Here is a 121,896-nt window from a genome sequence, read left to right on the forward strand (position 1 = left end):
CTGATGGAGGGATTGTGCGTTCCTGGTGTAACTCGGGCAGTTGTAGTTGTCATCCTGTACCTGTCCCGCAGGTGTGAGGTTCGAATGTACCGATCCTGTGCAGGTGTTGTTACACGTGGTCTGCCACTGCGAGGACGATCAGCTGTCCGTCCTGTCTCCCTGTAGTGCTGTCTTAGGCATCTCACAGTACGGACATTGCAATGTATTGCCCTGGCCACATCTGCAGTCCTCATGCCTTCTTGCAGTATGCCTAAGGCATGTTCACGCAGATGAGCAGGGACACTGGGCATCTTTCTTTTGGTGTTTTTCAGAGTCAGTAGAAAGGCCTCTTTAGTGTCCTAAGATTTCAGAACTGTGACCTTAATTGCCTACTGTCTGCAAGTTGTCTTAACAACCGTTCCACAGGTGCATGTTCATTAATTGTTTATGGTTCATTGAACAAGCATGGGAAACAGTGTTTGAACCCTTTACAATGAAGATCTGTGAAGTCATTTCGATTTTTATGAATTATCTTTGAAAGACAGGGTCCTGAAAAATAGACATTTCTTTTTTTGCAGAGTTTATCTGTGGTAGAGCTGCAAACGTTTTGCTCTCCACTTTCTGAAGGACCGAGTTTTGAAATCAGTGGAATGACCGGTAGATTTAAAGTATGATATCTAAGGAGATGGAGAAAATGTAGACATTTGATTGCAAATATGCAGAGGGAGTCAAAAAGAGAACAAACCGAATGCTGTTGTATATAACACGTCTCTGGATTACATCTTCAAACTAAGGGCAACTATGGCATTCGTGACATAGAGGGAGGTCCATCCATGTATATGGGTAAGATAGTCTAGCTAGCTACATTTTCAGATATTATACATTTCTAATTTTGTCAGAAAGTCATTTTTATTTAAAGTTAAAGCGTACTGTTAGCTAGCTAATGTTAGCTGGCTGGCTCGCTAGTTAACTTTACATGTATGATCTGTGTAGTAATATTTTTTTTTTTTTAGAGCCATTTGCATTGCTAGTTATATCCTAATGTTAGCTAGCTAGCTAACATTGAACCTGGTTGGTTAGCTACATGCAGATTCATGTAGGGTGGTAACGTTATGAGTTGTCATTATGGTTCATTGTTTAGCTAGCTACATGTCTAAACAAAGGACTCCACTATGCAAGTAACCATTTCACTACACCTTCTGTGTCCTGTGCATGTGACAAATAAACTTTGATTGTATTTGATATAGTATGTGTTTACCAGAGAAGGTAATCTGAAGAACATGCCCTGCACTAAAGTCAGACTAGGATATGACTTTAGGCCAACGAGAAAGTATACAAGTTTGAAAATTATCCGGTAGAATGCCCTGCTTTTATTTCGTCACTCTCACAACCCTAAGTTATTTTCTGTAATTGGCTCACCATTAACTTGTAAATAATGATCTTGCTGGGAATTTATTTTCCTATAATAATGAAGACAAATGAGCTAAAGTGAAGACGTTCTCAGCTACATGATATGGTCATTATTTGAACTGGCTAGCCAGTGAACTGGTAATTATTTCACCACTATGGCCTATTTATTGCCTTAACTCCCTAATCTTACTACATTTGCACACACTGTATATAGATTTTTCTATTGTGTTATTGACTGTACGTTTGTTTATCCCATGTGTAACTGTGTTGTTTGTGTTGCACTGCTTTGCTTTATCTTGGCCAGGTCGCAGTTGTAAATGAGAACTTGTTCTCAACTGGCCTACTTGGTTAAATAAAGGTGAAATATATATATATATATATTTTTAAACGGATGCGTTTATTGGTGTTAATACCCCACAATAGAATGTTCCTGACGTCACTGCGACAACTGTCGATAGAAAAATTATAAACCAGCATTTAGTCTTGAAATCTTTGGTTGTTTAGTACATGGCCTCACATGTGAATCCTAAAAGAGATGGGTGGGGCTAAGGCTTAAGAGGGTGTGAACGATGCTGAATGGGTGTAGACACGGAAGAGCTCTCCAGCAGGTGTACCAAAATATTCAAGGTCCCTTTTCTCAAAAGTGAGGTTAAAAGTTGATAAACTTTCAAAGCAGAATTACTTTCCCATTGATCTTCAACTGTAGTGTATGATATACTATTTTCTAGCCCTTAGTCTCTACTTTTATCCAATGTAAAAAACACAATTTCAAATTTTGCTACATGAGACCAAATCGAGCCGGTCAGTCACATATGACAACATGTAAAAGCAACATGAAACGACACGTGAAAACATTTGAGCACATGTGAAAACATGTTCTGTGCTTAGTTCTATTCCATTGATGTTTTCCTAAAAATCTCCCTAGTCCTTGCCGATGACAAGCATACACTTACTTAACATGATGCTTGAAAATATGTAAAGTGGTATTCAGTGATGTGTCATTAAGCTTCATTAATTAGTACCCACAAAACACCAGTATCAACGTCAACAGTGAAGAGGCGACTCCGGGATGCTGGCCTTCTAGGCAGAGTTGCAAAGAAAAAAACATGTCTCAGACTGGCCAATAAAAAAGAAAAGATTAAGATGTGCAAAAGAACACAGACACTGGACAGAGGAACGCTGCCTAGAAGGCCAGCATCCCGGAGTCGCCACGTCACTTTTGATGTTGAGACTGGTGTTTTGCGGGTACTAATTAATGAAGCTGCCAGTTGAGGACTTGTGAGGCGTATGTTTCTCAAACTAGACACTCTAATGTACTTGTCCTCTTGAACAGTTGTGCACTGGGGCCTCTCACTCCTCTTTTTATTCTGGTTAGAGCCAGTTTGCGCTGTTCTGTGAAATGAGTAGTACACAGCGTTGTACCAGATCTTCAGTTTCTTGGCAATTTCTCACATGGAATAGCCTTAATTTCACAGACAAGAATAGACTGACGAGTTTCAGAAGAAAGGTCTTTGTTTCTGGCCATTTTGAGCCTGAAATCAAACCCACAAATGCTGATGCTCCAGATACTCAACTAGTCTAAAGAAGGCCGGTTTTATTGCTTCTTTAATCAGAACAACAGTTTTCAGCTGTACTAACATAATTGCAAAAGGGTTTTCTTATGATCAATTAACCTTTTAAAAGGACAAACTTGGATTAGCTGACACAATGTGCCATTGGGCTGGAGTGATGGTTGCTGATAATGGGCCTCTGTACGCCTATAAATATTCCATAAAAAATCTGCCGTTTCCAGCTCAATAGTCATTTACAACATTAACATTATCTACACTGTATTTCTGATCAATTTGATGTTATATGAATGGTAAAATGTTTTGCTTTTTTTTCCATAAACAAAGACATTTCTAAGTGACCGCAAACTTTTGAACGGTAGTGTATATTGTAACCACAGATTACATAAATTAAGTAAAGTATGATGAGAGAGAAAGGGGGAGAATGGGTTGATGAGTTGATGAGTGAGGGGAAGCAAACGATGCATTATTATGTAATCATCGATTGTGAATGAAGAACATGGCGGGCCATTCTATTGTATTGATATATTCTAATTATAATGTCAAAATGGTATGTACCCAAAATGGTGTGTACCCTATATCAGTCCACCAAATCAGTCTACTCTGGCCTACTTGGAGGACACAGTGAGAGTGTACATAATTTACAATGGCAAGAAGACCAAGACTTATGGATGCACACAAGACGCAACAAGATCTGAATGAAAATGACTCAGATGGTGGGGAAGAAATGAATCATGACATCTCTGATGTTTATTCTTCTGATTCTGAGCCTCAGCCTGAACCTACACCTCCGAGGCCACGGTCATTGGCGAACAAGTAGCTTGCAAATAAAACAAGTCTGGCCGGCACCATGAACAAAGTGAGATGGGAGCTCCCTCCGCGCAATATAAGGCCCCTGCACAGCCATTGTATTGACGAATGACAAGACAAAAAACGGATACTATTATGCACTACAAACAAACAAAGTTTTGTCAAAGTAAAGCTCATAAAGTGTATGAGCATCTACAATGATTCAGACTGGACACACTCCACCCTCCCCCCTCATCATGCCTTACTCCTGCCTCAGAGGGGTGATTATGAGGGGCCACAATGTATAGGATGGAATCCTTTTAAATCCTGAGAAATCTAATTTTCTTTATCATTTCTACATGATAGTATGTAAACGACAGAGGGCTAATCCTGCTTGCTATATTTCTATATTTCTATGTTCCTATCTTTCCTTGTCTCTTTCTACCCCTTTCTTTTGCTCTTTACAGTGCATTCGGGAAAGTACTGAGCCCCCTTCTCTTTTTCCACATTTTGTTACGTTACAGCCTTATTCTAAAATTGATTAAATAAATAAAAATCCTCATCAATCTACACACCATACCCCAAAATGACAAAGCAAAAATAGGTTTTTAGAACTCTTTGCACATTTATTAAAAATGAAAAAAACAGAAATACTTTAATTACATAAGTATTCAGACCCTTTGCTATAAGACTTGAAATTGAGCTCAGGTGCATCCTGTTTCCATTGATCATCCTTGAGATGTTTCTACAACTTGATTAGAGTCCACATGTGGTAAATTCAATTGATTAGACTTCATTTGGAAAGGCATTCACCTGTCAATATAAGGTCCCACAGTTGATAGTGCATGTCAGAGCAAAAGCCAAGCCATGAGGTTGAAGAAATTGTCCATAGAGCTCTGAGAAAGGATTGTGTCGAGGCACCTATCTGGGGAAGGGTACCAAAACATTTATGCAGCATTGAAGGTCCCCAAGAACACAGTGGCCTCCATCATTCTTAAATGGAAGAAGATTGGAACCACCAAGACTCTTCCTAGAGCTGGCCACACAACCAAACTGAGCAATCGGGGAAGAAGGGCCTTGGTCAGGGAGCTGACCAAGACCCTGATGGTCACTCTGACAGAGCTCCAGAGTTCCTCTGTGGAGATGGGAGAACCTTCCAGAAGGACAACCATCTCTGCAGCACTCCACCAATCAGGCCTTTATGGTAGAGTGGCCAGACGGAAGCCACTCCTCAGTAAAAGGCACATGACAGCCCGCTTGGAGTTTGCCAAAAGGCACCTAAAGGACTCTCGGACCATGAGAAACAAGATTCTCTTGTCTGATGAAACCAAGACTGAACTCTCACATCTGGACGAAATCGTGAGGAAATCATCATGCTCTGGGGATCTTTTTCAGAGTCAGGGACTGGGAGACTGGTTCGGATCGAGGGATTGATGAACAGAGCAAAGTACAGAGAGATCCTTGATGAAAACCTGTTCCAGAGTGCTCAGGACCTCAGACTGGGGTGAAGGTTCACCTTCCAACAGGACAACGACCCTAAGCACACAGCCAGGATAATGCAGAAGTGGCTTTGGGACAAGTCTCTGAATGTTATTGAGCGGCCCAGCCAAAGCCCTGACTTGAAACCGATCTAACATCTCTGGATAGACCTCAAAATAGCTGTGCATTGACCCTCCCATCCAACCTGACAGAGCTTGAGAGGATCTGCAGAGAAGAATGTGAGAAACTCCCCAAATACATATGTGCCTAGCTTGTAGCATCATCGCTGCCAAAGGTGCTTTAAGAAAGTACTGAGTAAAGGTTCTGAATACTTATGTAAATGTCCTATTTCAGTTTATTTTATACATTTGCAAAATATTCTAAAAACCTGTTTTTGCTTTGTCATTATTGGGTATTGTGTGTAGATTGATGAGGGGTAAAAAACGATTTATTCAATTTTAGATTAAGGCTTTAACGTAACAAAATATGGAAAAAGTCAAGGGGTCTGTATACTTTCCGAATGCAGTGTATATGGGAAACTTTTATAACGACTACTGATATTTGGGTCGTTCCACGAAATGAGTGCTGATATTTTTTGTAGACATTTTAAAAGCCTGTTATATTTAATGAAGTGTCCTTTAAATTAACACTCAGTGGTATAAAATAACCCCATTATTAGTATTAATAACCTGAGTTGAACCAAAACCATGCCCATCATTATCATATTTCCCAGCATGCTCTATTGATGGTTGATTTTTAGAATTGTTTGTTTCAATATCTATGTTTTTGCATGTACATTGATTGATTCATTAATCGTTTGCTACTCAAATGTAAATAACATACAATTTTTGCAAACTATTCCAATCTGTTACTTGGACATTTTGCTCATGTTACTGAAATGGTTGTGCCAGTTAACATGGTTAAGGTAGTCTCATAGTCTTCCAAACACTGGTAGTCATTCTTAATGCAGGTTGAGAATGAGTAAATGTTGGCTAACCCCACTGTCTGGATTCCATTAGGAAATACAGATCACCTTGCAAGCAAGCATAATTTGCTATATAAATCATGAGTTTCAAACTGTATTGGGATAAAATAAAACCCCAAAAAGAAGGATTTATTTAATAAGTATTGTTGTAAAGAACATAATATAATGACAACATTTTCACAAGCATGTCTCTGTCACCTGCAAACACAGTAATGGGTGGTACTGGTAACTAAAACATTTACTTGAAAAGGACCCTGGGAAATATGCAAATAAGGCTTAAAACCCTACAGCAGGGCTATTCAATTCCAGTCCTGAAGAACCATCCCACTTATGATTCTTCAGAGACCATAAAATGGTTCCCCGATGGCATCGCTCTCAATAACCATATTTGCTTCCAACTTGCACCTTTATTTTCAATCTGTCCTTCAACACATTCAAATGAAACAGTGTACATGTATTGACATGTTTTTAATTAGCTGTCTGTCATAAATGGTGGGCAAGAGTTTGTTTGGAGACTATCTATCGATCCATTGCTAAACACTTGACTTTTAATCAATCCATTTTTATTTAATACCATGCCGTTTAGCATTTTAGATACAGTAGATCATGTTAGAATCTGATATGAGATCAGAGTGGTGATTATATTGATGTTAAGGTATATGACAATGTGATGCAACACATTTGACAGGGTATTCATGTATATTCATTTTCTTATAAGCCCTCATTACCGGAGCGCCAAGTCTAGGTCCAAGAGACATCTAAACAGCTTCTACCCCGAAGCCATAAGACTCCTGAACATCTAATCAAATGGCTCCCCAGACTGTTTGCATTGCCCCCCCTTTTACACCGCTGCTATTCTCTGTTGTTATAATCTATGCGTAGTCACTTTAATAACTCTACCTACATGTGCATATTACCTCGACTAACCGGTGCCCCCGCACACTGACTCTGTACCGGTACCTCCCTGTATATAGTCTCGCTGTTGTTATTTTACTGCTGCTCTTTAATTACTTGTTACTTTTATTTCTTATTCTTATTCATATTTTTTTTTCAACTGCATTGTTGGTTAGGGGCTCGTGAGTAAGCATTTCACTGTAAGGTATACTACACCTGTCGTATTCGGCGCATGTGACTAATAACATTTGATTTGATTATATAAATATGTAATACAGCTTATATCTGCCACTGTGTATTGTACATTTTTATTGTGGTAATTTTAGTAGTCGTAGAATCATAACTACAGTCATTACAATTTTAACCGTTTTTTTTTTTTAGTATAGCACTAAATTGCCGATTCTGTTTATGCAAGCCCATTTTCAAATGTGTAGGACACACACACACACACACACACACACACACACACACACACACACACACACACACACACACACACACACACACACACACACACACACACACACACACGCACGGGCCTCTACAGCACATCACAAACACACAGCTGAAGCCCAGGTGGATTGGGGAACAAGCTGTTTTCACCAGCATCCTTCCCCTCCTCCTCCCCTCCCTCCCCCTCCCCCAGTCAGCAGAGCTGTCAGACAGGCAGCGCTTATAACGAAGGATAAAATATTTTATTCAGATTTATTAATTTGAAAATAAAGCATGCCTGTCGACAGAGGGACAGTTCTTCTCAATCTGTCATCGTGGAGCCACTCGGCACTGACACCGGGATTCATTTGTCTTGTCGGCTCTGACAGTCGGATTCTCCCGGCGGTCCGAGGAGAGGGATCGCCCAGGGATTGTGTGAGCCGGATAAAACACATTCCGACAAGGAACAGCCTCTTCATTAATGCAAATGAGACCAGAAAAATGCTGGCTACTCCAGCTCCTGCAACAGTTACTTGGCTGCACACTCCTGGATCCGTCTCTGTTATTTTGGGTGGGTATGGAGAGTGGCTCTGGGTATGTAAGGGCCTAGAGCTGTGACACTCAAACACTCTGCAGCTGTGACACTCAAACACAGAAATGGACATCAGGACAAACTTCTGGATCTCTTACTTCACTTTTACTAGTCCTTTCCAGGTAGGCTAGTGTTGTTTGCGTATTTAGGAAAATATGACACGAAAAACCTCTGTTCTTTCGTGAGATTTAAAAAAATGAATATTAGAAAAAAGCTCACAGAGACATGCCAACTCCACAATATAACACCTAAGAGTATGCACACATTTTCTCATGTCTCCCCATTCTCCCTAACTGGATACAGACCCATTTCAATTGACGGGTTCCTCTTGATCCTTGTTTACACTGTGATTGAATATCATATATTGTGTAACATGTCAAGGGTTTTCATGTTGCTGTGACTGTGTCTCCATTTTAAAAAAGGGCAGGGGACTCAGAGGCTGTGGTTGCGTGGTGCCTCGCTGTAAAGGGCTGGATGAGCAGAGAGCAGGACGAGTTGTATTTTATTTTGCCGAGAGTCCTTTGACATTTATCTCTCTCCACCTGCTCTGTGACGCTGATTCCAAGTGACAGGCTCTCCTTTCTCACCCTCTCTGTCTTTCTCTCCATCCTCTCTGTCTCTCTGTCCTGCTGTCTCTCTTCCTCTCTGTTTCTCTCCATCCATCCTCTCTCGCCCTCTCTTACTGTCTTTCTCTCTATCATCTCTGTCTTTCATTCTCTCGCTCTCTTTTTCTCTCCATCCTCTGCTTGTCCTCCCTGTCTTCAGTATCTCTCATTGCCCCTCTTCCGCATCACTTGTTCTCTACCCCCCGCCCCCCATGGCTCAGGTAGTTTGTACTTCTCAACCCCCTCATGCCCCCTCCACTCCAACTAGCCACTCAAATCACAATAACATAAATATAACCCAGTGGGGATGTGGGAGGATAGTTAAAAATAAATAGCTGTCAATCAAATATCATGTGACAGGAGAAAGAGAAAGTCTGCATCCCGAACGGCATTCTATTCCCTATATAGTGCACTACTTTGGGTCAAAAGTAGTGCACTTTATAGGGAATAGGGTGACATTTAGGACACAACCTCAGAGAAAGTTGGGGATGGTCATGGCGAAGACATGCGTGATGGGATTGCTTGCTCCTCTCCATTCCTAAGGTTTAAAGTGGGATAGCTTTTCCAATCCTTCAATTATCTAAATGGAGGAGATGGGGATAGAGCAGGCCTTGCCACTGTAGCTATCCTATAATGCTCAGATTGGTTAATTGGTTATCTGCTGAAACAAGGGCTGAGTCCCAAATGGCACCTTATTCCCTATATAGTGCACTACTTTTGACCAGAGAGCTTGGTCGAAAGTAGTGCACTACATATGGAATAGGGTGCCATTTGGGGCACAATCGAGGTAGCAGCAGTATTTCACTCAGAGGCCTCTCCTTGTCAATAACACAGACAGGAGGAGAGTGCAGGGGGCCTCTCAACACAATCTCTCTGTATCTCTGGGTGACCTGTATGTACAGTTGGTATCATAAGTATTCACCACAATCTGATTTATTTTTACCTGTTGTTGCATTAAAAAGTGGGATTGAAATAGATTTAAAGGTTTTTGTTTTTTTGTCATTGATCTACACAAGATACTCTATAATGTCAGAGTGAAAATAAAATTATACACATTTTTACACACTAATACAAATGCAATAACTCAAATATAGTTGTTGCATAAGTATTCAACCATTTTGTTTAGGCAAGGAGTAAAATGTGGCTTAACAAATCACATAATAAGTTAGATGTAAAAGGGGTGACAATAATAGGGTTTGACATGATTTTTTAATAACTACCTCTTCCTTTGTCCCCCATACATACAACATCTGTAAGGTCCCTAAAGACCAGGGAGCTTTTCGAAAGCCTAATAAAGAAAAGCAGTGTGTCACGCCCTGACCTTAGAGAGCCTTTTTATGTCTCTTTTTGGTTTGGTCAGGGTGTGATTTAGGTGGGCATTCTATGTCCTTTACTTCTATGATTTTGTGTTTCTATGTTTTGGCCGGGTATGGTTCTCAATCAGGGACAGCTGTCTATTGTTGTCTCTGATTGGGAACCATACTTAGGTATCCCTTTTTCCCTCCTTTCGGGGTGGGTAGTTGTCTTTGTTTGTGGCACTATAGCCCTTAAGCTTCACGGTCGTTTTTGTATTGTTTTTGTTGGTGTCATACCAAAATAAAAGGAATATGTACGCTGACCACGCTGCACCTTGGTCCGCTTCTTACGACGGCCGTGACACAGTGATTGGTAGTTGGGTTACAATAACAAATCAGACATTGAATATCTCTTTAAGCACGGTCACGTTAATTATGCTGCGGATTATGTATAAATTGAGGTTTTACGGTAATCAAAATCACGGACAATATCATGTCTGCTGGGGTTATTTTTTCTACAATGATTCACAGTGGGTATGTACAGTGGGTATCATAAGTGTTCACCCCCTTGGATTTCTTCACATTTTATTGTTACAAAGTGGGATTAAAAGTTATTTAATTGTCATTTTATGTCGACGATCTACACACAAAATATTCCAATGTCAAAGTGGAAGACACTAATATATCTTGATTAGATAATTATTCACCCCCTGAGTCAAAACACCTTTGGAAGCTATTACAGACGTGAGTCTTCTTGGGTCTCTACGAGCTTTGCACACCTGAATTGTGCAATATTTGCATATTATTATTTTCAAAATTCTTCAAGGTCTCTGAAAATGTGAAGTTATCATAGCTAGACAGCAATGTTCAAGTCTTGCCAAAGAAATTCAAGCAGATTTAAGTCAAAACTGTAACTTGGGCACTCAGGAACATTCACTATGTACTTGGTAAGCAACTCCAGTGTATATTTGGCTTTGTAGGTTATTGTCCTGCTGAAAGGTGAATTCCTCTCCCAGTTTCTGATGTAAAGCAGACTGAATCAGGTTTTCCTCTAGGATTTTGGCTGTGCTTAGCTCCATCCCATTTATTTTTATCCTAAAAACTTCTCAGTCTTTGCCAATGTCAATCATACCCATACCATGATGCAGCCACCACCATGCTTTAAAATGAGGCAGTTACTCAGTGATGTGTTGTGTTGGATTTGCCCCAGTTATTAGGCTTTGTATATAGGTGTATTTCTTTGCTGTCTTTTTTTGCAGTATTACTTTAGTGCCTTGTTGCATACAGATGCATGTTTTGGAAATTTTTTATTCTGTATATTTGTATTCTTGTTTTTACTATGTAATTTATTGTGTAATCACCACAATTTTGTCGATCCATCCTCAGTTTTCTCCATCAAAGCCCTTGAATTTAAAATCACCAATGGCCTTATGGTGACATCCTTGAGCAGTTTCATTTCTTTCCCGCAGCTCCGTTCAGAAGGACGACTGTATCTTTGATGTGTCTGGGTGTCCCGCAAGATGATCAGGGTGAACGCGAAGGAGATCTACTCCACCGTGAGTGACAGTGGGGCCTCTGTAACGGCAGCCTTCCTCCTCTTCGTCTGAAGAGGAGGTGTAGCAGGGATCGGACCAAGACGCAGCGTAGTTCGTGTTCAACATGTTTAATAAAAGATGATAAACGTGAACACTACACAAATACAAAATAACAAACGTGGCAAAACCGAAACAGTCCTATCTGGTGCAGAGAACACAAAGACAGAAGACAACCACCCACAAACCCCAACACAAAACAAGCTACCTAAATATGGTTCCCAATCAGAGACAATGACTAACACCTGCCTCTGATTGAGAACCATATCAGGCCATACATAGAAACGGACAAACTAGACACACAACATAGAATGCCCACCCAGCTCACGTCCTGACCAACACTAAAACAAAGAAAACACAAAAGAACTATGGTCAAAACGTGACAGCCTCTGACTTTGCTGCTAGCGCAGGCTGGCTTGACAAATTCCTCGAGCGCAATGGGTTTTCAGTATGATGGCACACTACTGTTAGAAATAGACACTGGCTCAAATTGAAGCCTGTTTCTAATAAGCGCCAGTTGTGTTCAGTGATCGAAGCAAATAAACGGCAGGCTATTAATTGAAGTTTTACGGTGTGTCAACATTTTGTTCAGATACCTTTTTCAATACAGCGGCCGTATGAACATCCTGTGCATACAGTACACCTAGGTTACATGCCAATGTCCAAAAATGTATCAACATGTGCAAATTATTAAAACACGTGAAATTAAACATTTTCCAACAGGGTGTGTTTCACTCTGTGTTCATTGTGATTTGAACGTAGCTACCTTGAAGAGTCATCTTAATTGCAAAGGCTTCAACACTTGACCCTCCCCATCAGTTCACTAACCTGACAATAAAATAAGTTCTCATGCTTCCAAAACGGCATCCAGTCTGCCCATTCAAAAACCATCTAATACCCTCCTCCTCCTTACACATTCCCCTATTGAGCAAATGACTCCACCGGCCACTTACTTCATCAATTGCCTTCATAATTTTAAAAGCCTTTTTTATGTTGTTGTTTTTCCTCTCGTATAGTAAATGGTGCCATAATTTAACATTTTTAACGCATGTTAATGTGTTGTTTGACCTTCTAGCAACAATCAGGCGTCTCTAAAAGGTTAACCTTGAACGTGAGCCAGTGCAGGCAGCGGTACAATAATGCGTCAATCTTTGAAAAACATCTCTGTCTAATGGATTGGTGGTTGATTGCCCGGCCCCATCTCGAGGTAGATGCCGTATATATTGGATAGGCATTAAAACCAGCATTTCTCAATTTTCTCCCTGCCACCCCTCAGGGTCAATGGATCGCTGGGGAGACGAAAGGCTGAGTCAGCTGTACTGTTCTGTTGCCTCTGAATTTATCTCCGGGTTAGATTAGAGCTTCATTTAAGGCTCCACCACTCTACTACCACCACAGGTGGGAAATTAACAAATTTTTTTTTAAACTATGAGACATTTTGCAAAGTTTGGGATGCATGCAAGCAGCGTGCATCCCATTGAGCTCCATTATGTGCGTCAAATGGAGCTCAAGTCGACATATTATTTCATTAAAGGTCTTTCTACAGGGAAAGGGGAATACCTAGTCAGTTGTACAACTGAATGCATTCAACTGAAATGTGTCTTCCGCATTTAACCCAACCCCTTTGTGATATAGATTACGTTCTATTGCTTAAGTCAACAACAAAAAATAGTAGCTACCATACAAAAAAAGATATCCTTTGTGTCTATCAGCAACATGAATGCTATGTGTTGCTGGAAGCTACAGAATGTGAATGGACGCTATGTCACACACACTTTGTGCAAAGCCTTCTCTGCAACTGGGGAAACACTATCAACACTGCAAATAAACAACGTCATGATGTATGTGCCTGGCAGCTTGTACAGACACCCTCAGACTTCAATGGCTAAACGAAAGAAAGTAAAGGCTCTCCTAAAGGCTCTATAACTGGTTTCTAATGGTACATAACAACACATACAGTATCTGACAGAGAATGTCTCTCAATGGTTAAGCTATTAGAAGTCACAATGATGACCCATTTCAGCTACGTTAACAAGCTTTAACCACCAAGCCACAGCATCAATCGTCCATCCCCAGGTTTCCTGGTGTGTTCCACAGCTCGTTCACTCATACAGTTGTCTGTCTTCATCCTAGACTATTTACTGAGACCCAAATGGCACCATAAAGTGCACTTTATATGGAATAGGGTGCCATTTGGGACACAGGTTGTGTGTAACAGGGGCCTCTAAGCTGTGAAAGGTACATGTGAGATGCCTGTGATACACTACTGTGACAGTGGTTGAGCTGGTTGAGAAATGGGGCCTGTCGTGTTCTGGAGCCCCTGTCCAAATACAGTTCCCTTTTGTTCCATGATGTATCGATCCTTTCAGACCTCCCTTCCCCAATGTACTCCACACTCTGGTTCTCTCCCATTTTAGACCTCCCTTATATACTCCTCTCGTTCTCGCTCATTCTCTCTCTTGTTCTCTCACTCCGTTCCAACCAGTTTTTAAATTCCTCCTTCATTTTCATTCACAGTTCACACCTCAGCAGCCTTCCCCACAAAACAGACCCCACGTGGCTTAACTTCCTCAACGGGAGATCCCCTGCTTCCTTTGTTTTTCTGCTCCACTATGTGACCGATGGGCTGTATGTCCCAAGACTCCTGGCAGTATGGTTGTGGAATGGTGGGTCTTTTTGCTTTTATCAAAAGCAATTAATGCACAGAAACTATTACATAACATAAAGGTGAATCTAGTTGTCCTGATCACTCATAGGCTACAGTTTTTATATTTGTTTTGTGTGATGTCCAATATTAGTCTCTGGTGACAGACTGTTAGATTTGTTTCTGGGTTCCAGTATTTGTCCGATATCTATAGTTCTATCTTGAACATACAGTAGTTTCAGTAGCTGCAGGGATATAGATCTGTCTCCCCGATACTGACTGTAGATGACACTGTTCCTATTTCTTGTTATCATTGATGGATGAATTACTCCATTATTTGCTCATCGATTGATAGGCTCAGCCCCATCCCTGTCTTGTAAAAGAATGTACCATGTACCAATGTATATATATCTGTTACTGCCTCAGGGGAGGGTTAGGGGAGGGCAGACATCAATGTGTTCACCTCGCCATCTATTGTTTTGAGAAATAAGGACAGTATGTTATGTTTTTCTGTAGTCAACTCCAGACAAGAAAAGTCATACGTCAGAAAGATGAAGAAGATGACTTTGAGAGTCAGCCGTCCGTCGTCTTAGTTAACATAGAAGCAGTGAATAGATGAGGCCTCATTCTCACACTGTGTCACATGGACTCTCTCTCTCCTATCCCATGTCAATAGAAGGACCGATCAGTCTGAAGAATTGTAAAGTGACTGTTCTGCAGTGCTGTCTGATAAAATGTTCTTCCATACTTTGGGTGAGATCTCAATCCTTTTATTTCCTTTTTCACCTTACAATATCCTACATGGCATGCCAAAAGAATCAAAGACAAACATGAATATGCAGGGAAGGGAAGTCCTAAAGCCTTTCGGAGTGAGACAGAGAGATGTATCTACATAACCTCATCACATGAGTTGACCTGAAGCCAAGAGTAGAGGGGAAAGAGCAGCACTGTGTCTCAGCTACTATGCACTAGGCCAGGGTTTCCCAACTGGCGGTCCGTGGGTGGTTTTATTTGCCCCACGCATAATAGAGAGACAAATGATCATATACAAATGTAAGCAAGGTTTAAAATGATTATGTTTTAGTCAAATATTATTATTACGATCAATTTGTAATTATGTTCTAGCCCCTCGACCATCTGCTCCAGAATCTAGTTGATGAGCCCTGCACTAGGCACTAGCTTGGGGACCTACACTACACTAGCTTGGGGAACTACACTACACTAGCTAGGGGAACTACACTACACTAGCTAGGGGAACTAGGGCAGCAGGTAGCCTAGTGTTTAGGGCATTGGGATAGTAACCGAAAGGTTGCTGGTTCGAATGCCCAAGCTGACAAAGTGAAAAATCTGTCGATGTTCTCTTGAGCAACCCTAATTTGTTCCAGGAGCACTTTACTACTATGGCTGACCCTGTTAAAAAAACACATTTCACTGCACCTATACGTTATATGTGACAATAAAATGATTGAACTTACACTGCAGCACTGTGAGCTCCCATTTGCTTCAGCCATATCTGAGCCTAACAAACACGGCACACACACAATATGTGGCTGATAATGGTAGAGAGTGTGTTTGCTGTTGCATTGGGTTGTCTCCCTGGCGTGATTAACATTGAGGCTCTTTCATAGACGAGAAACGTGATATAAGGCATGTCATGAATTATTGTCTACTGAAATGCAGCGATAGTACTGTTAAAGTCAATCTTTTTCAAATGCTACCTGTCAGGTGTCTCTCTTCATGCTTTATCAGAGAGAACTGATACCACATAATACCTCATTTGTTTAATTTCATTCATTTTATATAATTTCAGCCAGTAGTTTAAAAACTGGTGGTCACGAGCATAAATGGGTCCCTGTTTTTTTGTGTTCGAATTTCTTGTGCTTATTATCCCGAAGTGCATCTTTAAGTAATCATGAGAGTGATACACTATAGGTAATGGTACAAGTCAAATAAATCTACAGAATGCGAATTAATTTCATAGAGTCTTTGGATTACTTTCTACATAGAAAATACATTCTGTTATGTTCTTCTAAACACAATCTAGAGATAAAAAGTAATCTCTCTTGCAAAAGAGATCGACAGAAGAAGAAGTTAAGAAGACTTCTTCTGTCGATAAGAAGTTATCGACAGAAGAAGCAAAGCAAAGCCACTGAAGTTCTATATGTACTTGTGAGGGGCTAGGGTTGCTGCTCCCCCCATGGTGTTATATTTGACAGGACTGTTAGAAGCTGCTGCCGTCGTAACTTATAATAATTGGGATTATATTACAGAGAATCATATTAGCCAGGGCAATATTGTCTCATATGAAATGAACAAATACATTGCAAAGACAATCCTTATTATACAACTGATCACTGCTGCAATTAATGTCGCCATTTTGGTTTATTAGCATTTTTTATTGTATTTCAATTGGTTTGTGCATGAATGATCACGTGTTCTTCCTTATGGTTTCGAGATTGTGGTTTTACCTATACTATCGTTCAAAAGTTTGGGGTCACTTAGAAATGTCCTTGTTTTTTTAAAGATAAGCACATTTTTTGGTCCATTAAAATAACATTACAACACCAGTTTCAACGTTAACAGTGAAGAGGCGACTCCGGGACGCTGGCCTTCCAGGCAGAGTTGCAAAGAAAAAGCCATATCTCAGACTGGCCAATAAAAATAAAAGATTAAGATGTGCAAAAGAACACAGACACTGGACAGAGGAACTCTGCCTAGAAGGCCAGCATCCCGGAGTTGCCTCTTCACTGTTGACGTTGAGACTGGTATTTTGCGGGTACTATTTAATGAAGCTGCCAGTTGAGGACTTGTGAGGCGCCTGTTTCTCAATCTAGACACTCTAATGTACTTGTCCTCTTGCTCAGTTGTGCACCGGGGCCTCCCACTCCTCTTTCTATTCTGGTTAGAGCCTGTTTGCGCTTTTCTGTGAAGGGAGTAGTACACAGTGTTGTACGAGATCTTCAGTTTCTTGGCAATTTCTCGCATGGAATAGCCTTCATTTCTCAGAACAAGAATAGATGGCCGAGTTTCGGAAGAAATGGTTTGGACAACAATGGAGGCCAAAATTGGGCAGAGAGTAAGAGGGGTGAGAACTAGAGGAGGACGAGGAGGAGGAAGAGGAGGACGAAGAGGTGAAGAAATAAGAGGAGGAAGAGGTGAAGTAGGACGGGGGAGAAGGAGAGGACGGGGAAGAGGAAGAGGAAGGCGAGTCAGGAACACAATAATTGATGAAGTCAGAGCTACTGTGGTTGATCATGTTGTCAACCATGGGATGAGCATGAGGGAGGCTGGGCAACGGGTTCAACCAAATCTGAGCCGCTATACTGTTGCAGGTATCAACCGGATATTTCGAAATGAGAACTGGCAAGCAACTGTAAGTGCTGTAGTCTTACTGGTACAGTAATATGTACTGTACTTTCATAATGAGAAGGATATATCACTAAAACCATTCAAATGTTTTTACAGAACTGCAAGAAAACCAGTATCTGGTGGAAGAGGTCGACTGTTCACCCCAGAGCAGGAGACCCACATTGTAAATATGGTCATTGCAAATAATTGCATCAGACTCAGAGACCTGCAGGCCCACATAATGGCAGATAACACCATGTTCCAAAACGTCAACAGAGTGAGTCTCTCTGCACTGTGTCGTCTACTGAAACGCAAAAGAATTAGGATGAAGCAGCTGTACAGATTCCCTTTCAAAAGAAACTCAGACTGTGTAAAACAACTGAGATATGAATATGTGCAGGTAAGCTATACTATCCTATCATTGGTACTGGATCTGGAAGTGTACGGTGCTACATCATATTGACTGATCCCTGTCTTTTCGTACTGTGCTACATTGTTTTGTCTTGTCTCTTTCAGAGAGTCATGGAGCTAGAAGCAGATGCAGTGCATCATGAGCTAATATATGTGGACGAGGCAGGTTTCAACCTTGCAAAAACAGCAGAAATATCATCAGACACCGTGCCATCATCAACGTCCCGGGACAACACGGTGGCAACATAACAATGTATTAGTAAAAACGGCGTCCTTCACCATCATGCCATCCTAGACCCATACAACACTGCACACATTATCACATTTCTGGACACCCTCCACAACAGACTAATCCCTAATGACCAGGGGCCAGAGCAGCCCAGCTACGTTATCATCTGAGACAATGTTAGTTTCTACCGGGCTGCTGTGGTTCGCAATTGGTTCACAGGTCACCCACTTTTCATCGCACTCAATCTCCCCCATACTCTCTGTTCTTGAATCCTATTGAAGAATTCTTCTCTGCATGGCGTTGGAAGGTGTATGATCGCCAGCCCCACGAACGCATGCCCCTTCTACAGGCAATGGAGGAGGCTTGTGGAGACATGGATCAGGGGTCATGCCAAGCCTGGATACGGCACTCCAGGCGATACTTCCCACGCTGCCTAGCTCAAGACAACATCGCATGTGATGTGGATGAAGTCTTATGGACAGACCCACAAAGAAGAAGAGATGTAGCCTCATTTTCTTCTGTTCTATTTTTTCTAGTCAAATGTTTTTGTTTTCTTCTACTGCACTGTTGTTTGAGGAGTGTTAGAACATTTTGAGAGAAAAAATATCTAACTTTTCCCCCTTATTTGTATTGACAGTGTGTTACGTTCGGTATACACATCTGTACTTTACACATTCGGATACCTTTGTGTATGTGTGTTTACTACATGTATGACAAAACCTTATTGCAAACAGCCATTCCCTGCACACAGAAAAAAATAATTTATACTATCAGTATGTAGTTGGTGCTTTGTGTGCTTATTCAAATTATGGTTTGTGTGTACTGTATTGACGCAACAACACCATTTATTTAAAGAGTTTGAAGAGTTTTTCAAGAATGTTTGCTTTTGCAAGAGATGTATAATGTTTTGCTGGTTTGAGTGTGTAGAGTTTTGTAAAAATAGCCTATAGTTTCAAAGATAGTGCCTAAGCACTCAGAAAAAACTGTAAATAAGAATGTATTATTGGTTAATGTGTCTTGTGGCCATGCATAGAACAGAATAGAATAACATCAGCATATGTTTAGCTAGCTAAATGTCTTGGCTGATAAGAGAGCTCGGCAGATGTTACTTAGTGTAAGGATGTCTGGTGCTGCAACAACATACACCCCCTCAGGTATTCTCATTTTTCTCTCACTTAGCAGATGGCAGGAAAACTTGCTACACTTACCCCTTCTACATCATACATATTCTGACTTCTATTTACATAGCCACTGACTCAGAGGCAGCTGAGGCGAGTAAGAGAGAGAGAGAGTGTGTGTGTGTGTGTGTGTGTGTGTGTGTGTGTGTGTGTGTGTGTGTGTGTGTGTGTGTGTGTGTGTGTGTGTGTGTGTGTGTGTGTGTGTGTGTGTGTGTGTGTGTGTGTGTGTGTGTGTGTGTGTGTTTGTTTGTGTGTTGTGTGTGCACACAGCAAGAGACAGTACCAAGCTCAAGGATACAACTGCAGCTTGCTGGCTTCACCTGGGACTGTGGGAGAAGAGAGTCTGACATACAGCTCAAACTTGATATGCTAAACAGCTGTATTCCAATGGGCTCAGCTCATTTGTATATTTTTGATTGTACTGTATATGTTATTCTTGTTATAAAAACAACCCCCTGACCCGATGATAGTCAAGAAAAATATATGACACAGCACATTCAGCTTAGAACACGGTTGGGTTCTAGGGAACATGTCGGATTTGATTGAAAAATGAAGTGGTTTGTTACTCTAGACAATTTTCGCCTACCTGAGTATTCTATTCCATTCTATTCAATTCCTAAAAATCTCCCTTTTTAACCTGAGTGCAAATCTAGCTTTCTGAATAGTACAGCATTGTTCATACTTTACTTCCACACTAGAGAGCTTTGGCTCTCCCCCTAGCATCCTCCCTTAGCTGTGTATGCCCACTACAGCAGCAGGAGGAGTGGTACTAAAGGACTGAGGGCTGTGCTGTGAGTTGCGTCCCAAATGCCCCCCATTCCCCATAGGGCTCTGGTCAAAAGTAGTGTACTATATAGGGAATAGGGTGTCATTTGGGACAAAGCCCTGTGCTGTGCAGCCTGGGCCTTAAGGGCACTTTTCAGCCTGGCCAGACGCACGCGGGCCTTACTGCTTGGCTGCGCACCATGGGTCACCGGCTTACATTAGGAGCACCCAGCCAAACCCAGCCATGCGGGGCCCTCCAACATACAGACAGCACTGTAGACCTACCTACCTGAACAACTAACAAACAATGTGAGAGCAGTGTGTAGTCTCAGTGCACCAAAATGCAAGTGTAAATTTGCACAGATACAAGCATGGTTATAGGCTATTCTAAATAAAATGTTACATTGTATCAAATTAAATACGAATAACTTATGGTAATGTTGTTATTAAAATGTTGCCTCTATTGTATTTCAGTGTGATCATTCTACTTAGTAGGTGGATTCTTCTTCTCTGGTGTTAATATTTAAATAAGTAGGCCTACCTTATCTATCTAATAATTTTCCTAAATGAAGGGGATTGTCAATTGTTTTGATTCATGTAGGCTACCTTGGCAACAGGCAGGGGAAATGAAATGGACTGGTGTGGAGAGAAAATGGAGACACGTCTGTGGTCAGAGGGGAAAAATACAGCAGACCTCTTGTGTCAACCACTATTATTTATTTGTAGTTCAGGTTCTATCCATCACATGGTTGCCACTCTGAACAGCCTAGTCTCATAGGCTAGACGTAACATAGCAAAAGTATATCCAGGACACTCGAATTAGCATGACATGTTACATTTGGTATGGTTACATAAGACAGATGATTACTTAAGTCAAAAATTAAAGGAGGTTGGTTGGTCGGGTGTATAACGAGAAAGTCTAGTAACCGAAAGGTTGTGTGTTGGAATCTCATCACGGAGAACTTTAGCATTTTAGAAACTTCGTAACGACTTACTACTTTTTTAGCTACTTTGCAACTACATAGCATGTTAGCTAACCCTTCCCCTAACCTTAAACGTTTCACACGCGAGTCCAAATATCTCTAACGGTCGCCCCAGCGTAAGTTGTTTTATGCACGTGAAGTAAGAATGCACTCACTGTCCAAAATGTGATTGTTACGCAACAGGACAGTTAACACGGGCTACCTATTAATTATCTATAGGCTATGTTTCAACTTGTCAATTTACAATTATTTTCAAACAAGTTGTATTTTCTAACAACAGTTTGAATTGAGGTGTGTTCTGCCTCCTCATTAATTCACATAGAAGTATCCCATTTCAGTGTTGAGGACAATTTATGTTTGAGGCTTTACTGAGTTAGACAAACTTCCCTCTTCTAGAAGAGCCCTTTCCCATTTTTTCTGCACATCAAGTATGCAGACATTTGCGCAGTCTTGCACGAACTGGCACATTTTCTGGCTGACGCTCGCATTGTTGCATTGTTGTTTTCTTTACAAATAAAAGCTTTGGACATGTGTGCGTTCCTATCAAAATAAGTGCCTTATTTTCTGTATATCTGTCACGATCGTCTTCGTGAGAGAGAGAGGACCAAGGCGCAGCGCGTGAAAAATACATCTTCTTTAATGAAGGAAAAAACAACCACTTACAAAATGAACAAAACAAACGATCGTGAAGCTAAACAGAACTAAGTGCACAACTGCAACATAGAACATAGACAACACCCCACAAAAGCCTACTGCCTATGGCTGCCTTAAATATGGCTCCCAATCAGAGACAATGAATGACAGCTGTCTCTGATTGAGAACCAATCTAGGCAGCCATAGACATAACTAGACAACATTACTCTACTCTGCCCCATACACATACAACACCCCTAGACACTACAAACACATACATTCCCCATGTCACACCCTGACCTAACTAAAAAACATAAAGAAAACAAAGAATACTAAGGCCAGGGCGTGACAGTACCCCCCCCCCCCCAAAGGTGCGGACTCCGATCGCACAACCTGAAATAGAAAGGGGAGGGTATGGGGTGGGCCCCATCATGGCGGCGGCTTGGGTGCGGGACGTGGCCCCCACTCCACCATTGTCAATACCCGCTTTGGTAGCCTCCTCCAAATGGCCACCCTCCAAATTAACCCCACCGGACTAAGGGGCAGCACCGGACTAAGGGGCAGCACCGGACTAAGGGGCAGCACCAGAATGAGGGGCAGCACCAGAATGAGGGGCAACACCAGAATGAGGGGCAACACCAGAATGAGAGGCAACACCAGAATGAGAGGCAACACTGGATTGACTGGCGGATCCTGGCTGGCTGGCTCTGGCGGATCCTGGCTGGCTGGCTCTGGCGGATCCTGGCTGGCTGGCTCTGGCGGATCCTGGCTGGCTGGCTCTGGCGGATCCTGGCTGGATGATGGCTCAATGCTGGATGACGGCTCTGGCTGGTCATGGCTGGATGACGGCTCTGGCTGGTCATGGCTGGATGACGGCTCTGGCTGGTCATGGCTGGATGACGGCTCTGGCTGGTCATGGCTCGCTGACGGCTCTGGCTGGTCATGGCTGGATGACGGCTCTGGCTGGTCATGGCTGGATGACGGCTCTGGCTGGTCATGGCTCGCTGACGGCTCTGGCTGGTCATGGCTCGCTGACGGCTCTGGCTGGTCATGGCTCGCTGACGGCTCTGGCTGGTCATGGCTCGCTGACGGCTCTGGCTGGTCATGGCTCGCTGACGGCTCTGGCTGGTCATGGCTCGCTGACGGCTCTGGCTGGTCATGGCTCGCGGAAGGCTCTGGCTGATCCTGTCTGGCGGAAGGCTCTGGCTGATCCTGTCTGGCGGAAGGCTCTGGCTGATCCTGTCTGGCGGAAGGCTCTGGCTGATCCTGTCTGGCGGAAGGCTCTGGCTGATCCTGTCTGGCGGAAGGCTCTGGCTGCTCCTGTCTGGCGGAAGGCTCTAGCGGCTCCTGTCTGGCGGAAGGCTCTAGCGGCTCATGGCAGACGGGCGGCTCTGAAGGCTCATGGCAGACGGGCGGCTTTGCAGGCTCATGGCAGACGGGCGGCTTTGAAGGCTCAGTACAGACGGGCAGTTCATGCGGCGCTTGGCAGACGGGCAGTTCAGACGGCGTTGGGCAGACGGGCAGTTCAGGCGCCGTTGGGCAGACGGGCAGTTCAGGCGCCGTTGGGCAGACGGGCAGTTCAGGCGCCGTTGGGCAGACGGGCAGTTCAGGCGCCGCTGGGCAGACTGCAGACTCTGGCCGGCTGAGACGCACTGTAGGCCTGGTGCGTGGTACCGGAACTGGAGGTACCGGGCTAAAGACACGCACCTTCAGGCTAGTGCGGGGAACAACAACAGGGCACACTGGACTCTCAAAGCGTACTATAGGCCTGGTGCGTGGTACCGGCACTGGTGGTACCGGGCTGAGGGCACGCACATCAGGGCGAGTACGGGGAGAAGGAACAGTGCGTACAGGGCTCTGGAGACGCACAGGAGGCTTGATGCGTGGTGCCGGAACTGGAGGCACTGGACTGGATACACGCACCACAGGGAGAGTGCGTGGAGGAGGAACAGGGCTCTGGAGACGCACTGGAAGCCTGGTGCGTGGTGTAGGCACTGGTGGTACTGGGCTGGAGCGGGGAGGCCGGAAATACCGGACCGTGCAGTGCAGGCGTACTGGCTCCCTTGAGCACTGAGCCTGCCCAACCTTACCTGGTTGTATACTCCCCGTTGCCCGACCAGTGCTGGGAGGTGGAATAACCCGCACCGGGCTATGTAGGAGAACCGGGGACACCATGCGTAAGGCTGGTGCCATGTAAGCCGGCCCGAGGAGACGCACTGGTGGCCAGATGCGTTGGGCCGGCTTCATGACATCCGGCTCAACGCTCAATCTAGCCCGGCCGATACGAGGAGCTGGTATGTACCGCACCGGGCTATGCACACGTACAGGAGACACCCTGCGCTCTACTGCGTAACCCGGTGTCTGCCCGTACTCTCGCTCTCCACGGTAAGTACAGGGAGTAGGCGCAGGTCTCCTACCTGACTTCGCCACTCTCCCTTCTAGCCCCCCCCCCCAAGAAATTTTTGGGGTTTACTTACAGGCTTCCTTGCTAGTCGTGTACCCTCATAACTCCGGTTCCTCTCTCCGGTTGCCTCTGCTCTCCTAATCGCCTCCAGCTGTTCCCATGAGAGGCGATCTCTTCCAGCCAGGATCTCCTCCCATGTGTAGCAACCCTTTCCGTCCAAAACATCCTCCCATGTCCACGAGTCCTGTTTTTTTTTTCCCTGTTGCTGGTTCCTCACACGCTGCTTGATCCATGGATGGTGGGGTGTTCTGTCACGATCGTCTTCGTGAGAGAGAGAGGACCAAGGCGCAGCGCGTGAAAAATACATCTTCTTTAATGAAGGAAAAAACAACCACTTACAAAATGAACAAAACAAACGATCGTGAAGCTAAACAGAACTAAGTGCACAACTGCAACATAGAACATAGACATAGACAACACCCCACAAAAGCCTACTGCCTATGGCTGCCTTAAATATGGCTCCCAATCAGAGACAATGAATGACAGCTGTCTCTGATTGAGAACCAATCTAGGCAGCCATAGACATAACTAGACAACATTACTCTACTCTGCCCCATACACATACAACACCCCTAGACACTACAAACACATACATTCCCCATGTCACACCCTGACCTAACTAAAAAACATAAAGAAAACAAAGAATACTAAGGCCAGGGCGTGACAATAGCGTGTTGTCGTTTGTACTGTAGCATACAGTATGTATGTATGTATGTATGTATGTATGTATGTATGTATGTATGTATGTATGTATGTATGTATGTATGTATGTATGTATGTATGAATGTATGTATGGAGCATAATGTATTTATAGTTTTATTCACATTTTCAAGTACTGGTGACAAATAATGCATTCTGAAAATTGCATAGATTGGAATGGACACCTATGATGTGTGTAAAATACTTTTGGGGTATTTTGTTGCACTGATTATAATGAGCTAATGCTAAGCTATTTGCCAGCTATGTGTAGCGCCATGTTTATTGACATGATACAATGCATTCTGGGTGTCACTTAAACATATGTCAGACCAAAGATGTTATAATGTGAATGTCTGAACATTCCCAGCTAGCACAGTGGATCTGGGGCAATTCCGGCTGAGAGTCGGGGCACTCGGCTGAGAGTCAGACTCGGCCGACTCATGTGGCCCGAGTCTGGGCCGCCTTAGGCAGTATTACTTATGGCTAGGATGCGGGGATTGAGTTCGGCTGATTCCGGTGTGAGTTATCTGGCCCAAATGTATTACTTGGGGCTCGGAACAATTCCAGAGTGAGTTATCTGGCCCAAATGTATTACTAGGGTCCCGGGCCGATTGGGGCTACTCTCTGGTAGATGATTACACGGACCGCTTTATATAACATTTCATTTCCCCCCCCCCCCCCACATTTTCTCATTGTTTCTGTGATCAAAAAATACAATTAACATTTAAATTCAATTCTTTAAGAGTCCTGTTTAAGTAGTATTTTAGTATTTTGATACTTCGTACAAGGCAATTGATAAACATTCAAAACTTTGTGGATGGAGCCTCCCGAGTGGCGCAGCCGTCTAAGACACTGCATCGCGGTGCAAACTGCGTTGCTACAGATGCTAGTGTGATACCCATGTCGGCAGCGACCCGGGAGAACCATGAGGCGATGCACAATTGGCCCAGCGTCATCGAGTAAGGTCAAGGTTTGGCCGGCCGGGATGTCCTTGTCCCATCGCACTGTAGCAACTCCTGTGGCGGGCCAGGAGCATTCAGGCTGACACGGTCACCAGGTGTACAGTGTTTCCATTTTTTGGGGGGGTGGATGGGTATAATTTGTATGCATAAAATGTATAATAGCAATATTTACAATTTCTAAATCTGGTAATTTTGTATACATTTATTTACATTTGCATCGGGCTGCTTCTGGGGGGATTCTGGTAAGATGCTGGCAAAGTCGACTGAATTCCTGTAGACGGAAACGGCCCGATGTACTTGGGCCGATTCTGGGCAGTCATTCATTTTGATCCTGGGCCGAGTCTGACACCCAATTCCGGGCCGATTCAATCAATTCCGGCCCCCTGGAATAGAGCTGCTTCTGGGCCGATTCCTCATTGCTAGCTGGGTTGCATCCAAAAATAAACTGGTCATATTCAGGACATAACTTTGTAAGGACTGTGATTGTGCAAAATGTTTCTGTGTGGCTAGCTCAAATGCTCACTGCTGCGTCAATCGAAACTGGACGTTCTAAAAAAGCATTTTAATCATACCCGGTTTGAGCGTAAGCTGCAGGGACCACTGTAGAAGGATCACACCCGTTTGTTGGTACATGTGAAAAGGTTAACCCTTTTAGCTAACCCTTCCCCTAACCTTAACCTTTTAACCTAACTCCTAACCTTAACCCTAACCCTTAACCATAACCCCTAGCCTAGCTAACATTAGCCGGCTAGCTAACGTGTTCCACCTAGCCACCTAGCTAATGTTAGACACAACAAATTGGAGATCATAACATATCATGCGTTTTGGAAATTCACAACACTTTGTAGGATTTGCAATGCGTAACAAATCATACGATTTACATATCTTGGTTTAACGTACATAATAATACGAAATGCTCTGAAACCAGGTTGCTCCCAGTGCTTGCATGTGGCAACATCTGTGGCAACATCTCCTGCATCCCTCCTTCACACAGCGCTATGATTGAAGTTTCACGAGAGGCACCTCAAGGTGGGGCTAAATGGTCTCTATTCCCAATAATTTCGCGTAGGCGGAGTCTCACTTTCATACTCTAGCTATGTGCTGCCTTTCAGTGACTACCGTGCCGTACTGTAGGCTACTCAGCAAAAGCAAGCGGATGGAATAAGTCGAAATAGCTTGCACTTCAGGTTTCCAAAACCCTCCTTCGATACCGCCCAGTCTCTCGGAGAAAAAGTGATTGTGTTTCGGGAAGACACAGGCTCTGACACATGAAAGGAAGACGCATACAGATTCCAATGTTGTAGTTGAAGACAGTTTATCTTTTCCACGCACAGTCTGATCTGCTAAAGGGAGTATTTCATATCAGATTTCACGTTCAGTTCTGACCAGCTGGGAGAGCAGAGAGAGGGAGAGAGAGGGCTTGTTTCTCTTCCCCTCCGACTCTGGGTCTTGGAACTCAGGAGCGCAGGAAAGCGAACCACGGCGTGGAACCCTAAACCTGTGTAGGCAAGATAAAACGTCTGTCGGAATTTGTTAAGGATTCTCTTTTGCGAGATTGACACATAGGTGAGAGCAAATAGATCGTAAGAGATGGACGAGCAGCCGCGGTTGATGCACTCTCATGCGGGAGTAGGGATGGCAGGGCATCCCGGCTTGTCTCAACATATGGAAGGCACCGGAGGGACGGACGGCGATGGGAGAAAACAGGACATTGGAGACATTTTACAGCAAATAATGACCATCACAGATCAAAGTCTGGACGAAGCTCAAGCTAGGTAAGGTGCTCGGGACCTACCTGGTCAAAATGCACAGCGAATCGTTATGGCAAACTACTCTATGCATTCAATAACGATGGATAATAAGACATTTCAAGAAAGTCAGATTTCTAGTGAAAAATATTATATTGATGAATTGAAAATAATTCGGTTTTCGCGCCCAACAGCCTACAATAATGATACGCGGGCAAGCGGGCATTTGGAAAAATGATGACATCCAAAGTGCACCAGTTACTAAATGTACACTTTGAAGTTCTATTATTATTAATATTTAGAAAACAGATCATTTTCCTCCTGACTTTCCAGAAATTATACACAGTAAAATTGCAGCAGTTTAGTCTACAGGCTGCAACTATAGATTCAAAGTGTTTTCACACTACTGACAAATCAATAAAGACTCGCAAATTTGACATCTCAAGTTTGTGCATGCGATTCGTCATCAAAATAACAAGCATCACATTGATTGACAACATCATCATTTTGATGAACTTTTGTGCAAACACAGCTCTCTCTGTCACTCCAGGCAAAATATAACTGATAAGGCATAGCCTTAAATCTAATATAAATCGAGACTAAACTATTAGGTTATCATTTGTTATTTACATGGTAAATACAATGGGCTATTGATAGTAATTGCAGAAAATAATTTGCATTCTGTTATTACATATTTTGTTGACTCAGACGCTAAAGAGAAGTGCTCAGACGGGCACGGCGCGCGTGTTTAGCCTACATCGTCGAGAACGAGGAGCAGAGAGGAATCTGTTAAAATGCTATTAAACTCTTTGGACAACCTTTTCCGCTGTCGCCTGTTTCACTGCAATATACATGACTGTAATTTATACAAAGTCAACAACAAACAAGACATATAATAATTGTTGATAAAACTTTACCTTTCTAAACAACAAAAATACATCTTCAAAGCTGTTGTATAAATTGTTGTTGGTATTGTTGCTCAATCAGTCCATAACTCAGCATGATTTTTTGCATGATATTTTTAGGCAGTAACAAGTAGCCATATATTCTAGTTTACTTTCTTTACTTGCGTCCAGTAATAATAATAATAGCATTATTAATAATAATAGGCCTATACATATTAATTTGTCATTTTTAAATAGTACATATGCTATTTTACTTTTGAAATTAAGCATGGATATAAAAAACACATCAGGCTATCAGAAAAAGGTTGATGCGATGCGCAATTGTATCACACAATTGCCAGTCTCCATAATTTGTGGCCCATGCTTCAATAAACCCGTTATAGCTTACATATGTTTTTAAGATATAACACTTTTGTGATTTACGATCATTTTTTTATTGACTTTGTTTTAGGAAACACGCCTTGAATTGCCACAGGATGAAGCCTGCTCTCTTCAACGTCTTGTGTGAAATCAAAGAAAAGACAGGTAGGCCCAATGCGTTTAATAAAGTTATCTACTGGTAAGATATTGATTGCACATCAAATATAGACCTAGCCTGCACAATTTGAAGGGAAACTATTTATACTATTGGCTACAGAAGCCCACGTAAAGGGGATATATTGTGTGCGCTCTGATGCGCGCATAGGACTCAGAAATGGCTTCACCGAAAGCACGTTTTTCAATTCACAGCCATTCCTATCCACAAACTTGTTGCAGGACATGCATGATCGTTTTTCGATGTGCTTTGAATTACATATGAGGTATACAAATGGTTTATTATACTTGTGTTTTTGCCTTGTGTTGTCGTGTAATCCATTTTATGCTGTTACACACTATGTAGGCCTACAGTCAGTGCTACTACATTGGAAATCCTTATCAATTATTGTGTCAAACATCTGAGCGCTAAATTACCATCTGCATCATCATTTTCCCCCCTTGTGTGTTAGCTGTCAAGTCTCTCTGCTGAGTGTGTCTCATTTAATTCACTTGTGTCTGTTTTTTCATTTGTCTGTGCTGTTGTGAGAGACCTTGTCGCTAGAATAATTTCACCAAGAGCAGATGCAGTGACATTAGGCTTAGGGAGAGGCATAACATACGTCCTCTTTCCAGAATACAATCCCCTTTTCGCCTTGACATTTCTGAAATTGGCACAGATAGAATTCAGCGTTGTTTAGTGTGTATATAAAGTACGGTGCCTATAGAAAGTATACACCCTCTTGAACTTTTTTCACATTTTGTTGTGTTACAAAGTGGGATTGAAATATATTTAATTGTACATTTTTGTCATTGATCTGCACAAAATACTCCATAATGTCGAAGTGAAAATAAAATTCTACAAATGTTCACACACTTATAAACATGTAATGACTAAAATATAGTTGTTGCATAAGTATTCACCCCCTTTGTTTAGGCAAACTGAACTTAGTTCATAAGTCAAATTTGGCTCAACAAATCCCATAATAAGGTAGATGGACTCACTCCGTGTGAAATAATAAGGGTTGACATCAGTGCCGTTTTACATTAGGAGGCCAATTTTTTTACGAGCAGTCTTATTTCTATTATATCATATTGGATCACTGTCATTCATATTCCATTCACCCAGCTCAATGTAACACCGATAGGTTTAGGTTACTATATGATACTCGAATTTGCCCTATACCCATCATGTGGTTGCTACAACCTAGCCTACAAATGAAAGTTTATAACGTAGGTGCACAGGTCCCAAACCAAATTGGATGAATCAAGGTGACTGACAATGGGGCCTTCTGAGTGGCGCAGCGGTCTAAGGCAATGCATCGCAGTGCTTGAGGAGACCCATGAGGCGGTGCACAATCTGCCCAGCGTCGTCCCGGTTAGGGGAGGGTTTGGCCGGAAGAGATGGCCTTGTCCCATCACGCTCTACCGACTCCTGTGGCGGGCCGTGTGCATGCACGCTGACACAGCCGCCAGTTGTACGGTGTTTCCTCCGACACATTGGTGCGGCTGGCTTCCGAGTTAAGCGAGCAGTGTGTCAAGAAGCAGTGCAACTTGGCAGGGTCGTGTTTCGGAGAACGCATGGCTCTCGACCTTCGCTTCTCCCGAGTCCGTATGGGAGTTGCCGCGATGGGACAAGACTGTACTACCAATTGGGGTGAAAAAGGGGTAAAAAAAAAAAACTGCACTGACTATTTGTGATGTAAATTGAGTATATAGTATGCTTATTGGTCATAGTATGGATATAGTTTGTATGCCAAAAATTCCCGGATGTCATACATACTACATTCTCCAAAATACGAAGTATACCAACTATGGACACTATTTCAGTGCTTTTAGGGCCCATAATGCAATTCTTCAGAAAATGGGCGTGGCTTCACATCGTTTTCAAATTTGAAGAAAATGGCAGAAAATATGCAGCCGAAGTATGAGTGCGGATACAAATTAATTGCTTTAACTAATTATGACAAATGTTAAGAAAATGTTGAGCAATGTAATAAAGTAATGACTTTTCAAATAAGTTACCTTACACGTTATGTTGGCTAACAATTTGTTTGCTACTCTATCCTTACGAACCACATAATATATCATTACAGCAGTATGTACCGATATGTTAGCTAGCTACCTAACGTTATTTAGCTACTAATACATCAACTTACCAGCATATTAACTATATGCTATCTAACTACCCAATGTTTATTGACGTGATTATTCCCGTCATTCTTAGCTTAGCTGTGTGGTATAGTCGTTGTGTGTTCTCAATGGACATTCGGGTGCTTTCGTATATTCACTCTGGCTATCTACTCTGATTTCAGAGCACTCTCATTCATCTGAGTGTACCAGAGCGCAGAATAACTGATGATGACTTTACAAGCGCTCAACACCCGTTGAACATGCTCGGTGTCAGTAAACGTCGGCAAAAAAACGTAATTAAATTGTTGCCAGCAGCACAGTTACAGTCACCAACACTCTGGATCAGTGGTGTAAAGCACTTAAGAAAAAAACTTTAAAGTACCACTTATTTCGTTTTTTGGGGTATCTGTACTTTACTATTTATATTTTTGGCAACTTTTACTTTTACTCCACTACATTCCTAAAGAAAAGAATGTACTTTTTACTCCACACATTTTCCCTGACACCCAAAAGTACTAGTTACAATTTGACAGGAAAATGGTCCAATTCACACACTTATCAAGAGAACATCCCTGGTCATCCTTACTGCCTCTGATCTGGCAGACTCACTAAACACAAATGCTTCGTTTGTAAATTATGTCTGAGTGTTGGAGTGTGCCCCTGTCTATCCATCAATTTAAAAGAAACAATTAGAAAATTGTGCCGTATGGTTTGCTTTATATAAGGAATTGGAAATGATTTATACTTTTACTTTAACTTTTGATAGTTAAGTACATTTTAGCAAATTCATTTACTTTTGATACTTAAGTATATTTACAACCAAATACTTTTAGACTTTTACTCAAGTAGGATTTTACTGCATGACTTTCACTTTTACTTGAGTCATTTTCTATTAAGATATATTTACTTTTACTCAAGTATGACAATTTAGTACTTTTTCTACCACTGATCTGGATAACATGAAAACTGCCTTACCAGCTCTGCTAGGGCGAGTAAAATGGTCAGAGTGAGGTCATTTGTGTCTGGAAGTAGCTAGAAAGCTAGCCAACGTTAGCTTGGGTGCTTGACTGCCATTGTAAGGCCAGAATGCTCGAATCAACCCTACTGCTAGGCCCGAGCATCTAGTGTGCGCTCCGAGAGCGCACTGCTAGTGTGTTTTAATCAGTTATTTCGTGACGTGAATATATTTTGTATAGTTTTATCTAAAAAGGATAACTTTTTAAATGTTTCACTATTTATATTTTTATAAAATTCACTGAGTAGGATGGTCCCCCACTTCCTCCTCTGAGGAGCCACCCCTGGTTGATCTGATTTTTGAATGACTACCCCTTCCTCTGTTCCCAATACATATAGCATCTGTAAGGTCCCTCAGTCAAGTATTGAAATTCAAACACAGAGACAACTACAAAGACCAGGGAGCTTTTCAAAAGCCTTAAAGAAGGGCTGTGATTGGTAGATGGGTAACAATAACAAATCAGACATTGAATATATATTTAAGCATGGTCAAGTTAATTATTATGCTGTGGATGATGTATTAAACCACCAAGACACATCAAAGATGCAGTCGTACTTCTGAACTGAGCTGCAGGACAGGAAGGAAACTGCTTAGGGATGTCACCATGAGGCCATTGGTGATTTTAAAACAGCTACAGAGTTCAGTGGCTGTAATGGAAGAAAAATGACGTTGTAGTGTCTCCACAATAATGACCTAAATGACAGAGGGAAAATAAGAATAAAAATATACAGAATATTCCAAAAAATGCTTATACTGGATGTATGCAACAAGGCACTAAAGTAATACTGCAAAAAACATGGCAAAATAGTGCACTTTTTGGCCTATATGCAAAGGCTTATCTTTGGGGCAAACTCAACACAACACATCACTGAGTAACTGCCTCCTTATGGTGAATGAAGCATGGTGGTGGCTGCATCATGTTATGGGTATGGTTGACATCAGCAAAGACTGGGGAGTTTTTTGGGATGAAAAGAAACAGAATGGAGCTAAGCGCAGGCAAAATCCTGGAGGAAACCCTGCTTCAGTCTGCTCTACACCAGACACTGGGAGAGGATTTGACCTTTCAGCAGGACAATAACCTACAACACAAAGCCAGATCTACACTGGAGTTGCTTACCAAGAAGATAGTGAAAGTTTCTGAGTGGCCAAGTTAAAGTTTTGACTTAAATCTGCTTGACAATCTAAGGCAAGACTTGAAAATTGCTGTCTAGCCATGATCCCCAACACCTTGACAGAGCTTGAAGAATTCTGAAAAGAATAATGGGCAAATATTGCACATTCCAGGTGTGCAAGGCTCGTATGAGACTTACCCCAGAAGATTCACAGCTGTAATCGCTGCCAGAGGTGTTTCTAGCATGTACTATATTGGGGTTATATTTTTCATTAATCGTACCAACAAAAAGAAAATCACTTTGACATTACATTTTGTGTAAATCGTTGACAAAAAATTGCAATTAAATCCATTTGAATCCCACTTTGTAACACAATACAACGTTAATGAATACAAGGGGCCTTGTAGACTTTCTATAGGCACTGTGTCTTGTCCAATATTTTCCCTTTCTAAGACATGGCGTGGAATAGGGACTCATTTAAATTTGCACTTAGATTTACTGAGATTCTATCGCTGTGTGCGTTTAATATGGAAGCATGTCCACTGTGTTTCATTGTCATTAGTGCATTAAATAAAATTGGATAGATAGATAGATAGATAGATAGATAGATAGATAGATAGATAGATAGATAGATAGATAGATAGATAGATAGGTAGATAGATAGAGGCCACCACCTTCCACCTCCACCCTCCCACCAACCCAGTCCTTCTGCCCCATGTAGCTCACTCTCAATCTGGCCAGTGTCTCGGGAGAGCAGGGGGGCTTTTGAGGCCTGCTGGCTCTCTCTCCTTTCTCTGTTCTCTCGGTAGGGTTTTGGAGGGGGAGTGAGTGGCACAGTTATGCATAGTGTTTTACTCCCTGGCGTTTCTCTGAGTTCATCCAAAGTTCGTCTCTGCATGGAGCACAAAGTAACTTGGATCTGGTCCTGGCTGGGAGTGCTGTGCACCCTGTGCTTATTTTCTCTCAGTCTCGCTCTAAGCCGGCTACGACCCCAACAACCCAATAGCCCAGGTTTCTGTTTCTCCTGAAGGAGAATACTCTGACTCTGACCCCCTCTTCTCAGAGGAGGTTTAGTTAAACATACCCACTGTGGGTGGAGAACATTGGGGTTCATTACATCAAGTGAATATAGATATATGGATGTAGAAGATAGATGGTTTTGTACATCTCTACTCTTTTATATACTGTGTGAGACATTGTTTCATCTGCTCCCTAGTGTTGCTGTATAAGGTGTTAGAATTAAATTGTCACCAGTAGTTTTGATAATATTTTTGGGAAATGTCTGCTGCTGAAACCTGGAGTATATCTCTGTCGAGTAAAACTCGACTGGGTCCTCTTGGCTGGGTGCCAAAGTATTAAAAACGTTATGATGATTCTCCATGTAAAAAGAGCCGACCTGTTTTTAAAAACATTATTACGACTCTACCTGCCACAGTACAGACTACAGACTAGCCCTAGCGAGGCTGTGTAGGGTTGAGCCGGTTTGTCGGTGAGCACGGTTACTGTTAGGTCTTAACGTAAATAAAGCTCAGCGCAGGACCTACTGACTGCACAGACCTCTGCTGCTGCAGCTCTGGAATCTGTCTTGTTTTTAACCATTAAATATGTATGAATGCACCAGATGCATTAGAAAGGCTATTTTGTAGTCTGGTTTTTACACCACATGATTTTCACTTAGGATAACTGTTTTGTTAATATCTTATTGTAACATTTATTTATTTGTATAATTTTGTCATAGCAAAATTTGAGTGCTAAGAATTGATATAAGTGCATATAGCACATTACATTATATTTGTTTTTATTAAATGAAAAGTGGCCTAGTTTTTAGTCAGAACCTTCATTCACAGTTTTTTGATTTTGTGAATATATCAATATTCGTGGAATTTGGTTTCAGCAAATGGAAATCTTTCCCCTCAATCTCCACTACGCGTTTTACGTCTCTGACTGTCCCCAGTACCAGAGCAACTGACATCACCTGCAGGAGTCAGGACAGGATATAATGCCATGCTCAGGGAGGCAGGACAGGCAGGCAGCGCTGATTAAGCCAGTGCCTGAACTCCTGACCGACTCTGTGTATTTGTACTGGGATATTGCGGTGTGGTGTGGTTAGCGAACGGTGCCTAGCAGAATGACTGCTCACTATAAACAAGCACAATTCTGTGCTCAGCTCACACCCCACAGGAAAGGAGAAGAAGATCGAACAGTTGATTTTTCCCCCTGCCAGGCATCTTTCTTTTCTTTTTCTTTTTTAAAATTCTCACAGACACTGGTTTATTTTTTCCCTCCTTGACTGCATGTTTTGGTTGTCTTTCTCTACTGAAAGGAATGCTGCTGTTCACTAAAAGGCCTACCGTGTGTGCATGTGTGTGTCTGTGTGTGTGTGTGTGTCTCTGTCTGTAATACGTTATAAAAAGAGACAAGAAAATGTCTAATTTACTTTCATAGATTCTTAGAACTAAACATTGTTTGACCACTTACCCCTAAGGTCACTTTGAAGTACAGTCAGAGTAAGGAAGATAAGTTAAATTTAGTCTTAGGGTCTTGTCTATGACAGTAGGCTACATGTCCCAGCAATACCCACCCAGAACCATGCAATAAGAGGTTTTGGCACAGGGTACTTTCCACAAATATACCCAAACAATTTGACTCCAATGCTATTGTGCCATGAAACCTTAACTTTCTGCAAACTCAACGCATTATAACATATACAAATGTAACACAACTCAATCTAACATCAGGGTTTTTAAAAGAAATAACATATTTTAAGTATCATTAATTTCCTATCTTAAACACAAAATGAATGAATCACAAAACCTGAATGTAGAAGATTGCAAAAATATATGTTTCAATCATGTTTTAAAAACATTTCCACAGTTTGTTTTTAGAACTGATCTAAAGAACTGTCCTTCTCCTTTTGATAAGCAAACGGTTGACATCGAAAATTGTGCTTTAGAACATTTTCGAAAACTAATTGACTTCTGTAAACACCTCAGCAACGTCATAAATCTCCACCAGTGTCAAACAACCTCTCTGTGACTGAGATGCTCGCTCAGTAAATCTAGTGTGTGTCCCAAATGGCACGCCCAACATTTGTTCCCGACTACTAAAAGTAGTGCACTATATATGGAGTAGGGTGCCATTTGAGACGCATCCCTACTGCTCTGACTGGCTGTTTAGTTTTTTTCCCTCTCAACCTCAACAAAAGGCTAGTTTTCTGGTGGCCCGTGTTTGAATAGTGTAAGGTTTCACGCCTGGGGGATGCTCCATTTATAAAAATGTCTAGTGGAATGATGTAATGTTATTTTTTGAAGGGTGAAAATGGGGTGTTTTACAGAGGGCAGCGGAGTAATATTTGACGTGGGTGAAATGAGCCAGAGATCTGATTATAGATAGGTGTATTGTACAGTACATTACATTGAGTTGTCAGTCCATTCAGATGGCTTGGCATCTGCCTATTTTTACTAGAGAATGTAGAGTCCATTCAGAACCCTACACACTATAGCACACCATCGTCATATAAACAATTTATGTCAGCCGTCATGATCCACAGAAGAAAATATCATATTAATTTTACCTTCGAAAACCAATGTGGTATAGAAACTCATAGGAATTAACAATTTGAATGTATATACAGTATTTTGTGTTTTTTTGAAGATTAGCACAATAGTGTATTTTGAGTGTGTATCTAAGTGTATTGCCAATGCCAAACTGATGGTAGTCGAAAGATTAATGTTGACATATCAGTTCTCTCTGTATCTAAATCCCCCTGGTGTCACTTTGGTATGGGATGTAAAGTGTGTTTCCCAAACGCACCTTGTTCCTTCTATAGTGCACTACTTGACCAGGGCCCCAGCATTTGGGATGCTGACATAGGCTAGGCCGGGGCCTGTTCAGAGTTAATGTTAACTAGCAGCCTGTAACAGTTTATTTTCCTTCCTATCAATGCAGGAGGATGTAAATGTCTACTCAGAGTGTTGTGTCACGGTGATATGCATCCCCCTCCCATCACTAGCTGGGATTGTTGCTAATACGTGCAGCAGCTTTTGTCGTTCCTTTTATCCAGCCTATTCTTCTATGCTGATGCTGCAGCATTCCGTGTGTGTGTGTGCTTGCAGCACTCACAGGAGAAACAGAAACACAAAGCTGTACTCTCCTCCACAGCTGTTTCCCTCCCATCTCTCTGTTTAATCATCCATCCAGCTGAAGCTCTACTTCTACTGCTCACAGAGTCACAGAAATACAGGCAGTGGCAAAGTAGGAAAATGTGACATTGTGCGTTTTTTGAGAAGCCTTCAAAAAGCTTTGCTCTTCACCTCTTTTTGTTAGTAGCGTTATTATGAACACAGTATGAAGGGATTCGTCGTATTATTGAGTCCCATGCTATGTTAGGTTTGTGTTTTTTTCCTCCAATCTTACAGGATCATTTAGTTACCTTATCAATTATGGAAATGACCAGAGGCCTAACTGATACATGTTAATCACATTAAGGGGCTTAATCATAGAATTATTAGTGTGACGTGATTGGGTCATTAACAATGGCATCACAATGGTGGTGACTGTGAAATTGATCTTGCTGTTTCGTGTTGATCTGTTGTTTTTCCCCTCGTTGTTTTTTGTGATATTATCCCAGTGATGATAACAGGGAGCAACCTTCTATGTTGTGTGTGAACGTGAGTAGCGAAGACAGAAAGACAGAGAGGCCTGAGAAAAAATAAACACAAGTGGAATGACTAACATAAGTCGAACTCCTATTTCATAGGCTGGTGACCTAGCTACTAAAAGCACTGTAATTTGTTCCTATTATAGCATCAGCGGCAATGCTAAATGCTATTCACTAAAAATGCAGATTATGTGCTTGTGATCTCCAAAATAAAGCATATTCCAGTCAGGGTGGTGAATGAAATTGATCAAATGGATAGCTGTTTGGTTGGATTTAGCCCTCATGCCTCACCAGACTGAATTAACAGACCACAGTATCCACTGCTTTTAAGATGGGGATATGGTAGCTTAAATCTGACTCTGCTTGCTTTTAAAAGAGCTCTGTTTGCAATAAGGTTTGGTCTGCCATAGCTTCCTCTAATATGTTCTGAATTTAATCAAATCTGCAAATTTGTTATGTACATTAAATTGAACATGCAATGGCACTTTCGAATGCGGTTGCCATACCAACCCCCCAGGAGTTCATTTTTCTTAATGCAGGGCTCGGAATCTCATTTCATACACTCTCCCCTGCTGCTAGGAGCTGCTCCGAGGAGGCGCTAGCTCAAGGCTTCCACGGTACCACTGACAGAGCCCCGGTCTACTATCACAGCCTTCAAACACTGGAGCTGTTATAGAGAGAGATGGTGAGGGGGGGGGGGGGGGGGGGGGGTGAGAAAGGGGGGGTGAGAGAGGGAGAGAGATAGAGAGCAAGAGCGAGGGAGAGGGAGAGCAGAGAGAGAGAGTGACAGAGCAAAGAGAGGAGAGAGAGAGGAAGATGTCTCTCTCCACGTAGTGGAAATGACACAAATTAATATACACTACTTAAACCAGACTAAGATTAATGGTTGCCTTTCGCGGCAGCTTAGTCCCACTGTCAGTTGCAGAGTGCTCGTTGGACAAAATCAACACTAATCAACATTTATTCCACTTTTGCCCTGGGCCCTCAGGAGTCTTGCAGGCGGCAGGACTGTGTTACTCCTCTCCCCCCCTCGCCTTCCCCGTCCGTCTTGCTACGCTTTTCACCTCCAATCCAGCTCCTTCATACATCACCCTGCTCCCTCCCTCCTTCCCGCCCCCCGGCCTGGCTCCTCGCAGGGGAGATCGCCCCCTCCCATCAGGACACATTACAGTCATGATAGATTTTCTCTTTTCATTTGCCTCTGATATTTAACACTTTAAAGCAGTTGCTCTGGCACTTTACATTGCAGGAGGTGTGTGTGGACTGTGTATGGTTGTGTGTGTGTGTGTGTGTGTGTGTGTGTGTGTGTGTGTGTGTGTGTGTGTGTGTGTGTGTGTGTGTGTGTGTGTGTGTGTGTGTGTGTGTGTGTGTGTGTGTGTGTGTGTGTGTGTTTGTGCATCTGAGTATATTTTGTAATCAGAGTGATCTGTGACATTATCTGTCCTCAATCTCACATTGAATTATCACTAGCAAGATGTGTGTTGTGTTGTGTGTATGCATTATGTACATATTTGAGTGGGTTTTTCTGAAAGTAACATTATGTATGTGTATGGCCCATGACTAGGAAACTGAGCACCTCTTTCTCTCCCAATAGGGCTTGTATTTCCTTCAGAGTGAAAGACAAGGCAATCTCCCGTGTATATTTGTGTCCTCATTTCAAAGAAACATAATATCCATTTCTGTGAAGTCATCAGATTGCGTTGCTGTCTTTCATTCTAGTGTTGCCCCCAATTTTGTTGTACTACATATTGTATATACACTATGCAGACCTAGACCAACTATCTATCCGTGTTTGACTAAAATTGAATTATTGTAAGGATATGGATTTTTTTTCAGCATTCAATAGATTAAACAGACTACCTTTCACATCACTTGTGACATTGATCATTGTACAGATAACATTGCTACTGTTTCATCTGTGTTCATGCAGAGTAGGGATGTGACAAATTGAAAATGTTATTCATGTTTTAAAGTTTTGGGGTTTTTCGTTAAAACGATACAAAATATTGATAAAATTCCATGTAAATTCACAATGCATAAAAAAGTCCTATTGCGCAATCACAGATATATACCGCAGTTCTATATAGTCATAGATAGATACATTAGGCTTTCTGTAATCAGCGCTGTGATTTTCTTACGCCGTCTCTTATTGCACATAGCCTACAATGCATCATCTAAAAAGTAACATATGCCTACACATAGTGGCTCCATTTTTTAAATCCTAAAACACCAAACTAGGCCTACATTATTATAAATTAGGCCATCATCACTGCCAAACGTGAATGATAATTCTTCACGTTTTATGTGTGAAACGTCCATGCATCGGTATGCCAACCATTTGATCCCAATCAGTTTCACGTGAATATGCATTTTGATCTTATTCTGCTTGAATGATGTAAGTAGCCTAACTATTGTATAATCAACGTTTAAAGCAGAGGGAGTTAAGAAGCTACACTTCCACCTGTATTTTGTTTCAATCAAATCATAGGGTACTAGGGGGTATCTAGCCCCCCCCCCCCCCCCCCCTAAGGACTAGTTGTCTAATTACTGACACAAAAAAGCTACATTTGGGAAAAATTTGGTATGTGGATGAAGGTCATGCTTAGGTGAATAATCTATAAAGGGAAATAAATGGTTACAGTTTACACTTTTTTAGTTATTTCATTAAATGTTGTTTTTAGAAAAGGGGAGTTTTTTTTACCCTCGGGGGTGCCAGTTACCCCAGTAGAATATATATATATTTTATATATATTTTTTATTTCACCTTTATTTAACCAGGTAGGCCAGTTGAAAACAACTTCTCATTTACAACTGCGACCTGGCCAAGATAAAGCAAAGCAGTGCAACAAAAACAACAACACAGAGTAACACATGGGATAAACAATTTGCTGAGTAGAGTGTTGGAGGCTATTTTGTAAATGACATCGCCGAAGTCAAGGATCGGTAGGATAGTCAGTTTTACAAGGGTATGTTTGGCAGAATGAGTGAAGGAGGCTTTGTTGCAAAATAGGAAGCCGATTCTAGATTTAACTTTGAATTGGAGATGCTTAATGTGAGTCTGGAAGGAGAGTGTAAAGTCTAGCCAGACACCTAGGTATTTATAGTTGTCCACATATTCTAAGTCAGAACCATCCAGAGTAGTGATACTAGTCGGGCGGGCGGGTGCAGGAAACGATCGGTTGAAGAGCATGCATTTAGTTTTACTAGCATTTAAGAGCAGTTGGAGGCCACGGAAGGAGTGTTGTATGGCGTTGAAGCTCGTTTGGAGGTTTGTTAACACGGTGTCCAAAGAAGGGCCAGATGTATACAGAATGGTGTCGTCTGCGTAGAGGTGGATCAAAGAATCACCAGCAGCAAGAGTGACATCAGTGATAAATACAGAAAAAAGAGTCGGCCCGAGAATTGAACCCTGTGGCAACCCCATAGAGACTGCCAGAGGTCCGGACAACAGGCCATCCGATTTGACACACTGAACTCTATCTGAGAAGTAGTTAGTGAACCAGGTGAGGCAGTCATTAGAGAAAGCAAGGCTGTTGAGTCTGCCGGTAAAAATACAGTGATTGTCAGAGTCGAAAGCCTTGGCCAGTTCGATGAAGACGGCTGCACAGTACTGTCGATGGCGGTTATGATATCGTTTAGGACCTTGAGCGTGGCTGAGGTGCACCCGTGACCAGCTCAGAAACCAGATTGCATAGCGGAGACGGTGGGATTCGAAATGGTCGGTGATCTGTTTGTTCACTTGGCGTTCGAAGACTTTAGAAAGGCAGGGCAGAATGGATATAGGTCTGTAACAGTTTCGGTCTAGAGTGTCTCCCCCTTTGAAGAGGGGGGTGACTGCGGCCACTTTCCAATCTTTGGGAATCTCAGACGATACGAAAGAGAGGTTGAACAGATTAGTAATAGGGGTTGCAACAATGGCGGCAGAAAATTTTAGGAAGAGAGGGTCCAGATTGTCTAGCCCAGCTGATTCGTAGGGATCCAGATTTTGCAGCTCTTTCAGAACATCAGCTGTCTGGAATTGGATGAAGGAGAAGAGGGAGGGGCTTGGGCCAGTTGCTGCGGGCGGTGCAGAGCTGTTGGCCGGGGTTGGGATAGCCAGGTGGAAAGCATGGCCAGCCGTAGAGAAATGCTTATTGAAATTCTCGATTATCGTCGATTTATCAGTGGTGACAGTGTTTCCTACTCTCAGTGCAGTGGGCAGCTGGGAGGAGGTGCTCTTATTCTCCATGGACTTTACAGTGTCCCAAAACCTTTTGGAATTAGTGCTGCAGGATGCAATTTTCTGTTTGAAAAAGCTAACCTTTGCTTTCTAACTGACTCTGTGTATTGGTTCCTGACTTCCCTGAAAAGTTGCATTCGCGGGGACTATTCGATGCTCGTGCAGTACGCCACAGGGTGTTTTTGTGCTGAAAGGGGCATGCTTATTGAAGATGGTGAGGAAAGCACTTTCAAAGAACAACCAGGCATCCTTTACTGACGGGATGAGGTCAATATCCTTCCAGGATACCTGGGCCAGGTCGATGCTCGCAGAAGTGTTTTTGTGGGCGTTTGACAGTGATGAGGAGTGGTCGTTTGACCGCGGACCCATAACGGACGCGGGCAATGAGGCAGTAATCGCTGAGATCCTGGTTGAAAACAGCAGAGGTGTATTTAGAGGGCAAGAAGGTCAGGATGATATCTATGAGAGTGCCCATGTTTACAGATTTGGGGTTGTACCTGGTAGGTTCCTTGATAATTTGTGGGAGATTGAGGGCATCTAGCTTAGATTGTAGGACGGCCGCGGTGTTAAGCATATCCCAGTTTAGGTCACCTAACAGTACAAACTCTGAAAATAGATGGGGGGAAATCAATTCACATATGGTGTCCAGGGCACAGCTGGGAGCTGAGGGGGGTCTATAACAAGCGGCAACAGTGAGGGACTTATTTCTGGAGAGATGGATCTTTAAAAGTAGAAGCTCAAACTGTTTGGGCATAGACCTGTATATCATCCACTGCATCTTGCCATCTTTTTGTAATACATGTATCACTAGCCACTTTAAACTATGCCACTTTATGTTTACATACCCTACATTACTCATCTCATATGTATAGACTGTACACTATACCATCTACTGCATCTTGCCTATGCCGTTCTGTACCATCACTCATTCATATATCTTTATGTACATATTCTTTATCCCTTTACACTTGTGTGTATAAGGTAGTAGTTGTGGAATTGTTAGGTTAGATTACTTGTTGGTTATTACTGCATTGTCGGAACTAGAAGCACAAGCATTTCGCTACACTCGCATTAACATCTGCTAACCATGTGTATGTGACAAATAAAATTTGATTTGATTTGATTTGATTTATGACAGAACTCTGCAGGTTATCTCTACAGTAGATTGCAATTCCGCCCCCTTTAGCAATTCTGTCTTGACCAAAAATGTTGTAATTGGGGATGGAAATTTCTGAATTTTTGGTGGCCTGCCTAAGCCAGGATTCAGACACGGCTAGGACATCAGGGTTGGCGTAATGTGCTAAAGCAGTGAATAAAGCAAACTTAGGGAGGAGGCTTCTGATGTTTACATGCATGAACCAAGGCTTTTACAGTTGCAGAAGTCAACAAATGAGAGTGCCTTGGGACACACAGGGCCTCTACATCACCAGAGGAATAGAGGAGGAGTAGGATGAGGCTACGGCTAAAGGCTATAAGAACTGGTCGTCTAGTGCTTTGGGAACAGAGAATAAAAGGAGCAGATTTCTGGGCGTGGTAGGATAGATTCAGGGCATAGTATACAGACAAGGGTATGGTAGGGTGCAAGTACAGTGGGGGTAAACCTAGGCATTGAGTGACGATGAGAGAGGTTTCATCTTTGGAGCCGCCAGTTAAGCTAGGTGCAGTCTCCGCATGTGTGGGGGTGGGACAAGGGGGCTTTCTGAGGCATGTTGAGCATGTTGAGCAGGACTAAGGGCTCCGCAGTAAAATCTCTGGAGCCTCCAGTTAAGCTAGGTGCAGTCTCCGCATGTGTGGGGGTGGGACAAGGGGGCTTTCTGAGGCATGTTGAGCAGGACTAAGGGCTCCGCAGTAAAATAAAACAATGAGAGCTGCCCTTAACAACAGTATTCAAGGCATATTGACATTAGAGAGAGGCATAAACAATCACAGGTGTTGATTGGGAGAGTTAAGACAACAATGGGTGAGACAGCAACGGGTAAACAGCTAGGACAACAACAACGGGTAAATGGCGATGAATGGGCAGAGAGGGTCAGTTTGCTACACACAGGGCCTGAGTTTGAGGCTGGGGCCGACAGATAAACAAAATTAATTACTGTGTTAATGAACAGTCCAGCATGCATCAGCTGTGTAGCCGAGTGATCATAGGGTCCAATGAGCAGCAATAGATGAAACAGGGAGCCGTTCGGTAGTCGATTACTATGATAGGCGAGCGGGAGACACGGCGTTCAGGAAGCTAGCAGGCCGGGGCTAGCAGATGGATCATCACCAACATCCACGACGCAGAGGCCGGTTGAGAGCACATCGGCCGAATTATGTCAGCAGACCAGCAGGCCAGTCGTGATGGATCGGCGAGGCATAGGGTTTCTTGGGTTTCACACAAGTGTGTTAAAATTCATTTAATCGGTTTTATTTAGAAATTCTTTAGTAACTAATACTTAAAAGCTAAGTCTAGTTGTCTTATTTTAATTATTTAAATAAAATATGGGGGGGAAATGGTGTTGCACATATCACCATTAATATCCGCACTATGAGGAGATTTGATCTAAAGTCCCTCTTTTTAACTCACCTGCACATGAATTTTCTTTGTTCTTTCTTTGTTGTTCTTTTCCATATAATACATTATGTTCAATTGCACTCAATATCTTTTGAAAAATGCAACATTTTCAATCCCAGCAGTCTTTAAAATGACATTCAGGAGCAAACTGTTTTCAATAGTTGTTTTTAATGAATTAAAAACATATTAATTGGAATATATATTGGAATGGAATATAACTAATAACATTAAATAACATTGAAATATAACATTTAATTAAAATAACTTAACAAATTAATTCAGTGTAACATTGATGTGGTAACTCTCTTAAGCGCTGATATTGCATGATTCTAATTTGTACATAGGTTAAAAATAAAGCTATCCCCAGTAAAATTGGAGCACAACTCTTGAGCCCACCTCCAGCACTGCTCACACCTAATCCAGTCCCCACCTGTGATTGAAAACAGAGGGAGGGATGCCAATTGAAAAGCTCTCTCTTAAAAACGTAGCCAGCTATTGAGCTATATGACATAAAATGCTGTGTAAAATAGCTAAAAGGCTATAAAGTAACATTAACTGTAAAGCTATCAGTCACTAGTAGAAACATTTACAACTGCATTTAAGTTACGTTAACTTTTTAAAATGTATTTTACCTCAGACGATCTGATAGTAAGGTTGCTAGCTAGCACTCCTAGCAGCTTATGCTAACTAGATAGCTAGCTAGCATTTACTGCTAGTGAAGTTGCTAGCTAGCAAGTTAGTATAATAAACTAGCACTAACTGGGCTAGTCATTGTCTTAATGGCAGGAAGAAACACATTCATAACCATAAAGGTAAACTAGCCCCCAGGGGCCAGTTACCCCCTAAACACACACATCCAACATATTACTACTTTTCTCAAAAACGATATAACATTTTCTCTCTAAACAAGTGGATTTTTTTTTTATCTTAAGGCTTTCCTACTTGTATATCTAAAAAACATTTATAGATCTAACTTCATTTAAATATATCTTCAACTTTTTCTGAATTTAACTTAGTTACCCCCTACAGTATTTAGCCTAGTGGCTGTTGAGTTATGGCCACATGAGAAAAAAAAATGTCATAAGTAGCCTAATTGTGTGGTGTTTTTTGTTTAACAATAGAGCCTAACATTGTACTAGGTTATTTATTCTATTTGGTTTGTTATGTAGAATACTGATGAATCATTAAGTGATCTTGTAAGACATTAAACAAGCACCATTCTGAGAAGTGGTGGGGACAGAATCGGTTTGGGTCTCACGGTACGTCCTTTTCAGATGGTTAAGCATTGCGCCTGTACTACCATTACTGTACCTCAACTCCACCTCACAAAGTTTGCATTTCACCACCTTCTCATTTAACTTCTCAAAGTGTTGTCATACAGGACTTCACTGCTATTGCTTGCCTTTCCATTTTTCCAACTGTTAACGACGATAGCGTGTGGAGTGCTCTATATCCGTGGCAAATAATATGAAAGATACATACAGTGTACTAACGTTAATGCATTGTTGCGTTAGGTATTTGTTTATTTAAAAAATGTCCCTTTACGATGATGATCGGGACCTGTTAGTGGTAGTTTTTTGATAACTGCACTGTGGTTTAAATTTTGTGGGAAAAAACATTGTTTTTCAGTCAGGGATTTTTTCTTAACGTTAACACTACCAATTTAGTATAAACGTTTAAACGTTCACACCCCTAATGCAGAGCAAAGATGAAGAGATTCCTCTGTTTCACAGAATAGCCTAAATATCCTTGGTAGAAACCACCCGTCTAACGTTATGCAAATCTTTTATAATTAGACAGTCTAATGCATGGCAGTAATCAGCTGCTGGTGCTCATTATATCTTCCTGTCTCCCCACTGTGTCACTGGGAAACATGCTCTGGAGGAACATTTTATCTCTACCTTTAAGTCTCTAAATATGCTGGATTCCCAATACAACAGAAATGAATCAAAATCATTTAAGGCTAATAGTACACCAGAGTTCCATTTTATTTTCCTACACATCCTTTGATTACAAAATAAGTTTAACAAAACAATTATATCTGCGCCGCTGAGCACAGATACCTGTGCTGGTATCTATCCTTTACATAATGTATTCCACCCACCATACACCCTACGCCCTCTCACCAAACTGTCTTTATAGGATTGAATAGTCATTGTTGTGCCACCAACTGGCATCCTCGAAGCGACACCAACCAAGAGCTTTGTCAGCTCTCTATGACTGACGTCACAAATGGCAACCCTATTTGCTATATAGTGCATTACTTTTGACCAGCACCTTATGTGCCCTGGTCAGAAGTAGTGCACTACTGTATATAGGGAATAGGGTACCAATTGGGACATGCACTATCTCAGGTGCCAATCGGAATAGATCAGCCAGCTTCATGGCATGGCCGCTTGGCAGGGGAGTGTGTGTGTCTGTGTAAATGTAGAAGGAGTGTGTTGGGCCTCGTGCCCCCTGAAAGGAAACAAATGTTCCGTAGCAGAAACGCAGCGCTGCGGTGGTTTTGGACAGTTTCCTGGTACACAGACACAAGAGACATTTCGGGTAACTTTTAGCACGGGAAGAGGGGGGGGGGGGGGGGGGGGGAGGAAGAGAGGGGGGGGATGCTGCTGTATCAGTGGAGGACAGGGTAGTGTGGTAAAGGAGGTTGGTGAGTTAGGAGTGTGTTATGATATGTAGCTAATGTAACAATAATGTAATCAAAAGCTCACTGATGAGTAGAAGTGTTTTGGGTATTTCAGATTTCTTCACAATTTTATTTTGAATAACTTATGCATGTCATGGAAATATATACCAACACACAGAATTGTACTAAATATGAATTCTGCGTATGGATTTTATCCTAAAACCTTTTAAAAGACTCTTACATTAGCTACATCACAACCCATCCAATGCTTTGTTTACTGTACCTTTCTACAGTATATTTCTCCCAGTGCTGAGAAGTAATGATTGCTTCCTAAACCGATATTGCATTTTATGTCAGAGTCCCCATACATTTAATGACAAAACAAACAATAGCAAAGCAATTTTCTGCAATATAGAATTTTCCAATTTTACTTAGGGCTGTAATTAGGGTTGGTGTAAACTCTGCTTTGTGTAGAAAAGCTTTTGTCGTGTTGCATTTTTCTGAGCATGCGATAAGCCAACCTTGGCCTTGTTAGATTACTTGACAGGTCTTTGTTATCCATAGAGGGCCTTGTACAGTAGTAGTTATTCTTACTGATGGCCAGTTTGTGTTCTATAAATGGCTATCGTTTCCATTCTGTGATGCTGTGCAGTAATACACACCAGCACCTTTGGCTTGGAAGGAGAAAGCAAAAAAGTGGATGTATGATTCAATTGATGACTGAAGTCACATTCAGTGTTTTTCTCTATAGGCCTTGGATAAAAATAGTGCAATGTAGGGAATAGGGTGCCATTTGGGAAACATGCTAGGACTTTCTTGTGGGAAGAGTTGGGATGGTGTGACTGTGACGATAGACGGGTTTATATACAGACAATTGGCACATCTCCAAATTGCGACCTTCTCGGCCTCACCTCTTTTCCCCGGGCATGTGCCCTTGAGCGTGTGATTCCTGTTAGAACTCAGTCTGCATCCCAAATAGAACATTATTCCCTATGGGCCCTGTTCATACGTAGTGCACTATATAGGGAATAGGTTGCAATTTGGGATCTATTCTGAGTCTCACTCCTGTGGCCCTCGCTCCTTTGTTCCAGAGCTATAGCTGGCATGGCATTTTTATGACTGGTACTGTGGTGCTGCCTGAACTAAAGGTGGAAGTGCAGGCAGAGGGTCTACTCTGAAATGGAGGAAGTGTACGCTATAGCTATAACTATGCCACATGCAATGGCAGAAGGTCTAATCACACACACAATGGAAAATACTTCTCTCTGTCCTTAGGGACAGTGTGGACTGTCTATATACTGTACTGTATGCAACTGCTGCAGAACATATGACAGAATGGGAAGTGTGTACACTAAACATTTCGTTTTACATACATGTGAACTAGAGCAGGTCAAGAATGTAGATTTGGTGTTGGTGAGTGATGTTTTTATAGGTTTTGTATGTAAGATGTTGCGGATTTTGCTGTTAGAGGTAGGATCCTTGGAATTTGATTGTATGATACAATCACACCTGTCCTGTTTGTATCAATGTTGTTTCACTCAATTGTATGCAAGTATCCATTGATAACATTGTCATTGGTCGCTTGCTCCTCTGAAATTCACATCACCGCTCCAGTGTTTTCTTATTTCCCTCTGCTATGAAGAGATTGCGTTGATAGCTTTATAATCTGTCAACAGAGGCAAGATAAAGAGGGGTTTAGGAGTTTGGAGGATAGGATAACCTTGATAAAACGTTCATCTCAATGACACTGATTTTCTCCATCTATCTTCATCCATTATGAAATATGCAAATGGAACTGTGGGATGGGAACGGATGGGAGTACAATACAGTGCTGTTAAATGGGCCATTTCAAATGTTCTGTGTACCATGCTGACTTCCAAATTTACCACCATCCAATTCAGTGCATGCTCAAGTGTTTTTCCCTCTCTCTCTCTCTCTCTCTCTATCTCCTACACTTCACTCTCTTTTATCATTTATCTCCCGCTCTCTCTCTCTCACTCCCTCCATCTCTCTAGATTTGGTCGTGTCTTCTTTCCCCTTTTTTCTCCCTCCTCCCCCACTCTGTCTTTCTCTTCCCTTGCTCCCTTTCTTTTTCTATCCTGCCTTGCCTTACACATTACAGATATACTGCACAGTGTCAGAGTGGCTACTTATAAAATATTAACAGCATGTAGAGAATTTTACATCGACACATTGCTTTTCATTTTTAACTACAGTACCAGTCAAAAGTTTGGACACACCTACTCATTCAAGGGTTTTTCTTTATTTTTACTATTTTCTACATTGTTGAATAATAGTGAAGACATCAAAACTATGAAATAACACATATGGAATCATGTAGTAACCAAAAAAGTGTTAAACAAACCAAAATATATTTTAGATTTTAGATTCTTCAAAGTAGCCACCCTTTGCCTTGATGATAGCTTTGCACACTCTTGGCATTCTCTCAACCAGCTTCATGAGGAATGCTTTTCAGTCTTGAAGGAGTTCGCACACATGCTGAGCACTTGTGTCATGCATAAAGTAGATGTCCTAACCGACTTGACAAAACTATAGTTTGTTCACAAGAAATTTGTGGAGTGGTTGAAAAACGAGTTTTAATGACTCCAACCTAAGTGTATGTAAACTTCCGACTTCAACTATAGTACTGTAGTGTTTTTTTTCCCATTAAAAAAAATATATACAGTATGTAAAAAAAAATATCCAGTTTGACATTACAGAGTATTTTGTGTATTAAATCCATCCCACTTTGTAACACAACAAATTCTGGGAAAAAGTCAAGGGGTGTGAATACTATCTGAAGGCACTCTGAAGGCATCTTTTTCTACATAGTATCTGTTCAGTGGTAAGACGTTGCATATTATGTATCCTTTTGTGATTTAGGATAGGTGTTTATTGGGACTTTTATCATCTCAGTTTTTATGTTTTTATGAGAGAGGACCAGACCCTTTTAGAAACACCACTGCTCACATTTGGGATAGTGATTAACAAATGGTATTTGAGAGATTATTAATATACACATAACTTTTAATAGCCAAGATAAACAAATATATAGGCCCAATTAAAATTTGAGCGTGCACGATAGGCAACAAGCTTATAACGAGGATCACAAAATAAAGGATGGTGGTGGTGCTCAATGCTTGTGGATTAAGAATTGTATTGTACTAAGCGTCAGTTTAAACTGAATGTGCGTCCCAAATGACACCCTATTCCCAGACACCCTATTTATACAGTGCACTACTTCTGACTAGAGCCCCTTATGGGCCCTCTGGGCCCAAATAGGGAATAGGGTGTAATTTTGTATAGGGAATATGGTGCCATTTTGGACGCACAATAGGATTTGGGAAACCCATCATTTGATTGACAGCTCCCTCTTTATAGGAGGCCATCATCCAGCAAAACAGTAGACACCAAAGGCCATCCCCTAAAACCGCCCACAGGGCCCAAAGTGCTCTGGGAGGCCAGTTGTGAACCAGAGAGATAAAATGGAGGCACTGAATCAATCATCAGCATGAGCAGATACTGTAAATCTACAAAAGTCCAACCTCCCTCACAGACACTCAGGATACATCCCAAATGGCACCCTATTCCCTATATAGTCCGCTAATTTTGACCAGGGCCTGTAGTGCACTTTGTCGGGAATAGGGTGCCATTTGGGACTCTGCCCTAAAGAGGAGCGTTGGTTTGTTCTGAGGCTGTTCTGCTATTAGAGCAGGGACTGGAACAGAACAATGACTTTTGTTGCCACAAGTGCATATCTGTATCTGTCTGCTGGCCTGGCTATATGGCCAAACCAGAGGTTGCCATCCTAATCCCATGAATGTATAATTTCAATTTGAATATACATAATATCACAAAGACAGGCACAAAGGTTGAGAGATACAGTTCTATGGATGAAGGTGATATAGTGATGCAGTTTCAGTCAGTACTGCCATCCATTTGGTTTTTCATTGATGCGTTTTGACAGAGGAAAAGGAATGATGTTTTGTTTTTAGCAAAGGTGTGGTTAAAAATTCATAATAACGCTCGATGCTTGGTAATCCACAAGTTGTGTTTGTGCCGTAAAATGGCATGAATTATGTAGCCACTCCTAGTGAATGGGATGCCTGTTAACACTTGAATGGATTGCATAGAGGACATTTGATTATGGCACACAGTATTGCAATGGGAATACACTTCTTCAAAAGTAGTGCACAATATCGGGAATATGTTTGGGTGGCGTAGAGATATCGGCAGCGCGGTGCAGAGGGGAGGCGCTGCCACTTGTCTTACTCTCTGACCGGCCACACACAGTCACAGGAAGATGACAAAGTGGCCCAGTTTTCCTTTTAATTAATCCTAGCTTGCTGACAGCTACCTGTGCTACACATCATCATTAGCAGACAGGAGAGAGAGGAAGACCCGTCCACACATTAACGATAAGAGAGGAGGATACACCTCGTTAACTCATTTTTCTTCCTCCGTTTATTGGCTTTATTTATTGTTTTACAGCAACACAGTCATCCCACATACAATATTTCCTTGGAACACTCTGACGCTGTTGCCTTCTCCCAGACATAGAATCGGCACCCTATTTTCTACATAGTGCACTACACCTCTATGGGTCCTGGTCAAAAATAGTGCACTAAATAGGGAATTGGGTGCAATTAGGGACACATACAGAGACTGCCAGTGGAGATCAGCACTGTGGGAAAGGGCCAACAAATGACACCGGAGGCTCAGGAGGCAGTAATAGCAAAGACAGTACAGTATGAAGATATGCAGAAACTGCTTCTCCTATAGAAATCCCCGATCACGCTTGCAGGCGATGTCATGGCGACGTTGGCTAGCTATGCTCATTCACAGAAAACATAACCGGGTCTGACGGTCGTCTCGCGCCGATCTTCGCTTGTGCAGACCGTCAAATCAAAGGCACTCCTTCAATATAAAGTTGTTTTTGACGAAAATGAAAACGTGTCAGTTTGTCACTTTCACGAGGTTGTAGTAATAACATGTTCAACTACTTAAGACATTGTTTTGAATGTAGGTTGTGCCTTTAGATTTCTAGAAAATGAACAGCTAAGGAAGAATTTTTCTCTTCTCTCGTTGATTTCTCAAACCCCAAACCATGGCCTGGTCTGCTTGGTCTGCTTTGCAAGCATTCCCGGAAGTCTCGCAATGTTGCGCCTCTGGGTTTAGAAATTCTTCGGTAATAGATTGCAGAATCTGACAAACTCCTAGACCTAGTGCTTAGATGTAGATTATTTTATTTATTTACTTTGCCTGTGACCTGCCTTTTTGCGAGGAAGGGAAAAAACACCCCAAAAAGGGTCCAGGATTTTAGAGGCAATTTCATCCACATCTTCCTGCTGTTCCACCTGCCAGTACCTGACAAATTTATTCAAAGAAGTGACATGAAATACTGGAAGCCAAAACGACTAATGCTATTCCCCTCCTCCACCCATTTCTCACAAACTGCGTCCCAAATTGCCCCCTATTCCATATATAGCGCATCATTTACCAGAGCTATGGGCTCTGGTCAAAAGTAGTACACTGTATGGGAAAAGGGTGCCATTTAGGACGCAGCCTCACATCTCCTTATTTTGTGGCTAGCTGTCCCATTACCTCTCCACGTATTATTTTTGTAGTCATTTGAATTGATCTGCGGTGAAGCCAGACAAAGATTGCTACATATTTAATGTCTTTCACCAGGTAGGCACGTTGAGGCTGTCGGTTGAATAGGAATGCTGTGACATTAATCATTTAATTGCAGCTGTGTATCTGAATGCTGCTGCACTGTTAAAATGAAGTGCTTTGCAACACCAAAACTAGTGGCAACTGAGCTGCCACCAACTTGAAGGAGACAAAACCTAAACTTTTCTGGAGTATTGAAACACATCATCCTGAGATGTTTTGAAACATTACATGGTGTGTTGTAACACCACTCAAGCAAGTGTTGTGCAATACCTTGCACTATCGAAAATGGTTGAAAACACTATTTTGGTGTTCCGAGTTCCGTTTATTGCAGAATTAGATACCTTCTCTTTTGGTGTCGTTTCCTCTCTATAGCGTCAAAACACTATTATGGTGTTTCAAATCCTGTCTATTGCAGAACTAGATCACTTCTTCTGGAGGATTTTAAATGTTTAACATCGATTTATCTATATGATCATTTGCCAGTTTAACCCATTTTGGCAGACATTGTTGAGCACAGTGCTCAATCCACCAGCAGTAACTAGAGATTTTACAGCAAGCATTGCAGGATACTGAACTTGGAAATGTACATCATTGAACATAATTTTGTCTAAAGTTTTGATATCCGTTCATCATGATCCATTACACCTCATGGCACAACAAGCTGATTAATACTAAAAGAAATGTACTTTTCTTTCTTTAAACATGCATACAACATTGTGTATAAGAAAGTCAATTTTTTTTGATTTACCCACAATCCTCTAAAAACAGAGCCATGTGGCAAAATAGGAAGTGCAAGGAGATTAAAGCCAGTTGTCCAATGGGTTCTGTCACGATCGTTATAAGGAGTGGACCAAGATGCAGCGTGGTATGTTTCCATCCTCTTTATTAGGAAAAGAAACTCAATGAAAAAACAATAAAGCGTTAAACGAAACGTAAAGCTCAATGTAGTGCTCGCAGGCAACTAATCCTAGACAAGATCTCACAAAGCACAATGGGGAAATGGCTGCCTAAATATGATCCCCAATCAGAGACAATGATAAACAGCTGCCTCTGATTGGGAACCATAACAGGCCAACATCGACATGGTGCCTATAAACGCCTAGATGACCCACCTTAAATCACACCCCGACCTAACCAACATAGAGAATAAAAGCTCTCTATGGTCAGGGCGTGACAGTACACCCCCCCAAAGGTGCGGACTCCGGCCGCAAAACCTGACTCAATAGGGGAGGGTCCGGGCGGGCATCTACCGTCGGGGGCGTCTCCGGTGCGGGGCGAAGTACCCACTCCGCTCGCAGATACGTCATCTTCTATGGCGGCTCTGGTGCGGGGATCGTCGCTTAAAGCTCCGGACCGTGGATCCTCACCGGAGGTACCGGACCGTGGCTCGTCACCGGAGGCACCGGACTGTGGCTCGTCGCCGGGACTCCGGACCGTGGATCGTTATTGCCAGGGACTCCGGACCGTGGATCGTCGCCCGGAGGCACCGGACCGTGGATCGTCGCCGGAGGACCAGGACAGTGGATCGTCGCCGGAGGACCAGGACAGTGGATCGTCGCCGGAGGCTCCGGACCGGGAACCCTCGCCGGAGGCTCCGGACCGGGAACCCTCGCCGGAGGCTCCGGACCGGGAACACTCGCAGGAGGTTCCGGACCGCGGACCGTCGCCGGCGGTTGCGGACCGCGGACCGTCGGCGGCGGTTCCGGACTGTGGACCGTCAGGCACCATGTTTTGCGGTGATACGCACTGTGTACTGCGTATCACCGCAAAACATGGTGCCTGACCGGTCACACGCTCCCCACGGTGAGTACGGGAGTTGGCTCTGGTTCAAAACCTGGCTCCGCCAAACACCCCGTGTGCCCCCGCCAAACACCCCGTGTGCCCCCACCAAAAACATTTTTGAGGCTGCCTCTCGGGCTTTCCTCGTGGCCGCGAACCCCGGTGTCGTCGTTGTTGTTCTCTCGCTGCCTCCATCTGATCCCATGGAAGGCGATCCTTTCCGGCCAGGATCCCTTACCGTCTAAGATATCCTCCCATGTCCAGGATGTCTGTTCCTCCTGGCCACGCTGCTTTGTCCGTTTGTGTTGGGATCTTCTGTCACGATCGTTATAAGGAGTGGACCAAGATGCAGCGTGGTATGTTTCCATCCTCTTTAATAGGAAAAGAAACTCAATGGAGAAAACAATAAAGCGTTAAACGAACCGTGAAGCTCAATGTAGTGCTCGCAGGCAACTAATCCTAGACAAGATCCCACAAAGCACAATGGGGAAATGGCTGCCTAAATATGATCCCCAATCAGAGACAATGATAAACAGCTGCCTCTGATTGGGAACCATACCAGGCCAACATAAATCATGAATCACCTAGATAACCCACCCTAGTCACTGTCACGCCCCAACCAACATAGAGAATAAACAGCTGTCTATGGTCAGGGCGTGACAAGATCAATCACTCAATCTTCTCTATCTTTGGTTATCCTCATAAAAGATACTTACATTTTGAGAAACATAATAAATTAGATTTTTTCTTAAATGTTTTGGTAAAATGAAATAATAATAATTGAAATGACTTGCATTCATTTATATTTTTTAATCCGTTTCAATTTGCCCTCTATTGTCCCCTTCTGTTTTTCTAATCTGTATAAATAAATAATTTAAAAAGTGGGATTCCACCAAAAATATTCTCCATAGGCCCTTATCATCAATCAATATTTAGGCTATAAACCATTTCCATTTCTAAACCACTGATTGCATGAGAGATACAGTCTGCAAATAGTTTTTTGTATGTGTGTTTTGATGCTGCCTTTTACATGCACTGAAACCCCCAAAAGTTTTTTCTCTTAAAAACACCAATATTCAGATGGAAGAACCACTTTGGGTGTTTCAGAGTACTTCTATTCTGTTTTAAAACACTTTCTATGTATCAGAACACTTACGTACGTTGGGTTTACATTCAAACACCCTCCAGATCTCAGGCTAGGTGCACTACTTTTCATGGTTTCATTATACAACGTGGTGTTTTTAGTCTTTCTATTTTTAGTGTGGAGTTCAAAGTGATATTTTTTTATGATGTAAATGAAGAGTGAAGGCTAGGTGGATCAACGACTGCGTGTCAACACAAACACACATGCATGCACACACAAACAAATATAAACTCAGCAAAAAAAGAAACGTCCTCTCACTGTCAACTTCGTTTATTTTCAGCAAACATAACATGTGGAAATATTTGTATGAACATAACAAGATTAAAAAACTGAGACATAAACTGAACAAGTTCCACAGACATGTGACTAACAGAAATGGAATAATGTGTCCCTGAAAAAGGGGGGGGTCAAAATCAAAAGTAACAGTCAGTCTCTGGTGTGGCCACCAGCTGCATTAAGTACTGCAGTGCATCTCCTCCTCATGGACTGCACCAGATTTGCCAGTTCTTGCTGTGAGATGTTACCCCACTCTTCCACCAAGGCACCTGCAATTTCCCTGACATTTCTGGGGGGAATGGCCCTAGCCCTCACCCTCCAATCCAACAGGTCCAACAGCTCAATGGGATTTCGATCCGGGCTCCTCGCTGGCCATGGCAGAACACTGACATTCCTGTCTTGCAGGAAATCATGCACAGAACGAGTAGTATGGCTGGTGGCATTGACATGCTGGAGGGTCATGTCAGGATGAGCCTACTCTGTAACGCACAGCAAGCTCAGTCCGATGATGCTGTGACACACCGCCCCAGACCATGAAGGACCCTCCACCTCCAAATCGATCCCGCTCCAGAGTACTGGCCTCGGTGTAATGCTCATTCCTTCCACCATAAACGCAAATCTGACAACACTGTGACTCGTCAGTGAAGAGCACTTTTTGCCAGTCCTGTCTGGTCCAGCGACGGTAGGTTTGTGCCCATTGGCGACGTTGTTGCCGGTGATGTCTGGTGAGGATCTGCCTTTTAACAGGCCTACAAGCCCTCAGTCCAGCCTCTCTCAGCCTATTGCGGACAGTCTGAGCACTGATGGAGGGATTGTGCGTTCCTGGTGTAACTCGGGCAGTTGTTGTTGCCATCCTGTACCTGTCCCGCAGGTGTGATGTTCGGATGTACCGATTCTGTGCAGGTGTGGTTACACGTGGTCTGCCACTGCGAGGACGATCAGCTGTCCGCCCTGTCTCCCTGTAGCGCTGTCTTAGGCGTCTCACAGTGTACAGACATTGCAATGTATTGCCCTGGCCACATCTGTAGTCCTCATGCCTCCTTGCAGCATGCCTAAGGCACGTTCACGCAGATGAGCAGGGACCCTGGGCATCTTTCTTTTTGGTGTTTTTCAGAGTCAGTAGAAAGGCCTCTTTAGGGTCCTAAGATTTTATAACTGTGACCTTAATTGCCTACCGTCTCTAAGCTGTTAGTGTCTTAAAACTTCTCACGAGTCACAAACCCGGATCCGGGATCCCCCCCATCAAAAAAGCTGACTAGCATAGCCTACGCCACAGGGATATCATATAATATAATTTTCATGAAATCACAAGTCCAATACAGCAAATGAAAGATAAACATCTTGTGAATCCAGCCACCATTTCCGATTTTTAAAATGTTTTACAGCGAAAACACAATATGTATTTCTATTAGCTAACCACAATAGCAAAAGACTCAACCGCATATTTTCACCATTTGTCTACCGCATAGGTAGCTATCACAAAACCGACCAAATAGAGATATAATTAGTCACTAACCAAGAAACAACTTCATCAGATGACAGTCTTATAACATGTTATACAATAAATCTATGTTTTGTTCAAAACATTTGCATATTTCAGGTATAAATCATAGTTTTACATTGCAGCTACAATCACAAATAGCACCGAAGCAGCAAGAATAATTACAGAGAGCAACGTGAAATACCTAAATACTCATCATAAAACATTTATGAAAAATACATGGTGTACAGCAGATGAAAGATAAACATCTTGTGAATCCAGCCAATATTTCAGATTTTTTAAGTGTTTTACAGTGAAAACACAATATAGCATTATATTAGATTACCACAATACCAAAACACACAACCGCATTCATTCACCGCAAAGGTAGCGATCACAAAAAACCAGCAAAAGATATAAAATGATTCACTAACCCTGACAAACTTCATCAGATGACAGTCCTATAACATCAGGTTATACAATACACTTATGTTTTGTTCGAAAATGTTCATATTTAGAGCTGAAATCCGTGGTTATACATTGTGAAAACGTAGCAACTTTTTCCCAGAATCTCCGGATATATTTCTGACACTCACCTAATCTGACCAAATAACTCATCATAAACTTTACTAAAAAATACATGTTGTACAGCAAATGAAAGATACACTAGTTCTTAATGCAACCGCTGTGTTAGATTTTTAAAAATAACTTTAGTACGACATACAGCTTACGTTATAGCGAGACAGCGCCCGCAATGAGGGCGGAAAATAGGAATAAACATTTTCCACAGAAATACGAAATAACATCATAAATGGTTCCTACTTTTGCTGAGCTTCCATCAGAATCTTGTACAAGGAGTCCTTTGTCCAGAATAAATCGTTGTTTGGTTTTAGAATGTCCTCTTCTCCTGTCGAATTAGCAACCAAAGCTAGCCAAGAGGCGCGAAGTTGTCCATCTTCACCAAACGCAGAGAACGGAAAACGCCAAAACTCCCGATAAACGTTCAATAATCTGATAAAACTATATTGAAAAAACATACTTTACGATGATATTATCACATTTATCAAATAAAATCAAAGCCGGAGATATTAGCCGTCTATACCGATAGCTTTTCAGAAGGCAATCCAGGGTTCCTTCCCGCGCCTTGCTGGACAAAGGAAATTTGGGGTCACGTCATTCCAAGAGCTCTTGTTCGACCTCAGATCAAGCTAGACACCCCATTCCACCTCCCACTGCCTGTTGACATCTAGTGGAAGGCATATGAAGTGCATGTATATCCATAGATTTCAAGCAAATGAATAGGAAGGCCCTGGAACAGAGCCTCGATTTCAGATTTTTCACTTCCTGACAGGAAGTTTGCTGCAAAATGAGTTCTGTTTTACTCACAGATATAATTCAAACGGTTTTAGAAACTTGAGAGTGTTTTCTATCCAATAGTAATAATAATATGCATATTGTACGAGCAAGAATAGAGCACGAGGCAGTTTAATTTGGGCACGATTTTTTACAAAGTGAAAATAGCGCCCCCTATTGACAAAAGGTTAATGACCGTTCCACAGGTGCATGTTCATTAATTGTTTATGGTTCATTGAACAAGCATGGGAAACAGTGTTTAAACCCTTTACAATGAAGATCTGTGAAGTCATTTGGATTTTTACGAATGATCTTTGAAAGACAGGGTCCTCTAAAAGGGCCGTTTGTTTTTTTGCTGAGTTTACATAAAGTGAATTTGGAAAGTATTCAGACCCATTGATTTTTTACACGTTTTGTTACATTACAGCCTTTTTCCAAAATTGATTAAATCGGGGTTTCCGTCATCAATCTACACACAATACCCCATAATGACAAAGCAAAAACAGGTTTGTAGAAATGTTTGCAAATGTATAAACAATAAAAAAGGGAAATATCACATTTACCACATTTGCCTTTGGCAGCGATTACAGCCTCGAGTCTTCTTGGGTATGACGCTACAAGCTTGGCACACCTGTATTTTGGGAGTTTCTCCCATTCTTCTCTGCAGATCCTCTCTAGCTCTGTCAGGTTTGATGGGGAGTGTCGCTGCTCAGCTATTTTCAGATCTCTCCAGTGATGTTAGATCGGGTCAAGTTCGATCTCTGGCTGGGCCACTCAAGAACGTTCAGAGACTTGTCCCGAAGCCACTCCTGCGTTGTCTTGGCTGTGTGCTTATGGGTTGTGGTCCTGTTGGAAGGTGAACCTTCGCCCCAGTCTGAGGTCCTGAGCGCTCTGGAGCAGGTTTTCATCAAGGATCTCTCTGTACTTTGCTCCATTCATCTTTCCCTCGATCCTGACTAGTCTCCCAGATCCTGCCTCTGAAAAACTTCCCTGTATTATGATCTTGCCACCACCATGCTTCACCGTAGGGATTGTGTCAGTTTTCCTCCAGATGTGAACCTTGGCATTCATGCCAAAGAGTTCAATCTTGGTTTAATCAGACCAGAGAATCTTGATTCTCATGGTCTGAGAGTCCTTTAGGTGCCTTTTGGCAAACTCCAAGTGGGCTGTCGTGCTTTTTACTGAGGAGTAGCTTCCGTCTGGCCACTCTACCATAAAGGCCTGATTGGTGGAGTGCTGCAGAGATGGTGGTCCTTCTGGAAGGTTCTCCCATCTCCCCAGAGGAACTCTGGATCTCTGTCAGAGTGACCATCGGGTTCTTGGTCACCTCTCTTTTTTGGTACCCTTCCCCAGATCTTTGCCTCATCACAATCCTGTCTTGGAGCTCTACGGACAATTCCTTCGACCTCATGGCTTTGTTTTCTCTGACATGCACTGTCAACTGTGGGACCTTATATAGGCAGGTGTGTGCCTTACAAATCATGTCCAATCAATTGAATTTACCACAGGTGGACTCCAATCAGGTTGTAAAAACATATCAAGGAGGATCAATGGAAATAGAATGCACCTGAGCTCAGTTTTGAATCTCATAGCACAGGGTCTGAATACTTACAGTTGATGTCGGAAGTTTACATAAACTTATCTTGGAGTCATTAAAACAAAATTTTCAACCACTCCACAAATTTCTGGTTAACAAACTATAGTTTAGGCAAGATGTTTATCTACTTACCACAGGTAATTTATCCAACAATTGTTTACAGACAGATTATTTCACTTACAATTCACTGTATCACAATTCCAGTGGGTAAGAAGTTTACATACACTAAGTTGACTGTGCCTTTAAACAGCTTGGAAAATTCCAGAAAATGATGTCATGGCTTTAAAGGCTTCTGATAGGCTGATTGACATCATTTGAGTCAGTTGGAGGTGTACCTGTGGATGTATTTCAAGGCGTACCTTCAAACTCAGTGCCTATTTGCTTGACATCATGGGAAAATCAAAAGAAATCTTATTGTGCTCCAAAACCGCCATAAAAAAGCCAGACTACGGTTTGCAACTGCACATGGGGACAAAGATCGTACTTTTTGGAGAAATGTCCTCTGGTCTGATGAAACAGAAATAGAACTGTTTGGCCATAATGACCATCGTTCTGTTTGGAGGAAAAAGGGGGAGGCTTGCAAGCCAAAGAACACCATCCCAACCGTGTAGCACGGGGGTTGCAGCATCATGTTGTGGGGGTGCTTTTGCTGCAGGAGGGACTGGTGACCTTCACAAAATAGATGACATCATGAGGGAGGAAATTATGTGGATTTATTGAAGCAACATCTCAAGACATCAGTCAGGAAGTTAAAGCTTGGTCGCAAATGGACAATGATCCCAGCATACTTCTAAAGTTGTGGCAAACTGGCTTAAGGACAACAAAGTCAAGGTATTGGAGTGGCCATCACAAAGCCCTGACCTCAATCCTATAGAGAATTTGTGGGCAGAACTGCAAAAGTGTGTGCGAGCAAGGAGGCTTACAAACCTGACTCAGTTACACCAGCTTTGTCAGGAGGAATGGGACAAAATTCACCCAACTTATTGTGGGAAGATTGTGGAAGGCTACCCGAAACGTTTGACCCAAGTTAAACAATTTAAAGGCAATGCTACCAAATACTAATTGAGTGTATGTGAACTTCTGACCCACTGGGAATGTGATGAAAGAAATACAAGCTGAAATAAATCATTCTCTTGTAACGGCTGTCGTAGTCGTTCTCCTCAGACGAGGAGGAGCATGGATCGGACCAAGATGCGGATTGGTAAGTATTCATTATTTAATGGAAAAACAACAAACACTACAAAATACAAAAACCAACAAACGTGACTAACCTGAAACAGTCCTGTGTGGCCCAAACACTGACACAGGAACAAACACCCACAAAACACAAGTGAAACCCAGGCTGCCTTAGTATGACTCTCAATCAGGGACAACGATTGACAGCTGTCTCTGATTGAGAATCATACCAGGCCGAACACAAAATCCCAACATAGAAAATCAAACCTAGACCAACCCACCCAACTCACGCCCTGACCAACTAAAACAAATACATGACAAAGGAAAACAGGTCAGGAACGTGACATCTCTCTACTATTAATCTGACATTTCACATTCTTAAAATAAAGTGGTGATCCTAACTGACCTAAGACAGGGAATTTTTACTACGATTAAATGTCAGGAATTGTGAAAAACTGATTTTAAATGTATTTGGCTAAGGTGTATGTAAACTTCCGACTTCAACTGTATGTAAATAATATATATATATTTTTTTTTTAACATTTGTAAAAAACTATTAAAATGCAGTTTTTGCTTTGTCATTATGGGGTATTGTGTGTAGATTGATGAGGAAAAATGTTTTTTTAATCGATTTTAGAATAAGACTGTAATGTAACAAAATGGGGAGAAAGGGAAGGGGTCTGAATACTTTCCGAGTGCACTGTACATGCATAAATGCAAACACACACACACACATGCCATCATCTCATACACACCACCACTATCTGTACCTCTTGAACATTAGGTGATTTTTTTTATTTCCAACTAAATAGATTTCCACCCATAAGTCATTATTTTTCATGAGATGGCCATCTCAATAATTGGAAATGCTGCATGGTTTTAGAAAGGTCCTGAACTCACCTTTCTTGTAAAAATACTCATAAATTACTGAGGTGTACTCACGTTTGAGGACACAAGATCAAGTACATATTACAAATATAAAGATTTTTTTATTTTATTATGAGTTATATTTTGTCCTATTCAACAAAGGTGGGCCAATGGGGCTTGAAATGATTGAAATGCTTTCTAAATATAGTAACAATTCAATTATAAATGACTTACTTTAAGATTCTACCGTCCTAAAACTGTAAAATAAATACAATCATACTTAGTGACAGTACAATATTGGCACCATCTCATATAATTGACAACAGAGACTTCACTGCCAAGCGTCCTCTGAGCGATGCAGAAACACCATTCAAATGTGTGCAGACTCGTTACAACTTCAGCTTTAAGCTATGTGACCAAGAGAAAGTTTAGGTCTGGGAATTGCTAGGTACCTCACGATACGATATTATCACAATACTTAGGTGCCGATACGATATGTATTGAGATTCTCAGGATTCTATATGTATTGCGATTAGATACTGCTATTTTATTGAGATTTTGATGTTCCAAACATATTGCTCAGCTATGTCTGCTGTAGAGAGACAAGAGAGAGCATGAGAAAATGAGTTTTGATCAGTCATGGAAATAAAAGTGCTAAAAACATGTTGGCTCACTATTCAAAAAGAAGATGGATAACAAGATATAGGATGAAAAATGCAGGAGTTTTGGTGCTGGTATTGCTGACAAGCGCTAGCTAACGCGATCTAGATATTTCTAAATATTTTACAAATCGATACTTGGAATCAAAGAATGAATATAAAATTGTCCCAAATTTTTCCCCCGTCACTAATTTTTAAGGGCCTAAGAAGATAAAAATCCACCAAGAATGTATTGTTTCGGTCCTAATGCAGTTTGCTTTGATCTTTGGGACCTAAGGTCTGAAGGTCTTCGGCCCAAATGACTCTGTCCCCTTAGCTGCTGCTGTCAGGGACTGACAGACCTCATGTTTATTTCATCCTGCGTCTTCCTGGGCTGTCTCATTTCCATATTTTCCCATGTCATTAACGTGGGGAGCGAGGAGGAGCGGTGGGAGGGGGAGTGAAGAGGAGCGGTGGGGGAGTGAGGAGGAGCAGGTACCCTGTAGTGGCTGCTCCTAATGAATTCCACTGTGGCTGCTCCCCTCCACCATCCCGCCAGCTTGTTACACAGGCTCAAGGTGATAAATTAAAACAGCATTGGAAAAGAGTGTGAGAGAGAGAGAGAGAGAAGAGAGAGAGAGAGAGAGAGAGAGAGAGAGAGAGAGAGAGAGAGAGAGAGAGAGAGAGAGTTCACATGTGTATGTTAGCATGTGTATACACCCACATTTGTTGAACCAACTCTTGTCCAGGGGTTAGGATTTGGACTAATGAATGAATGGTTGAAGCCTGAGAGATTCAAATATACTGTATGTGTACAGTGGTCAGGAAGACAACTGAAATGAAAGATTATAGCTGTGTACTTAGACCAAGACAAAAAATCTCACAGCAGAAGTTGAACGACGTGAGTGAATTCATCTACATCAATGAAAGCACGCGTCTGTTGTCAGAGGCTCCTGCCATAGCATACGGTTCAGATATTGACTTTCTGGTTGAACTTTCCCTTCATTTCTCCCTCTGTGCTCACCATCAGTTATATGATGATGAAAGCAGGGAGTTGCACACAACAGTTGTGTCTCTCGGATAACCCCGTATATGAAATCGTCAGCATCGAGAGCGTCTTGGTGATCTGCTAATTGTGCTCATTTAAGTTGTCAATGTTATAAGGGTAACGAGAGTAGATGGGCTATTGAGCTGCGAGGTGCCTGGGACAGGCATAGCGGTAGCATTGCTTCTCTGACTGCGACTGACTACAGAACAGGGTTACATACTGGAAGGTTGCAAGTGCTTTCGGGCAGTACATGAGGGTAGTCTGTTTGGGAGAGGGCTAGCTATTGTTACAATACCAGGTAGCGCTGGCTAGTCACGATATCAGTAGTGTTCGGCGTGCACCAGGCTTGTGCTACTCTATAAACATATCTGGTAGCTAAGTGAGGCTAGCTCTGTGACGTCTACTTATGTGCATTTCCCAGTGGACTGAGTAACCATCAGAAATGACCGCTACTGGGCCATCTGAGGAGGAGGAGGCATCCCTATGTGTCTCTCTCTCGCTGACAGCGTCAGCAGATGGAAAATTGTGTCTATCAATTCACCATAGCAGCGTGTCTCTGTCTCTGTCTCTACTGGGACTGGGACTGGGACTGGGACTGGGACTGGGACTGGGACTGGGACTGGGACTGGGACTGGGACTGGGAGGAGAGCTGGGGGCGTGGTGAAGATAACGTATCTGTGCTGTGTGGAGGTGGTCATAGGAGGTGCCGATGGAGACTGCCTGGTCTGCATGGGAAAGACCATGGGAAAGACCACCCCAAATATCACCTCAAAGACCAATCCATCATCTAAGACTGATGATAAATGTGGGACTGGGGAAATAACTGTTTTCCCATGTAAGTGATAATGATTTAGAGTAAGGCTCTCCAACCCTGTTTCTGGAGAGACACCCTCCTGCAGGTTTTCGCTCCAACCTCCGTTGTAACTAACCTGACTCAGCTTATCAACCAGCTAATTATTAGAATCAGGTGCGCTAGATTAGGGTTGGAGTGAAAACCGACAGGAGGGTAGCTTTCCAGGAACAGGGTGGGAGAGCCCAGATTTAGAGTGATTCATTGCGTTGTTGTGACTGTGATCATCACTGTTGTGACTTCACCAGTTGTATCTGATCTGAAGATGGGTCGGCCATGTCTTTGAGGGGAAGATAAAACACAGAGCTTAGATGACATGACCATTATATTGTCCTCCCCCTATGTGAGTAGGTCCCGCCCCTGTCCTCAATGAGGTACCCCTCTGCACTGCAACACTTGATACTCAAGAAGCATCTGATCTGAAGATGGGTCGGCCATGTCTTTGAGGGGAAGATAAAACACAGAGCTTAGATGACATGACCATTATATTGTCCTCCCCCTATGTGAGTAGGTCCCGCCCCTGTCCTCAATGAGGTACCCCTCTGCACTGCAGGTACCCCTCTGCACTGACTCACAGAAGCCATTGGCTACACACCTGCTGAGCTTTCCAGAATGATGCTCCAGTATAGGTGGGAGTGATTTTGAAAGTCCAGTGTCTCTGACTCTGACGGCGATCCCCTCCCCATATTACCCAGAGTACATTGGTGCCATGGTGGATCACCTTGGCCCTCCCATCAGCTTGTTAGACTGAAAGAATGCGCAGCTTTAATTAAAGATATGTAAATATCCTTCAATGAGCTGCATTTGCACATTAAGAGAGATTTGCGGAATCAGCGGCATAATACATTTTAATTAAGGATTAATTAAAAAATAATGGGGATTTCAGTTTGCCTGGCTGGCGTACTGGGCCGGGTGTGTAGAGCAGTAGATGGGATGCTGCCTAGCGTCTGCTGTGAGATCATCAGAGACATTTTGAGCACCGTGGGTTTCTGCTTGATGCATGCTGCTTCGCTTTGACAGGAGCTGGGGGAGCATCTCAAGGTCTCCCTAAATACAAAAGCTCTCCCAGTCCCTCTCTCCCACTCCGATCGGGAAAAAAAGAGACAGTGTTACGGGTGGTGGGAGGGTCTCTCCCCTTGCTTTGGCTTAATTAAATTTTCTCTCCCCCTCCTCCCCCCATCCTCCCTCTCTCCTCATCCCCCCCTTCCCTCTCTCCACATTCTCGTTCGCCTGGTGGAGCAGCAGAGTGGCTCTGAGACACGGAACACTAGTTGTGCTGGCAATTATGTTAATGGGATGCTATTAGGCCATGATTCCGTGTGAGCGATCGGGGAGAGGAAGAGCCCCGGCGGCAGAAAGCGATAACAGAGCGTGCGCCTCGTTGATACCGCTCCAGCAGCACCATTTGCATAATGAACCCTCCCCACTAACGAGGGGTGTGGCTTTAGCGGCAGCAGCAGCAACAAGCTCGTCAGGAAACTCAGGAGTCTCGTAGCAGCGTGAGGCGAGGATAGTAGAGGAACTGAGGAAGCACAACGTGACAAACAAGATGCATCGTGAAGCATCAAATCTTCATTACAACTGTATAATTATTCAGTTGGTACCTCCACACATCTCATTTGTGTTTGGGATATACAGGACACATTTGTGAAGTATCCAGCCATAGGTTCTGACACCTCTCACTCACACTTGCGTTGGGGTCTCCTATGTTAAAGTCTTCTCAACGAGAGAGAGTCAGACAGAGAGAGAGTCAGACAGAGAGAGAGTCAGACAGAGAGAGAGTCAGACAGAGAGAGACTCAGACAGAGAGAGAGTCAGACAGAGAGAGAGTCAGACAGAGAGAGTCAGACAGAGAGAGAGTCAGAGAGCGAGACAGAGGGAGGAGAAAGAGAGAGAGACAGAAAGAGGGTGAGAGAAACAGAGAAAGAGAGTAGCGAGAGAGAGAGAGAGAGAGAGAGAGAGAGAGAGAGAGAGAGAGAGAGAGAGAGAGAGAGAGAGAAACAGAGGGAGAGACATAAATACACACATGCATATTAATAAGTATAGCTCCCATGGTGCTGCAGTGATGTTCCTCTTCAATCCCACCTCTGAATTCCAGGTATATATCTGATCCAGCTGATACATCCACAAAGCATTGTGCATCTGACTGGTATCACCCTGGGACTATGAGGCCCCATGCGGATGCCTGCCTGGCAGAAGTAAAAGGGAGATGAGCAGGGAATGCTCTAATTCACGCTGCTATGTTTATTTTTGATATATTTGGAGGAGCTCCTTTTCTCCCATCATATTAATACTCTCCAAGGCTATGTGCTGATGTTATTGATCCCAACCTTCACAATTCATTACTAATCTGCTGGAGCCGAACTACATCTTTGTTTATGCATCGTCTACTGTCTCTCCCTCTCTCACTTTCTCTCCGTCTCTCCCTTTCTCTGTTTTGATGTATTATTTGTGCATAGCTGTGTGTCCATGGCCAAAATGTGTGTGTGTGTCTGTGTTTGTGGTATGTGTGTCAGCAGCGCTCTGTGTGCGTTTGTGTTTCTGCGGTTTGTAAGGCCTGTCATCTTTAGACCCAGCCTCAGGCTTTGATCAGAACGATCCTGGCTTTGTGCGTGCGGGCATTAGTGTGTGCGTGCGTACGTGTGTGTGTGCGTGTGTCTGTGTGCGTGCCTGTGTGTGTGGAGCTGGATCCCTAGTGCTCCCTCCTCTCCCTTCGCTCGGACGTGACTGCTATGCGGATGAAGGCGCGGAATCAATAATTTAGGCCCGAGCCTTAATGGTGGGGTGAGGAAAACCGATACATCTGAGTCAGAGATTACATTTGAAAGGCACAGCCTGGCAGCCAAGATCAAGTGAAACACTAACAGGAGGCTGAAAGGATAGTTAACTGCAAAAGGAAGCGTCTTACTTTGTTTTCCCTTAAATGTGCCGGGCGCGTTTAGTGTTTTCTGGAACTCCTATAACAGTAAATGCTGAGTCGGTATCTATATACACTGCTCTTTCCATGACATAGACTGACCAGGTGAATCCAGGTGAACGCTATGATCCCTTATTGATGTCACTTGTTAAATCCACTTCAAAATCAGTGTAGATGAAGGGGAGGAGACAGGTTAAAGAAGGACTTTTTTGAGACATTTGAGACAATTGTGTATGTGTGCCATTCAGAGGGTGAATGGGCAACACAATAGGTTGAGATGCCGTTGAACGGGGTATGGTAGTAGGTGCAATGCTGCTGGGTTTTTCACGCTCAACAGTTTCCCAGGTGTATCACGAATGGTCCACCACTCAAAGGACATCCAGCCAACTTGACACAACTGTGGGAAGAATTGGAGTCAGCATGGGCCAGCATCCCTGTGGAATGCTTTCGACACCTTGTAGATGTCCATGCCCCCACGATTGAAAGCTGTCCTGAGGGCAAAAGGGGGTGCAACTCAATATTATGAAGGTGTTCCTAATGTTTTGTATAGCCAGTGTATGTTCTTGTTTACCTATCCTCTTTCTATGGCCTGCACTCAGTAGATTGCGTGAGGCCATGCCAGTCTTGGAAGTCACTCTGAATAAGACCATCATGCAGCCAAATGATTTGCATTAGAAGTAAATCTAATTGACTATGGGAAAAGTAATATTGACTATCTGTAGACGATCACAATCATGGCTAACTCAAGCGCACTCTGTAGTAGAATAATGGTCCTCCGAGCCTTTATCAGGTCATCTTCCTTTAGAGAGCCTTAGCTCTGAGCGTTGTGCAGCCCTCCACACGTCCCCCCCAGGGAAACATCCATGCATCTATTAAAGGTTTCCTCCACATTGCACCAACAAGGCCTTAGCAGAGAACCTTGCTCTCCTCTCTGCAGCAGTCACTCCCTCAATTATTAAAGAAAGCCTGGGTTCTGACACTCTGTTTTAACGTTGCCCTGAATTAGAGGGCAGAGGAGAAAGGAGACACATGCATAGGACAGTATCCCCAGCCAAGCCTCAGTTTTATCCCCCTCTCCCCAGAACCTGAGAGAAAAGACAAAGAGAGATGGTGACAGTTTTACATTCACTCAGTTTCTGTCTATTAGGAAATCATATTTTTGTTGGAAACTTGGAGCGGGTTGTGCAACATTCATAGGGATTTCATATTTCAGACGTTTCCCTCTTCAAACAGAATTATGTATTGTGGGTTGCGTTGCAATTTTCCATCACTGCATGCAGTGTCACTGTCAATGACAAAAGGGCTGTATGCAAACAATTATAGCAGGAACACATTTGGTCAGGACTTGTTCTGTGATTGATGTGTGAGGGCTGTGGTTTTAACCCTAATGAAGTCCAAATGGTCGAGATAACAACGTTTGTTATTGACTTCTCTCTGACAAACACAAATAACAGACCTCATTGTATCCTCAGTACAAACGGCACCCTATTCCCTCTTGGGGCTCAGGTTAAAGTAGTGCACTATATAGGGAATATGAGTCATTTAGGATACAGACTATGGTAGTGAGAGAAATGAGAAAAATGAACAATGAACAAACAGAACATGAGACACGATTCCACATTATTCCAGTCATCATTTGTAATATGAGGAGGATTCAGTTATTTCTTGGCTGTGTTAGAGTCTTGATGTGATCGTTTACTTTTTCATTCAAGTATTGAAGTAGACCTGATGGAAAAGTCTTCTGGCTTTAGGCAACAACATTATTTTATATAAACTCCATCCATTGTCTGTCTGAATTGTTGCTGTCTCAAAACTACAATTAAATATTGATATCCATGTAAACACACGTCCCATATTCAGCAGTTTATTCAGTCACAGCCATCAGACTCCCAAATGGCACCCTATTCCCTATAGTGCACTCCTTTTGACCAGTGCTCAGGGTTAGCCCATAGGGTTCTGGTCAAAAGTAGTGCACTATAGGGAATGGACTACATTTGGGACGCATCCTGAGCTGGAGTCAGAAAGGAATAAGCGGCTATTAGCTTGAATAATAGTCCCATCGTTTTCTCTTGACTTGTCATTTACGGTGACAAACCAAAGTGTTCAAACGCCAAATTGAAATTCATGTTCCTTTGTTGTCCCACCAAGCTGTCAATAAATTTGAATCCTTCTGTAAGTAAGAGCGAACATGCATGTGGATGTTTGGAGACGCATATAGGAATCAATTGTTCAGTGCCGTGAAAGTGAGAGTAATTTCCTCGTCCCAACAGACATAAATAATATTTCCCTCGTTCAGACAAAAGACAGACACAGGATTAGCAGTGGATAATTGATTCACAGACACAGTTAGATTTATTCAGCTTCATCCACAATCAATCAACACAGGACTCTGAAGTGGTTTTGTTGTTTGAAAGAAACATATGTCTTTGATTGTCATACATTGTCCACATTGGTGTCATCCAAAATAATATGTTCTAGATTCTGATTCCAGAGTTCTGGAATTCTGCTATAAGATTCTATGTGCTGTCTGTGAGTCCAGTATTCTTTATCTGTCTTGCCTCCATTAGTTTTATGAGAATGGCTATTCTCTTTGTTGAATGTATTGTTGTTGCATAGGCCTCGGCTTGTGAGATCCCTCATGAATGCATGAACATCTGCCACATGGAGCATTGACAGTCAGTAGCTGCATGCTAAAATAGATGAAGGAATTTCGGAGGAAATTCTTTGCTCAAAAGGAGAGGCGTCAATTTTTTTCTTCTCTCTTTCGCCTCTCTCTCTCTCTCACTCTCTCTGCTTCTCTCTGAATTATATATCTCCCACCGGCAGCCAGGGTTGTTTTTTAAAAATTTTCCTCCATCTTAGCGTGATATCTCAGGGTCGACTCGATGGCTTTGTGGAATAGAAACATTATAGACTCTTACTGTCAGAGTGTTAACTGTGATCTATAGAACAACCGAGGGGGAGGGGAGGTGTGTGTGTGTTTCTATGTGTTTCTGTGTGTGTGTGTGTGTGTGTGTGTGTGTGTGTGTGTGTGTGTGTGTGTGTGTGTGTGTGTGTGTGTGTGTGTGTGTGTGTGTGTGTTGTGTGTGTGTGTGTGTGTGTGTGTGCCTGCCCACCTGCGTGTATTTGTGCGTGTGTGTACCATGAGCCGTGTCTTGAAGCTTCCATAACAGCCTCTGTCCTGGGAGAGGGGGAGCCATCCACATATACGAAATGAATGAGGTAATGTGCAGGGAGGTAATGTGCAGGGAGGTAATGGGTTTATGCAACATACTGGAACAGAGGAGCTCATTAGATACCGCGGATACCCCTAAGGGCCCTGGTCAAAATTAGTGCACTATGTAGGGCATAGGGTACCATTTGGCACGCAGCCATAGACTGGGATGACTGTGGTCGTCTGTGGCCCAGTTGGTAAGTGTGTGGTGCAACGCCAACGGTTGTAGGTTCAGTTCCTCCAGGGGTCAGATTCACTGTACTGCTTCCGAATATAAGGCATGGGATTTAGGATGGAGTAGATGGGAAGTCAGTGTATTCAATGTGTGTCGGATAAGTACATTAAAGTACAGGTGTGTAGTTCATGTCAGACAAATTAAAATTACCAGTATATCTGCACTGTACATGTTTTATACATTCATGGGGAAATATAATCAATATGAAAACATTAAATGATTAGTGTATGTTGTGCCAGTGACCAAGTTGTCATATTACATATTTGCAATAAGAATAGTGTGTAGTTATTACTCCACATGCAACATGTCTGTGTTTACCCCTGTGTATAGAGCCCACAGTGCTAGCTGCTGCGTTACTATGATTCCTGTGACTCTCTCCCTGTACCTGTCTTGGTTTGCCAAGGGCACTAGAAAGGTCACTGCCTACGCACAACTTATAGGAATGAGGTGGTGTGTACATGAGGGAGGCATGGGTGAGTGACAGTACTGTTGATATGTATGTGTAGGAGTCAGTGTGTGTTATACATACAGTATATATATGAATCCTGTGAGCCCCAATGTAATCTGGTCACATATGTGAGAGTAGACTGAACTCTCTAAATGTATAGATTTTACTGAGTGGAAAAGCCTGGAATGGGCATTTTGCCATGCACTGTGCTCTCACATCGCTGGCCACTAAGCTTAATATAGTTGGCCTACAGTCTCACTCGATGTAACCGTGCACAAATATAGTATAGTACTGTAGATGAGGTGATATTTACACTATATAAGTATGATACACTATGTTATGATAGCATTTTGTTCATGTGATGTCTATTGGCTTAGTATCTCTCTATTATCCCTTTGTGAGAGGGAGGCAGGCAGGCAGGCAGGCAGACAGACAGACAGACAGACAGACAGACAGACAGACAGACAGACAGACAGACAGACAGACAGACAGACAGACAGGGAGGCAGGCATGCCGGCAGGCAGGCAGGCAGGGAGGCAGGCAGGGAGGCAGGCAGGGAGGCAGGCAGGGAGGGAGGGAGGCAGGGAGGGAGGGAGGGAGGGAGGCAGGGAGGGAGGGAGGCAGACAGACAGACAGACAGACAGACAGACAGACAGACAGACAGACAGACAGACAGACAGACAGACAGACAGACAGACAGACAGACAGACAGACAGACAGGCAGGCAGGCAGGCAGGCAGGCAGGGAGGCAGACAGACAGACAGACAGACAGACAGACAGACAGACAGACAGACAGACAGACAGACAGACAGACAGACAGACAGACAGACAGACAGACAGGCAGGCAGGCAGGCAGGCAGGCAGGCAGGCAGGCAGGGAGGCAGGGAGGGAGGGAGGGAGGGAGGGAGGGAGGGAGGGAGGGAGGGAGGGAGGGAGTTGTTGCTGGATTGGTTTCTGGGCTGAGAGGAGGCAGTGGCTGGCAGAGTTTCTGGTCTATTTCCAGCTCTGCTTCTCATTCTAGGTGACTGGGGGGACAGTGTGTCATTAAAGGGCCGTCCTCTGCCTCTACCCAAGTGTGAAATGCAGCGCCTTAGAGATGCTGGTCTGCTTTTGTTTGTTCCATCAGAGTGTTGCAACATGGAAATCCTGGACAGAGGGATAGTGCTGCTTTTTAGGGTCAAGGATAACCATGGCGGAATGTTTTTTGTCATGCTTTGTTCATATTAAACCAGCCTTTTCTTGACTGCACCTGACTGAACCCTAGTCTACATTTTTCATTGATCATAAATCAATAACCTTTCTTTTAAGGTATTGCTTGGTAAATGTCTGAAACATCAGCTTTATCCGAAATCTATGTTATAATGATAAATTGTGCTCCCAGTTCCCACAGTGTGGATTGCAGTGTAGATTCTGAGGAAAAAGTGTAGATCAGTAATATATCAGAATGTATCTTATTTAGATAGTGACACTACATCTTTGGGGTTTCCTCGAAGGTAAATATCAGAATGTCAGACTGAGCCAGATCGGAGCATAGAGAACAGTCTCCTGAGACCTATAATGATAACAGTAAAACAGCCCCAATTATTCCTCAGTCGACCGTTTTCAAACAATTTCATAGTTGATTCAAAGATATAAAACTTTATTGTGTAAAAGGAGGAGGGACAGGTGACAGTGTGCAGTGTGGTTTTCCAGGCGCAGATTTACACTGTCTATGTTACAACCCCTCTGTGACATTTAAAACTTTATTGGACAATACTTTGAAATCTGGAGGAAGTATATGAAGTGAGGAATTGATTTGATTTTGTTCCCTGTATGTGTAGACTGCATGGTGATTGAAAGATTGTGTTGTAGACGCAACCAGCTGAACTCAGCTTGCGTCCCAAATGGTACCCTATTCCCTACATAGTACACTAGTTTTGACCAAGACCCATAGGGTAGTGCACTAAATGTGGAAAATGGTGCCATTTGGGTTGCAGCCACAGTCTGTGTGTCTATCTAATGTTCTAATGAGTAATTCATTCAGAACTACAGGCAGTAAATATAAATAGTATTTCCCAGACAGCTGCTGAAACAAACCAAACATGTTATACGTGTAAAAAACATTAAGAACACCTGCTCTTTCCATGACATAGATTGAACAGGTGAATCCAGGTGAAAGCTATGATCCCTTATTGATGTCACTTGTGTACATGGGACTATTAAACACTAAATCTCTGAGTCTCTGAATATGAAATCCACTTCAATCAGTGTAGATGAAGTGGAGGAGACAGGTTAAAGAAGGATTTTTAAGTCTTGGGACACTTGAGACATGGATTGTGTATGTGTGCCATTCAGAGGATGAATGGGCAAGGCAATAGATTGAAGTGCCTTTGCACGGGGTATGGTAGTAGGTGCCAGGCGCACTGGTTTGTGTCAAGAACTGCAACGCTGCTGGGGTTTTCACCCTCAGTTCAATATTAGGAAGGTGTTCTTAATGTTTTGTACACTGAGTTTATAAATATTTAGCACCACAGATTTTGCTTGGTTTTTACAATGCCAATAATCTCCCGATCGACCCCTCTAAGTAGCAAACAGAGTGATATCTTCCAGTTAATTTCCAACAACACAATAAACAAACAGTGAATATCAAGATGTCTGATTATAACTCTTCTAATTGGTCAGCCTCTTTAGTTTTTAAAATGTCCTGTGTGATTTACTGTAATGGAACATTTCTTATACTGTAGTATTCAACATTGTTGAAATAAAATCTACTTCATTTCATCTTTTGGGTGATCTAATGATACATACCATACAGTGCATCCGGAAAGTATTCAGACCCATTGACTTTTTCCACATTTTGTTACATTACAGCTTTAACAGCTTTTTACAGCTTTGGGCTCCCGAGTGGTGCAGCGGTCTAAGGCTCAGTGCAAGAGGTGTAACTACAGTCCCTGGTTAGAATCCAGGCTGTATCACATCCGGCCGTGATTGGGAGTCCCATAGGGCGGCGCACAGTTGGTCCACCGTCTACCTCGGCCCAGGTTTGGCCGGGGTAGACCATCATTGTAAATAAGAATTTGTTCTTAACTGACTTGCCTAGTTAAATAAAGGTTACATTTTTTTTATCCCTCATCAATCTACACACAATTCCCCCATAATGACAAAGCGAAAAACAGGTTTTTCGAAATGTTTGCAAATGTCTTAAAAATAACAAACTGAAATACCTTATTTACATAAGTATCCAGACCCTTTGCTATGAGACTCGAAATTGAGCTCAGGTGCATCCTGTTTCCATTGATCATCTTTGAGGTGGACTTGATTGGAGTCCACCTGTGGTAAATTCAATTGATTAGACATGATTTGGAAAGGCACACACCTCTGTATATAAGATCCCACAGTTGACAGCACATGTCAGAGCAAAAATCAAGCCATGAGGTTGAAGGAATTGTCCATAGAGCTCTGAGACAGGGTTGTGTCAAGATACAGATCTGGGGAAGGGTACCAAAACAATTCTGCAGTATTGAAGGTCCCCAACAACACTGTGGACTCCATCATTCTTAAATGGAAGAATTTTGGAACCACTAAGACTCTTCCTAGAGCTGTCCACCTGGCAAAACTGAGCAATCTGGGGAGAAGGGCCTTGGTCAGGGTGGTGACCAAGACCCTGATGGTCACTCTGACAGAGCTCCAGGGTTCCTCTGTGGAGATGGGATAACCTTCCAGAAGGACAACCATATCTGCAGCACTCCACCAATCAGGCCTTTATGGCAAAGTGGCCAGACGGAAGCCAATCCTCAGTAAAAGGCACATGACAGCCCGCTTGGAGTTTGCCAAAAGGCACCTCAGACCAGACTCTCAGACCATGAAAAACAAGATTCTCAGGTCTGATGAAACCAAGATTGAACTCTTTGACCTGAATGCCAAGCGTCACGTCTGGAGGAAACCTTGCACCATCCCTACGGTGAAGTATGGTGGTGGCAGCATCATGCTGTGGGAATATTTTTCTGTGGCAGGTACTGGGAGACTACTCAGGATCAAGGGAAAGATGAACGGTGCAAAGTACAGAGAGATCTTTGATGAACATCTGCTCCACAGCGAGCAGGACATCAGATTGGGGTGAAGGTTCACCTTCCAATAGGACAACGACCCTAAGCACACAGCCAAGACAACGCAGGAATGGCTTCGGGGTAAGTCGCTGAATGTCCTTGAGAGGCCCAGCCAGAGCTCGGACATGAACCCGATCGAACATCTCTGGAGAGACCTGAAAATAGCTGTGCAGCGACGCTCCCCATCCAACCTGACAGAGCTTGAGGATCTGCAGAGAAGAATAGGAGAAACTCCCAAATACAGGTGTGCCAAGCTTGTAGTGTCATACCCAAGAAGACTCGCGGCTGTAATCGCTGTCAAATTTTTCATACATTTGCAACAGCTTAAAAAAAACTGTTTTTGCGTAGTCATAATGGGGTATTGTGTGTAGATTGATGATGTATTTCTAATCAATTTTAGAATAAGAATGTCACGTAACAAAATGTGGAAAATGTAAAGTGGTCTGAATACTTTCCGAATGCTCCGTAGTTCTTCAGCACATATTGTGTTGGCAGCTGGGAGGAGCAGGTATAGAATCCCTTTGCTAAGACGGCTGTGTGATCGTGAGGCATGTGTGCATCTGCCTCAGCCGCGGTCGAGAGGAGAATTTCAAAAGAGCTTGGTATATAGGTAGATAGGCTGAGGCTCTGTGGGGAAAGCAAGGTAGGAGGAAGTCAATAAGGTGAGAGAGAGAGAGACAGAGGCCTGCTGATTACAGGTATATAAGGAGATTGGGAGAGGGCCTATATCTACCTCAGATTTACCTCAGGACTCATTAACGTACCAGTCCCTTTCTACTGCCTAGCTCGTCTTGAGTCTGTGTGAATTTCAGGTGATTCCTTCATACCTTTCTGAGGGTTCGCAAAAATATAAATCAGGCATGTATGTTGAAGTGCAACCAAACGTCTCATTAAACACGTGACTTATGTGGACTATGACACATAACGTAGGATCATTATTTTACGTTTTTAGAAACCAGAATGATAATGCTTAAACTTGACTGTCTCACTGTCAAAGTATATTACATTTGTGTGCAGCTGACCTCTAGTCTTGTGTGTAATGTGCTGCTCTCAGGTAAAGTCTGTTTTCCCCCAATATCATTCATCTTTGGGGAGAGGCTTTTATTACAGGATCCTATTGAAGCCCAGAGCATACACCAGGCCATGAATCTAGTGCAGGGCAGTTGCAACCACAGCTACACTCACCTTCGGTTCTGTCAAAGAAATCTTTGATCAAGGTTTTTTGTTTTTGTTTAAGTCAAAACTCCACAGTGTTTTCACAGGCTCGGAAATAGGTTTTCGACAACATGCAGTATGTGTTTTTTCACTGATGCATCTCCCAGATGTGAATTACAGATTCATTTTCTCCAAATCATTTCACAGATGTTTGGTATTTTGCAGACCTTACATGAATGAATACTGTACATCTTGACAACATAGTTTTTGTGCCTCTTTGCTATGTTCACCCTTGGGAGTGTTGTCAAGTCACCCGCTATGCTACGCAGACATTGTTTATGCATGCAAGAGTCTGAACCTGTTCACTTTATGGGAGCCCTGTACCTCTCTACCTGTCTACCTCTCACTTCAGCAAGATTTTTAATGCGTCTGTCTCAGAATCCCAAAGTCATTTTTGTTTTGAGAGTGTGTCTGGGAGTGTGTCTGAGTTACTGTTGTTTACCCAGCCTGGCTCTGCGGACGTTAGAGTTGGTATTGATTAGCGAGACAGAGAGCGCGTCTGAGAGAGAATCCTAGCCGTTGTTGTCGGTGAAGTGAGGCATCTGAGTAAGAGGCATCTGTCTAGACGCAGCTCTGCTAACAGCCAAACATCTCCCGTCACATCATCGCCTGATGTAAGCCATGCCTACTCACAGTGGCCTCCCCATCTAATTGACCATGCAGATAACAAAACAAACAGACAGACATGAAACTGACACCAGATGAAATGCAGACAAGAACTAAAGAACCCATGGTACTATAATTGGTGCCAGGAGGAGGTGTAACGTTGAAGTGGTTCTGCTCTGCTCAGTCATGATATCTAGGAGGAGCAGGTGGAGGACAGCTGAAAGGTGAGCATTGTGAGCCTGGGCTGGTTTGAACCAGGGCTGCATTCCCTCTCTCTTTTGGGGGGTGTTTTTCTTTCTTTTTTTTACCCAGGATGCTCTGCTCTGGTGGCTCTTGTTGCAATTAAAAGGAAGTGTCCGCCAGAGGCTATCTGTGCTGTGCTGTGTGTGTGGGTGTGTGTGTGTGTCCGTCAGAGGGCTATCTGTGCTCTGTGTGGCCCATATGTTTGGCTGCTGATAGAGCGTGGATTACTGTGTTAGGGCCTGAGATAACAGGCTGTTTATAACCTTGGCAGAGTCTGGGGCCTAATCTGGCAGCAGCATATTTCCCCTCAGCTCCCCGATAAAGGCCTGTTAGCAGCTTTATCACACGGCTAGATAAAGGCAGAGCCAGAGCGAGACGAGCAGGGCAGAGTACAACACAGAGCCCCAATCTGGCACCGCACACACACTCACTCACGCATGCACACACACACGCACGTATGCACACGCGGTTCTGCTGCACGGTTATTTTTAGAAGCCCTGTCCCCCTTAGACACACTGCCGGAAAGAGCAATCAATTTCTACATCTGCCTTTAGAGGCAACATGGACACCAGCAGACTAAATTAAAAGGACCATGTCCTCATTCGTCATTGGGGCTTTTGTTTACAAGTTGGTAAATAATGAATGGTGGGAGTGCAGCAGTACAGGTTTGTCTGAAACTAAAGACTAGGAAGTTTGAGGTTATATAAGACCGGGAGTGAAGAACAATGAAATGGTTACTGTGCCATATTTAAAGGCCCAGTGCAGTCAAAATAATAATGTTCCTGTTTTTTGTATCATATTGTACAACAGCTGATGAAACTAACACTGTAAAAGTGTGAAAAGATGTGTTCATTGTTATTTCCTGACAGTTTCTTCTTGAAAATACGATCTACACAGGACCTTCTATTCAGCAGGTTTGCATGGGATGGAGTTTCGGCTTTCCATGGTGACATCACAAATTGGTTAATAGACTAATAACAAAGAGAGTTCCAAACCTCTCTGCCAAATACAGCTAGTTTTCAGTTTTCCCCTCCCCACTCAGACCACTCCCAGTCAGCCCTAGCAAAATTCTTGCCTGAGAAATATTTTTTGTTGTTGCTAAAAAGCAATTGTTGCCCATTTTAAATTAAATCTATCACAGTAAAGTACAGTATCTAATTGTTCCCCAATTTTGGGGGGATATTGATATAAAAACATCTGCATTAGGCCTTTAAGTATGCTTTTAAGCAATGTGACGTATTACTACTTACTGGGCGATACAAAACTATTGAGTTAGCATATCTCATATCCCAAAGCCAACACCTCCTTTGGCCGCCTTTCCTTTCAGTTCTCTGCTGCCAATGACTGGAACGAATTGCAAAAATCGCTGAAGTTGGAGACTTATATTTCCCTCACTAACTTTAAACATCGGCTCTCTGAGCAACTGATCGCTGCAGCTGTACATAGCCCATCTGTAAATAGCCCACCCAATCTACCTACCTCATCCCAAAATAGTTTTTATTTACTTTTCTGCTCTTTTGCACACCAGTATTTCTACTTGCACATCACTATCTGCTCATCTATCACTCCAGTGTTAATTTGCTAAATTGTAATCACTTCGCTACTATGGCCTATTTATTGCCTTACCTCCTCATGCCATTTGCACACACTGTATATAGACTTTCTTTTTTTTCTATTGTGTAAACTTGTTTATTCCATGTGTAACTCTGTGTTGTTGTTTGTGTCCCCACTGCTTTGCTTTATCTTGGCCAGGTCGCAGTTGTAAATGAGAACTTGTTCTCAACTATCTTACCAGTTTAAATAAAGGTGAAATAAAATAAAATAAAAAACAATTGAGATGCAGTGGAGATTAATTTCCTTGGTTAACTTTAACAGAGAGTAGAGATTATTTTCCTTGGTTAACTTACTATCCTTACTATACTATCAATTTCATGTGAGTCTTTGTGTTTGTATTTATTCTGAGGCTGCTAGACATTATGGGTAAAGTGTATCTGCCTGGTATACTAGTCCCCTCCACCCAAAACCCAACTCTACCCCCATCCCCGTCATGGCGGCTCTGCCTCAGCACAATTATAAAGCCCTCCTTTCAGAGGCAGGGAAGGAAAATTGTCATCCTCTATAAATTGCCTGTACTTTTCCTGTAGCTTAAAGAAGACCTTTCGTTCGTTCCGCTCTCGTTCAATCGCTCTTTCCTGCCTGCTCTCTCTCTCCGCTTTCCCTCTTTCAAGAAAATTGCTTTCCCGCAATCAACAGAGTTTTTTCTGCACTTAGGGGTAAATACAGGTAGCCTGAAGCATTAGCATACCATTATTCAGGTAAGTGTCAAGCCTTTAGCAGTTCCCTCTGCATCAGAGCACAATGTGAGCTAGCAGGGTTATCAGGAGTGGGAGGACAAGGGGGATAAAGACTGGGCCTTCAGTCAAGACTAGGAAGTTGGTGAAGAGTTTGAATTGCCTAAAAATGCTGAACTACTAAACATATGCGCCTGTCATTTATATTTTTTATTTTTTTATATCTAGCATGTGATTTTTTTTACTTAAAGTCCATTGAAATAAACAATTAGGTGCCTCATTCCTCAGAAATATATGAATAATTCAAGATGATTCCAACTATTGGTAAGTGCACATGACAACAGCTGCTCCTTTTGCAGGGTGAAGTCATTCTCAGCTAGATGTGGTGTCCAAGACAGGCCTGTGTAGTGCAGCGTAGAAGAGAGGATGACAAAGAGGAGTAGAGAGGAGACGAGAGAGAGGAGACGAGAGAGAGGAGACGAGAGAGAGGAGACGAGAGAGAGGAGACGAGAGAGAGGAGCTGGATGCAGGCAGGAGGGTATGTAGCATCTAGGTCAGACTACTGCTTTTATCATCCAGCCAGCACACTACAGTATGCCGAGGAGAGGAAAGGACTCAACAAACCAAAAGTGAAAAGCAAACTTGATTGTGAAAACAGTATGATAAAGCATATCTCAAAATACCAGCATTAGCTGGACGTTATTCTGAACCATGTTAGATTCTGAGAGCTTAGGGTCACAGAAAGTAAACAAAATGTCTCCTCTTAAAACCCCATCAGGGTCTGTTATATATGTTTACCCAATATTAGCCAATAATTACTGAAAATATAAAATCCTAGTTTTAACACTTACTATAATAATAATAATTAAAACAAATATTTTCACTCACTAAAGGGTAATGGAAGTCAAAGCCCCACAAAGCATGAGTCACATGCTGTGTTAGGGACGGTTCACCAGGTTGAATGAGGAAGCCTATCACTACCCTCCTAACCCACCTCTCACTCTGCTTTCATTTAATATTCTTTTGTACACCTCTCCTCTGGGAGGGACGGCTGTGATGTGCAGCAGGCCTGATCTCTCACCCTTTCCAGGGAGTCTCTTTCTTTCTTTCTCACTCTCTTTTCTCCCTCCTCGGACCCCCCTCCCTCCCTCCCCCGCTATCTAACTTTCTCCACCCCCCCCACCCCTCTGCTACTCCTCTCTTCCACTCTGTTCCTTTTTGTCTCTTGATTGACAACAGGGGTTCGTCTAGACCTAAATTTGCATCCGCTCCGTGACCCAGATAGGGCTCTCCTGTCCTCGTCTCCCTTAGCCCTTCCTTACCCTCCCCTCCTCTCCCTTTTTCTACCCTCCTGTAATGAGCCAGTCCACTCAGTCACTCACAGTAAATCTTCACTACTTGTGGTTCATCTTATAATACAGGGTGGGTCTGGTGTCTTAGAGCTGGATAGTACTAGTGTCACCAAGTGTACAAAACCCTATAACTTTAATCATTAAACCCTCACTGAACTCTCTCTCTCTCTCTCACTCTCTGGGATTTAAACAAATGCAGACAGACAATCTGTGTACTGCAAATGGCTAACCTCTCCGCCTTTATCACAAGCTTTAAACTAATAATACACTGTAACAGTGCAAATAATTGTTTTTAACACTGCCACATTCTCCTTGAAATTATTGTTTATTTTCATTCATCAATTTTCTAGTCCACTCCATTTCATACGATATGTTCCTATCTGCTATGAACCGTCAGCTGGGGAGCCTTTTCCAGCGGCTATACTGAATGCGCTTTCATTTTCCCAGGCTGAATGGGCCTGCAATCATAATGACATTGTCTGCATTCCACATGGCTCCTTATTCCCTCTATACTGCACTGGGCTCTGGTCAAAAGTAGTGCACTATATAAGGAATAGAGTGCCATTTGGGATGCAGGCCATGTCATGAACAGTCCCCTGCAGTGGACTGTATTGGATCCATTACAGTTTACAGTATATATTGTACTATATTCACTGTGATGTAAAGTACCACAAAACCTATTATTTCTCTGGCTAAAGAACAGGTAGGATTCCCAGCGGCACTAATGTTTAAACGAGAGACGGAGAAAGAGAGAGAAGAGAGAGAGCTGTCTGGAAGGCCCTGATGCCGCGACGATGTGATGCTCAACACTGACTTCTCTCTCTGCTGCGTTTCCTTAAACTGCCAAGTAAGAGCGCCATTAATAATGCAGCTCATTAAAGTGTGTAATTAATCCGTGGCCATGTAAGAGGGAGAGACTGGGGCACACCAGGGAAGAAACAGGGAGGGAGGCTCACCAGGGGACAGGGAGCTAGGGAGGGAGCTGGAGTTGTGCTCTCCAGGGGAGCAGGAGAGGGAGGAAGAGGAGGAGGGGGGAACAGGAGGAGGACGGGGGAGCTGTGTAACAACCACTATGGTATAAAATAACATTATCTACTCACATTCGCATATGCCAATTCATGAACCGTCTATAACCAGGTTGCATCCGGTTTACACAGCACAACTTCACATGCGCTTTAGCACTCAGTGCGCACAGGAAGCAACGTGAGCAGTGTCGACGTCATCACGTCTTCCAAAAACATGGCAGACATTGGGCGAATATAAAATGTTCATATCTTCGGCTGTGAGTGATGAAAAACAAAATTGGGCCTCAGTGACAATTATTTGAATAATTCAGTGGACATTTTGTGCACAAATGTGATGAGTAAAGTGTCTTATTAGGAATTTTCTAAGCTGACTTCTCTATGTGGCCGTCTATGGCACTTGTCTTTCTGGGCCGGGTGTCAGTTAAATTGCAGTACTGAGCAAAACTGTAGGAGCAGTCGAAACCATGCTTCTAGACCAGAACCCTGGCCCCTTGTGTGTAACAGGGATAGACTGGGGTGCACCATAAGGGGAGTAGGAGGAGAGGAAAGGGGGGAGAGAAATACAACACCCCCCACTATGAGGGAGCCAGCCTCCACAGCAACACGACCATGCCTGATGCATCATTAATGTCTCAATGGAAGAATATAAATAGATAGGATGAGAGAGAGAGAGAGAGAGAGTGTGTGTGTGTGTGTGTGTGTGTGTGTGTGTGTGTGTGTGTGTGTGTGTGTGTGTGTGTGTGTGTGTGTGTGTGTGTGTGTGTGAGCGAGAAACAGAGGGTTAGAAACAGAGGGAGAGACAAATACACACACATGCATATTAATAACTATAGCTCCCATGTTGTTCTTTTGGGGACTTTGGGGACACAGAGACATCAGAGACATCAGAGACATCTTCAGGCATCAAAGACAATCAAGAATGCAGCATGTGTACTAGAGTGCAGAGGGTGAGGGGTGTGTTTAAAAGTCTATGTGTGTGAATGCATGCTTGTGCACAGGTGTGTGTGTGTTTGTGCTTGTCCTTGTTCAATAATGAATGTGGGGAACATGCTTTGATGTGTCTGTTTGTAATACATGCTGAGGTCAGTATATCTTTGATAATATTTATATTGTGGATATGGATTTAACGTGGAAGTGACAGCATTTAACTACTTAGCAGATATGAAACAAACAGAAAATCATATCAGTCAAAAATATCAAATTCCCAGTTTATGCTACAAAATCAACTTTATAAGAGGTTTTAAAAATAGGTTATATTTGACTTAACATTCCATGATGTACAATAAGGCATTATTAGCAGAATAGATGGATGCAGTACAATGCATGATTGATATATAGCTTCCCTTCGGGATGCACTGTTTCAGTTTCAATTACTCAATATTTTGGACAAAACAAACGAATGTAACTAAGTCTGGTAATGTCAATACAATCAAACTAGCAAGGGCAATGATCATGAGTCAGTAATAATGTGGATAATATGCTAGCGTATCTATTTATGTAGCAAGCTACAAACAGAGCCTAACGTTAGCTAGCTAGCTGCTAGGAGGGCGTCATGTCATTGGAGGACTGGGTGAGTGACTGACTTTTTCCCCTCATATTGTTTTTCGGTGGTTACACAGCTAGAGATGAACGTGTAATTTGGTTAGCTAGCAAGACATTTGAATCGCTTTGCCAGCTATGTTAAATTACTGTTATCCAGTTAGCATATCTCTTGCCTTTGCAAATTAACTATTGCTAGCTATCTACTCCGATTTTAGAGTACTCTTGTCCGAGTGTGCCTGAGCCCAGAATAACTGATGAATTTACCAACGCGCAAAATAGTTGGTCATGAACGCTCTACATGTTACATGCAAACAGCCTAACCTGCTCTACTAGGGTGAGTAAAATTGTCAGTGAGGTGTTCTCTCATTTGTGTCTGGAAGTAGCTAGCTAGCAAGATAGCCAACTTTACCCAGTTAGCGTGGGTGCTTGGTTGGGACGTATGCATTGGCAGGCAAGCCTCAGAAGGGCGAGCAGGATATTAGCAGTGCAATTTTGACAGCCAACTAGCTGATAAAGTTTGAGAGGGTTTATCTGATGTTCCTTCATTAGATTTTAGTTAATCTTGCTTTGGCTAGTCTTAGTTGTTGATCTTGTTGTTGTTGATGTGCATATAGGAAAAGATAGCCAACTGTTGTATGGTTGTTTGATCAATAGAACTGTAAAGTTCCCAAATGTAAGAGGACTCCCGTGGTATTTAGCTACATATTTGCAGAAATCCAAAATCCAAGTGTATTTTGTGGCTTTTCCCGATGCGTTCTAGTGATCTAAAGTTGCGCTGTTGCAACTGCCTGTAAACACACAGTCCAGTTCAAAGTGAATGATGGCAGGCCCTTGTGGCAAATGGCTTGTTTGCATATAGGCCTACTGTAACTCTGATTGGATTGGCTATGGCGCACCGGTCTGCGCAGACTCCGGTCCTGGACGAGACAGGTGTTTTTATTAGGTTTTATTTACTGCAGTTTCTATTAATTGTCCAAACACTCGGCCACTTTACCACTATATTGCTATAGAATTAGTATAAGTATATAGTATACGTATAGCATAAGTAAAACGTGAAAAAACTCTCACTTGTCAGAAAATGTTAAAAAGTGTCATTCTTCCTGGGGCTGTATATTAACAGATTTTAATAAGATTTTACGTTGCTAAAATGCTGTCAGTTCCACTTTAAAAGAAGGTTTTACTTGTTGGGTAAGGTTAAGAAAAGATGACGAAATCTCTGGAGTGCTCTGGAGTGATCAATGTGTGATCTGTTTGTGTTTGAGCATATAGCTTAAAGGACTTTTCTCCAGCTAAGTGAGTAAAGACATTACACCCCCCATTTACAGTAAAAAAAACATTATATGCACACAACTCTGCACAGTAATGCATCCAAACACAGCAACACTTCCAGTACAAGGTAGGCTTCAGTTCAGTAAAGGCTGCAGGCTAGCCGAACTCAGACACTATCCCAGCCTCTACTCTCTCAGTCTACTTCAATCACAGGCCCTCATCTGCTCCAGATGTGGACTAATTTACTGCGACTTGGCTAATCATGGTGATTAAGGATTAATTACTGTTAATCACTTTTACATAAGCTGGTTGGCAGTAGGAGAGCTGTGCTGAATGAGAAATAACCCCCCAAGTTAAAACAGTTAGATAGATTGGGGGATGGAGTGGAAAGGGAGGAACAGAGGCAGCCGTGCTCTCCATTCTGCTGGGGTTTACAGAGAGTCAACTTGGGATATCGTCTATCCACTTGACCAATGAGCACTCCTCTCACACTCCAGTGACATCTAAAAGACCCTACCCTACACTCGCTCCACACAATACCATTGTAAACTTCATAAGAACACCCCCCCCCCCCCCCCCCCTTACTTTATGCAGTAGCACTGTCAGTCTATAAAATATTGGTTATTAATTCTGAAGCATGAATTGCCTTTAATCCATCTATGGTGTCCTTCCTATTCAGGGAGGTAGGTAGCCTAGCAGTTAGAACGTTGGGCAAGTTACCGAAAGTTTGCTGGTTTGAATAACTGAGCTGACAAAATGAAAAATCTGTCGATATGCCCTTGAGCAAGGCACTTAACCCTTGTTTTCTCCAGGGGTGCAGTACTACTATGGCTGACTCTGTAAAATAACACATTTCACTGCACCTATCAGGTGTACGTAACAATATATATGCTGATCTCATAAGCATATTTGTCTCTGCCCTTCAGTCTGTCATTCTGGGTGGCCCATGGTGGGTGCGTACAGTGAGAGATTGTTTGACCGTCCACTCACCCTTCAGAAGGACAGAGAGGACAAAGAACCACTTGAACGCCATTAACTCACACTGACAAGAGAATCACAGAGATCTGGTAGTGACCAAACATTGGCTGAGTGAGTGCTCATCTCTCTGCTTGGTCTCGGTGCTCATGATTGCAGTGTGCACAGTCACCTTTAGCTCTCTGGCCTGGTTTGAGGCATCGGTGACATGTTCATCTGATCTCCTGAAGGAATGGCTTTAATAAGGGGAGGAGGAGTGGGAGGCCAATGTTAATGACATGGCCCAGTCCCAGTCAACACACCCCCTCAGGCACTTAGATCAGGACAGGCACCCCAGTCTGGTGCCTGCTGCCTTGATGCTAACTTAGACAACACTACAGTTGAGTGACTGGCTCCTCTATTTTTTTATATATGTTTTTATTTAACCTTTATTTAACTATTGACTGGCAACTGGGTTATGTTCACATATAGAAGAGATTTGCAGCAATTGTATCATATCAGCAGTCATCGTCGTCATAGTTCGGCTCACCAACAGTCAATATCAGCTCTAGTGACTAATGAAATATATTTTCCTTGATGTTTTAAACAGCCCTTATTAAAGTCTACTGATCAGACTTTATTTTTTACTCATTCAAAATCTGTCAATCGGATGGGTGGAATAGAGTTGCTATTCCGTTGTTTCCTGGAAAACATTGTCACTCTTTAACATTGCTTCATAGATGTTAATATAGCACGACTTTCCATGAAGCCTCAGGCTTCTTTTTATTGCATTAATGGTATCCTACACCATGACCTCAAATGTGATCAGATCAAGCATCTCAAATCACATATTTAAAGCGTCTTCATAAAAGAAAGAGGAGTTTGACAGAAGAAATGTATTTGAGAAAATGTATTTGACCCGAGGCCCAATATATTGTCTCTCCCTTGAATAATGAACAGAATCTTTCTTATGAATACCTTTCACTTAAGATCCCAGCTCGTAGGAGTGGTGGGACGGGCGTCTCTCCACTGCAGCAGGGACTGCATCATAACTACCTGCCCCTAGGCCTGGCTACGGCTTGTACTGATTATAATTGCCATTGTTAGAGGTGGCTGCAGTGAAAGAGGGTGAGAGGACACAGCAAACAAAAAATGTAGGCCTTCGTCCCAAATGGCACCCTATTCCCTATATAGTGCCTGACTTTTGTCCAGAGCCCTCTGGTGCCATTTGGGACGCACGCCAAAGGGTAGCTAGCACTCGCTGCGATCTGCTCACTTTGGAACTGCTGGTCACAAACTCGTGGGACCGCGTAAACGACAAGAAGCCACCAAAGCAAGCTAATGTTTAATGCAACGTATGTCAGCTCCTCTCCCGCCCCCTGTCACCTTCTGAAGAGCACGGGGGATTATTCTCTTAATTGACATTTTATCTTATTGTTAATATCTCCTTTAGCTTAATAGCCTTCATCTATTGTACCTTTCGTGTGTCTGCTCTAGTATCTTCCTCGATGACTAATGGGCATTTAAATGGTATGAGTAGGCTCCCTCTCTCACTGCTGTTACACTTGGCCTACTCTACAGTATTTACATAAAAAAAAATGATAGGCCTTTATCAATTTGAAATCTTCCTTACGAAATAAAATATTGGACCAGTAAAAACAAAATGCTATTGACTGTAAACATAATTGATCACGATAATAAATGTTTTATATGTCTGTACATTTATATTCTGTCTTAATTATATGTTTTATAGATTATTTTCAACATTACCCATGAGCTGCAGCTTCACCTCTGATAACAGGCTCAGTATACATTTTATAAAGGCACAGAGAGGGAACAGACAACACTACTAAAGGACTGACCTGGCCTGGTTTTAACAATTTGATGCCTGTCGTTATCCTCCCGGTGTGTGTTGGTTCCCTTTCCGTTCCACTACCCTCGTGACTGTATAATGAATTATGCCGATGTTGAATTAGCATGTAGCTGTCGCTTCGGCTCTGCTGCCTGCCTTGTGACAGGACCACCGCGGCACACGCTCCTCACTGGCGTTGGGAGAGAGGGGGCCGCTGTGATTTATTAACTTCTAAAGCCACAATGAAGTGTGCCCACTGAATCACCAATGCAAACAAATAGGGCCAGTGCTGTCACTGTAAATTAATCTAGACAAGCCCACCACAACCCCCCAACCAGAAAGGGTTAATTATGCAAAGGACTTTGGCTCAGCCACACACACACCACAATGTTCCCAGCAAGCACATTTGGTTTCTTGGAAGTTGTGGGAATGTATGTTTTTGTTTTCCCATTGGTTCTGGGAATAAAGCCATACGTTTCCTTTTGTGTTCTGAGAACGGAAGTGAACTTTCCCCTGTTCTGGGAACTTTAGTTTAAAGGTTGCAGGGAGGTTCTGAGAACGTTTTACTATGGTTCCCTGAATGTTTTCTTGGGAGGTTTATTAACGTTCTGAGAACGGAAATGTTGGTTATTTGAAGGTAGTTAAATAATGTTCTGAGAACATGGTCCAATAAGACTTAATAACACTGCTAGCTTAGGTTAACTGTTTTGAACTCCAAGCTCAGATAGAACTGTCACGTGTGCTTCCTCTCTGGCCTCTAGGTCACCAGGCTGCTCGTTAGGGCGCACACCTGTCACCAGCATTACGCGCATAATGACACTCACCTGGACTCCATCACCTCCTTGATTACCTGCCCTATATGTCACTCCCTTTGGTTTCTTCTCCAGTCGTCATTATTCCTGTTCCATGACGGTGTGTTGTTCGTGTTTCTTATTATGTTGCGTTTATTTATTAAAACACTCACTCCCTGAACTTGCTTCCCGACTCTCAGCGCATATCGTTATAGAATGACGCTTCACCAAAGGGAAGCATCAGGGGGGATTTAAATTTTTTTTGTGTTGGAGGTGATGATGGGTCCGGGTGGCCTCAACCGGTTTGTCGGGTTTTCCTGCCTCAGCTGACTCGACGGGTTTCCATACCTCAACGGGATCGATAGGCTCCCTTGCCTCAGCTGGTGAACAGGTTCCCATGCCTCGACTGGGGTAACTGGGGAGGTCTCAGCCAGCTCATCAGGCTCTCACGCCTCAGCCGGTTCGTCAGGTTTCTGCGCCTTAGCGGAGGCGACCGGTCCGCTCCGGATCCCCGGGATCATCCCTTTGGTTGGCATCCTGTGGCTGGAGCCGTACGCACCGGGGAGGGGTTACCGTCACGTATGCTCTCTCTCCGGCGCTCTATGTTGCCATGCTCCCACGTCTCAGCCGGATTGACAGGTTTCCCGCGCCTCAGCAGAGGTGACCGGTCCACTCCTGATCCCTGGGATCGTCCCTTTGGTTGGCATCCTGCGGCTGGAGCCGAATGCACCGGGGAGGGGTTACCGTCACGTATGCTCTCTCTCTGGCTCTCTATGTTGCCATGCTCCCGTGTCTCAGCCGGATTGACAGGTTTCCCACACCTCAGCAGAGGTGACCGGTCCACTCCTGATCCCCGGGATAGTCATTTTGGTCGGCATCCTGCGGCTGGAGCCGCGTGTCGGGGAGGGGGTACTGTCACATGTGCTCCCTCTCCGGCTTCTAGGTCACCAGGCTGCTCGTTATGGTCCACACCTGTCACCATCATGACACACACCTGCGTGTCATCAGACTCACATGGACTCCATCACCTCCTTGATTACCTGCCCTATACTGTATATGTCACTCCATTTGGTTCCTTCCCCAGGCGTCATTGTTTCTGTTTCATGTCTGTGCGATGTTCGTGTTTCTTGTTTTGTATTATGTTACACTCACTCCCTGAATTTGCTTCCCGACTCTCAGCGCACATTGTTATAAGAACACATGGAAATTAATTTGCTTCGGCGTTAATCATGCAAAAACATTTTGTTTTATTGTGGCATGGCATCAGTGAGATTCGATCATACTGTATGATTCTCTTTCCATGGAATTAGTCCACTGCGCCGCCAGGATGGAGCTAGCGTGCCATGATTTTTTTAGCTCATATTGTTCATTTTTGTTTATTCAAACAGACCCCATTTCAAAGGAAACAAGCACTCATTAAGAGCAGGTGTGGCCAATTAGTGGGCACGGCCAACACACCTGAACACACTAACAAGATGGAGGCTAGAGAATTTTGTTGATTCTGAGAATGGAATGTATATGTTGTCATTCCAGAATGTTCTTAGAATGTTCTCTGAATTCTTAGAATGTTCTCTGAACATTACTACAGTTTTCTTGTAGTTTTTATGAAAAGTTTTCTTAACGTTCACGGAACAATTTGAGAACATGAATTGAAATAGAACTATGGAAACCTGTAAGGAAACATTATGCTGAAGTGCTGAAATTCCCACAAGAATGTTGTTTCTTAACGTTCTCTGAACTATTTGATAACATTCCCAATGTCAAACCAGTTGGAGAACATTCCTAAAATATTAACAAAATTGAAATTAAATGTAACCATCTTCGAACTTTAAGGAAACGTTCTGTTATTAAAGTAATGAAATAAAGTTCCTTAATTGTGTTGAGGATGTTTCAAAGTCAACTAACTATCCTGCATCATTCCAGAAAGTTGTTGGAAGGTTGTATGCAAAATAACAATAGGACAACTACGCTTTCACCAAGCTCTAAGAAATGTATGGTTCTCAGAACATGTGCTAGCTGGGTTGATGTTGGTTTTTTATAGTTGAGTTTTCTTCAGGTGGGAGAACAACATTAGAAACCATATACATTATGCCTTTCAATAGAGTTATTTGAATTCTAAAATGTTTTCATCTGTTCCTACATATGTTTCTTTCTAAATTACGCAGAGATATTTAATATTTTTGATCTTCTCTTTTTCCACTTAAAAAAATATTTACTCAATCACTTTGTGTATTACTCTAGTGAGCATGACCACCATCCCTTTTCCCTAAGTGCTAGTTTAACACAACTAACCTCACCCTGTTTTCATAATGCTACCCTTAGCACTACAGTATGTATGCCAACTATAATGCCAGACCCTGTGCCCTACTCAGTCCTAATCAATATTCAGACCAGACTAGTGTGTGTCCTGTGCATGGTGTCTAGTAGGGGACTCGCCCGGCCCTGCTGACCCTGACGTAACACTGCAGATCACGTTACAGCATCGCTATGCAAAATGGAGAGGCTCCAAAGGTGTCTGTTGTCTGTCTATCAGCCCACGCAGTTTGAGACCGCAGCACAGTGACCTGTCATCTGTCAGAGGCACCCTCGGCTGTCACATGCACATGCACACACGCGTGCGCACACACGCACACACACATGCGCGCGCACGCATGCACGCACACACACACACACACCAGTGTACAGTGGTTCCTCCTTTAAAAGTTGCGTCATACTGCGGCACACCTTGCGGGCTGCTGCAGCATTCTGTGGCACGTTATCTATTTGTCAGCCATTTCTTCTGTTAATGCAAGTTATTGCTAGTTTGACCACCAGAGGGCATCTTTGAGAAGCATTTCATAGTCTTCCATATTGGCATTAACAGAGAATTTAAAACCTTGTTTGTAATAACATAGTATATGGGATTGATTTTAAGAAATGTGGCTTAATTAATTTTATTAATATTATGGTGTTTCTATTCAGAGAAAAACGAAGGGGGGGTCACACCTAGCTCGGCTATTAGACAATTCTTTAGTAAAGGTTGAATAGTCTATTGTTCAGCTAATAGCCCATCCTGCTAAGCTTGTGAAAAACTAATAATAATACATTTTCCCATTTCCACGTTAAAGATTCCAAATGATAAAGTGTTTTTAGCCAAAATTGGCCCCAACCCCAATTAATACATTTGGGCACAGTCGATAGCATGCTGGACTTCGGGCTAGAATGTTGAGGGTTTGAAACCTGCTCCCTGCTAGTTTCATTGCATTATTATGCCGGTCTCAGAGCAAATAGCCTGGATTGTTATTCCCATCTCGTTCCTCGCTCTCTTCCACGCTTCATTCTCCGCCTGAGTGGCTCGCTTGTGGGCGTGCTGGCAGGATGTACTGTTTTTATTCTGTATATATGAATTACATATCAGCCTTTACTTAAATGATGTTTCTAGTCTATTGCATAGTTACAATGTGTAATCATTGATGTCCCAGGAGCAGGAGTGGTAAACACTGTTGAAGTTTATAATTGTAATACATCATTCAAGGAATGGAGTTTGATACACCTGATATTGGATATGACTGGAAAAAAACTTGCTAAATAGCGATTTTCGTAAATTAACTTTATGACAAAAATATGCACAATCGTTTGTCTCTACGTTAACTAACATATTCCTCTCAATTGTAAATTTTTTGCTTGACTCGTTATGACGTTACAATTACTTCAATTTGCTTCCACCATGTTTTGTCAGCCATCTTTGCTGAAGAAGGTCACCAGAGACGGGTGGCTCGCGTCAAATTCGCCATTGGAACCACTCGATATGATTGGTCCTATAAAAACCTTGGGACCCAAATGCATAATGAGTGCTCTAACGCCCCCTTGCGGGGGTCTGGAGCAATCAAGCCGTGACGCTGGGTACCTCTAAGTCCCACGGTGTAAACTCACACATTTTTTATTTATTTTCTTATTTTTAATTTTACCCCCTTTTTCTCCCCAATTTTCGTGGTATCCAATCGCTAGTAATTACTATCTTGTCTCATCGCTACAACTCCCGTACGGGCTCGGGAGAGACGAAGGTCGAAAGCCATGCGTCCTCCAAAGCACAACCCAACCAAGCCGCACTGCTTCTTAACACAGCGCGCCTCCAACCCGGAAGCCAGCCGCACCAATGTGTCGGAGGAAACACCGTGCACCTGGCCCCCTTGGTTAGCGCGCACTGCGCCCGGCCCGCCACAGGAGTCGCTGGAGCGTGATGAGACAAGGATATCCCTACCGGCCAAACCCTCCCTAACCCGGACGACGCTAGGCCAATTGTGCGTCGCCCCACGGACCTCCTGGTCGCGGCCGGCTGCGACAGAGCCTGGGCGCAAACCCAGAGACTCTGGTGGCACAGCTAGCGCTGCGATGCAGTGCCCTAGACCACTGCGCCACCCGGGAGGCTAAACTCACACATTTTAAAAAGGAACCACTGTACGCATCCCAGACATTACAATGAGCCCTTCCTCCTATAGCTCCTACCACCAGCCTCCCCTGACACACACAGACACCTTGACCATACATGTCTCTAACTGTGACAGAACGACCGAACATCATTAATTAAACATCAGGGTTTCCCCTATCATCAGACAGTCATGGCGAGCTTCCACAGAAATTCCCTGTCGACATGTCGGAGAAATCTAGTTTGGGATTACATTTTGTAATAGCTTTTGACAGCCCCGTTCGTTGTCGTTGGTGTTGGTTCGCCTCCCTCCCCTAATCCTATAGGATAAGATATCTGGACCGCGGACTGCGGTGGGTACGGGGTGTACTGTGCTGTAACTATCAGGGCCTGATATTGTTATGCCATTTAAATTACCTGTCCAGTGAAAATCTCACTTTAAAAGGTTAATATTCTGTTAAATCATACCCAGATAATGTTGTTGACTCATCCTATACACATATTTGTGGCCAAAGCATAAATTTGAGAAAAAACATTTAAAAAACCCAACCTCCAACTTGAATCTCATACAGACCATTTAAAAAATGCTTGCTATTTTTGAGGATGAGCTTGCCAATCATTGGTCTACTCGTGTTAATATAATATATTTTAATATTAATATTTTAATGACTGGTATATACCCACACCATTCTGTTGTTGGGGTATGCCAACACCATTTCAACACATAACATTTTATACTTAATTTAAATTTTTTGGAAGGAAAACTATTTAACTTCCTACGGCTGAGATCGGCTGAGATCCCGTTAACGGGATCAACTTGACAACAGCCAGTGAAAGTGCAGGGCGCCAAATTCAAACAACAGAAATCTCATAATTAAAATTCCTCAAACATACAAGTATTTTACACCATTTTAAAGATAAACTTGTTGTTAATCCAACCACAGTGTTCGATTTCAAAAAGGCTTTACGACGAAAGCACACCATCTGATTATGTTAGGTCAGTACCTAGTCACAGAAAAACACAGCCATTTTCCAGCCAAAGAGAGGAGTCACAAAAAGCAGAAATAGAGATAAAATGAATCACTAACATTTGATGATCTTCATCAGATGACACTCCTAGGACTTCATGTTGCACAATACATGTATGTTCTGTTCAATAAAGTTCATATTTATATCCAAAAATCTTAGTTTACATTGACGCGTTACGTTCAGTAATGTTTTGTCTCCAAAACATCCAGTGATTTTGCAGAGAGCCACATCAATTTACAGAAATACTCATAATAAACATTGATAAAAGATACACGTGTTTTACATGGAACTTTAGAACTTCTCCTTAATGCAACCGCTGTGTCAGATTTCAAAAAAACTTTACGGAAAAAGCACACCATGCAATAATCTGAGTACGGCGCTCAGACACAAAAACAAGCCATACAGGTACCCGCCATGTTGTGGAGTCAACAGAAGTCAGAAATAGCATTTTAAATATTCACTTACCTTTGATGATCTTCATCAGAATGCACTCCCAGGAATCCCAGTTCCACAAGAAATGTTTGTTTTGTTCGATAAAGTCCATAATTTGTCCAAATACCTCCTTTTTGTTCGCGCATTTAGTACACAAATCCAAACTCAGGATGCGCGGGCAAGTCCAGGCGAAAGTTCAGACGAAAAGTCATATTACAGTTCGTAGAAACATGTCAAACGAAGTATAGAATCAATCTTTAGGATGTTTTTATCATAAATCTTCAATAATGTTTCAACCGGAGAATTCCTTCGTCTGTAGAAATGCAATGGAACGCAGCTAACGCTCACGGGAGCATTCCCCCCTCCTTCACAGTAGAAGTATCAAACAAGGTTCTAAAGACTGTTGACATCTAGTGGAAGCCTTAGGAAGTGATATGACCCCATAGACACTGTATATTCGATAGGCAATGACTTGAAAAACTACAAACCTCAGATTTCCCACTTCCTGGTTGGATTTTTTCTCAGGTGTTTGCCTGCCATATGAGTTATGTTATACTCACAGACATCATTCAAACAGTTTTAGAAACTTCAGAGTGTTTTCTATCCAAATATACTAATTATATGCATATCTTAGCTTCTGGGCCTGAGTAGCAGGCAGTTTAATCTGGGCACCTTATTCATCCAAGCTACTCAATACTGCCCGCAGCCATAAGAAGTTTAACTCATATTGTAATTAATTATAGGTCATATTTGATTGAAATCTTGAAACACTGGACAGTTATTTTAAAAATAGCTGAATCACTTGGATAAGGCACACAGGCAGGCAGACAGGCGGGCAGGCAGTGTCCTGGAAGAGAGCTAGCTATAGCTGAATCCCCCTTCCCCAAGGCTTTGAACAGAATGGCACCGGAGGCGATGGCTACCATTTTACGTTTTCCGTGCATCGGCAAGACAGAACAGCTACCTCCGGTAAGACGATGGGTGGTGGTCTGTGTCTATTTGTCAATAACAGCTGGTGCGTGTAATCTATATTAAAGAAGTCTCAAGGTTTTGCTTGCCTGAGGTAGAGTACCTCATGATAAACTGTAGACCACACTATTTACCAAGATAGTTTTCATCTGTATTTATTGTAGCTGTCTTTTTACCACCACAAACTAATGCAGGCACTACGACCGTACTCAACGAGCTGTATAAGGCCATAAGCAAACAAGAAAATGCTTATCCAGAGGCGGCGCTCCTAGTGGCTGGGGACTTTGATGCAGGAAATCTTAAATCCATTTTACCAAATTTCGGCCAGCATGTCACATGCAACCAGAGGAAAAACAACTCTAGACCACCTTCACTCCACACACAGAGACGTGTACAAAGCTCTCCCTCGCCCTTCATTTGGCAAATCTGACCATAATTCTGTCCTCCTCATTCCTGCTTACAAGCAAAAACTAAAGCAGGAAGAACCAGTGACTAGCTCAATACGGAAGTGGTCAGATGACGCAGATACTAAGCTACAGAACTGTTTTGCTAGCACAGACTGGAATATGTTCTGGGATTCATCTGATGGCATTGAGGAGTATACCACATCAGTCATCGGCTTCATCAATAAGTGCATCGATGACGTCGCCCCCACAGTGACCGTACGTACATACCCCAACCAGAAGCCATGGATTACAGGCAACATCCACACTGAGCTAAAGGGTAGAGCTGCTGCTTTCAAGGAGAGGGACACTAACACTGATAAGAAATCCCGTTATGCCCTTCGACGAACCATCAAACAGGCAAAGTGTCAATACAGGACAAAGATTGAATCCTACTACGCCAGCTCTGACGCTCGTCGGATGTGGCAGAGCTTGCAAACTATTATGGACTACAAAGGGAAACCCAGCCACGAGCTGCCCAATGACACAAGCCTACCAGGCGAGCTAAATGACTTCTATATGCGCTTCGAGGCAAGCAACACTGAAGCATGCATGACAGCACCAGATGTTCTGGACGACTGTGTGATCACGCTCTCCATAGCTGATGTGAGTAAGACCTTTAAATAGGTCAACATTCACAAGGCCCCAGGGCCATATGGATTACCAGGACATGTACTCAGAGCATGCGCTGACCAACTGGCACGTGTCTTCACTGGCATTTTCAACCTGTTCCTGACTGAGTCTGTAATATCAACATGTTTCAAGCAGACCACCATAGTCCCTGTGCCCAAAAATGGCAAGGCAACCTGCCTAAATGACCACCGACCCATAGCGCTTCCTTCTGTAGCCATGAAGTGCTTTGAAAGGCTGGTCATGGCTCACATCAACACCATCATCCCAGAAACCCTAGACCCACTCCAATTTTCATACCGCCCCAACAGATCCACAGATGCAATCTCTATTGCACTCCACACTGCCCTTTCCCACCTGAACAAAAGGAACAGCTACATGAGAATGCTGTTCATTGACTACAGCTTATCGTTCAACACCATAGTGCCCTCAAAGCTCATCACTAAGCTAAGGACCCTGGGACTAAACACCTACCTCTGCAATTAGAACCTGGACTTCCTGACATGCCGCCCCAGGTGGTAAGGGTAGGCAACAACACATCACATAGGGTTGCGTGCTTAGTCCCCTCCTTTACTCCCTCTTCATCCACGACTGCGTGGCCAAGCACAACTACTACACTATCATTAAGTTTGCCGATGACACAACGTTGGTAGGCCTGATCACAGACTATGATGAGACAGCAATTAGGGAGGAGGTGAGAGACCTGGCAGTGTGGTGCCAGGACAACAACCTCTCCCTCAACAATCGTGGACTACATGAAAAGGAGGGCCGAGCACGCCCCTATTCACATCGACTGGGCTGTAGTGTAGCAGGTCGAGAGCTTCAAGTTCCTTGGTGTCCACATCACCAACAAACTATCATGGTCCAAACACACCAAGACAGTTGTGAAGAGGGCACGACAATGCTTTTTCCCCCCCAGGAGACTGAAAAGATTTGGCAAGGGTCCTCAGATCCTCAAAAAGTTCTAAAGCTGCACCATTGCGAGCATCCTGACTGGTTGAATCACCATCTGGTATGGCAACTGCTCATCATCCGACCGCAAGGCGCTACAAAGAGTACTGCGGCCCAGTACTTCACTGGGGCCAAGCTTCCTGCCATCCAGGGCCTTCATACCAGGCGGTGTAAGAGAAAGGCCCTACAAAATTGTCAAAAATTCCAGCCACCCTAGTTATAGACTGTTCTCTCTTCTACTGCACGGCAAGCGGTACCAGAGCACCAAGTCTAGGTCCAAAAGGCTCCTTAACAGCTTCTACCCCAAGCCATAAGACTGCTGAACAGTTAATCAAATGTCTACCCGGACAATTTGCATTGACCCCCCCCTACCTCCTCGCCATCTTTTTTATGCTGCTGCTACTTGCTGTTTATTATCTATGCACAGTCACTTTACCCCTACCTAAATGTACATATTACCTCAATTACCTCGACTAAACTGTACCCCCACACATTGACTCGGGTACTGGTACACCCTGTATATAGCCTCGTTATTGTTATTATATTGGTTAAGGGCTTGTAAGTAAACATTTCACGGTAATGTTTACACCTGTTGTATTCGGCGCATGTGACAAATACAATTTGATTTGATATACTACCAAATATTGTCACTGCTGTCCAAACACTGACATACAGACACAAAGCTGGTATATTTTGGGAGGGTGGGAGATAGATCCTCTTATGCTGTTGTATTGTTTATTATATTTCTCCAGTTTGTTTATGTTTTTTAATAAAACAGTGTGGTATTCCAGTGCCTGTGGAGGATATTCCTTTATTTTGTCAATTACTACCGTGGCCTATAGAGTCAAGTGAATATTTCCCTTCCTACACTAGCTGGTTATAACCTGCCTCTGTCTGCATATGGTGTCTCCCACAGCCGATCCCCTCCTCTCCTCTTCTCCTCCTCTCTGACACGCTTCAGTCTCTCTCAGAGAGAGGAGTGAGATTTGTCCCTTGACCTTGTTCAATTAAGGCTCGCTCCAAACTCAGGGTTAAGCTGAAATGATCTACCGCTCGGTTCTAGCAGTTCAATTCATATTTCAACTTCCAATGATGTTCCCCCTCACAGAAAGCCACGAGCCTAGCCTGTAGCTGGGTGATTGGTAAATGGAAAATACAGGGAGATGGAGAGAATGTTACACATCCTGAGAGAGAGAGAGAGAGAGAGAGAGCTCTCCAAATAGAGGTGTAAATCATCACCATGCCTAATATTCCCAGTTTATCCTCAAAGAACACGGCTGTTTCCTGAGCGGCTTCTTGGAAAGGAAATAAATATTCTCCTATAAACGACCAGACAGTCAGAAATTCAGCTATCCAAAAGCCATGTGCCCCCAGGTTTTTTATTTTATTTAATATAGATTTGATTTGTAAAAGGCCAGAGTTGAATTAATGTCATGGTCTCCCATTGGTTTAGTTTAAATTTATTTTCAGTGGTTGACATTTTTCCTGGATGCCTGGACTGTGTGTTTGCAGTGACGACGAAACTGACCAATGGTTGTCATCCGTCTGTCCTTTGTTGCTCGATCCATTGACCCTCCACTGCGAACAGTATGCATCCATCCACACTGATGCCTGCCTGCTCACTGTCTATATAGGCAAACAAAGAGACTACCTGCCAAGAGGGAGTCGATTAGGCCTAAACAATGCTCTCACTGTTTTCAAAGACACTTTTCTATCTCTCCAGAAAGAGAGCGAGAGAGATGCTGGGGGTAACAATAAATGTATCAGCCTGCTATGGCACAATAATATACAGTATTGTGCAGGAATAAAGTTTGGCTTCGCGCCTATACCTAGTGGGAATAACATGTCAGGGACGCCTGGGGAGTTGAAGAATAAGGCATTATGCACACACACACATACACACAGACACAGACAGACAACAAGCCATCAATGAAAGGGAAAGGGAGTCCATTAGAGACGTGATATTCTCTGGTGAGGGGAGAGATGGAGGAGAAGGGGGAGATTAAAGGAAGAGGAGGAGACAGGAGGAGGAGGGAGGGAGATGGGAGATAGGAGGGGAAGGAGTTAAAATCCCACACGGATAATTGTTTATCCCTGGGAGAACCCTCAATGTTTGTCTGAGGGTGGCTAAGTAAATTCAGCAGCACTATTGGACAGGGAGAGCAGAGCAGAGCAGACCTGGGTTCAAACGCTATTTGAAGTCTGTCAAATACTTTAAGTGTTTGCTTTAGCCTGCCTGGAGTGCCAGATGGGCAGAGTTTTGTGACTATTCTATTGGTCCATTGCGACAGGCAAGCTCAATCAAGCCCAGCTAAAGTATTTGAAATAATTTCAAATAGTGTTTGAACCCAGGTCTGGAGCAACACAACACAAACCCAAGGCTGGGAAACATTAGGATGAATCAATTAGCCTGCCATTAGCCACTAAAGTGGCCCTCAATGACTCGTGTAATTATGACCCACAGCAAAGATCGTTTTATCGAGGCACATTGTTCCCCCCTTTCTTTCTTTTCTTTATTTATTGTATTTGTTTAAGATAATCCGTTCTGTGGTTTTAATTATGTGCTTTAGGTTCAGGGCGGAATAAATAAATCATAATTTGCCTCCATCAGGGCAGAATCGCCTCCAGACCAGGCAGAGGCAGCCAGACACACTGCAGGTCCCAGATCCCTGGTTCAGCCGACTGCTCCTATGGGGTTCCTGTCTGCGGAAACCCCAAATACCCAAAGAACTCCAATATTTTACATATCAATTATATTATACAATATACATACCTAAATAATATACTCCAATATCCTTGGAGGCAAACACACACTGCAGCAGGTTCTTTGGTTCTGTCTCTCATACGACCTGATAATGCTCCTTTCGGGGTCTCGTCTGTCTCATATGACCTGATAATTCTCCTCTGGGGGTCCTGTCTGTCTCTCATAAGACCTGATAATTCTCCTCTGGGGGTCCCATCTGTGTAAACCAAATGCCCAAATAACTCCAGGGTGAAACTAGGATACAGGGAGGATGAAGGGATTGAACAGTGACAGTTTCTTGTAGCTATTGTATTGCTCAGAAAACAATTCTGTCTTTGCATCACATGTATGAAAACACAGGGAATCGCTGGGAATGTTCAGATTATGCTAACTAAATGATAGTATTACTCATGTCCCTAGCCTATAGCCTTCCACAAATAACTACTCTCTATTAACTACAGTATCACATAAATCTTTCCTTTTTTCTGGTGCATTTTGTTGCTGAACTTTGTTCTTAGTTCACTATCTAAATGTGGATCAAATATTTTCCTTCTCTGTTTTTCTCTACGAGAAAGATTTTATAAGCTCTGACCTGCAGTAGAACGGTCGCTCACTTATAAGACTGATGGGGGAGGTACTTCAGGCCAAGTAAAATAAACACTTTGTGAATGTTAAAGACATACTCCAGCAATTTCTTTCCTTTTCTTTTTTCCTTTTCCAAGACTTGGCAGACGAGAATCGAATCATTGCATGAATGCAGGAGGGTTTTTTGGGAGCATCCCAAATGGCGTCCTATTCCGTATCTAGTACACAACTTTTGCACTACAAAAGTACTGCATTATAAAGGGAATAGACTGCCATTTCGGACATACCCTTTATGTTCCGTTTTCATTTGACAGTCTAGACATTTTATGACTTTGGGAAGAAATCTGTGAGCCTCAGTTTTCAGCTGCAAACAGCTGTGAAGAGGAGAAGAGCATCCTCCCTAGCTTTCGTGTGCTCTTTGAGTCTCAAAATTCTGTTAACTGTGCGACTTAGTTGGAAGTCTTTATCCCTGCCCTTTAACCAATGGACAGGAAAGATCGTGTGAACTTGCAGTAAACAATAGACTTGGTTTAGTCATCCAGGTTTACTCAAAGTCCAAAATGTAGTATAACTTGCATACAGTATCAGTAAGTATTTCATTCCCACTATTCTAGAAATGTATTCCTGTGGTATTATCCTATGAGGAATTAAAGGTGATAACAATATTGTTCAACACATTTTTACACAGGGTTATACTACTTTCGAATCAAAGTTTATTGGTCGGGCACACAGATTTGCAGATGTTATCGCAGATGCAGCGAAGTGCTTGTGTTTCTAGCTCCAACATTACAGTATAAGACCTAGCAATTAAAATAACAATACACACATAATATAGTATGAGCCATGACTAGAGTACAATATATAGTAAGTCCCATTAAGGGTCCCAATATGCCTGGCAAAAACCAAACACTGCATTCCACATTAAGAACCTCATACCAACAGTTAAGCACGGTGGTGGTTGTGTGATAGTTTGGGGATGCTTTGCCGCCTCATGACCTGGATGACTTGCCAAAAGGAACCATGAATTCTGCTCTGTATCAGAGAATTCTACAGGAGAATGTCAGGCCATCTGTCTGTGAGCTGCGGCTGGAGCGCAGCTGGGTCATGCAGCAAGACAATGATCCAAAACACACAATCAAGTCTACATGAAAAGTTTTGGAATGGCCTCGTCAAAGTCCAGACCGAATCCAAATTGAGATGTTTTTGCGAACTTGAAACGAGCAGTTCATACTTGAAAACCCACAAATGGCGCTGAGTTAAAGCAGCTCTGCATGGAATAGTGGGCCAAAATTCCTCCACGGCGACGTGAGTGAAGCGTTTCGTTGGAGTCTTTGCAACTAAAGGTGGGGCAATGCATTTTTCACACAGGGGCATTGGGTGTTGCAGAACTGTTGTGTTATTTGTTCACTCAGGTTCCCTTTATCTAATATTAGGTTTTGGTTGAAGATCTGATAGCATTTAGTATCAAAAATGTGCAAAAGTAAAGAAAATCTTTTTTCACAGCACTGTATATGTTGTACTGTTTACAACATCCCGCTAAACCCCCACCCAGCTAAACCCCCACCCAGCCCAGACACCCCCACCCTAACCACCTCAGCCATCCCATCCTATGGCTGGGGCAGCGATCTAATCTGGGTCTAATGCTACAAACTACTCCCATTGTCTCTGGATTAATGAAGTATTCCCTGCCTGTTCCATTTTGTTCTGAGACAATGAGGCATGTGAGGAGGGTTAATGTTTTAAATAACAATTCTCAAACATTGGCCTTAAAGTCAGTAAGTCATACGGTGCCTTCGGAAAGTATTCAGACTCCTTGACTTTTTCCACATGTTGTTACGTTACAGCCTTATTCTAAAATTGATTTTTTTTAAATTATAATTCTCAGCCATCTATATACAATACTTCATAAGGAAAAAGCGAAAACAGTTTTTTAGAAATGTTTGCAAATGTATAATAAAAAAAAAAACTGAAATACCTTATTTACATAAGTATTCAGACCCTTGCTATGAGACTCGAAATTAAGCTCAGGTGCATCCTGTTTCCATTGATCATCCTTGAGATGTTTCTACAACTTAATTGGAGGCCAACTGTGGTAAATAAAATATATTTGACATGATTTGGAAAGGCACACACCTGTCTATATAAGGTCCTGCAGTTGACAGTGCATGTCAGAGCAAAAACCAAGCCATGAGGTTGAAGGAATTGTCTATAGATCTCAGAGATAGGATTGTGTCAAGGCACAGATCTGGGGAAGGGCACCAAAACATTTCTGCAGCATTGAAGGTCCCCAAGAACACAGTGGCCTCCATCATTCTTCAATGGAAGAAGTTTGGAACCACCAAGACTCTTCCTAGAGCTGGCCGCCCTGCCAAACTGAGCAATCGGGGGAGAAGGGCCTTGGTCAGGGAGGTGACCAAGAACCTGATGGTCACTGACAGAGCTATAGAGTTCCTCTGTGGAGATGGGAGAATCTTCCAGAAGGACTACCATCTCTGCAGCACTCCACCAATCAGGCCTTTATGGTAGAGTGGCCAGATGGAAGCCACTCCTCAGTAAAAGGCACATGACAGCCCGCTTGGAGTTTGCCAAAAGGGACCTGAAGACTCTCAGACCACAAGATTCTCTGGTCTGATGAAACCAAGATTGAACTCTTTGGCCTGAATGCGAAGCGTCACATCTGGTGGAAACCTGGCACCATCCCTACGTTGAAGCATGGTGGTGGCAGCGTCATGCTGTGGGGATGTTTTTCAGATGCAGGGACTTGGAGACTAGTTAGGATTGAGGGAAAGATGAATGGAACCAAGTACAGAGATCCTTGATGAAAACCTGCTCGAGAGCGCTCAGACTGAAGCGAAGGTTCACCTTCCAACAGGACAACAACCCTAAGCACACAGCCAAGACAACGCAGGAGTGGTTTTGGCACAAGTCTCTGAATGTCCTTGAGTGGCCTAGCCAGAGCCCGGACTTGAACCCGATCAAACATCTCTGGAGAGACCTGAAAATAGCTGTGCAGCAACGCTCCCCATCCAACCTGACAGAGCTTGAGAGAAACTGCAGAGAAGAATGGAAGAAACTCCCCAAATACAGGTGTGCCAAGCTTGTAGCATCATACCCAAGAAGACTTAATGCTGTAATCGCTGCCAACGGTGCTTCAACAAAGTACTGAGTAAAGGGTCTGAATTCTTATGTAAATGTGATATTTCAGTTGATTTTATTTTATAAATTAGCAATCATTTCTAAAAAAACATTTTTTTTTTTGTCATTAAGGGGTATTGTGTGTAGATTGATGAGAAAAAAACCCGATTTAATCAATTTTAGAATAAGGCTGTAACATAACAAAATGTGGAAAAAGTCAAGGGGTCTGAATACTTTCCGAAGGCACCGTACATTTTAAATTTAACCTTTATTTAACTAGGCAAGACAGTTAAGAACAAATTCTTATTTACAATGACGGCCTACCCCGGCCAAACCCGAGCGACGCTGGGCCAATTGTGCTTCGCCCTATGGGACTCCCAATCACGGCAGGATGTGATGCAGCCTGGATAAGTGGCTGTAGCCTTTAAAGTAATGACATTGTGTATGCTACATTTGATGCACTTGCCTTCCCTGTTATCAGTTTGAATTCATAGACAGTGGGACAAGGTGTTTGTAATTGGAATGGATAGATCTGTGAGTGTGTGTTATTTCAGAAAGTGGAAGGTCGGCCTTGTCTACGCTAATGAACAGCGAGGGAGACCTCTAGAGGCAGGAAAGGGAACAGCATGAATACCTTCGCTCTGCCACTCCACACGCACTGCCAAGTCCAGTGCTTGGCCTCACAATGTGCACTATCGCTCAATGACAGACTTCAGTTTTCGCCCAGATCCTTACGCTTTAAGAACCAGCACTGTTAGGGCATTGTAAGAATAGTAACCAAGCACCACGGTAAGAGCATCAATCAGTGTGTTTTCTGTGTGAATGCATGGAGGTCACATTTACACACTGAACTGGTAATCAGTGAAGTACAAAACCACCATTATCCACAGTTCAATGTGTCCCAATACTAATATAAGGCACCTAAGACACCAGTGATGTCACCGACGTGATGTCCCCACATGGCACACTATTCCCTGTATAGTGCACTACTTTTGACCAAAACCCTGTGGGCACTTGTCAAAAGTAGTGCACTATAAAGTGAATAGGGTGCCATTTGGGAAGCCATAACTGACTCCTCAGAGACGATGCCTCATTCATTATCAGAGCGTAAACCCCATTTATAGTATTTGTTTATTTATTCCTCCAATATCATAAATTGCTTTATGACATATGTATTGAATACCAAACAGTCCTGGCCAATGCTCTGGTAGTTATTATTGAAGTTGCATTTTAAGTTAATGAAATTATATAAATTGAGTTTTATTATAGTGTAGTCTTGCCAGAGTCTAGCGCCGTAGCCTTTATTCTGGCACAGAGATGAACCATAAAGAGGCAGGTGATTTATCAACTGGATGAACCCTGTCCAGACAGGGATGTCCTACTGCCAGCTACACTACACGATGTACTTCTACTGCCATTTACACTACACACTGTACTCGAGTAGTCTGAGTCTCAGTCTGAGCCTGCTGGCTTTTACAGTCCACATGGATGCACCACCAAGCGTTACCGCTGTGAAAAGAAAACAATTCTGCCACGCCGTTGCTCTCCAGACCAGAGGAGGAGGATGTGTCAGGCATGGTGTGTGTGTGTTCTGTGTGTCAGGCAGGGTGTGCAGCGCTGCCTACAGCCGACAGCTTGTTATGGTGTCACAGCGCTGTGTGTGAGTGACCTATGGCGTCACGACGCTGTGATTGGTGACCTGTGTGACTGACCTCTAACCTTTGACCCTTCCTGTTGTTTGCAGTGCTGAGTATCCGTGGCGCCCAGGAGGAGGAGCCTCCAGATGCCCAGCTCATGCGATTGGACAACATGTTGCTGGCGGAGGGCGTGTCTGGACCTGAGAAAGGGGGCGGTTCTGCAGCGGCCGCGGCTGCAGCTGCAGCCTCAGGAGGCGGGGCAGGAGCGGATAACTCAGCGGAACACTCGGACTACAGAGCCAAGCTCTCTCAGATCAGACAGATCTACCACACAGAGCTGGAGAAATACGAACAGGTAAGGATGGACGGGATACACTCACCCCTCAGAGAACTACTGTCTTAGGTGTCTTTTCCCATAATCACATACTCTAACCCTGTAACCCAAACGCACCAGCTCCACCCATCACCATTCCCATCACAGTGATTATTTGTTAACCTATGACTACCTGAAGAATGATGAGTGATAAAGTTAGAGACGCACAAATATCATACCACCAAGACATGTTAAACCTCTCACCATTTGGAGGAGAATTACAATAACAGGGGAGGTCAGCATTTTCGGGGGGTATGATGTTTGTGCGCTTGTAACTTTCTCACTCATCATTATTCACGATTTATTCAGAATTGATCTGTAATCATGATAGCATCCACATTCATGTATAAGTGTTCAGAAACATATTCTATTCTTATTTACAATAAAAGGGACTCCAAAATGACACAATACATTATTTACCATTTAATTTCTATTGGGCTCAAAATAATCTGAAACAACCAAGACAAACAACAAAAGCATCCAACAAATTTGTAGAGTCACAAGCTTGATGTAATCATTGTGTGCTAGGAATATGGGACCAAATACATAACTTTTGACTACTTTAATACACATATAAGTGAATTTGTCCCAATACTTTTGGTCCTCTAAAATGGGGGGTCTATGTACAAAAAGGGCTGTTATTTCCCAACGGTTCACCCGATATGGATGAAAATACCCTCAAATTAAAGCTGACAGTCTGGATTTGAAATTATACAATGACTATGAGGTCAAAGTGCAAAGTGCTGGAATACAGAGCCAAAAACAATAATAAAGTGTCACTCTCCCAATACTTTTGGAGCTCACTGTATATGCCATTTAGCAGATGTTTTTATCCAGAGTGACTTACAGTCATGTATGCATACATTTTACATATGGGTGGTCCCGGGAATCGAACCCACGATCCTGGCATGCAAGCATCATGCTCTACCAACTGAGCCATTCATCTTTTTATATTTACATCCCAATTTAAGGAGACTTTCTACATTTATGGCATCCATCTAAAGATGTGACAGATTTTCTCTCATCTCCATTGCATCCCTATGTAATGTGCAGTTTCCTTCTCTTCTCCTCCATGTCATTATCCACCATGCCAATAAATCAGAGTGGATTTTACTGCATAACGTTGTCTACTTCCTAACCAATATACACACAGTCAAATGTTAAGGCCCTGACTGGCTGGAATGAATGCATGCCATGTTTGATGAAATGCAAATGTATTTTCCGTATAGTCCCAGACACTGCTTACATTTATATAAAAAAGCAAAGTCAGTGTTGTGATGTTAATCTAGTCTATAGACAGGGTTTAGTGTTGTGATGTTAGTCTAGTCTGTAAACGGGTTCAGTGTTGTGATGTTAGTCTAGTCTGTAAACAGGATTCAGTGTTGTGATGTTAGTCTAGTCTGTAGACAGGGTTGCCATCCTGAAACACACAGACAGTGGAGTAGGGTAAAGTTGCCTCTAGACGCTGATCTTGGATCGGTTTTGCATTGTCCCCACTAATGGTTAAGTTTAGGATTGGAGAAGGGGAAGCTGATCCTAGATCTGTACCTAGGGGAAACTTCACCCCGGAGCCACATACAATAGGCAGGACTGTAGCAGTCGGAAGTAGTGTGGAAAACAGTCCTGCGACTATGCCACCATTACATGCTGACAATGTGCTATATAATTATATATAATATGTAATATATCTGTAATATACTGTATTTAAGATGGTATCCCAGTGCGGATGGAGGGGGGACAGTTACACAGGGAGTCATGGCAACGGAAACAAGGTACTCCTCCACTGCAGACCACTGCCCAACCATACACTATATAGAGAGATAATATATTTTATAGTCATAATATCATTAGTTAATAACATTATTTTACTTTGGTTAGGTTGTTTACCAAATAGACACCCTTCGGGAGGAGTTGAATCAAGTACATTTTTCCACATCTGACTAGTATTTATAAAGCTGGGTTAGTAACTAAATCTATTCGCGAATCCAATGTGAACTTGGCTCCAGTGTTTTTATTTACAACCCAGAGTTTTCTAAACCCAGCATTTTATACCACGCTTCCCTCCCTTACAATCTCAGTGATAGGGAACAGACCTTCACTGTCAGGATCACGATTAGGAACTGGATGGCAACCCAGTCTTTTAAAGCCGTAGTGTTGCTTACGGAGAAAAAAAATACTATAACTCACTTATCATTTATCACCACAATTTATTCGTGGTTTAACAGGTTTTTTTTTCTTTATTATTTTTCTATATATTTATTTATTTCTATACGTTTATTTGTAATTGATGCTATGTCTGCTTGCTTTAGATGCTTCCAGTAGCATCATAATCAGTACATTGCACTATACCATGTTTGCATGTATTTTGTTTCAGACAAGGCCCACATACACATGAACCAGGATATACATTTCTGTGTGTGTGTGTGTGTGTGTGTGTGTGTGTGTGTGTGTGTGTGTGTGTGTGTGTGTGTGTGTGTGTGTGTGTGTGTGTGTGTGTGTGTGTGTGTGTGTGTGTGTGTGTGTGTGTGTGTGTGTGTGTGTGTGTGTGTGTGTGTGTGTGTGTGTTAACCAATGTTGTTATGATGACATTATGTCTATAGTCTATCTGGGGCTGTGCCAGATGGCTTCACTGTCATCCACATGCATCACTGTATGACACCAACCGCATGACTACTCTGCACCTTACCTCTCATATCATCACCACCTATTCACTGTCATTTACATCCGTTGTACAGACATTTTTGTATTGTTGTACTTTGTCTTGTTACTGTCTCTCTTCATTCACATACTTCTGCTTTGATAACTATTGCTTTCATGTCAATAAAGGCCCTTTGAGATGAGTGTGAATATGACAGACATATTGTAGAGTGACGGGGAGAGAGAGAGTGAGGGGGAGAATTAGAAGGAGAAAGAGAACAAGACACGACAGGGAAAGAGGGAGAGGGAGAACAAGAAAGAGTTATCGAGAAAGAGAAAAAGACAGGGAGAGAGACAGAGGGAGAGAGACAGAGGGAGAGAGACAGAGGGAGAGAGACAGAGGGAGAGAGACAGAGAGGGAGAGAGACAGAGAGGGAGAGAGACAGAGAGGGAGAGAGACAGAGAGGGAGAGAGACAGAGAGGGAGAGAGACACAGAGGGAGAGAGACACAGAGGGAGAGAGACAGAGAGGGAGAGAGACACAGAGGGAGAGAGACAGAGAGGGAGAGAGACAGAGAGGGAGAGAGACAGAGAGGGAGAGAGACAGAGAGGGAGAGAGACAGAGAGGGAGAGAGACAGAGAGGGAGAGAGACAGAGAGGGAGAGAGACAGAGAGGGAGAGAGACAGAGGCATACTGTAATATCATGTCAGGCTCACGCCTAGTGCCACACAGGAGGGTGAGTGTATCATCATGGCATGTTAATCTCTCAACCCGCTCAGCTGCGACTCGACTGCGGTAAGAAGAGAAGGTTTGCTGCTCGTCAGCAGGGACCAGCAGCTGTCATTTCTCCATGTCTCCTTTCTGAAAAACGAGACTTACAGTTGCCATTGCCACTTCTGTTTAATATGAAAAATATCACCACTTATATTCCCTCTTGGCTTCACAACATGGAAGCATTCCCCAGAACTACATACATTAAACACCTCTTAATTTGCATCAAATTTTTCCTTTCTGTCTTTGTGCATGACCTTGACTGATGTAGAATACCATACAGTATATTTTTGCACTGTATGCAAACACTGCATTAATCCAATGCTAGAGGACACCACCCAGCCTGTCAATAGCCATATAGTATATCACCATCATCATGGTGAGGCTGCTATGAAAACTCTCACCAACAACATTTCTTTTGACAGTCTAGATAGAAGAAACTGATGTCACTCGGGACAAGAGTGTCTGCTAAATGACTCAAATGTAAATGTAACAAACTAGATTGCTCTATCTATCTGATCACCTCTCTCTTTGTCTGTTTCCCCCCCTCTGCAGGCTTGTAACGAGTTTACTACCCATGTGATGAACCTGCTGAGGGAGCAGAGTCGCACACGGCCCATCTCTCCCAAGGAGATAGAACGCATGGTGGGGATCATCCACCGCAAGTTCAGCTCCATCCAGATGCAGCTCAAACAGAGCACCTGCGAAGCCGTCATGATCCTGCGCTCACGCTTCCTCGACGCCAGGTGTGTGTCTGTGTGTGTGCCTACAGCTGTACAAATTACCGTGTGCAAAGTCACTGTACCACTGCAATGTTTTTGTTGACTTGCATAGCTAGCTACAGTATTTCCATACATGTAACTGCATTATTCACATCAGGTGCTTTTACAGTCATGTTGACAGCATGTTATTCTAGTTTTGAGCCTACCTACGGCACATCTATTGGTGCCATTTCAACCAGCACATACAGCCTTGCTACTTGGCCACTGACAATTATCTCCTCTCTCCAGGCTCCATAACGCTAAATATTTCCCTTTTTTAATATAATCCCTTGTTCCTTTTGATGCATGTTTTGGATTTGCATACATTTCTCTGAGGATAAATCTCACTCTGAGTCGGAGTCGGAAGCATAACATTTAAATTAGGCTTGGGCTCGTCTTACAAAGCTCCCCCCTATTCTTCTGCAAATGATTGTGGCCGTGGTGCAGGGAGGGAGGCAGGGGAAGAAGGGAAGGGCTTTCAGTTAGAGAGTGAGTGAGTGAGAGAGAGAGAGAGAGTCACTGCCTCCCTACCATTCTCATCTTTACTGATTAATCTGCAGCCTTCCCTAGCACCATGCTGTGCACATTTACATATTCTCAAGCAGGCTTTTGGAGTGCGGGACGAAGATTTCAGCACAAATCTCTTTCACCAGTCAATCGATGCGATGCATGGAGGCACGCATTTTACAGGGTTCCCGACCTAGCTTATGTAAAGCCCTCTCATGAGATGTGGCACATGCAGACATAACCTGATAGAGGGTGGAGATGGAGAAGGAGGAAGAGATGGAGGGGTCAGTGAACTGAACCGGGATCAGCGCGTGCTTACGGCACGTTTTCTAGCCTTTAATAAGGAAGGCCAGTGTTCTGTTGTTTGTCAGGATTTGCAGGCGTTGTTCTATTAGTGAACCTCCGCAAAGAAAACATATTTCGTACCAGCTTAGGCAGCTGTATTGAAATGGGGTGGCAGTTGTATGGAAGGTATTGGATCGAATTGGGTGGTAGTTGTGTTGTTACTGTATGAGGTGCCCCAGTTTTGCCTGTATTACCACAAGTGGCTTTGACACATTTCCTCTATGTAGGCTTCAGATTTGTATATGCTTTGACCGGACGGTATTAACTGTATCTATTTTACATAGTGTTTATTCCGGTCCTAACTAACCAATTTCTATCATTCTCCTTGTAGACGGAAAAGACGGAACTTCAACAAACAGGCGACAGAGATCCTGAATGAGTACTTCTACTCGCACCTGTCTAACCCCTACCCTAGTGAAGAGGCCAAGGAAGAGCTGGCCAAGAAGTGCTCCATCACAGTTTCACAGGTACAGTACAGTGCCACCTGTCTTCAGGAAGGCCACAGTACACGTAGAACAGGACTAGAGGCAGTAGTGGATCATGTGGAAGGCCATTATAATCATTTTCACAATTTCACAGTATTATTCCAACCTCATTGTGTGGAAATATACATACAAAACTGGAAAATCTGTTTTTTGACTGCACTGGGCCTTTAAGATGTGAGCATTACATTATTTTCTTAATTCATAGGCTTCATCACAGGGACTAAATTGATAGTGTAATATGATGATTGATAATGTAATTAAGAATGCACCAACAATACCAAGGTGAACAGCAGTTATGTTATGTGTTTCTCATCCATCATCTCCTCAAACGGTTTCATTAAGTTTATGCAAAATTATTTTGAGGATGCATCTGGGCGTTGTTTGATGAAAACAACGTGCTTCAGGGTCTGAATGATTAGTTGAGCATCTGTCTATGCCCCAAATGGCACCCTTTTCCTTATGTAGTCCACTACTTTTGACCAGAGCCCTTTTTGACCAGGTCCCATAGAGAATAGAGTTCCATTTGGGACTCGACCTCTGTGTTCCTGGGTCTATGATAGAATAATATGTTTACCTACCTTCTCTCTGCATTCGTTCAAACTCAGCAACAGGATTGATTTCGTTTTTGATTTTAATGTTGTTTATCATTAGCGCTACCTGGCTTATCCTGGTAGCTTCATCGGGGAGTCCATTAGCTGTAATGGGTGTTAGATAGTGGATGTTGACTGATTGGTGCTAGCGTGAGCTCTGATGATAGCTGCAGTCATACTGACATAATGAGACTGTTACTGGCAATCATTCCCTTCTGCCACTAATGTGGATTCACAGTACTGGTCTACATAGCGAGTGGTAGTACTCACTACTACCTCAAAAGTCTGTGTTCCAAGTGGCACCCTATTCCCTATATACTGCACTACCTTTGACCAGGGCCTATAGGGCTCCGGTTAAAAGTAGTGCACTATAAAGGGTATAGGATGCCATTTGGGACTCAAACAAAGTCTTTCTTCAGTGTCGGATAGGATATGCCAGTGGAGGGCCATGGATGCAGTGCTCATTCTGATTCTGATTTCACACTCAGAATTTGCTCAGTAAAAAAGTGGGACATTTATTTGTGTAACATTAACATTGTGTAAGCATTTACAAGTTGCACGTTGTTTGTACAGGTTTCCAACTGGTTCGGAAATAAAAGAATCAGATACAAGAAAAACATTGGAAAGTTCCAGGAAGAAGCCAACATGTACGCTGCCAAAACTGCTGTGAACGCGACCAACGTATCCTCACACGGGAGCCAGGCTAACTCGCCCTCCACTCCAAATTCTGCAGGTGAGACTAAAGAATAATACCAATGGGTTATTTGGAAGGCTCTGAATGCACTCTATATCAGTCAAGGGCATTTTTCTATGCTCAAGTCAAAAGAAAAAAAGGGAAAATGCTTTGTCCAAGAGTAGGATACCAGGGCCCCATGTCAAGTCTCCTAATACTTTCTTAGCTGTTGTCTTCTTTTCAATTAACACACCTTTTATTGTACTTTATCTCAATACAGAACATTTACATTTTCTTGTACCAATTGAATTTACTGATTCATTTAATCTTGTTGACCATGAATAACAGTTTTACAGAAACACATAACATATCATTCATGATACTTTGACTGTAGAGTCCTACTACCATTCTACTTTCATGTTGACAAATAGTCACAACAACAACACATCTGACGACTGTATTCGACTCACCGTTCCCTCAGCTCTATGCTGCCACTCTCTAACCTGTCTGCTCGCTCTGGCCCTAACCCTAACACTAGCTCTATTTCTAACTTTTTCTCTCGCAGGGGTGGGCAACTCCAGTCCTCGAGGGCCTGATTGGTGTCACACTTTCCCTCCATCCCTAGCAAACACAGCTGATTTAATCAAATTGCATTCTAAACTGAAGCTCATGATTAGGTGATTATTGGAGTCAGGTGTGTTAGCTGGGGCTAGGGGCAAAACTGTGACACCAATCAGGCCCTTGAGGACTGGAATTGCCCACCCCTGCGTCCAGCGCTAACTGCATTTGTTTGCCTGCTGACACTTTGCATGGTGCTTCTCCGGGTCTAAACCTGGACGGGGCCAAGTGGCTGAATTCTGCTCTGCTTGCTCCTCTTTCTCGCTGCTCTGTGATTCCAGTGCTCCCTCTCTCCTCTTCCAGGTTCTGCTGGATCTTTTAACATGTCAAACTCCGGTGACTTGTTCATGAGCGTGCAGTCTCTCAATGGGGACTCGTACCAAGGGGCTCAGGTGGGAGCCAACGTGCAGTCACAGGTAGGGCCCTATAACTAAGCAGTGCAGAAGATACTACTATAGGAACAGATCCACCTCCCTAAGAATAGGCCTTGTAATCTATCCTAAACGCACCACAGGCATCTCAGTACTCCTCCAGTGTCTACATCACTATGGGCTCCTAATAGCGCCACACCATAGGGTTTTCAAGGTATCTTCTTCCACCATACTAAAACATTACAGCGAGTGTAACAATGAAAGTAATTCAGTGCTCTCTGCAGCTCTCACTAATTTCATCCTTTCGACAGTCTTCTAAACACGTAATAACATTTTTGGGTTATCTTGCTTCATATTGTCCATGGCTGGATGTATTTCCTGTGTGTTGTCTCTGCCTGTACTGTGTATCACGCTCCTTCTTGTCTTTGTCTTACAGTGTTAGTCTTGTTTATCTTCTGTGCTCTGACCTTGCTTTGTTTGTGTTCCTCTGTTGTGTTTCAGGTGGATACCCTTCGCCATGTTATCAGTCAGACAGGCGGATACAGTGAGGGCCTCACAGCCAGCCAGATGTACAGTCCGCAGGGCATCAATGTAAGGAGAAAAAAAACACACGTTTTTTCCCCGCTTTCTCTTCCCCCTACCAATTATTTTAAAGCCATAGGGCTCAGAATGCCACTTAGTAGGACTTGTCTCAGCTCCACCACAGTCACCTAGTTGATTGCTTCTGTATCGGTCACGCCACGGGCAGAACGCCAGAACGGCGTGGGGCCGGCCACACACACACACACTCGGAGCGGCCGCCTGAGCCTGTCACGTCCAATCAGCTCTCCCGTAGCACCTGCAGCCAATCGCGGCCGTGCAGGAATGGCACAAACAGGTGACACATCCTTTGACGCGTGGATCGGACACCCCCCAACGCCCTCACCGACCACCTGATCCTAATCATCACTGTGGATCCAGAGGCCCCGTTAAAACCCTATCAGAACAACCCCAGAGTAGAGTCACACTAAAAATAAAACTAGCCAAACTGCTAGCCCCTCGACAGAGCACTGAGGGGCATAACATGGGGGCGTATTTCCACCATGTTATATTTCTTTCTTATTTTTTAGGGGATGGGGGGGTTTGGGTTTGGGGGAGTGTGTGTGTGTTTTGGGTGAGGGCAGAGGAGAGGAGGGGAGGAAGGGGGGAGGTTAGCTGGCGGCTGCAAACAGCAGGGAAATTCACAGCGACAAGCCGTGTCGTAAAAGGGAAAATCAATAAGACAGACACAAGGAGAGCGGAGTGTGGACTTGGGACAGCAATCCAAGCGCATTGCTCAGATCATGCTCCCGCCACACTAATGGCCCTGACAGCGAGCCGCGGCAGTGTGGGTCGGTGAGAGCTACGACGAGAGAGAGGACGGTCACAGGCACACACAGCCACGCGGCTAGGCTTCTGGCTTCCTCTCCCGTCGTGCCTCAATGGCCATATGATAATGAGATGAAATGCCTCCTGTAAAACAAAAGTGGGGTATGTAGTGTGTATTCAAATCCCCCCTCCTTTCCTGGCTTGCTCTCCACTCTACGCTCATCTCCCTCCCACGGAACAGGCTGTGATAACCCTGAGAGAGCACTACTAACGTGTTCAAGCCTTGTTCTCAGACAGCACTCTGACCTCATGGATATCGTTATCCTTGGACCCCTGCTTGCTGTACCACGTCCTAAAATGACACAATATTCTATTTTTTTCTACACACTTTCATAGCTTTTAAAGAACCCTCTTACTGCGTAATACGAGAAGGATATCGTGTTATCTGATTTTTGAAATAAAAATGTAACAGCAGACTAGGCTTACGTTGTTATCCTTTCATTTTTTTCGAACAAAAATATCACATACAAATATGGTTCCCCATTTTTAATGTAGGATTTGGGGAGATATAATAACTGTAATCATATCTTACAGAAATGATTTATACATTTTAGAATTCTAGAGTGGGGTTGACTAGTTTTATTTCCTTGCCTCTCTGCAGCATTTTACTGCAATAGTATTTGTGTCAAAGGGAAATTTCACAATTAGCTTATGTTCATCATCTCCAGCACCACCCCAACGTCAACATACAGTATGTGAAAATGACACGTTTCTATGTTTCGTAGTAAAAGAGAGAGGAAGATAAGTGTTTCCAATGATATCATCAACCAATTGGTAGGCAATGCCTGCTCATAATTGGCTAAAATCACACGATGCACACCGATGATGTCATTGGAAACACTTATCTTCCACTATCTTTTTTTAATACAAAACTTAGAAACGTGCCATTTTCACATATGTTGATGTTGGGGTGGTGCTGGAGATGAATAGATGAATATGAAGTTGAAAATTACACATTTACCTCAGTATCGAACCTATTCACAAAAGCAAAGCCCAGGAAAGCTGTCACCTTAGAAACAGTGTATCAAACTTTATGCTCGTCCAGCTTTACAGATGGATAAGGAGAGAGAGAGAGAGAGAGAGAAGAGAGAGAGAGAGAGAGAGAGAAAGAGAGAGAGAGAGAGAGAGAGAGAGAGATCGGCAGTATGTCCTATCTGTGAAACGATGAAAAGACTCCCCTCTCTCTGTGTTGATAATGACTGAGCAGTTACATAATGGGTTTTGTGGTAGACAAGAACAGTAATTACAGTTTGGAAATAGACAGAGAGAGTGTCACCAAAGTCAGACATTTGAAGACATTTCTTTTTCCTCCATTTTTGATTACAGACTTTCTTCTGGCTAAAATAACAGGCTTTGAAATGAAAGGCTGTCAAGGACCATTTCCAGTTTTTCTGATGGCATGAAATTTGCTATTAATATCTCAATGCTCTTTAGCAGGCCTGTCTCCGGGATTGGAAATGGCTTACGCGTCCCTCATTGTGTTTTCATTCAATGTCACAATTGGCGACCATTGATTCCTCTTATGACTGTTTTGTGACTTTTGTTTTAAGGTCCTTTTCAGACATTGTCACTGTTATTATTATGTGTGTCGTTGAATGTAACAGGCATTTATCTCAACCCCAGTGATACAAGAATGCAGTATTGGTTTTGAAGTGAAGACAAAATTGTCTTCATTATAGAAATTTGAGCACACTGCATGTGATCTGAGAGGTACATATATGTGATTTACAGAATTTTCAGTTGCTTTAAACAAGTACAATTTTTGTGACAATTCTGTTCTGAAATACGAGGTCTAGGTTACTGTAATTTGAGTGAATCAGATCTTCGTCCAATACAGATTTGGCTTGAGGCTTTAGTGGAATGTTGGTTGTTGTTGTTTTGAGGTCGTTCTAGCATTAGTAAAGCTCATACCGTACCTACTACACGTGTCCCCAGGACTTCACAGATATGGCATTCAGTACTGCAGATAAGATGATATTATAAACTAATTGAACTGTATAATGAATATGTACTCTGAAAGAGAAGAGAAAAAATAAGAAGCAAAGACATAGGGTATAATTAGTGTCTTTTATGCCTGGGCTCATACTTCCTCCCTCCATTCTGTCTCTCCTGTCTCTCTCTCAGGCAAACGGAGGCTGGCAGGATGCTACCACCCCCTCATCAGTGACATCACCCACAGAAGGACCCGGAAGTGTTCACTCGGACACGTCCAACTGATCCCTCCACCCTTCTCCTCCACCACCGTCCAGACAGCCCTAACCTCCACCCTCGATCATCCTGCCAGTTTCCCAGCCAGCCCCCCCCCCCCCCCCCCCACCATCAGGACTGGAGGTGACACACTAGACTCGTCACAGGGCAGGAGACCTCTCTCTACGGGTGGGGACTACAGAATGAAACACCATCACCACCACCAGACAGTTCTTTACAACCAACCATGACACAGTCAGTCAGTCAGTAGCCCGAGTAGGGCTCTTTTCTTCCACCTATCTACAACCCCCTCACTGTCTGTTTGTACAGTTTTCTTCGCCATTTATCCATGTTGCCTCATTGTGTGATCATCTGACTTATAACACAGTAGGCAAACAGTTACAACACGTATATACAGTATGGCCCGTATCTTGTAGATTTAAATGCTTTTCACACTACCTCTATTGAAAATAACAAGAAAACAACAACAACAATGGGACATCTTCTAAATAAGCTTTGTTTTTTGTTGTTGTAATTACTGGTATTGACAGTAGCTCTCAATCTCCTCTTGTCCTGTCTCAAGGCTTGTTTTTAAGGACAGTTTTGCCTTTGTAACAAGTTTCACCCTACATAATTACTTAATTCACAACATAAAATAAATTCTATTAAAATTGTCCAGTGCCAAAGTTCAACACAGGAGATGAATTTGTATAATATGAATTGTGCTTGTAAATAAAACATCCCTCTGACATTTCATATCGAAAAAGGGTTCATCACTGTATTTAATTACATTTCATGTTAGCAGAGTATCAACAGGGTGCTTTGAAAAGGAGATTCAACCTTTCCTCCTCATTTTAAGCATTCCGTTTCAGAGCTTCTACATTGGCCAATAAGACATTAAACATTTTTACTGCAAGAATGGTAGCCTATGTTTTCTGCTTATACTGAATGCAGCATAGCATGAGTGATAACCAATGCATAAGCAAACATTATGAGAGTAACAGTGTGCTCCAGAATAAATGGAAGAGACTGTCTGGAAGGTCAGAAGGGAATGGATTGTGGGGATTCTAGCTACTGGAATTCTAATAAATTCACCGCTCTTGAAATATTGTTTGTTGTGTGCACTGCATCCAGAGACCATTGACCTGCAGTTTAAAATCTACCCAGAACACTTAATCAATGAGTACATTAGCATCAATTATAATAAGCCAATATGTCTTTAAGCACAGTGACTTACAGTGATTACCCTGGGTAACACTTATATTTGTCAAAGAGAAGAACACAGTACAGAGAACACACATGAATGATAGTTGTACTCTATTCTATACAGTCTACATATACGGAACATATGGTGTGTATGCATACTGTACACATACATACACTACCATTATCACCATCACTGTGCATCAGTGTTATCGTAATAGCCAAATACTGCTGGTAACCAAAATCACTTGTTTAAGTGCAAAAAAAGGCATTTTAATGTAGATTTTAATTCTGATTTTGTGGTATAATGTTGTAGTAATTGAAGACACGACTACACATGATGAAATATCTCTCAAAATTACAGTCTTTGTTTGGTGTTTTTGGTGCTAGTTAGCTCTTTTATTTCCTATTTCTCAGTAGTATATTTCTGTCCATTTATTATTGTCACCCAGTTTGAATTTCTCCATTCAACCTCATCACTCATATCATCCTGTTTTTACATTTTGGTTATCAAGGTTGGTCTCTATTCACTCTTATGTTTCAGCATCCTCCTAGCATATGGCGTCAGTCTAAGTTACGCAAATAAAAAATAAATAATCTGAAATTAGATGTATAATTTTGTTGTATTTGATTTTAGCTACAGTATTTATGTACACACAAATACACATTGCTTTCTTGGGCATTTCAACATATCCACCATACTATTACGTAGATACCAAAAAATAACTGCAGAAACATCAGCTCTATACATTGGGATCAGCTTGACCAACTCGACTTTGTTTGTTTTGTAAAATTGTGTATTAACTGAAGTACTCCACGAACATCTCATAGGAATGTTCAGGTACTCTTTCTGTACTCAAAACACCAAAATGCAGTCCGAACACGGTAGTGTTTGTTTATAGGAATGAAATGGAAAAGACTAAGACTAAGATGTTTGGATATATTTTTATGTCCTCATGTTGTGAATAAATACATTTGGCTACTGTTTTACTTTTCTTTTGCTTGGTTACAGGACTTACAGTACATTCTATTTTATTTTCTTGCTAGCATAATGTGAATTAGCCCAAGAATGCTCTATGTATGTAGATGTACACCTTTATTCTTGTTTAGCGTTTTTTGGGGAATTGGACAGTATCCATTTTAAAACAAAGCAGCTACAGTAAATGTTTGACCGAGACAGACAGACAGTAGGACAGAGTTCCTTTCACATTACGGATATAATCCACTCACTGGTTCACTTTGTACTTTCTAAAGCATCGACACAAAAGCTTGCTTCTAAAATGGGTACTGTCTTGTTAATTAAAGGTGATGTGAAAAGTTTGTGTGAACACTGTCTCACGACAGTGTTTTTAGCCCAACTAAATCCATGGTAATAGATATACATTATATAGTATTTAAAATCATAACCAACATCTGTATAGATAACTATAGTACCACACAGCTGAATCCACCATAGACTGCATATCACAGAACTAAGCTCTTCTTTCACAAACTACATTTTATATTTGATGTACTTTTTGGAGACGTGGAAGTGTACTATGATGAGTGAAGCAAAATCTTGTTATTTTTTTGATAACTACAAATGGCTTAATTTGCTCCCACATCTGACAGTCCAGTTGACGGACAACACATAGGTACACTATGAGTGGAGTATGTTTGAGTGGTGTCCTGGCCTTTCGATACAGATTTTAGCCATGTGGCAAGCAGAACAATAGCTTTTGTGATGCGTTGGCCGTAAAATAAGTAAAAGTTACTCTACTTTTCACATTGACTTTCCAGTATCATCATTATTATTGAAAGCTTCATGTAATGATGCTTTTAGTTTTTGGATATAAAAGGGAGAGAAAAAATAACTATAAAAAAGAAAGAAGAAACTGAACAATTTGTAAAACATCAAATGTTTTCTTTGTGGCATGTCTTTTGTTCTTTAATAAAATACCGTACTGCAGTGTTTTTGAATGTTACTTATTTTTTATAAAGATTTCAGAGTGAAATCATGGATCCTTTTCTTGACAGGTTTGACATTTTAAGATCTCTCTGCATATGTAAAAAAAAAAAAAAAAAAAAAAAAGTATAACATTGGAAACCGCAAAACTATTGTCTTTTTAATTCCGATTTAAAACATGTTTTCTGTGGAGAAAAAAATAGCTAACAAGGTGTAGGTTTTATGGTCTCTTTCTTTGTACTGGTAATGCATATTCCAAATAAATTGTTTCTTTTGTTGCATACTTTTGTATTGTTCTCATTGGTTTTCCTTGTCACACACATACTATGGAGATTTCCATACATTAAATTAATTTATTCAGCCCTGTCCCTTAGCTTTATAACAAAACCAAGTAGTGGGGATGCAGTTGACTGAAAAACAAATCAAAGATTGTGAATTTAAGACATATAAGACTTCAGTAACAGGGTCAGGGTCATAAGTTACTGTAGGACACAAGTTTACACGTCTCAGACTTGTCAGTCCTTCACCTCTGGATAGGATCGCACATCACACTTCAAAAACATGCTTAAGCATTGGGGGCATTTTCTCACTGTTGACATAACGTCAGAGCTGGGGTGAGCTGGAGAGGGTGTGAAGGGGACATTTTCTCAGTTTTCTAAGTGAGTGAAAGCTGTGTGCTTACAGCAAGCAGACAGACGCCCCCGGTTCCCCCTCCTA

The 121,896-nt window shown here is 42.8% G+C and overlaps 1 protein-coding gene across 1 annotated transcript; it reads left to right on the plus strand.

Annotated features, from left to right (window-relative positions):
• The first annotated feature begins 27,106 nt into the window (after nt 1-27,106).
• Nucleotides 27,107-118,156, plus strand: pbx1b (pre-B-cell leukemia homeobox 1b). Its single transcript, XM_038999642.1, has 9 exons — nt 27,107-27,711; nt 29,041-29,114; nt 106,414-106,661; nt 110,643-110,833; nt 112,032-112,167; nt 113,349-113,508; nt 114,370-114,482; nt 114,939-115,028; nt 117,969-118,156. Exons 1-9 carry the CDS (start codon nt 27,527-27,529, stop codon nt 118,059-118,061), a joined length of 1,290 nt encoding a protein of 429 aa, XP_038855570.1. The 5' UTR covers nt 27,107-27,526; the 3' UTR covers nt 118,062-118,156.
• The last annotated feature ends 3,740 nt before the right edge of the window (nt 118,157-121,896 follow it).

Source organism: Salvelinus namaycush, chromosome 8 (assembly GCF_016432855.1).
Source record: "Salvelinus namaycush isolate Seneca chromosome 8, SaNama_1.0, whole genome shotgun sequence".
Classification (NCBI taxonomy): Eukaryota; Metazoa; Chordata; class Actinopteri; order Salmoniformes; family Salmonidae; genus Salvelinus; species Salvelinus namaycush.

What these genes read in the sequence shown, in the direction of transcription:
- pbx1b (XM_038999642.1), top strand. Translation starts at nt 27,527, where the DNA reads ATGGACGAGCAGCCGCGGTTGATGCACTCTCATGCGGGAGTAGGGATG. An exon ending in CTGGACGAAGCTCAAGCTAG is followed by an intron (nt 27,712 to 29,040) that starts GTAAGGTGCTCG and finishes ACTTTGTTTTAG; the next exon opens with GAAACACGCCTTGAATTGCC. An exon ending in TCACGCTTCCTCGACGCCAG is followed by an intron (nt 110,834 to 112,031) that starts GTGTGTGTCTGT and finishes TTCTCCTTGTAG; the next exon opens with ACGGAAAAGACGGAACTTCA.